The sequence below is a fragment of the Mustela lutreola genome, chromosome 12 (assembly GCF_030435805.1).
Source record: "Mustela lutreola isolate mMusLut2 chromosome 12, mMusLut2.pri, whole genome shotgun sequence".
In the NCBI taxonomy this organism is placed as follows: domain Eukaryota; kingdom Metazoa; phylum Chordata; class Mammalia; order Carnivora; family Mustelidae; genus Mustela; species Mustela lutreola.
Window position 1 is genome coordinate 36,551,071 of NC_081301.1, and position 144,179 is coordinate 36,695,249.

General features: G+C 40.8%; 3 protein-coding genes and 1 pseudogene across 6 annotated transcripts; 2 read left to right on the forward strand and 2 right to left on the reverse strand.

Moving 5' to 3' along the window:
- Positions 1-268: 268 nt before the first annotated feature.
- Positions 269-26,858, reverse strand: PHF24 (PHD finger protein 24). Of its 4 annotated transcripts, none has more exons than XM_059142706.1 (8): positions 26,660-26,858; positions 10,475-10,856; positions 9,627-9,812; positions 2,592-2,670; positions 2,056-2,261; positions 1,550-1,710; positions 1,159-1,254; positions 269-838 (listed from the first exon to the last, which is right to left on the reverse strand). In XM_059142706.1, exons 2-8 carry the CDS (start codon positions 10,850-10,852, stop codon positions 742-744), a joined length of 1,203 nt encoding a protein of 400 aa, XP_058998689.1. In that variant the 5' UTR covers positions 10,853-10,856; positions 26,660-26,858; the 3' UTR covers positions 269-741. The 4 variants fall into 4 exon arrangements, with proteins under 4 accessions (XP_058998689.1, XP_058998688.1, XP_058998690.1 ...); XM_059142705.1 differs by lacking the exon at positions 26,660-26,858 and adding an exon at positions 25,975-26,155; XM_059142707.1 differs by lacking the exons at positions 9,627-9,812; positions 26,660-26,858 and adding an exon at positions 25,975-26,157.
- Positions 25,720-112,023, forward strand: SPATA31F3 (SPATA31 subfamily F member 3). The gene is made up of 6 exons (XM_059141227.1): positions 25,720-26,105; positions 26,147-26,549; positions 106,246-106,291; positions 106,839-106,899; positions 108,067-108,551; positions 111,461-112,023. Exons 1-6 carry the CDS (start codon positions 25,720-25,722, stop codon positions 111,925-111,927), a joined length of 1,848 nt encoding a protein of 615 aa, XP_058997210.1. The 3' UTR covers positions 111,928-112,023.
- LOC131812954 (mediator of RNA polymerase II transcription subunit 7-like) lies at positions 45,505-46,182 on the reverse strand (annotated as a pseudogene).
- Positions 112,024-137,342: 25,319 nt separating the features above from the next.
- Positions 137,343-143,998, forward strand: SPATA31F1 (SPATA31 subfamily F member 1). Its single transcript, XM_059142702.1, has 4 exons — positions 137,343-137,596; positions 138,234-138,273; positions 138,818-138,878; positions 140,044-143,998. The coding sequence occupies exons 1-4, from the start codon at positions 137,453-137,455 to the stop codon at positions 143,813-143,815; spliced, it is 4,017 nt and encodes a 1,338-aa protein (XP_058998685.1). The 5' UTR covers positions 137,343-137,452; the 3' UTR covers positions 143,816-143,998.
- Positions 143,999-144,179: the final 181 nt, after the last annotated feature.

The following is a 144,179-nucleotide window of genomic DNA, read 5'->3' on the forward strand; positions in this document are numbered from 1 at the left end:
TTAAATAAAGAATGGGCTGAAGTGCAGTGGTAGTTTTCAGTAATTTTCCCACCCCAACATACCCAAGGGACATAGCACATACCTATCAGAACAGTGGCTCACCACAGAAGGGATTTTCAACAGAGGAAGAGGAAACCTATCAACATCTCTAGGATAGCATGTGAGTCTGATATGCCCTATTATTAAAAATCACTTGTCTGGGTGATGGACATTGGGGATGTATGCTATGGTGAGAAAATAAATTAAAAAAACAGAAAACAAAAAACAATCACTTGGCCAGAGACTTGTCTATTGGAAATCAGAACTGGCCAATAGAAGAAGTGAATAGAGACCCCTCTCATCTATACCAGGAGCTTCACAAAAAGAACTTTGGTCCTTTTCAACCAAGAAGAACCAGCTCTCTGAAGGCATGGACAGTGTGACGCGTACGTGCGCACGCACGCGCGTGTGCGTGTGTGTGTGTGCAGTGGCAGGTCCAGTCTATGATGTGAGGACAGGGGGGTGGCTCCAGGAGTGGATACTGCCACAGCTCCCAGGGCTTTTCCCTGCAGCAATGCATATACTGCCTCTGTTGTGAGGGGAGCAGTGATTTCAGTTCCATAAAGCTTAGTGGCAAATTGAGATGCTGGCAGTGCTCCATCCCCACAAGTCTCAGTACCAGAGGATGTTGGGGGAAAGAGGGAAAGAGAAAAAGGAGAGGAGGGAGACCATTGTCCCCGAACTGAGCTTCTCTGCTCCATGCTATCCTGGGGGTTTCAGATGAATTGCTGCACTGTTGGGGCGAGCAGCCAAGATGTAGACAACATTCTCCCGCAAGAATGTAGGCCAGTCCACAAATCTGGAATGAAAGGAAAGAACAGGTTTGTGAGGTTGGCCGCAAAACCTGGATGCTCATGAGACCTGATCCCAGCAGCAGTATGGATTAAGCCGGGCAAAGCTCAGGGAAGCCCTGGCTTTTGGCTGACATAGATATGGCTGGCTGTGCTTCCAAGTTGACAGCCCAGCCAGTTTACCCTATGGATCTAGGATCAAATGGACATTTTTAGAGCCTGGTTTCTGGGATAGGCACTTGCTGTTTTGGGATAGCAGTGGGCAATGCTCACTTATGTGTATTGAAGGGTTAGGAGTGCAGACAGCCTGGTGAGGGAACCTACTCACCTGGACTCCTGCTCTGTGGGCAGCAGAGCCTTGTCCTGACTCTTGCTGCTGCTGCTAGCTGGGCTGCTGTCTGCTATGGGACCCACATGGCTGATGCTGTTGGGTACAAGGATATGTGGTTAGGAGTAGGAAAGTGAAAGGTCTGGCCCCTCCCAAACCTGGGGAACCCATGGCTCTAGAAATGCATGTCCATGCTTTTCTGACATGAGCCAGCAGAGGATGCCCTATGCCTTGAACAATAAGAGGCAATGTCCTATGTGTAATGCACAGGAGGATTCTCTCCTGTGTGTTGACAGAAGAAACAGAGAGGTACCTTTCATACCAAGGGCCATTTGGTGTGGAAAAAGGAGGAGGGCATGTGAGTGGTGGCAGGGATTGGTAGGGAACAGACCTGACACTGCAGGAAGGAGCCTCTGCAAGGTGTTTGCAGAACCAAGAGTGCTGGGCTGCACGGCACTCTGCCTCACTGATAGTACTCCCATTGCCCCGGGCGAGGAAGGTGGCCCGGGCTCGTTCCCGCTCCTTGACTGTCAGAAGCCTTAACAGAGAGTTCTGGGGAAAAAGCAACAAGTTAAGATCTTGGAGGTGAAAATATTTTGTAAAATGTCAAACCATAGAGAATCCTACCTCCATTACCACCTCTGTAGCCTCCCTTTGAAGCCGCCCAGAGCCTTTCTGGTCATATTAACATTTGCAGTTGGGTCCAGTGCAAATCAATCTTCCTTGGGCAGTTTCCCCAGCTTAGGCACTGGATCATCTGTCACTGGGTGGAATGTGAGCCTCTCCTGCTGTGGTCCCTGCTAAGACAGTATCTAGTGCCCCTCCAACCTGCCCAGCATGCTTCCTAAGTCTTTGTCACCCAATATCCCATAGACATTCACCCCAGTTGGCCCTCACCTGGGGACGCAATTGCTGCAGAAGTAGGAGGGACTCATGGGACAAGAAGTCAGACCACTCTATGTGTCCTCGATGTTCAGGGTCCAGGGCTGCAAACTGGCGGGCTGCCTGTTCCTCTTGCTCCTCGCTTAGAGCCCTGTTACTGTCCCCCCGCTTTGCTGCTTGGTGGCGGTAGCGCAGGAAGTCCTCCAGTGTCAGGGAGCAATCTGTGGGAGGCACCCCATACTAGCCAAGCCCACCCTTTCCTCAGCCTCTTTTTACTTCTAGGGTACCCTCTATTACTTCTAGGGTATACTCCAGAACCCCTATATCCATAGATTTTCATCTTTTTCTCCCATACCCAGGATAACTCAGGCTGTGGTGGGTGGGGAAGATGGGTGGGTGTGTGGGTGCCCCTGCTGGCCAACAGCTTGGGAATAGGGACCTATTGACCCCTACTCTCCAAATTCCAGCATACTCCTTTTATGGTTCATCCTAGAAAGTATAGAGGAAAATGTGCCAGCCCCTCTCCATCTGGCAGCACTGTCCGGCCTTACCAGGAATGACTTTACACTGCTGAAAGGTCTCTGTGAGGCTGTACATTTCCTCCTCAGTTAGCAGCAAGTTGAGATTATCCTGAAAAAAAGAAAAATATGAGTCAGTGGCCATATAGACCAGTATGAAAGGCCACGGATCAAGAAAGATGGAAATTGTATTTCAACTTGAAGGCACCTATGGGATCATCTAATCCCAGCCTATAATCATAATCAAAGAGACTGAAGCTCCAGAAAGGGGAACGGATTTGCTCAGAGTTGCCCAACTCTGTAGCAGAATCTTCTCCAAAAGCCAGGTATCCTGATTCTATACCTGAGACCCTTTTACTAAATAGTAGTTTTAAAATTATCCTGAGATACCCTAGGGATTCCTTGGAAGTGCCTTAGGAAGCTGTTGCAAAGGAAAAGGAGACTAATAAGTGGGCAGGGTTGTGAATCCCCTGCTCCATCAACCACAACAGCTCCATCTTTATTCATTTTATGTATTCGGCCTCTATGTTAGACTGTGCTCAAAAAGTATTTCAGTTAAAAAAGAAGTTTAATTCTAACTCTGCTCCTAGTAGGCTGTGTTACTTTAAGAAATCCAGAGTGGTTTTGAAAGAATGCCATTATGACGAAGTTCCTAAAACAAAATGAGTTTTTTGTGGTGCCATAGAAATTTTAATTCCAAAATAACAGTGATATGTTATTTTATTAATACTAATTTACAGTCTTATAGTCTTTAAGCTGTCAAAGATTCTTTCCAGTGGGTTATTTTTCTCTCTTAAAATACTAGCAAAGAAGAGAAAGAGACATTTCATGAACATTCATTTGTGGATTTCATAACTCAACTCTTTCAATAAGCACTTATTGAGTACCTGGTTTATGCTGGGCACAGTGAGGTGTAATATTGTGAAATGTCCAGTGGGGCTGGAGCGTAGGCTGTGTGTGTATGTGTGTGGAGGGAAAACAGAGAGGAATGACAAAGATAGGGGAGAGCTAGGCAGAAGCCTGACTGTGAAGTGCCTCAAATACCCATTATTGAGCTTTTCAAATGGGCTTTTATTCTGAGGTCAAAAGGGAGTCACCAAATGTTTGTATTTTAAGTAGGGCCCACACCCAGCGTGGAGCCCAATTCAGGGCTTGAACTCACAACCCCGAGATCGCGACCTGAGCTGAGATCAAGAGTCGGACATTTAGCCGATCGAGCCATCCGGGTGGCTGACTGAATGGTTTTTAAGGGCATATGTAGTGCCATGGTCAGATCTTTGGTACATGGAGAATGAATTGGAGGGGCAAAGTCTAGAGACATGGAGAAAAGTTAGTTAGCTGTTGCTATAGTACAGGTTAAGAAAAGATGAGTGGTTGGGGTGCCTGGGTGGCTCTGCCTTTGGCTCAGGTTATGGTTTCAGGGTCCTGGGATCGAGCCCCGCATTGGGCTCTTTTCTTGGTGGAGAACCTGCTTCCTCCTCTCTCTCTGCCTGTCTCTCTGCCTACTTATGATCTCTCTCTCTCTCTCTGTCAAATAAATAAATAAAATCTTAAAAAAAAAAAAAAAAGAAAAGATGAGTGGCTAACCTAAGACATGAGGATGGAAAAGAGAGTAGATTTGAGAGGTATTAATAGGTAGATCAGTAGGACCTGTTAACTTACTGGATGTGAGGGATGAAGGACAGAAATGAGTTGGTATTGACATCTAGAGGGCTGGTATTATTATTCAGAGAGGTAAGAAATTTAGAACAGGTTTCTGGAAGAAGAGGCATTTTGGGGCATGTTGAGTGTGAAGTACCTGTGAGGCATCAAGATGAATGTAACGCCAAGAGATAAGAAATTTAGGTCTAGACATGCAGGTTTTGGAATCATCTCTGTTTAGATGGTAGCTGTAGCCACTGAAGTAGATGAAATAACCCAGGGAGAGAATGTGTGTAATGAGAAAAGAAAACTATTAACAATAGAACCCAAAGGAAGACCAGTGTTTAGGACTGTGTCAAGAAATGAACTAAGGGCACCCAAATGGTCAGAGAAGAAGGTAGGAGGAGAATCAGTAGAGAGCACTGGAAGCCAAGAAAAGAGAGTTGCACAAAATAGAAGGTAAGGTTAACAGTGGTGATACAACTATGATGGGACTTTACTGATTTTCTATTTTCTCTATTTTCCTTATTTTCTATAATAATTCTCATAAATACTTAAATCCCCTGCAAAAAGAGACGGCAATAAGGGAGTGCTAAATACCTCATAGAGGTCAAGTAAGAAGATGCCTGAGAAAAGGTCACTAGACTTGACAGGTTACTGTCAGAATGACAGCAGAATGATGGACGCAGAAGCTGAATTACAGGTGGTTGAGGAGCCACAAGGAAATGATGGAGTCTTTTCAAGAAGCCTGGCTGTGCATTGACTTTGTATCCTGCCACGTTGCTGAATTGCTGTATGAGTTCTAGTAGTTTGGGGGTGGAGTCTTTTGGGTTTTCCATATAAAGAATCATGTCATCTGCGAAGAGAGAGAATTTGACTTCTTCAGTGCCAGTCTGGATACCTTTCATTTCTCTTTGTTGTCTGATTGCTGTTGCTAGGACTTCTAATACTATGTTGAACCAGAGTGGTAAGAGTGGGCATCCTTGTATGTTCCTGATCTCAACGGGAAGGCTGCAAGCTTTTTCCCATTGAGGATGATATTTGCTGTGGGTCTTTCATAGATAGATTTGATGAAGTTCAGGAATGTTCCCTCTATCCCTATACTTTGAAGCGTTTTAATCAGGAACGGATGCTGGATTTTGTCAAATGCTTTCTCTGCATCAATTGAGAGGACCATGTGGTTCTTCTCTCTTCTCATATTAATTTGTTCTATCACATTGATTGATTTGCAAATATTGAACCATCCTTGTAGCCCAGGGATGAATCCCACCTGGTCATAGTGAATAATCTTTTTAATGTACTGTTGGATCCTGTTTGCTAGGATCTTGTTGAGAATCTTAGCATCCATATTCATCAGTGATATTGGTCTGAAATTCTCCTTTTTGGTAGGGTCTTTGCCTGGTTTGGGGATCAGGGTAATGCTGGCTTCATAGAAAGAGTCTGGAAGTTTTCCTTCTGCTTCAATTTTTTGAAACAGCTTCAGGAGAATAGGTGTTATTTCTTCTTTGAAAGTTTGGTAGAATTCCCCAGGGAATCCGTCAGGTCCTGGGCTCTTGTTTTTTGCGAGGTTTTTGATCACTGTTTCAATCTCGTTACTAGATATCAGTCTATTCAGGTTGTCAATTTCTTCCTGGCTCAATTTTGGGAGTTTATGGTTTTCCAGGAATGCATCCATTTCATCTAGGTTGCTTAGCTTATTGGCATATAACTGTTGATAATAACTTCTGATGATTGTTTCTACTTCCTTGGTGTTAGCTGTGATCTCTCCCTTTTCATTCATAATTTTATTAATTTGGGCTTTCTCTCTTTTCTTTTGGATTAGTGTGGCCAATGGTTTATTGATGTTATTGATTCTTTCAAAAAACCAGCTTCTAGTTTCATTGATATGTTCTACTGTATCTCTGGTTTCTACCTCATTGATCTCAGCTCTAATCTTGATGATTTCCCTTCTTATGTGTGGAGTTGGTTTGATTTCTTATACACTAACAATGAAAATACAGAAAGGGAAATTAGAAAATCGATTCCATTTACTATAGCACCAAGAACCGTAAGATACCTGGGAATAAACCTAACCAAAGAGGTAAAGGATCTGTACTCGAGGAACTACAGAACACTCATGAAAGAAATTGAAGAAGACACAAAAAGATGGAAGACCATTCCATGCTCTTGGATCAGAAGAATAAACATTGTTAAAATGTCTATACTGCCTAGAGAAATCTATACTTTTAATGCTATTCCGATCAAAATTTTACCAGTATTTTTCAAAGAGCTGGAGCAAATAATCTCAGAAGAGACCCCAAATCGCTAAGGAAATATTGAAAAACAAAAATAAAACTGGGGGCATCATGTTACCTGATTTCAAGCTTTATTACAAAGCTGTGATCACCAAGACAGCATGGTACTGGCATAAAAACAGACACATCGACCAGTGGAACAGAGTAGAGAGCCCAGATATGGACCCTCAAGTCTATGGTCAAATAATCTTCGACAAAACAGGAAAAAATATACAGTGGAAAAAAGACAGTCTCTTCAATAAATGGTGCTGGGAAAACTGGACAGCTATATGTAGAAGAATGAAACTCGACCATTCTCTTACACCATACACAAAGATAAACTCAAGGGGCGCCTGGGTGCTCAGTGGGTTAAAGCCTCTGCCTTCAGCTCAGGTCATGATCCCAGGGTCTTGGGATCGAGCCCCACATCGGGCTCTCTGCTCAGCAGGGAGCCTGCTTCCTCCTCTCTCTCTCCCTGCTTCTCTGCCTACTTGTGATCTCTGTCTGTCAAATAAATAAATAAATAAATAAATAAGATTAAAAAAAAAAAAAGAGAGAAACTCAAAATGGACAAAAGACCTCAACGTGAGACAGGAATCCATCAGAATCCTAGAGGAGAACATAGGCAGTATACTACCTCTTCGATATCAGCCACAGCAACTTCTTTCAAGATACGTCTCCAAAGGCAAAGGAAACAAAAGCAAAGATGAACTTTTGGGATTTCATCAAAATCAAAAGCTTCTGCACAGCAAAGGAAACAGTCAACAAAACAAAGAGGCAATCCACGGAATGGGAGAAGATATTTGCAAATGACAGTACAGACAAAAGGTTGATACCCAGGATCTATAAAAAACTCCTCAAACTCAACACACACAAAACAGACAATCATATCAAAAAATGGGCAGAAGATATGAACAGATACTTCTCCAATGAAGACATACAAATGGCTATCAGACACATGAAAAAATGTTCATCATCACTAGCCCTCCGGGAGATTCAAATTAAAACCCCATTGATATACCACCTTACACCAGTTAGAATGGCCAAAATTAGCAAGACAGGAAACAACATCTGTTGGAGAGGATGTGGAGAAAGGGGAACCCTCTTACACTGTTGGTGGGAATGCAAGTTGGTGCAGCCACTTTGGAAAACAATGTGGAGATTCCTCAAGAAATTAAAAATAGAGCTTCCCTACGACCCTGCAATTGCACTACTGGGTATTTACCCCAAAGATACAGATGTAGTGAAAAGAAGGGCCATCTGTACCCCAATGTTTATAGCAGCAATGGCCACGGTCGCCAAACTATGGAAAGAACCAAGATGCCTTTCAACGGATGAATGGATAAGGAAGATGTGGTCCATATACACTATGGAGTATTATGCCTCCATCAGAAAGGATGAATACTCAACTTTTGTAGCAACATGGACGGGACTGGAAGAGATTATGCTGAGTGAAATAAGTCAAGCAGAGAGAGCCAATTATCATATGGTTTCACTTGTTTATGGAGCATAACAAATAGCATGGAGGACAAGGGGAGATGGAGAGGAGAAGGGAGTTGAGGGAAATTGGAAGGGGAGGTGAAACATGAGAGACTATGGACTCTGAAACAATCTGAGGGTTTTGAAGGGGTAAGGGGTGGGAGGTTGGGGAAACCAGGTGGTGGGTATTAGAGAGTACACAGATTTCATGGAGCACCAGGTGTGGTGCAAAAACAATGAATACTGTTACGCTGAAAAGAAATTTAAACAACAACAAAAAAAGAATAAGCTAAAAAAAAAAAAGAAAAGAAAATAGAAGAAGCCTGGCTGTGAAGGGAAGAAACCTTTGTAAAAAGTCTGGTAAGTGGCAGTAATGATGGTAGGGCTGTGACAGAAAGCCAGGAAGGAATAGGAAGGAGACACCTTCAGCAGGGTCCCACATCAGAAGAACCCTGCAGGGCAGAGTTACTATGAGTGAAAAGGCTGGTGTTTGGAGGGGTGGTGACTAGAGAAAATGGTGTGTAGAGCAGGCTCTACTGTGGCATACTTCAGCTGGGGAAAAGGTGTGTAAGGGGCTCAAAATAACTGTTCTATACTTGAGTTTTTAGGCAAGCCATAGATAAAGTGATATTTGTTAGAAAGTGGTACATCTTTGCTTTCTTTTAGGCAGTAGGAAGAAGGGGGGGATCTGCTAAGATGTTTCTTAGAAGATATCTGCAGGATAACAGACCAATAAAACAAGACTTAAATTCTATTCAGATATGCTAAGAAATAGATACGAATCTGGCTTTTGTCTTTTTAAAAGTTGGAAGGTGGGGTGCCTGGGTACTTCAGGGGGTTAAGTGTCTGCCTTTGGCTCAGGTCATGATCTTAGGGTCCTAGGATCGAGCCCTGCATCCAGCACCTTGCTCAGTAGAGAGCCTGCCTCTCCCTCTCCCTCTGCTGCTCACCCTGCTTGTGGATTCTCTCTGTCAAATAAAAAAATCTTAAAAAAAAAAAAGTTGGAAGGCATTTATATATAATTTGCAAAGTTCTGAATCAACAATTGTTATTTAATTTACATAATGATCACATTAGAGATGAAGAACAAATGCTCCTAAGAGTTAGGTGGTAAGCTAAGTGATGATCTTTAGACTAAGAAATGTTACTGTGTTAGAACCTATTCCTATTGAAAGCAAGTTGGTTAGGTTGGTTTTTCAGATGAGTACAATGAATGACAACTATAGACTACTAGAGAAAGCACTACTCTAAGCAGTATTACTTCTGAATAATTAGGTCTCATCCTAACCATTGATTCCTTTAGCTCAGTGTTTCTGAGCTAAGGGGACTCTGAGGGGATGAGTTTGCTCCCCTAGGACACACTGGGTAATATCTGGAGACATTTTTGGTTGTCACAACTGAGGGTGGGTGCTACTGATATCTAATGGGTTAGAGGCCAGGGATCCTGCTAAACATACTACAATGCACACATCCCCCACAACAGAAAATTACTCTGTCTAAAATGTCATAGTACTGAGGTAGAAAAAGCCTGACCAAGTTTGAGGATATCTGTATCTACTATTGGAAAAGTCTTTTAGGTCAGTGCCTAGAAACCAGTGTTCTAAGAATGGGTCTCCAGAAAAGTGCCAAGTTCCCTGTAGTGCTGTGGCCCACAGTCCCTGCTGTCCCAGCTTACACAGTAGTGGCAGCTCCAGCCAGTTTCTGTGTGGGCTGCCTCAGTCACCTCTGCCACGCTATCTCCTTGGATGTAGCCCATGCGGCGCAGACAGCCATCATGGAAAACCCTGGTACAGATCCTGCATGGAAAGAGGCTCTCAGCTGTCCAGACCTCACAGACATCACACATCTCATCGTTGACAACCTGGCAAAAAGAATAAGTAAGGAGTGTATTCATTGCAGTGTAGGCAGCAAGGTCCTATGACCACCAAACACAGTTACCCACATGGGGCTGAATATCTCTGGAGCAGCCCAGAAGAACAATTCCAACTGACGTCAGTGCTAAGGTGATAGAGCTTTCTCTCTGAAAGATAAGAACCAGCAAGCTCTTCCAACTGCTCAGGACTCTGTGCCCACTTTTCTGAACAGGGATGCTACTAACATTTTTGGAAAAAATAATCCATTCTGAAAGACTGTCTCAGACATTGCAGGACACTGAGCATACCTGGTTTTCTTGGCACTAAAATCCAGTAGCAACTCCCAGTGATGATGACCTTCTTGAATGCCCATAAATTTCCAAATGCCTCCTACAGGGAACACTACTATCCCATAGCGAGATGGATGGCAAGAGACCTGCCATGGTGTCATTCCTCATCACCTGTCTTCCAGTCTTTCACGAAGACCAACCCAGGATGTAACATTTTTATTCTTGCGGAAAAAATTCAAAGATTATTCCAGACTCAACTGCACCTTTTTGGAGTTTTTTCTTTTTGGGTCTCACTTTAACTGTACACAGGCCTCCCTGTCTTGCTCCCTGATCCTCAGAAGGTCTAAGACTTGAAGACTGTGCCCTAACTGGATACTCACAAGTTCTCTGGGCTCCAAGCAGATATCAGGAGGCTTGTCATCATCCAGCTTCCGGGTGGGTCGGATGAAAGCCGGCGGTGTGAAACGATTACTCCTATCAAACTCCTCCGGCTCCACTCCACGCCCATCTCGGAGCCTCTCCCAGGCTGCACGTTTGGTACTGCTCTCTTCTTGCAGTACTGGGGTACTTGCCTCTGCTTCCTTCTCCTCCTGTACCTCCTGGACAGAGCCCTCTACAGTGCCACGGCGGGACCCTGGAAGCTCACCGGTGCGCCGGATGGAAGGCCTGTCCCGTAGTCCATCCTTGAAAGCAGACACAGCCAAGCTCACCTTCTGTACCTGCTCTACTGTCTGCCGTTTGGACATCAACACCCCCATGGCTCTGTGGACAAAAAGCAGAGGGGCCCAGATTCAGCCAATGGCAGACCATGACAAGCCAAGCAATTTCAACCATTCACCTAAGTGGCAGATGCTATTAAATAGTTTTTCCTGGGCACCTGGGTGGCTCAGTGGGTTGGACCTCTGCCTTCCACTCAGGTCATGATCTCAGGGTCCTAGGATAGAGTCCTACATCAGGCTCTCTGCTCAGCAGGGAGCCTGCTTCCCTCTCTCTCTCTCTCTCCCTCTCTCTGCCTGCCTCTCTGCCTACTTGTGATCCCTCTCTGTCAAATAAGTAAAAAATTAAAAAAAAAATTTAAATAGTTTTTCCCTCTTCTGGAACTCAGAGGCATGGTGGCATAGAAAAAACACTTGTTAATGAGTCAGAAGACCCTGGTTCTATTTCTGATTGGTACTGTGATTTTGGTTTTCATACGTGTAAAATGAGGGCTGTCTGCGCAGTGCACTTCACAGGGCTGTCATGAGGATAACATTAGAAAATGTGCTTATTAAGTACTTAGTAGACTGGAAAGTATTCTACAAATGTGAAATGGTATCTATTTATTTCTTGCTGTCCCAAAGCCATTAGGTCCAGGGGTCCCAGGCCTCTGGAGATGGTTAGAGACTTTAGAGCTTAAGTCTCTCCTCTGCCCTGTGAGATGACCCAAGCTTAAAGCAATATTATAGGAATACATTTCAGACTTCTGATTGAAGAAAAGCTCCTGCAATAAGTGCTGTGCTCACTGCATCCAGGGATAATCCACATCAAATTCTCACTTTTTCAGTCAGAGTGAATGCCCTCCTACTTTTAGGGGACTCCTGGGTTAGATAGGAAACTCTACCAACCTATCCACACGGTCAAGATCACAAAGACTCCTTTGCCCCCTCTAATTAGCTATAGTTCTTTGTGGGTCTGTTTGTCTTTCACATTATAAGTGCTTAAAGTGCTTCTCAGACTTTTAAGGCTTCACTAATGTTGCTCCCATATTTTCTCTTTTGATTTTCTGAGCTGTTTAATAAAAACTTCACAGGTTAAGAAGTAACATTATCCCTGCTCTTCTGCAGGGAAATTCTACAATACCAGAAAGTGAGGGCATGACATGGCATATTGCAAAGCTGGTTTACTCTTTCTGAGCCTTGAGGGTCTTCTGAAGTAGAATTTGGCTGGGGAAAGCGTGTTCTAAGTAAAGTGAAACGGAGAGTCCATTTTAGCCTTGCTCTCAATCCGTTATAATTAAGACTTATTGAACAGTACTATATATAAGGTACTAACTACTCATCATAGGAAATAAAAGACAGGAGGACAGTCTCACCACTTAAGCTACTTAATATCAGAACTCAAAGAAGAGGGCATCTAGATGGCTCAGTTTGTTAAGTGTCTGCCTTTAGCTTGGGTCATGATCCCTGGGCTCTAGCCCAGTATTGGGCTCCCTGCTCAGTGGGGAGTCTGTCCCTCCCACTCCATCTGTCTCTCCCTTACCTCCCCACTGCTCATGCTCTCTCTCTAATAAATAAAATATTTTTAAAAACCTCAAAGAGTGAGACAAAGTATCAGAAATGCCTAAATGAAGGTTAAGACTGCAGTACTGGGAATCAAAGCGGACCATGAAGAATGGGTAGGAAGTTATCCTCTGTTTGTTTGGATGAAAGGGGGGGGAGAGGATAGGAGGAGAAGTTAGGGCCACTTAGAAGACTACTTTAATAGTCCAGGCAAGATGTAGAGAGTTTAAACTGAAATGATGGCAGCAGGAATAACGCTGACTGAGTCTACCTGATACCATGGGAATAGAATTAGAGAAATTTGGGAATAAATTGGTAACTAACTGGATAAAGGTTAAAGGGAAAGAGGACAGTTTCATATTTATTTCCCAGCTTTACTAAGATATAATTGACATATAATACCATGTAAGTTTAAGATATACAATGTGATGTTTTGATACACTTATATATTGCAAAATGCTTACCATAATAAGGCTTGGTTGCTCATCCTTTACCTCACGTAATTACCATTTTTTCATTGTTGTTATGGTAAGAACATTAAAGCTCTATTCTCATAGAATCTTTTAAGTTTTATTAATTATGGTCACCCTGCTATACCTGAGATCCCTGGAACTTATTCATTTTATATCTGAACATCTATACCTCTTGACCAATGCCTCCCCATTTCCTCCTCTCCTCAGCCTTTGGCAGTGGTAATTTTATTCTGTTTTTATGAGTCCAATGTTTTTATTTTATTTTATTTTATTTTATTTTTTAAAGATTTTATTTATTTATTTGACAGACAGAGATCACAAGTAGGCAGAGACGCAGGCAGAGAGAGAAGAAGGGAAGCAGGCTCCCTGCTGAGCAGAGAGCCCCGGGGCTCGATCCCAGGACCCTGGGATCATGACCCGAGCTGTAGGCAGAGGCTTTAACCCACTGAGCCACCCAGGTGCCCTGAGTCCAATGTTTTTAAATTCCATGTATAAGTAAAGTTATGCAATATTTCATTCACACTTTCACTGCCTTACTTACTGAGAGAGCAGTTTTAAATAAACTAACTAGTGGAATTTAAGAAACAAAACAATCAATCATAGGGGAAAAAAAGAGAGAGGCAAACCAAGAAACAGACTCTTAACTATAGAGAACAAACTGATGGTTACCAGACGGGAGATAGGTTGTTGGCTGGGTGAAATAGATGACAGGGATTAGGGAGGGCACTTGTGATGAGCACCAGGTGATGTATGGAAATGTTGAATCACTACATTGCATACCTAAAACTAACATTACACTGTATATTCACTAACTGGAATTTAAGAGATTATGCTGAGTGAAATAAGTCAAGCAGAGAGAGTCAATTATCATATGGTTTCACTTATTTGTGGAGCATAACAAATAGCGTGGAGGTCATGGGGAGTTAGAGAGGAGAAGGGAGTTGAGGGAAACTGGAAGGGGAGGTGAACCATGAGAGACTATGGACTCTGAAAAACAATCTGAGGGGTTTGAAGTGGCGGGGGATGGGAGGTTGGGGTACCAGGTGGTGGGTATTATAGAGGGCACGGATTGCATGAAGCACTGGGTGTGGTGCAAAAATAATGAATATTGTTATGCTGCAAATAAATAAAAAAAAATTAAAAAAAACTTAAAAAAAACCTAGCAGAATGGTATTGCCATTTATAGAAATTGGGAAATGAAATAGGATTTTGTACATGTTGAATTAAAGATGTCTGGGACATTCCAGTCTTATGTTATCCCCTGCTTAAAACTTTTAAATGGCTTTCTATAGCTTTCAGGATAAAGTCATTCAAGTTACGCTTTTTTTTTTTTTTAAATTTTTTTTAACCATTGCTTGTGAGGCCTTGCTTGGTCTGGTCTCCTTTCTTTACTCTGTGTTCTAACCATATTGGCTTTATTTCAGTCGTTGTTTGCCATGCTCCCTATATTTTTGGGACCTTTGAACGTTCCTTCCCTCTGTTAATACCTATTCATCTGTCAGAGCTCAACTCAAGTATCATGTTCTCGTGGAAGTCCAGATTGGAGTGTACACATAACACTAGATCTGCTCTAGAGCACTTATCTTTGTCATTACATATTCAGAAGGATAATTATCCAATCAATGTCAGTTTCCTCTATTAGATTGTTTTTACCCTGGTTAGTACCTATCTCCACTGCCTAAAAATGTGTGACAATAAACATTTCCCAGGGTGCCTGGCTGGCTCAGTCAGAAGAATACAGGACTCTCAGTCTTGCGGTAGTGAGTTTGAAACCCACATTGAGTGCAGAGATTACTAAAAACATTAAACTTAAAAAAAATAAACACTTTCCAATTAATAGTGAAGAAGGTTTTTTGATTTTTTTTTGTTATTTTGTGTTTTTGAAGATTTTATTTCTTTGACAGACAGAGATCACAAGTTGGCAGAGAGGCAGGGAGAGAGAGAGATGGGGAAGCAGGCTCCCTGCTGAGCAGAGAGCCCAATGCAGAGCTCGATCCCAGGACCCTGAGATCATGACCTGAGCCGAATGCAGAGGCTTTAACCCAATGAGCCACCCAGGTGCCCCTTTTTTGATATTTTACATAAAGTCTTTTTAAAAGAATTTACTTATTGATTTGATAGAGAGAGAGTGAATGAGAGTGCATGAGCGGGGGGAACAGAGAGAGAGGGACAAGCAGACCCTGGGACTCTAGAACCACGACCCGAGTCTAAGGCAGATATTTAACTGACTGAGCCACCCAGGTACCCCTTAAATAAAGTCTTAATACACATAATACCTTTTTAAAAAATTTTATTTATTTGAGAGAGCACGAGTGAGAGAGAACATGAGCAGGGGGAGGGGCAGAGGGAGAAGCAGACTCCCTGCTGAGCAAGGAGCCTGACGTGGGGCTCAGGGCTCAATCCTAGCACCCTGGGATCATGATCTGAGCCTAAGGCAGTCAAATGTTTAACTGACTGAGAAATTCTTTAAAGGAATTTCAACTACACGTAATATATGAGGACAACTCTATCTTCATTCCAGAAACAACTGTCATGTTATCATAGTGGTGCAAATTTCCACACTGCCTGGAATTGTTCTGCCATCAATTGTTACCAAAGAAACAACCCATGTTTTTGAATTTAGAGAATGGTAAGAAAGTAAGTATCTCCTCTCCCCATTTGTAAAATTTGCTTATAAAATTAAAGTGCACGACTAAGGAATATTTAATTTGGTGTTTTTTGTTTTTAGAGATTTAAGTAAACTCTACACCCAATGTGGGGCTCAAACCCATACCTCGAGATCAGGAGTTGGGACACTCACTGACTGAGCCAGCCAGGTGCTCCAGAAATATTTACTTTGAATAAATAACTGTCGTTTACAGGACTGTGCAAAGAAGACTGAGTAAAGAATTATTGATCAGATTCAGGAAATTGTATTCACGTTAAGGTGCTCGTGCCCAAGTGGACATTTAAAAAAATATATTTTATTTATTTGAGAGAGAGAAAGAAGGAGAGAGCCCAAGTAAGGGAGAGCATGAGCATGAGGGAGGGGGTGAGAGAGAATCTCAAGCAGACTTCCTGCTGAATGTGGAGACCTGACCTGCAGGAGCTCTATCTCACAACCCTGAGATCATGACCTGAGCTGAAATCAAGAGCCTGAGTTAACTGACTGAGCCACCAAGGTGCCCCCAGTGGACAATAATAAACTGTGATTTAAAAAATCCTTTTTGGGGGGTTTCTGGGTGGCTCAGTCAGTTAAGCAGCCAACTCTTGCACCCTAATGTTTATAGCAACAATGGCCACAATAGCTAAATATGGAAAGAGCCCAGATGTCTATCAATAGATGAGTGGATAAAGAAGATAAATAAAATGTAGAATATATATACAATGGCATATTACTCAGCCATAAGAAAGAATGAAATCTTGCCATTTGCAACAACATGGATAGAACTAGAGGGTACTATGCTAAGCGAAATAAGTTAGTCAGAGAAAGACAAATTCCATGTGATTTCACTCATATGTGGAATTTAAGAAACAAAACAGATGAACATAGGGGAAGGGAAGGAAAAATAACATGAAAACAGAGAGGGAGGCAAACCATAAGACTCTTAACTACAGGAAACAAACTGAGGGTTTCTGGAGGCCAGGTAGGGGGGATGGGGTTAGCGGGTGATGAGCATTAAGGAGGGCACTAGATAAAATGAGCCCTCGGTGTTATATGCAACTGATGAATCACTATATTCTACCTCTGAAACTAATAATACACATATAATAATAATTATATGCAACTGATGAATCACTAAATTCTACCTCTGAAAATAATAATAACACTAATAATAATAAACTAGTAATAAACTAATAATACACTTTGTTAACAAAGTTTAATTTAAATTAAAAAAAAAAAGAAAAAAATTCATGTGACCTAGCCTGGCGGGGGTGGGCCTAGGGGTAGAGAGGAGAGTATGTGTATGTTAGAGCTTTTGCTATGGAGCCAGAGGATTCTTTACCTTTTTTCTTTTTCTTTTTCTTTTTTTAAAGATTTTATTTATTTAAGAGAGAGAGCAAGCATAAGTGGGATGGTAGGGAGAGGCAAAGGGAGAGGAAGAAGCTGACTGCCCTCTGAGCAGGAAACCCAGTATAGGGCTAGATCCCAGGATCCCGAGATCAAGACCTGAGCCGAAGATAGACACTTAACCAACTGAACCACCCAGGTGCCCCAAAGGGTCCAGAGGATTCTTGAAGAGGCTGGATCGATAATCTTCAGAAACTGTCCATGACTCAAGAGTACCAGCTGTGCTCTATGGTTAGGTGGGAAAGCAAGCCCCCCACTTAGAACAAGAGGAATAGGTATACCACACCAGGAGGGAGAATGTAAAACTGACACACAGCCCTTCACTGTGGACCTTCTTCATGATTAATTATTTCCAGGTTTATCAGCAAGAAAGTATGGGTTGAAAAAAAAAGTCATGAAATGCTTATTTGGAGACCTAGAATAACCATATGAAATTCACTTTTTCAAGAATGATCCACTGAAGGAAAATCAATGATATGCATTTGGCTCTTCCTGGCTTTTTCAGATAATGTAATGAGTTCTCAACAAAGGCCAAAGAGGAAGGTTACTCTGTAAGTGGACTGAATCATTAATAGTGTATCAGCAAATTAACCACAGGCATCTCCCAATACATTGTAGTCCTGCTACGACCCATTATTCTCTGTAAGGATAATAAGAATCACTATTAAGCTATCTCAATTGTTAATGATGTCACTGCAGTGGTTTGGGGAGTTAATCTTTAAAGGAATTTCAATGAAGACTGAAGATGACATCCACCAGCAAAACAAACATAAAAATAAATTAAAAACCACCTTCCATTCCTTACCACAGGATCCTGGAATTGTTACTACTTTTACCTAAGATGGTTCAGTTTTCTAGGCCACTTTGTGCTCATACGGGCAGAAAATGTAGAGCAGAACCTCAAAAAGAAACCGTCAAATCCAAACAAGACCCCAAGTCATTGTGACATAGCTTTGATTTTGAGAGTAAACTGTGAGGACACAATAACAGTAGGCTTCAAAGAATGAGGTTGAAACCCTTAGTGGGGACACCTGGGTGGCTCAGTGGGTTAAGCCTCTGCCTTCAGCTCAGGTCTTGATCTCAGGGTCCTGGGATGGAGCCCCACATCGGGCTCTCTGCTCAGCGGGGAGCCTGCTTCCCCCTCTCTCTCTGCCTGCCTCTCTGCCTACTTGTGATCTTTCTCCCTATCAAATAAATAAATAAATAAAAATCTTTAATAAAAAAAAAAAAAAGAAACCCTTAGTGCTTAATGGAACATCAAACCTGTATACAAGACACATTGATTAAATGCAGGTGTGCTGAAATACCCATGATGTGCCCCTGAGTGTTTGAGAAATTAACAAAATGTGCTCTAATTTCTAGAGGAACAAGTGGTAGTGATTAGTGACAGGTAAAAACAAATGCCTTGTGAGAAAAACCTGGCTTTTCCTGTGCGGAAAAAGCCTTAGCAAGAAAAGTGAGTTAAAAGGAAATCAAGGGGCGCCTGGGTGGCTCAGTGGGTTAAGCCGCTGCCTTCGGCTCAGGTCATGATCTCAGCGTCCTGGGATCGAGTCCCGCATCGGGCTCTCTGCTCGTCAGGGAGCCTGCTTCCCTCTCTCTCTCTCTGCCTGCCTCTCCATCTACTTGTGATTTCTCTCTGTCAAATAAATAAATAAAATCTTTAAAAAAAAAAAATAAAAGGAAATCAAGTTGTAAAGATCCCACAAATGATAGCTAATGATTACTTCTTTGGCTGGTGGGTGGAATTGGGTTTTCTGCCTCCCTAAAAAGGATGAAAGAAGGATAAAAAGATGTTGTCTCAAGAATGATATCACTGCCAGAGAGTCTGTAGTATCTAAGTTAGGCTTGGAATAAACCTCAGGAGGGCAGGAGCAGGTGGTGGTGAATAACAGAGGGACAAGAAGGTAGAATGGGGCTGTGAAACTATATGATCCAGAGAAAATGAAAACAGATAACAAAAAACAAAATCTTTCTTTGGGTAAGAGAAGTCTGTCTAAATGTATTTGCCAGGGAGCGCCCGGATAGCTCAGTGGTTAAGCCTCTGCCTTCAGCTCAGGTCATGATCTCAGGGTCCTGGGATCGAAGCCCTGCATTGGGTTCTCTGCTCAGTGGGGAGCCTGCTTCCGCCTCTCTCTGTCTGCCTCTCTGCCTCCTTGTGATCTCTCTCTCTCTTTGTTACATAAATAAATAAAATCATTAAAAAATAAATGTATTTACCAGGTAGTAAGACATATGCGGGCAGCTTGGGATGTGTGTGTGAAAGACACACCCATTCTCTGCAGAGCACATGCTTAGAACACAGTGAAAATACTTATAAGGGCAGAGTGGTGGGAGTGAGAGGAGGAAGGGTTGCTCCACAGTAGGAGCTGGTGGAAAAATAAGGAAGGAAAAGGCAGCTAGGGACTCTCTTCCCAAGCTCTCTATAAAGATTCGTACTGAGAGGTGCCTGGTTGGCTCTGTTGGTGGATCATGTGACTCTTGATCTCAGGGTTGTGAGTTCAAGCCCCATTCTGGGTGTACAGAGTACTTAAAAAAAAAAAAAAAAAAACAAGATTTGTAACTGTGAGAAGCCTGGGGAGCAGCCCTGCTAATAGGCAGGAGTCTCCTCATTTCACATGTTAAATGTAAAGAACATTTACTGTACTTGCTTTTATCTGATTTCTTTTTTAAAATTTATTAATTTTGCATTCTGAAATTTACTGAATTCATTTATCGGTTCTAATAGTTTTTGGTGGAATTTCAGGGTTTTCTATATATAGTAACATGTCATCTGCAAATAGTGAAAGTTTTACTTCTTTACCAATCTGGATGCCTTTTCTTTCTTTTTTTTTCTTTTAAAGATTTTACTCATTTATATGTCAGAGAGAGAGAGAGAGAAAGCGCATAAGCAAGGGGAGTGGCAGGCAGAGGGAGAAGCAGGATCCCTGCCAAGCAAGGCGCTCGATGCAGGACTTGAACCCAGGACTCCAGGATCATGACCTGAGCTGAAGGCTGATGCTTAATCGACTGAGCCACCCAGGCATCCTGCCTTTTATTTCTTTCATCTGATTCTCCATATAGGACTGGTAGCTATTTGAAAAGGCTCAAAAACATCTAAAAATGATTGCTTGGAGGTTATGAAGGCTTTCCTAGGTGGGAACAGGCAAAGAAAACCTCTGAGTGGAGGGACAAGGGGAAAAAAACAGACTGGGTTGAGCAGGTAGAGAAGGGAATTTCAGGTTTTCAGTGATATCAAGAGGGAGAAAAATTTAGATGGTTCTCACTATCTTCCACAGAGCATGGATTCTATAAATCTTTGTTGAGTGAATGTTGCAAAGATGACTGGACAACATAAAAAGTTTGAGATCATGGTGTCAGTACCCTTTCTTTTCTTCATAGTTAGCCAGAGAGACTGATCAAAACTTAGAGTCACCACCTCATCTCATCACATCCACTCTACTTCTCCAGAGGTGGACCCTGTATGGTATGGTAGTTCAGGGCTAGCAGGGATGAGAATGGGTAACCAAATAGTAGTTACAGGTGATTACTTTGACCACAGGGGAGAGCTACAGAATTTTGGAATTTAGCTAGTTTATACAAAAGAAAAGAGATAATATTACCAAGGCCAATGGTCCCCTTCATTTATGCTGCGTCCTGTGGCACTGTGTCCTGGCCCAAAGGAGGGCTACTGCTCTAAGGGCATGTGTAGGAAGCTTGAAAATATATATCCTCCCTCCTAGGTTTGGGCTGGAGAAATTTAGCATGAGCAGCATGAGCACATGAGGATAAAAATTTCAAGGTGGCTGACAGCTGGTTCATAGAAGTATGTTCCAAAAATGATAGAGAGCCTTGGGGAAAGGTATGTACTTAACATAGAATGTAAACAGCCACAAGGGTATGGAAAACCAGCAGAACCAGGGTCTAAGAAATGCAAAATGCATAGCACAGACTCTAAGCTTACTGTGGACATCAATATCAATCTCAAGTTTTTTTTTTTAAGTCATCAAAAAGAGTTTTGGTTTAGGAATGCAGTGTCTCATGACAGTATTCTGGAGCCCTGTTCATAGTCAGCCATTCTGTGGCCCAACAGTATTGTACAGCTTTTAGTTTTCATATCTGCAGACCCTAAAAGGATCTACCTAGTACCTCCCTGTCTTCCTCCAGTCACCCTATTTATCCAGCACAGCAGCACTGGGTTCAGTTGGTCCAGGGAGACAGTCATCCCCAATTGCACAGGGCTCTTTTGGGATTTCCAAGCAGCAGAAGGGCTAAAGACTGAATAAAACTGTCTTCCTAAACTCTGCTCAAGAGTAAGTCATGACGGAGGTCCTGTTTTTAATATTTACTGAAAGCCAACAAAGCTCTAATATACATGAGAACAAAATTATGGCACGATCTTCAGCCTCTGAGGGCTTAGGGTGAGTCTTCATGAAAAGCTACAGTGCTGGCTTCCACAGAAGCAGAGCAACAGTTAAGAAATAGCACACTATCAGTGATTGGCTGTCGTGACTGCACTTAGCAAGCAGAGCTTTTCAGCAAGATGAAGAGGCACTCCCTGTTCTCTGCTCTGGGCCCCTGAAGCAGGGATTCAACCCAAAACAAATGGGGTTGAATGAATTATTACACATTAATTATCTTTGTTTATTGATTTTGCTAGTATTTGCTGAGTGCAACCTACTATGTGTCAGGCACAAATCAGGCATTTAATAACTTGGTAGAATGAACAAATGGAATCTCGCTCAGCCTGTGAGAATGCAGTGTATATGCATGTGTAGGGGGCATGAGTGTAGGATTTTTAAAAAAAGGTGTTGCTTGAGCTAAATTTTGAAATATGAGTGGGAGTTACCCGAGTGGCTAAGGGAAAAAAAAAAAAAAAAGCATTCCAGGAAGAGGTAAAAGCACATGCCAAGGCATGGACTGCTATATGGGGACTCTAGCTTAGATGGCATGAAGCCAGCCGGTTGCTGGATAGAAATAGGCAAGGAAAACTGCCTTCACATTATGAATCAGCCCCCCAAATTGGTTTGAGACAGTATGCTTAAAATATTTGTTTAGAAGGGAATATGTATTTGAATTTTAGGAGGTTAAAAAAACACCGGAGAACTGAATTTTCCAAGGCCAGTTAGTAGGATAGCCCTGATAAGTACCAGGACTGACCAGTGAGCACATTGCTTGGCCTTTGGACCCAACAAAGAAACTCCTCTCTATAGCATAAGAGCTGCTAGATGGTGACTGTAGTTAATCACTGGGCTTTCCCTCTGGGAGACCCATAAACTTAATTAAGAGACTCCAAAAGGAAAAAAAAAAATGGAGAGAGAGAAAGTGATTTAGGCAGCCCACACACTGTTGTTTTAGTGAGAAGACCCCAGTAAGATGAAATATTTCTCACAAACAAATGGCAATTAAGTATGTAAAAGGGCTCTAACTACAACGTGTTATCCAAATATAAGACACTGTCATTATTATCACTGTCATTATTATCATGTGGCTAGTTCACTGAAAGCACATGGGCAAAAGTAATTTTGACAGGGCAATGGCAGGGGGACTAACAATGGAGCTGCCAGAGGAGGCACAGAAACAGCAGCTGTGTTTCATTGATGCCTGGGAAAAGGCATACTTACTCTACAAAGATTCCTATAGATACTCTGTAAAACTGTAATTTCCCCTCACTTTTCTTACTCTATAGTAAATGATTGGAGAAATGTGGACTGTGGGGACGACTGGGTGGCTCAGCGAGTTTAAGCCTCTGCCTTTGGCTCAGGTCATGATCTCAGGGTCCTGGGATTGAGCCCCGAATCAGGCTCTCTGCTCAGCAGGGAGCTTGCTTTCCCGTCTCTCTCTGACTGCCTCCTTATGATCTCTCTCTCTCTCTCTCTGTCAAATAAATAAATAAAATCTTAAAAAAAAAAAAAGAAGAAATGCAGACTGATTCTATGTGAACTCCTCAAGAGCAACCAACTGTCATATTTATCTAACATAATGCCTGGCGAGTAGGTAGCACTTAGTAAGAACTATCTATGAGTCTCTGAGGGGATTGCTGGAAGGGGAGAAGGTTTGGAAAGGAATGTTATAATGGAAAAAATAATGTCTCCAGCTACAAATTGATGGTCTTGGTTTCTTGATCCAAAGCTGGTAAGCAATTCTCATCAGAACTTGGTCATTAAGAGTGAGGGGTGGAGTAGATGATAGTACTCTCATCAGAAATGAATAAATCAATCCGAGAAATGAAGATAGCAGAAATCAAGAGCACTGCTGGAGAAAAGCACGTGGGACTAGAAGATAATGGATTCTGTGACTAAAGAGAAAGGAAACTATTTGCATAAATATGATCCACTAAGGAACAGGTGTATTGGAAAAAATAAAAGGAATGGGGGAAATGGGCTGGAGAGAGTCCTACTATTCATATTTGAGGAAAAGGAAGCACTGTCAAAAATATGGCAAATGTAAGAGGAAGAAGACTAACAATGTGATCAGAGAAGATGTAGAAGATTAAAGGCTAAAAAATCCTTAAGTAAAACCCAGATATATCTGTGTACATGCAAGTGAAATTCTTTCCCCTTTCATTATCCTTTGGAGAAAGCTTTTTTTTTTTTTTTTTTTTTTTTTTTTAGTAGATTAAGGCAACTACTTGACATCCTTCACATCCATTCTGGAATGATTTGGCTTACATTGTGATTAGGGGAGAGTTAGACAGTATTCTTAGGATTTTCATAATCTTTATGTTTATCCAAACCTGGACATCAAGGAGATGATATTCAAGGTCCAGTATGCAATCTTTCCAGGGACACAAGAGGGTGTGATACTAAGAGCGCTTAACGAAAAGACCAGTGTAGAAAAAAAAACCCAAAGACATATTCTGAATTGGAGCAAAGATCACATTTGCAGGCTTGTTCCTTCTGATTTTCTTAAAAAGCTACATACGGATATTAAAAAACTATATATATATGTGTGTGTGTGTGTATATATCCATATATCCATATCCCTATTTATTTTGGTGTGTTAAGCTGAATAAAGGGGTTTGAACTGAAAGGGAATTATAAACAGTTATAAACAACTTTGTCACGGGGAGGTGATTAACGAATATAAACCTTTGTCAGAATTTACTCCACTGAGGAGCTGTGTATCAGGTGCCACACCCATGCTTCAGGCAGCCATTGACTTAAATAGAAAAGCCAGCAATTGGTAAATGAGGTTGTTTTGTTTTCTCACAACCCTGATCGGGCGCCTAGGGAAGCCACTTCTGTTATAGGAGGATGTCACTAGGTTTGGGTATGAGGAAGGATAAAAAGGTGGGGGGTGCAGGAAAACTCAGAATGGTTCTCTAGTGAATTACATTGCTTACTTCCCTTGCCACTCAATTTTTGGGCAAGAAACCAGAATCTCTCCTTGGTCCCAAATTTGCACCCTGGAATTCAGGTGTAATGAAAGCACCACCAGAGCCAAAGAGGAGAGATAAGGATGCATCACTATCAGGCAAAGAACCCTTTGCCTTCCCCAGACAGTGGACTTCCAATAAGCCTTCCTTGGTTGTGCACCTGTTTAGCCCTCCTCCTCATCATGCAGAAGCACTTTTTGGGAAAAGTGTCCTGCATGTTATCTGTGGACCAGTGTCTATGGTGCACTATTCAGATGGCTACAAAGATACTGTGAATTACGCTTCCTAAAAGTGACCCTGTCTCTCCCTCTGCTCCCTACAAGCTGGGAGGGTAGTCTTAGAAGACCATCCTCTGGAGCGTTTCTCTTGTTTCCCAGAGCAAGTCCTATCAAAGGCCACAGGCAGAAGTCTCTTTCAGACCCAATTAAGTCTGGAGACCCCCAGAGGTATCATTACAATGAGGTTGCCAGGAAAGGAAGCCACACCCTGAAATCTGGGGATTCAGTAGATATCAGTTCCTGCAGCAGTCTCATCCCCAATTAAACTGTCCTTGTTCACTCATTTAATCAACACATTTACTAACCATATACAAAGCCCTATGTTAGGTATCTTCATGCAACTTAACAAATATACATTCTTGCTTCTGTCTCTCCTTAATACTTTTTTTCCAAAATAAACTTCCAAAAACAGATTTCATGATTCCAAGCTTTGTGACCTTGGACAAACTGGTAAACTTCTGAGTCTAAAGTGCCTAATGTTTAAAAGGGGATAATTTTATAATGCTGTTGTGAGGATTATATGAGATGTTAAATATCCCTGGCATGATACTTGGCACATGAGTGCTCAATAATCCTACATATCCTTTCTTCTTTCCTTCAAAGGACTTTCTCTTCCAGGACCTGCCAGCATCAATTAATTATTCCACCTGATCTTCACTGCTTGCTCGTGGATAGTCAAGCCCAGGGCCCCAAGTCTCCTATCTTTGCTTCAGAGGCCTCACTGGTCCTCCCTTCCCTTTTGCCCTTTGCTCTAATAGAAGTTCCTGCCTCCACAAAAATCCAGCTTGGAGCCAACCTGGGCTACCACGGAGAATAAAATTTCTAATGGCATGGGGGTTGGAATGGACAAAGACAGCAGTCCCGCAGGGCCCCAGCCTCTCGACCACCTTGGAGGACTCAATTTAGGGCACACCGAGACCGAGAAAGGTCAAGGCCAAAGTGGGCATATGGGGAGTTACTCCTGGCCTAGATCCATGGCAGGCTCCTCTCCTTCCAGTCAGGTTCCTTCCAGGCACTTCTAAGGAGCAGTCTGAAGTATGCCTTTATACAGGGGTCCTCTGTGGGGTCCATCTCCACCGCGCAGGTTCCCGAGGCTCCCCTCTTTTCTCAAATGGTCTTCCACCGAGACAACATCAGAGACCACCCTTGCCCTCCGGTAGTCTTACAGACGGTCTCTCTGCGGGGACAGTGCCTCCACACTGCGCCTCCCCATGGCAGCAAATGCAGAGAGAGCCCTGGGAGTCTCCATTCACACAGGGGTCCTCCTGGGGGGCGGCTCCCCGCACCGCCTCCGGGGCTCTCCCAAGGGGCAGAGGCAGGGACACTCGGGGTTTATCCACTTACTCAAGGACTCCCTTCGGGGCGGCTCCCACACAACACCTCAGAGTCCCCACAGGGTTGTCCGAGGCCCGCAGACCCGTCCCTTAGGGTGCCTGCCGGTCCCCGCCGCCCCCGCCCCCGCTTACCGGGACCGCAGGGTGCGGGACGCGGGTCCGGAACTGGCGGACTCTACACCGCGAACCCCGCGCCGCCCATGGCCGCTCGCGTGCCGGCGTGCTGGGGCCAAGCGCCCGGAGCAGGCGGCGCGGGCGGAGCAGCAGGCTGAGGCGGCAGCGGCGGCGACGCGCGCGCCCCAAGCACACCCACCCTCCCCACCCCCCGCCCCGCGCGACTGCGGCGCGTGCGCCCGCGCGAGACGACCTCCGCGGGCCGGTGGGCCAGCGCCCGGCCCCGCCCTCCTGCGCGGCGCGGCGCGGCCCTCTGGGCTCAGCTGGCGACCTCGCGTGGGACTGAGGCGCTGAGGAACCGCAGGAGGGCGGCGGCCGGCTTCGACGACCGGTGGGTCCGGGTGGCAGTGGGCGGCCCCGACCAGCGCCCGGCTCTGCAGCGCCGGGTCTTCTCGGCGGTCCGGCCGCCAGCGGCAAGGTCAGTGCCGGCCCGGAGGAGGCGTCCCGAGAGGGGACTCCGCGGCAGCTCGCGGCTCTTGTCGCCCGCCCGCCGCCGAAGCGAAGCGTCCTGCCACCCGCACCTGCCTGGGGAGGTGAGAATGACTCATCCAAGCGGCCTCGGCTGGAGCCCTTCCCTTTCTCACCAAACCCAGGTGCCCCGTCAAGGCCTCCGGGTCGACGACGCGCGCGTTAGGGCACTCACCTTCGCGGTACCCCACTGCGGAGTGTCCAGATGAGCCCTCACAAAGTGCTCTGCTGGCCCAGCTGCTCCTGTGCGCTGTTTTCTGAGGTTATTGGTCCTCCATCTCCAGTAGCAGGCAGTACTGTAATGTAACCCACTTTTGGCTGCAGCAGCCTCATCCCTCAGACTATCTGAACAGCCAGCGTCTGAGGAGGCCCGCAGCCCTGAGGGCTATAACATGCATTACACCAAACTGCATCCTCTGACGAGGGTAAGAAAAAGATCAAGTCATAAAGCACCTAACAAGTAATTATATAGAAATAACTGAAGATATGCAAATGAAATGCAAGAACCCTTTGTAATTTCGCTTACATTTTTAACATACCTTCATTTTCTTGTGCATTTAAATACGTATCTCAAATACAATTCACATCATTTTTTGAGCCTCTAGTATTTGTTACACCATGTACCAGGCATGTACTAGGGGATTAAAAAAAAAGGAAACTCATTTTAGTCTTACCATCCTGGGACTCCCAATAGGGGATAAGATCAATATAGTACTACATGTTGCTGTCACTTTTTAAAAATTCAATTTAATTAACAGATATTGTATTCGTTTCAGAGGTAGAATTTAGTGATTCATCACTTGAAGTAATGAGCACTGGTATTGTATGCTGTTACTTGCAAACAAAGTACCAGGTATTATTCTACAAACTTTTATTCTAAAAAAATATATTAAGTGGTGAATTTTTTTTAAAAGATTTTGTTTATTTATTTGACAGATCACAAGTAGGCAGAGAGGCAGGCAGAGAGAGAGGAGGAAGCCCGCTCCCAGCTGAGCAGAGAGCCCGATGGGGGGCTCCATCCCAGGATCTTGGGATCATAGCCTGAGCGGAAGGCAGAGGCTTTAACCCACTGAGCCACCCAGGCGCCCCGAAGTCGTGAATTTTTATACCATTCTTTTGAGGGACTACATTTTGCTAGTGATGAAAATGAAACGCAGAGAAGTTAAACAATTTGCTTAAGGTCACATAGCTAATACATGGTGGAGGTTGAGATTGAAATCCTTAAATTCTGACTTCAGACTTCCAGTTCCTATTTTACTGTACTGCCATTGAGGAAAAAAAAGGATATTAACACTTATATATGGAATTTTAAAATTAGTACTTATTGCTCAGGAGCCACTATCCCTCCTCTCCCTCCTTCCTGCTTGTGAAAGTAACACAAAAGAACAGACAGCTTTCTATTAGCTTGGAGGCCCCTAACCTTCTTTAGAATTACATCATATAAACAGTTTCACAGATACAATTCTCTGAACTCTTTTCAGTAAGTGTTTTATTTCCAGGCTGTTTGATAGGATATATGGAAGAAAAGGCTATCACCGTATAAATCTCTGTTGGTTAATTCTTTCCTTCATTAAAAAAAAATGTGTATTGTGCACTTATAGTATGTCAGACACTGTGCTGAGAACTGGAGGGGGTGCAGATAGGATTAAGAAACAGTACTTTCGGGGTGCCTGGGTGGCTCAGTGGGTTAAGCCGCTGCCTTCTGCTCAGGTCATGATCTCAGGGTCCTGGGATTGAGTCCTGCATCAGGCTCTCGGCTCAGCAGGGAGCCTGCCTCCCTCTCTCTCTCTGCCTGCCTCTCTGTCTACTTGTGATCTCTGTCTGTCAAATAAACAAATAAAATCTTAAAAAAAAAAAAAAAAAGAAACAGTACTTTCCCTCAAGGAGTTGAATCTCACAGAGGAAGCAAGCATTGACAGAGAACCATAATATAAAACAGAAAATGATTTGTGCTCAATAAAGGAATGAAATGCAATGGGAATTCCAAGGAGGAGAGAGACAGAGGAACTTGGGTTAAGGAAAACACATAATTGTTATTTAAGTTATTGTTGATATTTAAGTGTTTTAAACAGTATGAGAATTTTTCAAATTCCCTTATTTCTTAAAAATTACATGCAAAGTTCTCATGTTCAGAGAAGACAACTTATTTTAAAAAAGCTTTTATTTATTTCAGAGAGAGAGCATGAGAGGGGAGAAGGTTAGAGGGAGAAGCAGACTCTCCACAGAGCTGGGAGTCCGATGTGGGACTTCATCCCTGGACTCCGGGATCATGACCTGAGCCAAAGGCAGTGGCTTAACCAACTGAGCCACCAGGCACTCAAAAGACAACTTTTTATTGTAAGAATTGTTCTGAGTATGGAGAGGTTAGTAAGTACAAACATTTTGAAGTTGGTTTACCTTATCTCTCCTAGTGAGGGGCACAGAATAGAATGATGATGCTCAAGATAAGATTTCAAGGTCAAAGAAATAGCAAAAGAAGTAAGGTGGTTTGCATTCCACTGATGATTAGTGATGTTAAACATCTTTTCATGTGTCTGTTGGCCTTCTGTCTGTCTTCTTTGGAAAAATGTCTATTCAAGTCCTCTGCCCATTGTAAATCAGATTATTATTATTATTATTGGGGTGTTCTACAAGTCCTTTATATATCTTAGATATTAAGCCTTTTGGATATATCATTTGCAAATATCTTCTCCCAGTCAGTGGTTGCCTTTTTATGTTGTTGATGGCTTCCTTTGTGCAAAAGCTTTTATTTTGGTGCAGTCCCAATAGTTTATTTTTGCTTTGTTTCTCTTGCCTGGGAAGACATACCCATAAATATGTTGCTAAGACTAATGTCCAAGAGATTACAGCCTATTTTCTTTTAGGACTTTGATGGTTTCAGGTCTCACACTTAGATCTTTAATACATTTTGAGTTTATTTTTGTGTGTGGTGTAAGAAAGTGGTCCAGTTTCTTTGAGCTATCACCTCATACCAGTCAAACTGACTAGTGTCCAAAAGACAAGAAATAACAAATGTTGGCAAGGATGTAGAGAAAAGGGAACGCTCAAACCATTGGTGGGAATGTATATTGGTACAACCACTTGGAAAATAGTAGGGAGGCTCCTCAAGTTAGAAATAGAAATACCATATGATCCAGTAATTCCGCCGCTGGGTATTTTCCCCAAGAAAACAAAAATACTAATTTAAAAAGATATATATGCCCCCTGTATTTATTGCAGCATTATTCACAATAACCAAAAATGGAGGCATTCCAAGTGCCCATTGGTAGATAAATGGATAAAGAAGGTGTAGTATGTGTATACACACACACACACACACACGCACACACACACACACACACACACACACACACGAATATTGTTCAGCCACAAAAAAGAATGAAATCTTGTCATTTGTGACAACATGGATGTAATTAGAGGGTATTATGTTAAGTGAAATAAGTCAGACAGAGAAAGACAAATACATTATGATTTCACTCATATGTGGAATCTAAAAAACAAAATGATTGAAGAAACGATAAACAAAAACAAACTTGTAAATACAGAGAACAAATTGGTGGTTGCCAGAGGGGAGGTGGATAGGTGAAATAGGTGAAAGGGATTAAGAGGTACACATTTCCAGTAATGAATAAATAATGCAGATTAAAAAGTGTAGCATGGGAATATAGTCACTAATACTGTAATAACATTGTATGGTGACAGAGGGCAACTACATTTATTGTGGCAAGCACTGAGTAATGTATAGAATTGTCAAATCACTAATGTGGTGCATCAGAAACTAATATGTCAGCAGTACTTCAATTATATATATATATAATTTTTATTTAAGTTATTGTTGATATTTAAGTGTTTAAACAGTATGATAATTTATATAATTCTCATATAATTATATATTATCATATCTCATATAATTATATAATTAATATATGAGATATAATTATCATATCTCATATAATTATATAATTCATATATATATATTTATATATAAAATTCAGGGTGTGAGGGAACAAGGTATATCTGGGGCAGCCAGGACTCTGACAAGACTGGGTCAAAGATTGCTGGAGAGTAGTCTGTACCACACAGAATTGCTCTTGCAAGATAGAGACTGTGTTTTCAGCTATTTTTTTCCTTGTCTTTTAATTATGACAAACACATGCCACAAATCTTCTGGGATGGTCTGAGTTCAGAAATTTGATGCCATTAGGCCCAGAAGTTCTTGTCATTAAGATTGACAGATATGGTCAGCATATCCATGTTAGTGTCTGGAAAGTAGAGGTCATTGTATATTCAACAAATTTTTTTAAAAGATATTATTTATTTATTTGAGAGAGAGTGTGTATGAGGAGGGAGAAGGGCAGAGGGACAAACAGAATCCCTGTGGAATGCAGAACTTGACACAAAGTTCGATCCCAAGATCCTGAGATCATGACCTGAGTCAAAGTCAGATGCTTAACAGACTGAGCCACCCTGGTGCCCTTCAACAAATGTTTAATAAATAAGGAGTTTGGAAAGGCGGAGAAAGGCTATTTGATAAAGAACTCTAAATAGTTAGATGTTTTAATATGGTAGGTAATACGGAGCACATACAAGTTTTTGAACAGGTAGTTAGTTGCATATTAAAGACCACCTCAAGCATTTAGAAGTGTTATCTTTTATTTATTTATTTAAAAATTTTATTTATTTATATGACAGAGAGAGAGTACAAGCAGGGGAAGCAGCAGGGAGAGAGAGAAGTAGGCTCCCCACTGAGCAGGGAGCCTGATGTGGGGCTTGATCCCAGAACTCTGGGATCATGACCTGAGCTGAAGGCTGAAGCTCAATTGACTGGGCCACCCAAGTGCCTCTAGAAGTGTCTTCTTTTAGATAAAGGACTGAACAGAAGTGCACATGATCTTCTGTCAGTAGTTCAAACAAAATGTTACTTTTTTTTTTAAAGATTTATTTATTTATCTGAGAGAGAGAGCACAAGCAGGAGGGGCAGGGAAAGAGAGAAAGAATCTCAAGTAGACTCCTTGAGGAGGGCAGAGCTTAATGGGGGGCTCAATCTCACAGCCCTGGGATCACCACCTGAGTGGAAACCAGGAGCCAGATGCTTAACTCACTGCACCACCCAGGCACCCCTGTTCAAACAAAATTTTTAAAATATAAACGTGAGAATGAGTGTATTCTCTCTTAGGCCTTAGACAAAAATCTGTTGGGATATTGAGAAAACTGTGAGGGGAAAAATTAATCAGAATGCCACTGAATCCTATTTTGTGCTTTTCATATTCTGATGGTGACCTCCAGTGGAAGATGCACCCTTTTTGCTTACAGTACACATCTCTTGGGGCTACCTAGCACACAGTTTCCCTTTGCTGTGTGTGGCTCTAGAGCACAAGGATAAAATCCCAGTGGCCTTCTCAGACTTAAGCAACTCACCCCCCTGGTTGCTGTGAGTTGATCCAGAGGTAGACACCCAACTTAAATTGGTGCTGTCATAGTTTCTCCCAAATTTGAAATTCAGAACCAAGCAATACACGGTAATTCTATGTTTAACTTTTTGAGGAGTTGGCAAACTGTTTTTCGACGGTGGCTGAACCATTTTACATTCCCACCAGAATTCTATGAAAATTCCATTTTTCTATGCCTTCACAAACACCTGTTAAATTTTTTTTCTTGTTTTAGACATTTTAGTGGATGTAAGTGGTACCTCAGGGTGTTGTTGTTTTTTTCTTAAGATTTTATTTATTTGCTAGAGAGAGAGAGCACAAGTGGCAGAGTGGCAGGCAGAGGGACAGGGAGAAGCAGGGTCTCTGCTGAGCAGGGAGCTTGATGCGGGTCTCGATCCCAGCATCTTGGGGTCATGATCTGAGCAGAAGGCAGCCACTTAACTGACTGAGCCACCCGCTCAGGGTGGTGTTGAACATGTTTTTCATGTGCTTGTTTGCCATTCATAGGTCATCTTCAGAGAAATGCCTATTCAATTTATTTGCCCAATTTTTGTTTGCTTTTTGTTGTTGTTGAGTTGTAAGAACTAATATTCTGGATACTAATATTTGGATACTAATATTTTGGATACTAGATTGTTTTTTTTAAAGATTTTATTTTATTTACTTGACAGAGTGAGTTCACAAGTAGGTAGAGAGGGAGGCAGAGAGAGAGAGGAGGAAGCAGGCTCCCTGCTGAGCAGAGAGCCCAATGCGGGACTCGATCCCAGAACCCTGAGATCATGACCTGAGCCGAAGGCAACGGCTTAACCCACTGAGCCACCCAGGCAGCCAGATACTAGATTGTTATTATATATTTGATTTGTAAATATTTCTCTCATTCTATATATTGTGAATGTACTGTATATCACTAAATTGTTCTCTTAAAATGGTTAAATTTGTGTTATGTGAATTTCCTCACAATTAAACAAAACCCAAAATCAAAACAAAAGAACCAAGTGTCACAGAGCTTAGGAACTGATAGACTTGAGTTAGTGGGTGTCCTGAAGAGAAGGCCCACCCACTGTTGCTGCTGTGACCCCAAGACTGTATTGGTTGGTCCCTGTTCTTCCTGCAGCTTGGTGGTTCTTTTCTTTCCATTTCTTTCCCTTATGTTTCAGCCAGTCAGTTGCGGGACATTAGGGCTGTTTCTAGTTTTTGGCGATTATGAATGAAGTCACTAGAAATATTTACTTACAGGTTTTTGTGTGGTACGTTTTCATTTCACTTGTGCAAATACCAAGATGTATGATTGCTGGGTGGTATGGTAAGTATATGTTTGACTTTGTAAGGAACTTACAAAGTGTTTTCCAAAATGGGTGTATCTTTTTGCATTCTCATCAGCAATGTATGAGTGCTCCAGTTGTTCTGCATCCTCTCCAGTATTTGGTATCATCAGGTTTTTGTTTTGTTTTAACCATTATAAGTATATATTGGTATCTCATTGATTTTATTAGATTTTATAATGACTAATGATGCTGAACTTTTTTTCCTGTGCTTATTTGCCATCCATTTAACATTTTAAAAAAAGATTATCTTTATTTATTTGAGAGAGAGAGAAAGAGAGAGAACACGTGTGAGCACAATGGGGGAGGAGAAGCAGAGAGAGAGGGAGAAGCAGACTCCCCGCTGAGCAGGGAGATTGACTTGGGCCTTGACCTCAGCCAAAGGCAGATGCTTAACAGACTGAGTCACCCAAGCACTCTCCATTTAACATTTTTTTTAAAGATTGTATTTATTTATTTGACAGAAAGAGATCACAAGTAGGCAGAACAGCAGGCAGAGAAAGAGAGAAGGAAGCAGGCTCCCTGCTGAGCAGAGAGTGCCCAAGTTTATTCTTTCTTAATGATACTAGTTTCCTATTGCTGCTGTAACAAATTTCCACAAACTTAGTGGCTTTAAAAAAACCACAAATTTATTATCTCATAATTTTGAAGATCAGAAGTCCTAAATGAGTATATGGGACCAGAGATCAAGGTGGCAACAGACCTGTATTCCTTCTGGAGGTTCTGGGGAAGAATCCATTCCTAGGGGTACCTGGGTGGCTCAGTGGGTTAAGCCTCTGCCTTTAGCTCAGGTCATGATCTCAGTGTCCTGGGACTGAGCCCCACAATGGGCTCTCTGCTCAGCAGGGAGCCTGCTTCCCCCTCTCTCTCTGCCTGCTGCTCTGCCTACTTGTGATCTCTCCCTCTGTCAAATGAATAAGTAATATCTTTAAAGACTAAAAAAAAAAAGAATCCATTCCTTGTCTTTTCCAGTTTCTAGAGGCCACCTGTATTCTCTGGCTTGTGGCCCCTTCTTCTGTCTTCCAAACCAGCAGTGGTACGTTACATTTTTCTCACATCATATCACCTTGACTTTTTCCATTGTCACATTTTCTTCTCTGATTTGCCTGCCTGCCTATTTCTCTTATAAGGACCTTTGTATTTACATTGAACCCACCTAGATAATCCAGAAAAATCTCCCATTTTAAGAATCTTAATTTAGGGGCGCCTGGGTGGCTCAGTGGGTTAAGCCATTGCCTTCGGCTCAGGTCATGATCTCAGGGTCCTGAGATCGAGTTCCGCATCGGGCTCTCTGCTCAGCAGGGAGCCTGCTTCCCTCTCTCTCTCTCTCTGCCTGCCTCTCTGCCTACTTGTGATCTCTGTCTGTCAAATAAATAAATAAAATCTTAAAAAAAAAAGAATCTTAATTTAGTCACATCTGCAAAGCCCATTTGCTACATAAGGTAACTTATTCACAGGTTCTGGAAATAAGGGCATTGGCATCTTAGGAGAACCATTATTCTGCCTACTATGCCAGTCATACCCTCATAGGAAAACACAGCCCAGCCAACATCTTGATTACAACCTTATGAGACCATAAACAGCATCCAGCTAAATCAAGTTTGAACTCTTAACCCACAGAAAGTGTAAGTTAATAAATGTGTAATAAATGTGTTGTTTTAAGCTACTAAGTTTGGGGTTATTTGTTAAACAGCAGTAGAAAACTAATACAATGGGCATGTAGCTGTTCATGATGTTTCTTCATTATCCTTTTAACATCTGTAGGATCTGTAATGGTGTCCCTTATTTTATTTCCTTTGTTAAAAAAAGATTTAATTTGTGTATCTGAGACTAAGAGAGAGAGAGAGAGAGAGAGAGAAAGATCATGAGCAGGGGGAAGGGGTAGAAGGAGAAGCAGACTCCCCGCTCAGCAGGGAGCCTGATGCAGGACTCTGTCCCAAGACCCTGGGATCATGACCTGAGCCGAAGGCAGATACTTAACTGACTGAGCCATCCAGGTGCCCTATTTTATTTCCAATATTAGTAATATGTGTCCTTTCCCCCACTCTTGGTCTGTCTGGCTAGAGGTTTGTCAATTTTATTATCATTTCAAAGAATCAGCTTTTGTTTTCATTGATTTTCCTCTTTTTTTTAATTTATAATTTTACTGTAAAACTGCTCTTGGGGTACCTGGGTGGCTCAGTCAGTTAAGCATCTGCCTTCTGCTGAGGTCATGATTCCAGGGTCCTAGAATTGAGTCCCATGTTGGGCTCCCTACTTGGGAGCCTGCTTCTCTCTCTTTGCCCCTCTCCCTGGTTGTGTGCTTTCTTTATCTCTCTCCCTCAAATATATAAATAAAATCTTTTTTTTTTAACTGCTCTTACCTTTATTATTCTCTTTCTTTTGTTTTCTTTGGGTTTAGTTTGTTCTTCTAGTTTTAGTTTAAGGTGGAAACTTAGATTTTTGTTTTGAGACATTTTTTTCTTTCTTTTATGATTTTAAATTGAGATATAATTCACATACCATAAACCCACCTTTAAAAAATGCATTTCAGTGTTCTTATAGTCACATTGTTGTGTAATGGTCACCACTGTTTAATTTCAGAACATTCTTCTTTATTAACACAAGTATATTCAAGTTTTGATATGTTGTATTTTCCTTTTTTTTAAAGATTTTATTTATTTATTTGACAGATCACAAGTAGGCAAAGGGGCAGGCAGAGAGAGAGAGAGAGAGGAGGAAGTGGGCTCCCCACTGAGCAGAGAGCCTGATGCGGGGCTTGATCCCAGGACCCTGAGATCATGACCTGAGCTGAAGGCAGAGGGCTTAACCCACTGAGCCACCCAGGTGCCCCTGATATGTTATATTTTCATTCAATTCAAAAATATTTTCTCATTTCCCTTGAGATCTATGCTCTGGTACATGAACTATTTATAATATCTTGTTTAATTTCCATCTATTGTAGGATTTTCCCAGATACTTTTCTATTATTGATTTCCATTTAATTTCATTACGGTCCAAGAACAGACTCTGTATGATTTCAATTCCTTTAAATTCATTATAGCTTATTTTATAGTCTAGAAATATGAAATATGGCCTATCTTGGTGAATCTTTCAAGTACTCTTTCTTTGTGTGTGTGTGAGAGAGAGTGTGTGTGCATATGTGCATGAGTCAGGGTGGGGGCTGGGGAGGGGCAGAGGGAAAGGGAGAGAGAGAATCCTAAGCAGGTTCCATGCCCAGTACTGAGCCTGACTCATGGCTCTATCTCACAACCCTGAGATCATGACCTGAGCTGAAATCAGGAGTCAGAAGCCCAAAGACTGAGCCATGCAGGCACCCCGCAAATGCTCTTTAAAAGAATTTTGTTAGCTGCAGTGCTCTATAAATGTCATCTGTGTCAAGTTTGGTTGACAGTGTTCTTCAGATCTTCTATACCCTTACTGATTTTTTATTTTTATTTTTCTATTGATTACTGAGAGAATGGTGTTTAAGCTTTCAGATATATGTGATGAATTTTACTTCTAGTAATACTAGTTTTTGCTCTCTGTATTTTGAACATCTGTTATTAGGTACGTATACCTTTAGGATTGTGATGCTTCCTTTGTGAATTAATCCTTTTACCATTACATAAAATAATGTGGCTGTTTTTCCTGGTGATGGTCCTTGTTCTGTTTAATATTAATATAGGAACTCCAAATTTCTTTTTTTTTTTTAAGATTTATTTATTTATTTATTTGACAGACAGATCACAAGTAGGCAGAGAGGCAGGCAGAGAGAGAGAGAGAGGAGGAAGCAGGCTCTCTGCTCAGCATGTGGGGCTCGATCCCAGACCCCCGGGATCATGACCTGAGCCAATGGCAGAGGCTTTAACCCACTGAGCCACCCAGGCACCCCTCCAAATTTCTTTTAATTAGTTTTCAGTGGTATTTATTTTTCCATCTTTTAACTCTTTATTTATATCTTGTTATTTAAAGTGGATTTCCTATAGATAGCATATAGTTGGGTATTATTTTTATTTATTCTGACAATGTCTATTGTTTAATTGGTGTGCTTATACTATTTATATTTAACATCTTTTTTTTTAGGTTTATTGTGATTTTTATTTGCATCTTAGAAATGCACTTCTGTTGTGCAAGGAGGGAGCTAGATGTCAAAGCAAACATCCATTGACAGGGAATCCCCCCCCCCCCAACATTTATCTTTAGTAATTTTTTTTCCTTTTTTTGATATGTAGATTTAGGTCTCTTCCTCTCCATGTACCTTATTCAGTGATTCAGCAATTGTTTTTAACTCCTTTATTAAGAATTAATTTATAGGGGCACCTGGGTGGCTCAGTGGGTTGAGCCTCTGCCTTCAGCAAAGGTCATGGTCCTTGGGTTCTGGGATCGAGCCCCGTGTCAGGCTCTCTGCTCGGCGGGGAGCCTGCTTCCTCCTCTCTCTCTCTGTCTGCCTCTCTGCCTACTTGTGATCTCTCTGTCAAACAAATAAATAAAATCTTAAAAAAAGAATTAATTTATATACCTGAGTCCACTTATGTGTACAATTCATGATTTTTAGTACATTTATAGAGTTTTGTAACCATCACCACAGTTCAGTTTTAGAATAGTTTTACCATCACAGAAATACCCCTCTTACCCATGTAGTTACTCCTCTTTTCCTAACCCCAGTCATCCATGAATCTACTTTCTGTTTGTATAGATTTACTTTTTCTGGACATTTGCTATAAATGTAATTATATAATATATGGCCTCTTGCACCTGGATATTTAAGTGTAGCATGTTTCTGAGGTTCATCTATGTTGTAACATGTATCACTGCTTTCCTTTTTATTGCCTCCTAGTAAGTCCATTGTATGGATGACATGTTTTTTGTTTATCCATTCACCAGCAGATGGACATTTGGATTAATTCAAGAAGTTTCTGGCAATTTAGCCATTTATTTATGGACTATCAATTATCTTTTATTGATCTATATAGCTGTTTTTACACTAATATCATGCTGTCTTGATTACTATAGCTTCATGTTAGTTTTGAAATCAGAAAATATAAGTTTGTTCTTCAAAATTGTTTTTTCTATTTTGGGTCCTTTGACTTTTCACATAAAACTTAGCATGGAGGACATGGGGAGTTAGAGAGGACAAGGGAGTTGGGGGAAATTGGAAGGGGAGGTGAACCATGAGAGACTATGCACTCTGAAAAACAATCTGAGGGGTTTGACGTGGCGGGGGTGGGTCGGATGTTGGGGGAACCAGGTGGTGGGTATTAGAGAGGGCACAGATTGCATGGAGCACTGGGTGTGGTGCAAAAATAATGAATACTGTTATGCTGAAAATAAATAAAAAATAAATTTAAAAAAGTAAATTAAAAAAAATCATTCAGATCACTAAATAAGTCTGGTCACAATAAAAAAAACTTAGTATCAACTTGTCAATTTCTGTAATAAAGACAGCTTGTATTTTAATAGTGATTGCATTGAATCTATAGATAGATTTGGAAAGAATTGCTATTTAATAATATTTCATTTTCTAATCTATGAACATGAAATGTCTCTCAATTTATTTAGCTCTTTTTCTTAGCAGTAGTTCATAGTTTCCTGTGTATAATTCTTGTATTTCTTTTATTAAATTATTTAAAAAAATTTTTTTTAATTTATTTGACAGACAGAGATCACAAGTAGGTAGAGAGGCAGGCAGAGAGAGGAGGAAGCAGGCTCTCTGCTAGCACCCTGGGATCATGACCTGAGCTGAAGGCAGAGGCTTTAACCCACTGAGCCACCCAGGCACCCCTTTTATTAAATTCTTTTTTTTTTTTTTACATTAAATAAGTATTTATTTATTTATTTTTATTTTTTATAAACATATAATATATTTTTATCCCCAGGGGTACAGGTCTGTGAATCGCCAGATTTACACACTTCACAGCACTCACCATAGCACATACCCTCCCCAATGTCCATAACCCCACCCCCCTTCTCCTAACCCCCCTCCCCCCAGCAACCCTCCTTTTGTTTTGTGAGATTAAGAGTCACTTATGGTTTGTCCCTTTTGTTAAATTCTTAAGAGTTATTTTCTTAATTTTATTTATGGATGATTGAGTGGTGATATTTAGAAATGAAATTTCTTTTTTGTGTATTGATCTCGAATCTCATGAACTTAACTCATTCAAAACTAATTTTTTGTTTGTTTTTTGATTCTTTAAGGATTTTTTACTCACAAGATCATGTTATCTATGAATAAAGATAGTTTTACCTCTTCCTTTCCAACATGGATGCCTCTTATTCCTTTTTCTTGCCTAGTTGTACTGGCTAGAATCTCCAACAGAATGTTACATAGCAATGGTGAGTGCAGACATCATTGCCTTGCTTTGATTTTAGGGGGAAATCACTCAGTGTTTCATAATCTCCATAGGTATAATGTTAGCTATGGGTTTTTCATAAATGTTATTAGGTTAAGGAAATTCTCTTGTCTTCCGAGTTTGTTGAATTTTTTTACACAACAGTACTTGTACTTTGATGAAAAGGGCTCTATGAGGTTCTCTTTTCACACAGCAGTTAAATTACTTGGGTCATGTCTCTCAATTAAAGAGAATTCTCCTTATTCCTCAACTATTGGACTTCTAAATCTATGACAAACTTTAAATTAAGGATTTTCCGGGAAAGAAAAAAACTTCCCACAAAGCAGACAATAAGGCAAAGCAGAAAGGTTACACCAAAGACCACTGAACAAGATTCTATTAGATCGCCTTTTCTCCAGAACTCATTTTTATAACAGTTATTATGTTATTACTCTTTTACAAACTAATACAAAACTTTCATACTCATTTTTCTTTTTCTGTTATTTTCTCTACTCAAGGCCTATCACTCAATGCATACCTCTTTTTAAAAAATTTTTTTAAATTTATTTTCAGCATAACAGTATTCATTGTTTTTGCACCACACCCAGTGCTCCACGCAATCCGTGCCCTCAATAATACCCACCACCTGGTACCCTGACCTCCCATGCCCCCTCTGCCCCTTCAAAACCCTCAGATTGTTTTTCAGAGTCCACAGTCTCTCATGGTTCACCTCCTCTTCCAATTTCCCTCAACTCCCTTCTCCTCTCTAACTCCTCTTGTCCTCCATGCTATTTGTTGTGCTTCACAAATAAGTGAAACCATATGATAATTGATTCTCTCTGCTTGACTTATTTCACTCAGCATAATCTCTTCCAGTCCCATCCATGTTGCTACAAAAGTTGGGTATTCATCCTTTCTCATGGAGGCATAATACTCCATAGTGTATATACATACCCTTCTTTATTAATCAAAATGATTGTTGGTTACGGAGCCACTTAAATGCTTAGGAAGATTTTCAGTTAATATTAAAACCAGCTCCTCTACATGCTTGGATGACAGGAAAATGGCTTTACAAAAAAGAATGGTATCCATCCCTTGGCCACTCAACTAATACTTATACCCATTAATCTGATACTAGAAGGAAGCTTGGAAGCCAAAGGATGCCCCATAAGCACTCAGACTTCATTGCTAGCAATCGTCCTTATGCATAGAAAACCTTAAAGGTACTGAACCTAATTTAGAGCATGTTCTAGACTCCCTTTATAATCACACAGTTTGGTTTGACTCATGATTGAGATAGGACTTCTATCTATTTTTAGATTTTAGAATAATGACAATAGATAACTTTGATTATGCTATTAGGAAAATTACTGTATCCAACCTTAGCTTATTCTGCAAAACAAGGGAAAGCTACCTCGGGCTTCTTCTTGTATATACCTCTGAAAATCATAGATAAAATTCAAATTGTTCCCCCAAACTGGAATGAGGTGATCACTTCTAACCAACCCTCAATCATTAGGAAAACTCTAATAAAATAAATCACTGAAAATAATAAACAACCTCTCCATTTGCACTATTTAAGGTATCTTATAACAGTATACCTTTGAGTCTCAGTACATGTTAGTCTGAGAGCTCCCAATTGCAAACTATTTTTATGCACACAATAAACTCTGACTAATTAAAAAAAGGAAAATTTTTTCTCACGAATTGCTGTTGGAGCTTGTTGAATGGTTTTTCTGTACCTATTAAGGTGATCATATAGTTTTTGTCCTTTGTTAAATTACCACGATGTATTGCATTAGTTGGTTTTTATATGTTAAATCAGACTTGTATTCCTGGGATAAATTCCATTTGATCATATTGTTTAATCCACTTTATATTTTGCTAGATTCAATTTCCTGTTATTTTGTTGAGGATTTTTGTGTCTGTATTCATGAAGCATTTGGTTTATAATTTTTTTCTTTTTATGTTTTTGTCCAACATTTGTATTTGGCAATATTAACCTAGAAGAATAAGTTGAGAAGTGTTTCTTCATTTGCTATTTTCCAAAGAGTTTGTGAGAGATTGGTATTACACATTCTTGAAATTTTGATAGAATTCACCACTGAAATTATGTGGGCCTCAGATTTTATTTGTGGAGATATTTTAAATTATTAATTCACTTTCTTTTTTTTTTTTTTTAAAGATTATTTATTTATTTATTTATTTGACAGGCAGAGATCACAAGTAGGCAGAGAGGCAGGCAGAGGGAGAGAGAAGGGGAAGCAGGCTCCTTGCCAAGTAGAAAGCCTGATGTGGGTCTCGATCCCAGGACCCTGGGATCATGACCTGAGCCGAAGGCAGAGGCTTTAACCCACTGAGCCACCCAGGCACCACTCACTTTCTTTATTTTTATGGGTCTAGTTGGATTTTCCATTTCTTTGCAAGTTAGTTTTGGTAATTTGTATCTTTTTAGAACTTCATCTATTTTATATAAGTTGTCCAAATTATTGGCATAAATTTGTTAATACCATTTCTTTTATAACCCTTTAATTTCTCTAAGATTTAAATCTTTAAAAACAACAACAACAACAACAAAAAACAAAGAACCAAGGGCACCTGTGTGGCTCAGTGAATTAAGCCTCTGTCTTCGGCTCAGGTCATGATCTCAGGGTCCTGGGATTGAGACCCGGCATCAGGCTCTCTGCTCAGCGGGGAGCCTGCTTCCTCCTCTGTCTTTGCCTGCCTCTCGGCTTACTTGTGAACCCTCTCTCTGTCAAATAAATAAATAAAATCTTTTTAAAAAACACCAAACCCCCCCCCAAAGAACCAACTTTTGTCTTTATTGATTTCCTTCATTGTTTTTTTCTATTTCATTGATTTTTATTGTTTTTTATTTCCTGCTAGCTTAGCATTTGTTTGTTTTATTTTATTTTATTTTAAAGATTTTATTTATTTATTTGACAGACAGAGATCACAAGTAGACAGAGAGGAAGGCGGGGGGTGGGGGGAAGCGGCTCTTCGCTGAGCAGAGAGCCTGATGCGGGGCTTGATCCCATGACCCTAAGATCATGACCTAAGCCAAAGGCAGAGGCTTTAACCCACTGAGCCACCAGGTGCCCCCACAATTAATCATTCTTAAATTGTAACAGTATTGTATGTGCTTTTGGAAAATATAAAAAATAAGTAGGTAGAAAAAACATAGAGCTCATTTATGTTGATGTATATTCTTTTTGCACTTGTATATTACTAATACTCAGGAAAATACAAAAAAATAAATGCATGGAAAAATGCAAAAGGTAAAAAAAAATCACTTTTCCACCTAGGGAAAGTAAAGAAGAGTGGAGATGAAAAAGGAAATTAAAGTTTCCACATTACATAACAAGGTTAAGTATCAGAAAATCTATTAGCAGTATTCTTTTTTTAAAATTTATTTTATTTTAAAAAGATTTTATTTATTTATTTATCAGAGAGAGGGAGAGAGCACAAGCAGGGGAGTGGCAGGCAGAGCAGACAGAGGGAGAAATAGGCTCCCTGCTGAACAAGGAGCCTGATGAAGGGCTCAGATCCCAGGACGCTGGAATCATGACCTGAACCAAGGCAGCTGCTTAATCCACTGAGCCCCCCAGGTGTCCCACAGCTAGCTTAGCATTTGGTTTATTCATCTTTTCCTGTTTTCTCAAGATTAAAGCCTAAAGTTATTGATATGTGATTATTCTTTTCTAATACAAGCTTTTTAAAAAATTAATTTATTTACTTTCAGAAAAACAGTATTCATTATTTTTTCACCACACCCAGTGCTCCATGCAATCCGTGCCTTCTATAATACCCACAACCTGGCACCCCAACCTCCCACCCCCCTGCCACTTCAAACCCCTCAGATTGTTTTTCAGAGTCCATAGTCTCTCATTCACCTCCCCTTCCAATTTCCCTCAACTCCCTTCTCCTCTCTAACACCCCTTGTCCTCCATGATATTTGTTATGCTTCACAAATAAGTGAAACCATATGATAATTGACTCTCTCTGCTTGACTTTTTTCACTCAGCATAATCTCTTCCAGTCCCGTCCATGTTGCTACAAAAGTTGGGTATTCATCCTTTCTGATGGAGGCATAATACTCCATAGTGTTTATGGACCACATCTTCCTTATCCATTCGTCCGTTGAAAGGCATCTTGGTTCTTTCCATAGTTTGGCGACCGTGGCCATTGCTGCTATAAACATTGGGGTACAGATGGCCCTTCTTTTCACAACATCTGTATCTTTGGGGTAAATACCCAGGAGTGCAATTGCAGGGTCATAGGGAAGCTTTTAAAAATTTTAGCTATGTATTTTCTCTTGCTTTCTCATCTTCTTAGATTGCTGCAATAGTGCCTCTTTTTTTTTTTTTAAGATTTTATTTTTTAGCAATTTCTGCACTCAGAGTGGGGCTTGAACCTACAACCCTGAGATCAAGAATCAGTCCTTTACCAACTGAATCATTCAGTTGTCCCATGCCTCTTTTTTTAACTGTCAGTATTGGAGTATCCTTTGTATGGTTTAGGAATCACCAATTTTATGAGTTTTGAAGGTTGCAGTGTCTTGCACTGGACATCCATTATCTAGTATCAGCATCCACCATTCAGTGCCAGCGTCCAGTATCTAATACAGCAACATTGGCATTTTAAACTAAAGAATCCAGAGTTCAATGATGGCAGCAGGAGTACTTTCATTGGACACATTCTCTGGTATGATTTGGACTGTGTTTACTCTGAGCATCATCTTTTTGTTCCTGTCTGTTTTTTAATCTTGCATCATCAGTCTTTCTGGGGTTCTCTGAGCTACACAGCACATTTTTAAAATAAACTCTATTTCTAATTAAATCGGCCAAAGTTGTTTTCTTTCTTTCTTTCTTTCTTTCTTTCTTTCTTTCTTTCTTTCTTTCTTTCTTTCTTTCTTTCCTTTTTTGGTAACAAAAAGTAATCAAAAGATTTATTATCTGAGTGACTGGAAAAAAGTTAATAGACCTATCCATGGTAGGAACAAGAAGCTGAAATAGTGTGTTTAAGAAGCAGTCAAGAGGAAAAATAAAATTGCTGTTTTATAACTCTATAGGTTTCCTCTCTTTTAACATGTTATACTACATTTTTAGAGATCAAGTAAATTTTTAAGTAAATCTAAAGATTTTATAATTTCACATTTATACAGCTTGATATCCTTTATCTATCATTCTTTTTTTTTTTAAAGATTTTATTTATTTATTTGACAGATAGAGATCACAGAGAAGCAGGCAGAGAGAGAGAGGAAGGGAAACAGGCTCCCTGCAGAGCAGAGAGCCCGATGCGGGGCTCAATCCCAGGACCATGAGACCATGACCTGAGCCGAAGGCAAAGGCTTAACCCACTGAGCCACCCAGGCGCCCTTATCTATCATTCTTTTTTTTTTTTATATATATATAATATTTTATCTATCATTCTTAAAGTAAATGACAAATCTAGTTTTCAAAGCTGAAAGCTTGCTATTACTGAGATCTTCAATGTTTTCTGCAACTCCAAATCCAGGAATGTTTCACACAATTGCAGGACTTTCCTTTTTAAGGTGATTACTCTTAATGTATACATATATACTCATTTGCCTACACTTGCCATACAGTGCAGTTACAGACTGTAACACCTCATAACTGATTAAGCTGGAGTCAAGCCATTCAAATGACTTCTAAAGATTTTATTTATTTATTTGACAGAGAGATCACCAGTAGGCAGAGAGGCAGAGAGAGAAAGAAGCAGGCTTCCTGCTGAGCAGAGAGCCGGATGTGGGGTTTGATCCCAGGACCCTGAGATTATGACTTGAGCTGAAGGCAAAGGCTTAACCCACTGAGCCACCCAGGTGCCCCACATGACTTCTAGTTATATCTCTTCTAAGACTCTCCAAGAGCAAATTAATGAATATATGACATTTACTGAAAAGATAAAGAGAAAAGCAAAAAGAAAAAGTAACATCCTTTATGGTCTTTCATTCATTTTGTCTTTCTCTATAATCTGGTCTCTCCTATGACCTGAATTTTCTCTTTGCTGTTCATTCTGTCCAGTACAATTGCTGCTATAATCAGTATCCATTGGTTTAGTTTTTACTTTCATCCCTGCTTCTGAATGAGGCAGATCATCAGACAAAGAAGCCAGGCAATTCTGAATCATCTCAATGACTCGTTCCAGATGCGTCTGAAACCGCTCAGCTGTTTTAAGACGTTGACATTTCTGCACCTCCATTATGACTCTCAATGTCTCTCTTGCTTGGTGGAGTTGGTGTTCATTTATGAGATGATGCACATGTACAAAAGCAGCTTAAGATCTTCTAGTTTCTCTTCTCATTTTATACTTCCAGGGCTCCTTATCATGATATCTAAGACATCTATGAAATTAATAAGAATAGACATACTGAGTTTTCTCAGTTCCTTCCTGTGATCAAACTGCATAGGATGAAGCCGTTTGATGCCCTGGCATTCTAAAGGGAGGATGATAAGATCATCACATTGGAACTGATTGCCATCCATTATATAACTGCCTTTTATTGGAGGTGGAGGCTTGGGAACTAGGTCTTCCTGAATATTTTCATCTGTATATTCCTTGATGTACTGCATTGGGGTGAGGGGGTGGAAGAGCACTCACTTGTGGCTCACCCATAGCAGAAGATCAAGATCCTTGGCTAAGGGTTTATACTGGAGCCGCCTTTGCCTCTGCAACTGAAATCCCCGAAGTTGTTTTCTGTTGATTCGTTGGTAACATGACAGATCTGTGCACCTTGCCTTACTTTGCCTCTCAGTTTTGCTTTCTGAAACACATTTTTTTAAAAAGTCAGGTCAAATATTATTTCCTCCATACCAGCTATGTTAGTACCCATCTTCTGGATCTACATAGTACCTTGTGCTTATCTCTGTCATTTCTATCATTGGCCATTTTGTACTATTATCTGCAGGATTTCTGTCTTATTACTAGCCTGTGAGTTTCTTAAGGGCAGATATCATGTTTTATTTTCAGTGTCTGAGATGTGGTGGATCCTCAAAGGCACAAACATAAATGTTTGTTGGGTATTATTTTTAATATCTTTAGATTCTTTATTTTCCTCAAAACTGAATTATTTGCAGTATGGAACTCATCAGTGATGTAGATCTATGAGGCCACTGAAGCTTGTGGAAGCCCTTAGTCATTCCTTAGGGCTCAGTTGCTTAGTTTCCAGCAAATGAAATTTAGCTAATTTCTAGGATACACTGCCTGGTTCTAAGGTATTAAAAAGGTAATTTTCTCTCTTTGAGTATGTCTACCATATTTAGGAGAGTAGTTGATAGGTATGCTTGTTTTTCTGCAGTTATTTGTAATTTTTGCCAGTAGCATGTGACTTTAATAATGGGACTGTTTTAAAGTTCAGTAAAATAAAATGTTAAGAGATGGAGAAAGGAGGGAAAAATAACACCATAGGTAGAAAAATCTGGGCATGACCTTTTTGTATGCTCCTTGAGACCTAGGATAGGTTACTCTTCTTTGTTTTCCTCACAATGGCTCACACATAATAGATATACTAATATATGATTTTTAAAAAAAAACTCTCAGTTCCTTCTTACTCTAAAATCTCTTGATTTGGGGTGCCTGGGTGGCTCAGTGGGTTAAAGTCTCTGCCTTCGGCTCGGGTCATGATCTCAGGGTCCTGGGATTGAGCCCCACATCGGGCTCTCTGCTCAGCGGGGAGCCTGCTCCCCGCCTGCCTGCCTCTCTGCCTACTTGTGATCTCTGTCTGTCAAATAAATAAATAAAATCTTTTAAAAAATAAAATCTCTTGATTCTCTGATCGTGGGCAGTTCAGGAAATGTTTGGATGGATAGAGTATATATATCCAGAAAAAAAACCCAAAGTGATTCTGGACCAAGAAATTTGTAGATTTAGGTAGTCTTAAAGTCTTAAATGTAGAAAGTCTTAAATGTCAGAAAGAATTTTTCTAAATCTGGACTCTGGGTCTGTTCTTTGTATGTGTGACAACCCCTATTGTAAACAGTTTTGAAATCTTTTAGTGATTGTTGGAAACACCCTTGTACTAGTTATTAATCTGGTTTAAGGGGTCCTGTGCCTTATGGAAATAGACTGCACTAACTGAAGTGTCTGGAAGCCCCTGAAAAGCCAGAGAGTGGTCTTCTAAGAGGATTTGTACTTTCAGGAAAGCATGCAGAATTGAGATGAAGTGTTAGAATTGGTAATTCACTATCTCAAGAGGAAGTTCTCTAAGACAAGACAGGTAGATAGGGCTCCTAGGCAAGATTCTTGTTCTGTAGTACCCTTTGTGGGCAAACAGTAAACAAAGTTTTGTGAGGAAATAACTCTCTGAGATGGCACAGAATGGAGGTATAGAAATGGAGGTATAGAAAACAAAAAGTTCATAGTCTTTTGGAAAAGATGGGCAAATAGGAGTGGATTTACAATGAAATGATTTGCATAGGCTCCTTCCAAGGCTCTGCCTGGAAAAGGCTTAGCAATATTATATAAGTAATATTTTTTCTTAAAGATGCCCCCTCAGATGCATACAACCAAATTACATAAGCTTTAGGGCTCATAAAACCTAGATTTTCCCTAGCATTCAAGTACATCAACAATTATGGCATGTTGTGATAAAGTATCATAAAGATATTTGGACAGTTCTATAGAAGGTCTGAAGAAAGGCATCCAGTTCAAGGTAGCTAGCATTTGAAGAGAGATCGAATTCACCAAGAAGGCAGAGATTTTTGCCTTTGTATTCATCACATAGTATCCAGTACCTAGAATATTGCCTGGCACGTATCAAGTGGTCAATAAACATTTTATGAAAGAATAAGAGTGATTCAGGATAGACAGTTGGAAGTTATGTATGTGTGGAGGGACTAGCAGTCTAATTTAGTAAGTGCCTGTGGGTGAGTGGTGAGTGATATGGCTGGAGAATAGGTAGGCAGGAGCCAAAACATGGAGAGGTTTCAGTTATATCCTACTTAGGTTTTGGACTATCCCAGGGCTATAGTGAACCCATTAAAGTCATTAAGCTCAGGAGTGGTATGATCTAATTTGATTTTAGAAAGATCATTCTGAAAGCTGTATGGAGAATAGAGCAGAAGGGATTGAGGTTTGAGTTAAACTGCTTAAGTAGACTGGTCAAGAAATTATTGAAATATTAGCTAAGACTATATATATATATTTTTTTATATATATTTATATATATATAAATATTTTTTATATATATATATAATTATGTTAGTCACCATACAGTACATCATTAGTTTTTTTTTATTTACAGAAAATTATTTTTTCACCACATTAGTTTTTTTTTTAAAGATTTTATTTATTTGTTTGACAGACAGAGATCACAAGTAGGCAGAGAGGCAGGCAGAGAGAGGAGGGGGAAGCAGGGTCCCCACTGAGCAGAGAGCCCAATGTGGGGCTCGATCCCAGGACGCTGGGATCATGACCTGAACCGAAGGCAGAGGCTTAACCCACTAAGCCACTCAGGTGCCCCATATCATTAGTTTTTGATATAGTGTTCCATGATTCATTGTTTGCCCATAACACCCAGTACTCCATGCAATCTGTGCCCTCCTTAATACACATCACTGGTCATCAGGGTATTTCTTGAAACTATGGATAAAGTTAAGATCATCCACGGAGAGGGAATAGAGAGAACATAGAAGGAGACCAAAGACAAATTCTTTTAAGGAGCCAGAAAAAGAAGAAAGCCTTTGAAAGAGACTGAAGGGCAATGTGACCCCAATGGGAGGGAATGTGACCAGAAGGAGCAAGGAGCCAGAGGAAGGCAGGAGAACAGAGCAGGAGGCGACCAACTCAGTAATTGTTGCTGAGTTCCAGAACAATAAGCTTTTAAAAAAATAGTTATTGGATTTGGCAATGTGGGTGTTGCTGGGGACTGGGAAAGAGCAATTTCAGCGGAGGGACTGGTGGTAAGAGCCAGATTGGAAGTAATGGAATTCTGAGATATGTCCTGCCAATATTTAGCAAGATGATAGATGACCACTTTAGAGGGAATTGGTGAGCATATTACACTTAGCCCAGGTTTTCACATGCCTAATGGATTCAAATACAGAAAATGTCTTTCACTGAGGTTATAAGTGATAATGAGGACTTAGATATTAAGTATCCTGGAGACAGAGAAGAAAAGGAAGAGTCTTTTCTTAACTATACTCTAACTATGGAAGACCTTCTTGTGTTTCTGGTTTCTCCTTTATTTGATATAAATTTCTTTAAATATCTTGGACAAAATGATTGCAAAGGGCAAGGAAAGAGTGACTGTATATTTTCCAATCTTCTGGGGATTCTGATGAAAAGAGAATAAATCCCTCAGAAAGTAACTACAAATCTTTGTGCTCCTGATGCCTCTACACAAGAATTACCATTATATCAAATCAAATTCTACTGTCTGTGAAACTGTCAGTGTTAGGCTTCAGGTGGAGTAGAAGCTCCATATTCTAGCTCTAAGTTATTAAATATTGCCAGAAATTTTATTATCTGGAAAACAGATATTCATAATTATTTCATGGTTTTTTTTTTTTAAAGATTTTATTTATTTATTTGTAAGAGAGAGAGAGAGAGCGAGCACAGGCAGACAGAGCGGAAGGCAGAGTCAGAGGGAGAAGCAGGCTCCCTGCGGAGCAAGGAGCCCGATGTGGGACTCGATCCCAGGACGCTGGGATCATGACCTGAGCTGAAGGCAGCTGCTTAACCAACTGAGCCACCCAGGCGTCCCTATTTCATGTTTTTTTTTTTTTTTAAAGATTTTATTTATTTATTTATATGACAGATAGAGATCACAAATAGACAGAGTGAGAGAGCAGGGAAAGCAGCCCCCCACTGAAGCAGAGAGCCCAGTGCGGGACTCCATCCCAGGACCCTGGGATCATGACCTGAATCAAAAGCAGTCTTTAGGGGCGCCTGGGTGGCTCAGTGGGTTGAGCCGCTGCCTTCGGCTCAGGTCATGATCTCAGAGTCCTGGGATCGAGTCCCGCATCGGGCTCTCTGCTCAGCGGGGAGCCTGCTTCCCTCTCTCTCTCTGTCTGCCTCTCCATCTACTTGTGATTTCTCTGTCAAATAAATAAATAAAATCTTTAAAAAAAAAAAAAAAGCAGTCTTTAACCCACTGACCCACACAGGTGCCCCATATTCTATGGTTTTCAAGAACTCCAGTGAGTAGAGAGATTATGAATATTAGTGAAAGGACATCTGTGAATTTTAAACATTTTAGCCACAGGTCTAGACACAAATTGACTTCAAGAGAGACCATATAATATGCTGGTAAAGGGCATGGATTCTGGAGTCAAAAAGATCTGTATTCAGATCCTAAAACTGCATTTAGTAGATATCTGCCCTTGAGAGTGGTTCCTTTTTTTTAAAGTTTATTTTTTTTAGTGTTTCAAGATTCATTGTTTATGCATCACACCAAGTACTCCATGTTAATACGTGCCCTCCCCATACCCACTACCAGGCTGAGCCTGGTGGTTAAGTTTATTTATTTTTAAGTACTCTCCACACCCAATGTGGGGCTCAAACTCATGATGCCAAGATCAAGAGTCACACTCTCTTCCAACTGAGTCAACTAGGTGCCCCAGAGGTGGTTTCTTTCTTTCTTTTTTTTTTTTTTTAAAGATTTTATTTATTTATTTGACAGAGAGAAATCACAAGTAGTCGGAGAGGCAGGCAGAGAGAGAGAGAGGGAAGCAGGCTCCCCGCTTAGCAGAGAGCCTGATGCGGGACTCGATCCCAGGACCCTGAGATCATGACCTGAGCCGAAGGCAGCGGCTTAACCCACTGAGCCACCCAGGTGCCCCCCAGAGGTGGTTTCTTAATATCTCTGAGTCACAGTCTTCTCCTCATCTGTGAAATACTGGTTAAATAAAGTAATGTATATAAAGCCCTTAGGGTCATGCTTGGCATAAGGTATGCACTTAATAGATATCAGTTATTATGTTGCCCAAGATTATAAAATTGTTCAGTGCTGGAATTCAAGTTTCACAAACAATATTCTCTTATACCTATAGACATCTAGACATAATAGGGATGGTATATATTTTTATGTACTGTATATGCTTATCTATTAGTTTGGAAATATAGGCTTTCTTTTTTTTTTAAGATTTTATTTATTTATTTGACAGACAGATATCACAAGCAGATGGAGAGGCAGGCAGAGAGAGAGAGAGAGAGAGAGAGAGAGAGAAGCAGGCTCCCTGCTGAGCAGAGAGGCCCAATACGGGACTCCATCCCAGGACCTGAGATCATGACCTGAGCCGAAGGCAGCGGCTTAACCCACTGAGCCACCCAGGCGCCCGGAAATATAGGCTTTCTTATTCTGGCATTGACTCCTTTTAACCTTCCTTTCATTACCTCAAATTTGTATATCAAATCAGTTCTCTCCTTATGTTCTGAGTTCTCTTGCACTTAAAAAATGACAGAAGCCCAAATCAGGGGCGCCTGGGTGGCTCAGTGGGTTAAAGCCTCTGCCTTCGGCTCAGGTCATGATTCCGGCGTCCTGGGATCAAGCCCCACATCAGGCTCTTTGCTCAGCAGGGAGCCTGCTTCCCCCTCTCTCTCTGCCTGCCTCTCTGCCTACTTGTGATCTCTCTCTGTCAAATAAATAAATAAAATCTTAAAAAAAAATGACAGAAGCCCAATTCAAAGAAATGTGAACAAGGGAAAACAAATTCAAGCAAAGGTTTATGTAATTGGAATGTTAGGGGTAGAGCTGACTGTAGGTTCTTTAAAAATGTCATCTCTTAGGTCTGGTTTTTCTCTCTGCATAGCTCCTTCCATTCACATGCTGCTGCACTGTGAACCTACCACTGCATTTGCACTAAGGGTGTACTTCCCACTGACTGTTCTTAGCCAATGACTGAGTACATTAGCCTTACTATGGCAGACCAGTCCTGCAAGATAGAGGACTCCTTCGGCTGGTTCCTTTGGCTTAACGATCTCCCATTGGCATTGCCAAAATTTTCTTTGGACTGAATGACTATCTAAGACTCTTCCTACCCAACCAACCAACCTTCCTTCCTTCCTTCCTTCCTTTCTTTCTTTCTTTCTTTCTTTCTCTCTCTCTCTCTCTCTCTCTCTCTCTCTCTCTTTCTTTCTCTCTCTCTCTTTCTTTCTTTCTTTCTTTCTTTTGCCTCTCCTACACAAGGGGACAGACCTGTATCATGGTCAGATAGCTCTCTCACCCTTCTCTGGTTCTCTCCCCATTTTCTCTCACAGGAGTTCATCTTGCTCCCACCACAGATCTCTTGTGTATCTAATTTTAACTTGACTTCTGCTCCTTAGATATTTCAGTCAATACATGTGGCCCAAGAAAACAGGTGGTAAGATGGGATTCTGGGTATGGTTCACCTGTTTCCCAGTGGGTAAAGATTATTCCCTCCTGGGTGATATGTGAAGTATGAATAGTCCCTGATACACAGAGGTAGGCCAGTGAAAAATTCACTGTGAAAGAATCCTGGTTAAGAGGATTGGCCGTGCTGATTTTTTTGCTTTGATTCAGTTATTTAGAAGATATGGGAGAACAATGCATACAAAGACAGTCTTGTTGGTTGGCTACTGCTAAGTTGAATGAACACTCACTTGGCAGGGAATGAGAATCAGAAGGCTATTAAATAGTTAAAGTCTAAGTATGAGAGCCTTATACATTGCAGTGGAAGAGAATACATAGCTGAGCAGCAAACATATGATCTGATTAGAATCGCAGAGCCCCAGAAACATTTTTTAAAAAGATTTATGTATTTGTTTTAGAGAGAGAGTGCTTGAGTGCGCCTGTGAGTAGAAGGGACAAGGGAGGGACAAAAGGAGGGAGAGAATCTCAGACTCAGGCTTCCTATTGGGTGTGGAGCCCAACATGGGGCTTAATCCCACAACCCTAAGATCATGAACTGAGCCAAAACCAAGAGTAGATGCTTAACCAATGGAGCCACCCAGGTGCCCCAAGCTCCAGGGACATTTAAATTACAGTCAAACCTGGTCTGTTATGCTAAGGGTCCTGGCTGGGAAAACTGGGGACCTAGATTTATGGGATAGGGACATCTGAATACATGCTTCTAAGGACTTGGCTCTAAAGACTCCCCCAAACCCTAAGAATTTGCAGAGGTAACCTACTCTTCTGTAGTAAGAGCTAGCACTTTTGCATTGATAGACATTGTATTATAATGTAAATTCTATAGTTCCTTCTCCAATAAGGCAGAGGATTCCCCCTCAGCTGCCCTACCTCATCTCCTGGCCAGTATGTCAATAACTTAGGGTTAAATACTAGTCCAGTCTGGCTAGAGAAATGCTCGACCTGGTAAGAGAGGAAAGATGTTATACGCTGAAGGAACTGCAAGAATTAGCTACCAGAAGCAAGGTGATATACCTGGGATTATATTTTGAGGTTAGACTGTAAGACTGGATAATCCGGTATTCATAGACTTATAGACAATTTTGGTGGTGGTGGGGGTGGTCATAGGATTTAACACACTGGCAAGAACCCTAGAGGATGAGGTGGTTCTTAGAGTCTTTAAAAAAGGAATGGCCACCAACAGTGTAAGAGGGTTCCCCTTTCTCCATATCCTCTCCAACACGTTGTTTCCTGTCTTGCTAATTTTGGCCATTCTAACTGGTATAAGGTGGTATCTCAATGTGCAATACTTGCCCTCCATAATACCCACCACCTGGCTCCCCCAACCTCCCACCCCCCACCCCTTCAAAACCCTCAGATTGTTTTTCAGAGTCCATAGTCTCTCATGGTTCATCTCCTCTTCCAATTTCCCTCAACTCCCTTCTCCTCTCCATCTCCCCATGTCCTCCATGTTATTTGTTATGCTCCACAAATAAGTGAAACCATATGATAATGGACTCTCTCTGCTTGACTTATTTCACTCAGCATAATCTCTTCCAGTCCCATCCATGTTGATACAAAAGTTGGTTATTCATCCTTTCTGATGGAGACATAATACTCCATAGTGTACATGGACCACATCTTCCTTATCCATTTGTCCCTTGAAGAGCATCTTGTTTTTTTCCACAGTTTGGCAACTGTAGCCATTGCTGCTATAAACGTTGGGGTACAGATGGCCCTTCTTTTCACTCCATCTATATCTTTGGGGTAAATACCCAGTAGTGCAATTGCAGGGTCATAGGGAAGCTCTATTTTTAATTTCTTGAGGAATCTCCACACTGTTTTTCCAAAGTGGCTGCACCAACTTGCATTCCCACCAACAGTGTAAGAGAACTGGGTGTGGTGCATAAATAATGAATTCTGCTACGCTGAAAATAAATAAATAAATAAATAAATACATACATACATACATACATACATACATACATACATACATACATACAAAGGAATGGCCAATGCTGAGTGAAATAAAAGTGCTTGAGCTAAGGAAAGTGGGCAAGCAGGAATGGCTGTATTATGTGAGGCCACAAAACATACTGGTTGATTTTGTTCTCTGGCAGGGCTCAGAAGAGACACCATTCATCAGGCCATCAGGAAAGCAGTGGTGAGATTAGCATCAGCATCATAGTCGTAGCTCTCCTCTGCAGGTCAGACCTGATAGTAGAAGGGGTGGTTACAGAGTGAGGCTCATAAATATCTGTAGGGATGATGACTTTCAATGTAATAGAGACTACAATAATTATAATGACCTTCAAGATCTGAGGGTCCAGTCAAGGGACCTGAGCTGCACAGAATTGTAGAGATGGTAATAGAGCATGATGTCTCTGGCAGAAAAAGAAGTAGCGCCACCATGGCAAGTACATACTACTCCCCTAGTTCTCTTTTAAAAGGTACCTCTGACAGTTTACTTGGGTGATTGTGTACTGGGAAAGAGAAAATGCTCAGACATTTTTGGAACTCAATCTGAGTTGTTATTGATACCTGGAGACCCAAAGCATCATTATAATTCTAATAAAAGGGAGGACCTACAGATACTGGGTAATAAATTAAGTCCTCACTAAAATCTGCTCAGAATGGGCCTCCTAGGTTAATGGATGCATACAGTGGTCATTTTTTCTGTTCCTGATTGCACTGATACACTTGAATGTTAGAATAACCCTCGCATTAGGTTCTGTACGGTAAAAGAGTGAGGAAAGCCAAGTAGAAACTGTTGAAACTGTTCCTTTACCTTCTTTCCTTTCCCAGCCGAGATAATAAATCAGAAACAATATCACATCCCTAGAGAATGACTGAAGACTATTGCTGGCTTAAACAAGGAGTAGCCTTCATCATAGCTACTTAGTGCCAGATACGGCCTAATTGCAAAAGCACATCAGTAAGTCTTCAGATACATTATATATGGCCATTGATCTGACAAAAGCAATTCTTTTCAATTTCAGTCAGGAAGGAGGATCAGAAAGAGTTTGTGTTCATGTTATGTGGCCAACACTATTCATTTATACTTTGGCCTCAGGGCTTTGTCAACTTTCCTGCCCACTGTCATAATATAGTTTGATGAGATCTGGACTGCCTAGGTATCCCACAGAACTATCACACTTCCACTTCATTGATGGCATGCTGATGTGCTCTAGATGGTGGGAGATAAATCCTACAAAGATTAAGGAACCTGCCATTTCAGTGAAGGTTTTAGGAATCTAATGGTCAGAAGTATATTGTGATAGCTCTCCAAAGTAAAAAATTGCAGCATCTTTTATTCCCTACCACTAAGATAGAAGCACAGTGCCAATAGACCTGTTTGGGTTCTGGAAGCAATGTATTCTATACCTAGGATCATTGCTTTGGCTCACATACCAGATAATATGGAAGGCTGCCAGCTCTGAGTGAGACCTGGAAAAGAAAAGGGCTCTGCCAATAAGATCAGGAGAACCTTCTGGGGTTGGAAGCATCGATGATGGGAAAAGATGCAGTATGGAGTTTCTGTTAAGATCCAGTGGGGGAGGGGCACCTGGGTGGCTCAGTTGGTTGGGCGACTGCCTTCGGCTCAGGTCATGATCCTCGAGTCTCCGGATCGGTTCCTGAATTGGGCTCTCTGCTCGGCAGGGAGTCTGCTTCTCCCACTGACCTTTCTCCATTCATTCTCATTCTCTCTCTCTCTCTCTCTCTCTCTCAAATAAATAAATAAATAATATTTTTCTTCAAAGATCTTATCCATTTATTTGACAGACAGAGATTACAAGCAGGCAGAGACAGAGGGGGAAGCAGGCTCCCTGCTGAGCAGAGAGCCCGATGCAGGGTTTGACCCTAGGACCATGACCTGAGCTGAAGGCAGAGGCTTTAACCCACTGAGCCACCCAGGCTCCCCAATAAATAAATAATCTTAAAAAAAAAAGATCCAGTGGGGGAATCATAGCGCAGGCCTTTAGAATTCTGACTATTGTTGCCTCTGAATGTTTAACTTATCAACAATAGAGATCAATGCTGAGCCCTTGATGGGGCACTATTCTTTGAGGAAGCCTATCAGGTACTTGCTGGCAAGTCAACTACATTGGGCCTTATCTATAATGGAAGAGCTGGTGGTTAGGGATAGGTGAACAGGGATAGATGGGGTAGGTGACTTATTTTGGATATGAGTTTGCATTTCCTACCTGTAGTGCCTTGGCCACCATCACTATAGGCTTATGGAATGCCTAGTCTACACAGAATTCTCACACAGCTTAGTTTCCAAACATGGAACCTCCTTCACAGTAGAGGATTTGTGAAGTAGGTATGGGCCCACTGGTCATATATTGCACCATCCAGGGTCAGCTGGCCTTAGAAAACGTTGGAACAGTCTTTTAAAGGCAGAGCTGAAGTGCCAGCTTTGTAATAACACTCTGAAAGGGTGGGAAATATATAGAGAAAACTTTTGATGCTAGGCCTCCAATGGGAAGAATACACAGGTCTGGGAACCAAGGAATAAAAGATGCTTCAACCTGAGAAGGGTGTGATTACCAACTATATGATTACCAAACCCTTTAGAAATGAATGTTCAGGTCACACCACCAGATAGACCACCAAGACCAGCCAAGGTGACAGATGACAGTGAGGAGAATTTAAAATGGAGAAGGCAGAGTATCAGTTGCAGGCCTGAAATCAACAGCAGTGATGAGAGCTGCAGTTCATTTCACTACCCGGCCCTTCCTCGAGAAGAAAGGCCCCTGAGAACCAAGGAGGAGCTGCTCTGCAATCCCCTGTAGAGAGGGAGATGTGCAATTATGAGAATGTGCCTCTCAGATCTCCTACTGTGGGGAGCATTATTACTGATGCCCCCAACTGCTGTATCTAAATACACCACTGCATTTGCTCAGAGGCTATGTTTCCTGTGGTATCTTTTAGCCAGTGAGGTGCACAGCAGAGATACTGCAGCAAGCCCAGCCCATTCCTGTGAGACAGAGTTCTCTGACTGATGGTTTTGGCCCAATTATTCTATATCAGCTTTGCAGAAACTTTCTGAAAGCTTCAGAGCAGTCTAAGGCTTTTCCTGTCGTACCTTCTTTCACGTTCTCCTTCCTATGAGTGAGATGTGTGTCATTCTCTGACAGATATCCTCCTTCTCTAGCTCCCTCTCCATTTTCTTTTTTTCCCCCCTTCTCCATTTTCTTTCACAGGCATTCCCACCAATTTCTTGCAAGTCTGATCTGATCTTGGTTTTTACTTCTTGGAAGACCTGAATGAACACAGGTAGGAATAAGTTTACCCATTATATAGATGAAAAAACTATGCTTTGGAGAGGTGCAGAAGTGACCTGCACAAGATTATACAGCCACTTAGTGGCAGAGCAATGATTTTAATCCAGGATTATCTGACTTCAAAGCCCGTGTGCCTAGATTTCATATTCTTGTTTTCCTGCCTCTGCCCTTTCTGTTTACTTCATTCTCTCATAGTCTCCTGGAAAGGCTTTTGAATATTCCAGTCTGTCTCTACCTTGCAAAGGTAGGAAGATTTTTTGACCACACTTTTACCAGAATGTGAAAAGAAGAACATTTGTATTCCTGGGGTCTGTGACAGTTCTTGGAATTAAAAAGAGTCTCCGTGGGGAAGGAGAAACTCAGAGAACACAGTTGGGGCAGCTTTGCTGAGCTTGCCCTTTCCTGCTTGGAAATTCTCCTTGGAGAATTAAGTTATGAAGGTTCAGTTAAGGGGGAAAAAAGTTCAATTTTGTTTTATAAGAGAAACCATGTACCTTTATTCTCATTATCTTATTAGAACATGTCTCTCCACATAAAATCTTCTGTGATTTTGTAAGGTTTCTTCTTTTTTATTAACTAAATCACAAAATTTTAATGGTTAACACTGAAGTGAAAACCAAGGGCTATCTGGATTTTGTAGTCCAGGTGCTATGCCTATGGAATTCATTCACCTTTTTCCGACCAGTTTCTCTGTTCTCCTTTCTAGCAAAACTCTTACCTGTCTCCCTTGCCTCTCTTCCCATTCTTTGGTGAACTCCCACATCATTTCCTACCATTCCAAAGAGAATGTTCTTATGAAGGTCCCCAGTGGCCTTTAGGTTATAAAACTCAACATTCATTTTCTTAGTTCCCACTTTGTTTGTCCTCTATGCAGTATTAATGTGCTTGATCACTTCCTCTTACCTTAAAGTGGTCTTTGTCAGAGATGCCTGGGTGGCTCAGCCATTTGGTGTCTGCTTTCTACTCAGGTCCCAATCCTAGGGTCCTGGGATTGCCCTGGCCCTACATCGGGCCCCCCACTCAGAGGGAAGCCTTCTTCTCCCTCTCCCACTCCCCCTGCTTGTATTCCCTCTCGCTGTCTCTCTCTGTGTGTCAAATAAATAAATAAAATCTTTTAAAAAGTGGTCTTTTGTAAACCTGGTGATTCACAGACCTGGGGATAAAAATATATGTATATAAAAAATATATGTTTATAAAAAATAAAAAAAATAAAAAAAATAAAAAAAAATAAAAATAAATAAATAAAAAGTGGTCTTTGTCTTCACCTGTCTTTGGAGACACCACAGTTCCCTGGTTTTCTGCCATTTCATGAACTGCTTCTTCTCAAAATACATATTTTTTTTAGAGGGGGTAGTGAGGGTGGAAAGAACAGAAGGAGAGGCAAAGAGAGAATCTTTTTTTTTTTAAATTCAGTTTAATTAACATATAATGTATTATTAGTTTCAAAGGTAATTTAGTGATTCATCAGTTGCTTATAACATCCAGTGCTCATTATATCAAGTTCCCTCCTTAATGCCCATCACCGAGTTAGCCCATCCCCCTACCCATCTCCCCTCCAGCAACCCTCAGTTTGTCTCTTATACTTAAGAATCTCTTAAGGTTTGTATCCCTTTCTGTTTTTGTCTTATTTTTCCTTCTCTTTCCCATGTTCATTTGTTTGGTTTCTTACATCCCATATATGAATGATTTCATGTATTTGTATTCCTCTGACTTCCTCTGACTGACTTACTTCACTTAGCATAATACTGTCTAGTTCCATCCATGTCATTGCAGATGGCAAGATTTCATTCTTTTTAATGGTTGAGTAATATTTCAGTGTGTGTGTGTATAATATGTTTTGTGTGTATATATATAGATATATATAGATATCTAGATATCTATATATACACACACACACACATATAATGGAATACTGTGAGAGATATATACATATATATTTGAACAAACAATGATATATATCATTGTTTGTTCAAATGCTGGTGGCATTTTGATAGGGAGTACATTAAATGTATAGATTGCTTTGGGTAGCACATGCACCCTGATGTTTCTAGCAGCATTATCAGCAATAGCCAAACTATGAAAAAAGCCCAGATGTCCATTGGCTGTAAATAGAAGAAGAAGATGTGGTATATACAATATTACTCAGGCATCAAAAAGAATGAAATCTTGCCATTGCAATGACATGGATGGAGCTAGAGTGTATTACGCTAAGCAACAGAAGTCAACGAAAGATAAATAACATATGATTTTGTTCATGTGAAATTTAAGAAACAAAACAGATGATCATAAGGGAAGGGGTGGGGAAAGGGAAAGAGTGAAGTAAAACACGAGAGACTTTTAATGATAGAGAACAAAGTGAGGGTTGATAGAGGGAACTGGGTGGTGGATGGCCTGAATGGGTAATGGGTGTGAAGGAGGGCACTTGTGATGAGCACTTGGTGGTATATGTAAGTGATGAATCACTAAATTCTACACCTGAAACCAATTTTACCCTATATGTTAACTAGCTAGAATTTAAATAAAAACTTGAAGTTAAAAAAAGTGAAATTCAGGGATTTTTGAAAGGCTCAAGTCTCAGTCTGAACTCTTTTTTTCTGATTAATATCATCATTCAGCCTTTTACTAATCACCTGGGAGTTGGAAGTGTGTAGGGGTGAGGAGGAGAAGAATTTCAGTAGCTGGGGGGAATGTGGGGCAGCTTATTCATAGGGTCTGAGAGAGAGGGAGTTTACTTTATTTGTTGAGATGTGGTGATTAAACCCCCAAAGTGAATTTTGAGAGACAGCTGCACATAGAAAAGAGATGATGATTAAAATTAATTACTGTTGTTGTAAATGTTTTGCATTTCCACAGCAATTTGTATTTACTAAGAATTTTATAATCACTTATTAACTCTCCCTCACCAGAGACTTGTGACATAGGCAACATTATTGCAAATGTTTGTTTTTGTCTTCTGGGAAGAAATATGAGCTGCTTTGGCCACATATTAGGATTAAGGAATCAAAATCCTTACTGCAGCTCTTTCACTCATGTGATTTTTGAGAATCCATATGAGAACTTGAACATTGTCTTACTCTATAATTTTATTATGAAGAACAATTCATAAAGATGGATCCGGGGTTTGGTAAATTTAAAAAGATATATGCAGGAGCACCTTGGTGCCTCAGTTGGTTAAGTGTCGGACTCTTGGTCATGATCTCAGGGTCATGAGATGGTACCCAGCATTGGGTTCCACGCTCAGTGCAGAGTCTGCTTGAGATTCTCTGTCTCCCTCTCTTTCTGCCCCTCCATCAGTGATCCCATCTTGGGGTCATGAGATCAAGCCGTGAGTCGGACTCCTTACTCAGCCAGGAGTCTGTTTTTCTCCCTTTGCCCCTCCTCCTGTGCACACACTTTTTCTCTCTCGGATAAATAAATCTTTACAAAGAAGATATATGTAGGTATGTAATAACAATACTAACGTCTCAAATTCATTTCCTCTAGGTTTTTGAAAAATAAAATGAACAATAGTACCTAGATCATATTTTTACATATTAAGTATTTAGCCCAGTGCCTCACATATTAATAAATGCTTAATAAACAATACCTATTATCAATACTGTAATAAGACCCATATAATATATGCATTTTTTGGTTCCATTTGATTATATTAGTGTTCCTGTCTTTGGATAAAGATGCATGCAGGCATACATTCACTTACTCAGCAATATTTATTGAGTGCCTACCATTTATCATGCAGTATTCCTGGAGCTAGAGATACAGTGGTAAACAAAAAGGACTTCCTGCTCTCATGAAGTTTATATTTTGGTAGGAGGGAGACAGCTCACATTATCATGGTGGTGGGCTTATATTCTAGTAGGAGTGCAGCCAATGTAGAGAGATAGAAGCATGATTTAGAAAACATTATGAGAAACTTTTTTCTGACTTTTATATAAAAATGGTAATTTATTATAGCAGTAGGTTAAGTACGTATAAACTTTTCATTTTTATAAAAGTATTAAATGTATAATTATATATTTTATTTTAAAAATAAACATAAATTTAGAACATTTTGAAAAGCAAGTATTATTTTATTTATAATTATGTAAATAATACCACTAAGTTGAAATTTTTTAAAATAGAAAAATTATCCATAATTTCATTACAATATTATTCTTTTTCAATTGCCTTAGCATATATTTGTATATAGTTTATTCAGCATACATTTCCCAAGAATTTTCCCATGCTGTTTCAGCATGGAAAAAAATGGGCTGTTTCCTGATATTTGGCCATGGCTTGGGGCTGCAGACAGTGCAGTGGGATGGTAACAGTGGGAGGGAGTATCACATAAAGGCATTCTGAACTTAGCCCAGAGCCTGTTTTGAAGGGATGAGATAAAGAGAGGTATATTGGTATTACTGAGAAGATGAGTAGACAGAAGCAGGATTCAATCCCTGGGATATGTCAGTGCCTGGAGACCAGCGAGAAGGTTCTAGAAGTAGAGAGGAGCCTCAGATTCTCACCGTTGCCTTCTCAACCTTAGGTGATTTCTAGAGAAATACTTCCCCTACCCCCACAGCAAAGACTTGTACTTTTTTTCTGTTAAGATATTGGGGCTATGGATTGAGATGCAAGCCATAACCCCTTCTGAGATAATTTTGAAACAAGTTAATTTTGAGTTGTATAGGCCATAGATTTGGCCTCTTGCTTTCTTTTCTAGCTGCCACCGGTGTCTTAGGCTGAGTTCTTGCCTAGATATATCTAAATTGGGGTGCAGTTTCCTAATTTATTCCCTACTATTCAGATACTGAAATGAGTTTATGAACAATTTTTAGATTTTTAGGGTTAGATTAAAGTTATAAAATTGAAAAAGATGTTAAAAAGATCATCTGAGAAATTCCTCTCTGTGTCCCTGACCCTGTCTGAAATGTTCATTGGTCTCTGCTTAAAATGTTAAACTTAAAAAAGTTTATTGTTCTGCTTAAATTGTTAGTTCCCTGATGGTGAAATTATATAAAATAAGAACAACAGTCACACAATTATTAGAAATTTTCATTACTAGGAGTAAATGTTCCTGATTTTTATGTAAATGTGTTTTGGGCTCTTGTGCTTGCTTCAAGCCACTTTCCTGAGACACTACCTTGATTCTGCTCTGGACGTGAGCACTAGCTGCAAAACCCACAGGCTTTTTAATTAAATTTTTATTTATGTATTTAGTTCCAATATAATTAACATACAATGTTTGTATGTATCTATGTATGTGTGTGTGTGTGTGTGTGTATATATATATACAGCCATACATATATATGTATATATATATATATATACAGCCATTTGCAATGACATGGATGGAGTTAGAGTATATTATGCTAAGCGACATAGTCAGCAAAAGACAAATACTGAATTATGGTTTACAGTATAGTGATTCAGCAGGTTTACAGTATAGTGATTCAACAATTCTATACATTATTCAGTGCTCATCAAGATATGTATACTCTTGGGGCACCTGGCTGGCTCAGTCAGTGGAGCATATGACTGTTGATCTTGGGGTTGTGAGTTTGAGTCCCGTGTTGTGTTGTGTTGAGATTACATAAAAATAAAATCTAAAAAATAAAAAAAGATACATGTATGCTTAATCTCCTTCATCTCTTTCACCCATGTCCTAACCCACCTCCTCTGCTCCCTGCCCCCTGCCATAATCACTGGTTTGTTTTGTATATTTAAGAATCTGGTTCTTTGTTTGTCTCTCTTTTCTTTCTTTGTTTTGTTTTTTGAATTCCACATATGAGTAAAATCATATGGTATTTGTCTTTATCTATGAACTTCTTTCACTTAGCACTATACCTTCTAGATCCATCCATGTTGCAGCAAAAGGCAAGATATCATTCTTTTTTATGGCCAAATAACATTCCATTGTATATATAAACCATATCTCCTTTATCCATTCATCTATTGATGGACACTTGGGTTGCTTCCATTATTTGGCTATTGTAAATAATGCTGCAATAAACACAAGGGTGCATATATCTTTTTGAATTAGTGTTTTGTATTCTTTGAGGAAATACCCAATGGTGGGATTACTGAATCATATAGTGATTTTATTTTTAATTTTTTGAGAAACCTCCATACTATTTTCCAAGGTGGCTGTAGCAGTTTGCATTCTTACCGACAGTGCATTAGGGTTCCTTTTTCTCCACATCCTCATAAAACTTGTTATTTCTTGAGGTGCCTGGGTGGCACAGTTGATTAAGCATCTGACTGTTGGTTTTGGCTCAGCTTTTTTAAAATATTTTATATTTTTATTTGACAGACAGAGATCATAAGTAGGGAGATAAGCAGGCAGAGAGAGAGGGGGAAGCTGGCTCTCTGCTGAGCAGACAGCCCAATGTGGGGCTCTATCCCAGGACCTTGGGATCATGTCCTGAGCCAAAGTCAGAGGCTTTAACCCACTGAGCCACCCAGGTGCCCCTTGGCTCAGCTTTTGATCTCAGGGTCATGAAACCAAGCCCCAACTGGGCGTGGAACCTGCTTAAGATTCTCTCTCCCTCTGCCCCTCCCCCTGCTCCCTTGCTCTCTCCCCCCTCTCTCTAAAATAAATAAATAAATCCTTTAAAAAACTTGTTATTTAATGTTTTTAATTTTAGCCATTCTGACAGGTGTGAGGTGATAGTTCATTGAGATTTTGATTTGCATTTCCCTAATGATGAGTAATATTCAGTTTTTTCATGTCTGTTGGTCATCTGTACATCTTCTTTGGAGAAATATCTCTTCATGTCTTCTATCCATTTTTTAAAAGATTTTATTTATTTATTTGATAGACAGAGATCACAAGTAGGCAGAGAGGCAGGCAGAGAGAGAGGAGAGAGGAGGAAGCAGGCTTCCCTGCAGAGCAGAGAGCCCGAGGCAGGGCTCAATCCCAGGACCCTGGGATCATGACCTGAGCCGAAAGCAGAGGCTTTAACCCACTGAGCCACCCAGGTGCCCCTTCTACCCATTTTTTTTTAATTGGGTTATTTATTTTGGGGGTGTTGAGTTGTAGAATTTCTTTATGAATTTTGGCTACTAACTCCTTCTCAGATATATCATTTACAAATATTTTCTCCCATTCAGTAGGTTGTCTTTTTATTGTTTCCTTTCCTGTGCAGAAGCTTTTTACTTTGATAGTTTAGTTCCCAATAGTTTATTTTTAATTTTATTTTATTTCCCTTGCCTTAGGAGACATATCTAGAAAAAACCTTCAAGTTTTTTACTCTAGACATGAGGCCCACAGGATTCCTGGTACCTCCTTTAATGGAGAGGCATCCGTGCTCTGCCCTTCTGTTGGAAAATCCTGTAAGGATAAGGAGCAATAGAACATTTCAGGAGAATATGCTCAGATGATGTCTCTGAACTCAGGTTCCTTCTGTTTTACCAAAGAGAAAGTCAACCTGGTCATCACCTGATTTAAAGAGACCCAGGTATAAGCCCCCAGTATCAGTTAAGTATGCAGAGAAACCTGCACAAAACATATGTCATCTTAGGCACTGAGAACTTAAATTTCAAGCTTGGATTAAGCCCCAAGAAACATTAGGGAGACAACCAACAATTTTTCTATTTTACATGTAAATGCTAATTTCACTTGCAAAAGAGAAGTACTAAAATAGTATTATGATTTTAACAGTAGAAATGTAGGAGTATGAAATTTGTAATGTTATAGACACATTAAGCATGAAAGGCAAATACCACATCAGAGTTGGCTGGGTATCCAGATTTCAGCTGAAATTCTCTGAAAGGGTTACAATGGCTCGCTAGTTCCACTGACTAAAGGGCCCTAGTGTTAGGAGAAGGAAGAGGTAAAAAGAGGATATAGAGAGAAGGTGAGGCAGTTTTAATGTTTGTGACATCTTCTTAGTTCTTCTCAGGAGGCTGTTCTTGGATTTGAATATTTACAGTAGTGTATATTCTCTTGCTAGAGTATGGGTACTTGAGGTTTAATTTAATAACTGTTACTTGGGATAATACAGACTGCTGCTTATGATGACTGTGATAGCTTGAGGACTATCTTAATATGCTTGGGCTTCTATATCAAAATACAATAGACTGGGTGGCTTATAAACAACAGAAATTAATTCTCACAGTTTTGGGACTGGCTGGGACATCCAAGATTAAGGTGCTGGTAGATTCAATATCTTATGAGGGCCTGCTTCCTGGTGATCTGCTTGCTGTATCTTTAGATGGCAGAAAGCCTAGAGGTAAAGCAAGTCATTTCCTGACTCTTGTAAGATAACTCTAATCCCATTTGTGAGTCCTCTGCATGCCTGTCCTTATTTAATCCTACTTATCTTCCAAAGGCCCCACTTCCTAATACCAGCACATTGGGGTTAGGGTTTCAACATATGAATTAGGAGGGGGGAACACAACCATACAGTTTATAACAAAAATATGTGATAATCTGCAAATCTGATTGCTTCAATCCTCTGCTCAAAATCCTCCAATGGGTCCCAGTGCCAACAGCACAAAATCGCTCATTTTCTGTTGGTTTGCTCATATTATTTCTTCATTCTTTCTACAAATATCTATTGAGTAGCAGAAATTGGAGATATAGCAGTCAAGAAAACAGACAAAGGCGACCCATTCCTCCTGCAGCTTGTATTTTGTGGTTGAGCCAAACAGTTGGAGATGATATTTTGACAATAAACTAATGTGGCTTTTTTTTCATGGACATCCTAACCCCAATCATATTTCCTATATCCAATCATATTCAGCTGCAGCCATTCCATCAATACAGTCCCTACCTAAAGAAGGGACATATTGTAAAATTCCCTCCAGAGAGGAAGATGAAGTAAAAAGAAGCACTTTTGTTTTGAGAGTAGGGATATGAATGTGGGAAGATGCAGTGGAAATACTGACATTGGGAGAAGGGTGACATGAGATCCTTTGAGCTTGGTGGCAGGTACAAACCAAGGAAAAGCTGTGTTTGACATGCAGATAGAGAGGGGAGAGTGGGCAGCAGGGGAGCATCTGTGAAGGCAAGTGTCTAAGTAGACCTTCTCAAATAATGCTGCTGGTTCCCAATGGTCTGTATCGAGAATATAAGAGACTCAAAAGTGCCTCTATGGCCCCAGAATTGTGAACACAGCAAGACCAGGAACTCCTGGGTTACTGAGATGATGTCAGTAATGGAGGTTGATGCCCCCAGAGTTCTGGTGGTGGTGTTTTTTCATCCCAAATGGATTCTAGAAGGATAGAAAATGACAGAGATGGATTAGATAGAGATAAACAGGATGAAACAGCTCAACTGCAGGCCAGCAGAAAAAGAGCGTGGAGACCAGCTATACCTCCATGTTACCAAGGAAGAGTAATAAGCATTCCCTTACAACAGCACGGTGTGCTTGAGAAGGAGGAAAGGGAGGGAAAGAAGACTCCTATGAGGGCTGAACTTTGAATTGACTTAAAACTTACTGGAAAACAGGGTATCTGGGTGGCTCAGGGTGTTAAGCCTCTGCCTTCAGCTCAAGTCATAATCTAAGGGTCCTGGGATCAAGCCCCATGTCGGGCTCTCTGCTCAGCAGAGAGCCTGCCCCCCACCTCTCTCTCTGCCTGCCTCTCTGCCTACTTGTGATCTTTCTCTCCGTCATAAATTAAAAAATCTTTTTAAAAAATCTTGAAAAGATCAAGGGGAAAAGGAGAGAATGAAAAGAAGGCTGAACTGATAGGAAAGGTTTAGCTCATGAGAGTCTTTTTCACCACAAAGCAGAAGTATAATATTTGTTGATTAATGTTTTAAAACACAAGTTTCAGGATGTTACATCTCTGCTTAAAATTCTCCAGTGGCTTCCCACTGCATTGAAGATGAGTCCTAAATTCTTAATAGAGCCTAGAAGCCTCCATGATATTTTGGCCCTGCCTACCTTTCCAACACCTGTAGCATCATTCTAGTTTAACCAGTTATTATAATAACAAACTAATATTTATTGAACAATTAAATTACTCACCTCACAAAAACCAAGGTCCAGACAGGTTATGTAAATTATCCAAGGTCACTCAGCCAGTGGAGGGGGATTCAAATCCAGGCCATTTGGCTTTGGAGCCTGGACTCTTCACCACCATACTGTACTGCTTGCTTTACTTCCTCATGTGCAGGTTCTTTCCACTTCAACACATTTTTGTTTTTTTAAAATTTATTCATTCATTCATTTATTTTTTGAGAGAGAGAGAACAATGGGAAGGAGCAGACGGAGAGGGGGAGAGAGTCTTAAACAGACTTCACAACAACCCTGAGATCATGACCTAAGCCAAATCTAAGAGTCAGATGCTTAACCAACTGGGCCACCAGGTGCCCTCCCTTTTTAAAAAGATTTTATTTATTTATTTGACACAGAGAGAGAGAGAGAGAGAGATCACAAGTAGGCAGAGAGGCAGGCAGAGGGAGAGGTAGGCAGAGAGGCAGGCAGAGGGAGAGGAAGAAGCAGGCTTCCTGCTAAGTAGAGAGCCGGATGCAGTGCTTGATCCCAGGACCCCGAGACCATGACCTGAGCCAAAGGCAGAGGCTTAACCCACTGAACCACCCAGGCACCCCTGGGTGCCCCTTTTCTACACCTTTGTATACATTATTACCTCTGTGTAGAATGCTTTTCTTCAATTTAACTCACTCTTTTGGTCTCAATCTAAATATTACTTCCTCCGCAAAGCTTTCTCTGACAGCCACATCCCCAAGGTTAGGCTATGTTCCAGTGCTATACACAGTCAGAATACTCTACTTTTTCCCAAGTAGCACTTTTGTGTGTGTGATTTTATGTTTATTTGTGTGATAATGTAGTGCTGGTGGGAGGTTGGATAAAAATTTTAAAACTCAAACACATATGCCAAAGAAAAGTAACTTAAAAAAAACAGAAGGACACTACATAATCCTTATAGGGACTATCCACCAAGATGATCTAACAATTGTAAATATCTATGCTCCCAATATGGGAGCAGCCAATTACTTAAGAAAACTGTTAATCAAGATAAAGAATCATATTGATATGAAGACACTAATCGTAGGAGATCTTAACATGCCTCTCTCAGAAATAGATCATCGAGGCAGAAAATCAATAAAGAAACAAGAGCATTGAATGACACATTGGACCAGATGGACCTCATAGATATATACAGAACTTTCCACCCTAAAACAACAGAATACTCATTCTTCTCAAGTGCACACGGAACGTTCTCCAGAATAGACCACCTACTGGGTCACAAATCAGGACTCAACCGATACCAAAAGACTGAGATGATTCCTTGCATATTCTCAGATCACAATGCTTTGAAACTGGAACTCAATCACAAGGAAAAGTTCAGAAGGAACTCAAACACCTGGAAGCTAAAGACTACCTTGCTTAAGAATGCTTGGATCAACCAGGAGACCAAAGAACTGAAACAATTCATGGAAACCAATGAGAATGAAGACACTTCGGTCCAAAACCAATGGGATACAGCAAAGGCGGTCCTAAGGGGGAAATACATAGCCATCCAAGCCTCCCTCAAAAAAGTTGAAAAATCCAGAACACACCAGCTGTCTCTACACCTTAAAGAACTGGAGAATCAACAAGAAATCAAACCAACTCCACACATAAGAAGGGAAATCATCAAAATTAGAGCTGAGATCAATGAGGTAGAAACCAGAGATACAGTTGAACGTATCAATGAAACTAGAAGCTGGTTTTTTGAAAGAATCAATAACATCGATAAACCATTGGCCACACTAATCCAAAAGAAAAGAGAGAAAGCCCCAATTAATAAAATTATGAATGAAAAGGGAGAGATCACAACTAACACCAAGGAAGTAGAAACAATCATCAGAAGTTATTATCAACAGTTATATGCCAATAAGCTAAGCAACCTAGATGAAATGGATGCATTCCTGGAAAACCAAAAACTCCCAAAATTGAACCAGGAAGAAATCGACAACCTGAATAGATCGATACCTAGTAACGAGATTGAAGCAGTGATCAAAAACCTCGCAAAAAACAAGAGCCCAGGACCTGACGGATTCCCTGGGGAATTCTACCAAACTTTCAAAGAAGAAATAACACCTATTCTCCTGGCTGTTTCAAAAAATTGAAGCAGAAGGAAAACTTCCAGACTCTTTCTATGAAGCCAGCATTACCCTGATCCCCAAACCAGGCAAAGACCCTACCAAAAAAGGAGAATTTCAGACCAATATCACTGATGAATATGGATGCTAAGATTCTCAACAAGATCCTAGCCAACAGGATCCAACAGCACATTAAAAAGATTATCCATCATGGCCAGGTGGGATTCATCCCTGGGCTACAAGGATGGTTCAACATTTGCAAATCAATCAATGTGATAGAACAAATTAATATGAGAAGAGAGAAGAACCACATGGTCCTCTCAATTGATGCAGAGAAAGCATTTGACAAAATCCAGCATCCATTCCTGATTAAAACACTTATGTAGTATAGGGATAGAGGGAACATTCCTGAACTTCATCAAATCCATCTATGAAAGACCCACAGCAAATATCATCCTCAATGGGAAAAAGCTTGCAGCCTTCCCGTTGAGATCAGGAACATGACAAGGATGCCCACTCTCATCACTCTTGTTCAACAGAGTATTAGAAGTCCTAGCAACAGCGATCAGACAACAAAGAGAAATAAAAGGTATCCAAATTGGCAATGAAGAAGTCAAACTCTCTCTCTTCGTAGATGACATGATTCTTTATATGGAAAACCCAAAAGACTTCACTCCCAAACTACTAGAACTCATACAGCAATTCAGTAACGTGGCAGGATACAAAGTCAATGTGCAGAAATTAGTGGCTTTCTTATACACTAACAATGAAAATACAGAAAGGGAAATTAGAGAATCAATCCCATTTACTATAGCACCAAGAACCATAAGATTCCTGGGAATAAACCTAACCAAAGAGGTAAAGGATCTGTACTCGAGGAACTACAGAACACTCATGAAAGAAATTGAAGAAGACACAAAAAGATGGAAGACCATTCCATGCTCTTGGATTGGAAGAATAAACATTGTTAAAATGTTTATTTATCTATGCTGCCTAGAGCAATATAAATTAAATTAAATTATTAAATTAATTATTATTAATTTTAATTAAATTTTATTAATTACATTAAATTATTAAATTAAAATATAAATATAAAAATATTTATCTATACTGCCTAGAGCAATCTATACTTTTAATGCCATTCCGATCAAATTCCACCGGTATTTTTCAAAGAGCTGGGCAAATAATCCAAAAGTTTGTATGGAATCAGAAGAGACCCTGAGTCACTAAGGAAATGTTGAAAAACAAAAATAAAACTGGGGCATCACGTTACCTGATTTCAAGCTTTACTAGAAAGCTGTGATCACCAAGACAGCATGGTACTGGCATAAAAACAGACACATCGACCAGTGGAATAGAGTGGAGAGCCCAGATATGGACCCTCAAGTCTATAGTCAAATAATCTTCGACAAAACAGGAAAAAATATACAGTGGAAAAAAGACAGTCTCTTCAATAAATGCTGCTGGGAAAACTGGACAGCTATATGTAAGAAGAATGAAACCCGACCATTCTCTTACACCATACACAAAGATAAACTCATTTTCTTTTTCAACATTCCTTTGGCTCTTTGTGGTCTTTTCTGGTTCCATATAACTTTTAGGATTATTTGTTCAGCTCTGTGAAAAAAAGTTCATGGTATTTTGATAGGGATTGCATTGAATGCTTAGATTGCTCTGATAGCATAGACATTGTTTCAGTATTTGTTCTTTCAATCCATGAGCACAGAAAGTTTTTCTATTTGTTTGTTTCTCCCTCAATTTATTTCATGAATATCCTATAGTTTTCTGAGTATAGATTTGTTGCCTCTTTGGTTAGGTTTATTCCTAAGTATTTTATGGTTTTGGGTGCAATTGTAAATAAGATTTGTTCCTTAATTTCTGTTTCTTCTGTCTCATTGTTAGTGTATAGAAATGCAACTGGTTTCTATGCATTTATTTTATATCCTGCCACTTTGCTGAATTCCTGTGTGAGTTCTAGTACTTTGGGGGTGGAGTCTTTTGGGTTTCCCACATAGAACATCATGTCATCTGCAAAGAGTGAGAGTTTGACTACTTCTTTGCCAATTCAGATGCCTTTTATTTCTTTTTGTTGTCTGATTGCTGAGTCTAGGACTTCTAGTACTATGTTGAACGGTGTGGTGAAAGTGGACATCCCTGGTCAGTTCCTGACCTTCAGGGAAAGGCTCTCAGTTTTTCCCCATTGAGAATGATACTTGCTGTGGACTTTTCATATATGGCTTTTATAATATTAAGGTATGTTCCTTCTATCCCTACACTGTGAAGAGTTTAAATCAAGAAAGGGTGCTGTACTTTGTCAGATGCTTTTTCTGCATCTATTGAGAAGATATTATGGTTCTTGTCCTTTCTTTGATTAATGTGATGTATCACATTGGTTTGCAGATGTTGAACCACCCTTGCAGCCCAGGACTAAATCCCACTTGGTCATGGTGAGTAATCCTCCTGAATTTTTTTCTTTAATTTTATTTATTTATTTATTTGACAGACAGAGATCATAAGTAGGCAGAGAGAGAGAGAATGAGAGAGAGAGGAGAAAGCAGGCTCCCTGCAGAGCAGAGAGCCTGGTGTGGGGCTCAATCCCAGGGCCCTGGGTTCATGACCTGAGCTGAAGGCAGAGGCTTTAACCCACTGAGCCACCCTGGTGCCACGTGAGTAATCCTTCTAATGTACTGTTGGATCCTACTGACTGGTATTTTGGTGAGAATTTTTGCATCCGTGTTCATTAAGGATATTGGTCTGTGATTTTCCTTTTTGGTGGGGTCTTTGTCTGGTTTTGGGATCAAGGTAACGATGACCTTATGAAAAGAGTTTGGAAGTTTTCTTTCTATTTCTGTTTTTCGAGCATGTGTTGTGATGAGCACTGGGTATTGTATGCAACTAATGAATCATTGAACACGACATGAAAAACTAATTATGTACTATACAGTGTCTAACTAAACATAATAATTAAAAATGAAACAGCTTCAGAAGAATATATATTAATTCTTCTTTAAATGTTTGGTAGAATTCCCCTAGGAAGCCATCTGGCCCTGGGCTCTTGTTTTTTGGAAGATTTTTGATTACCGCTTCAATTTCCTTGCTGGTTTTGGGTCTATTCAGGTTTCTGTTTCAGTTTTGGTAGTTTATATGTCTCTAGGAATGCATTTATTTCTTTCAGATTGCCTAATTTGTTGGCATATATGTTCTTACCTGTTTTTATAATATATTCTTATAATTGATTCCTTCAGTGTCAGTTGTGATCTCTTCTTTGATTCATGATTTTATTTATCTGGATCCTTTCTCTTTTCTTTTTAATAAGTCTGGGCAGGGGTCTATCAGTCTTATTAATTCTTTCAAAGAACCAGCTCCTAGTTTTGTTGATCTGTTATTTTGGTTTCTGTTCATTAGTTTCTGCTCTAATCTTTATTATTTCTCTTCTCCTCCTCAGTTTAGGCTTTATTTGCTGTTCTTTCTTCAGCTCTTTTAGGTGTAAGGTTAGGGTGTATATTTGAGATCTTTCTTGTTTCTTGAGAAAGGCTTGTATTGCTATATACTTTCCTCTTACAACCACCTTTGCTGCATCCCAAAGATTTTGAACAGTTTTGTTTTCATTTTGTTTCCATGAATTTTTAAATTTCTTCTTTAATTCCCTGGTTGACCCATTCATTCTTTAGTAGCATACTCTTTAATTTCCATGTTTTTGAGTTCTTTCCAAATTTCCTCTTGTGGTTGAGTTCCAGTTTCAAAGCATTGTGGTCTGAAAATATTCAGGGAATGATCCCAGTCTTTTGGTATAGGTTGAGACCTGATTTGTGACCCGGTATGTGATTTATTCTGGAGACTGTTCCATGTGAATTTGAGAAAGTGTGTATTCTGTTGCTTTAGGATGGAATATTCTGAATACATCTGTTAAGTCCATCTGGCCCGGTGTGTCATTCAAAACCTTTATTTCCTTGTTGATCTTCTGCTTACATGATCTGTCCTTTGCAGTGAGGGGTGGGTGTTAAAGTTTGCTATTATTGTTGTATCATTATCAATGTGTTTCTTTAATTTTGTTATTAATTGCCTTATATAATTGGCTGCTCCCACATTAGGGGCATAAATACTTAGAATTCTTAGATCTTCTTGTTGGATAGAACTTTTAATTATGATATAGTGTCCTTTGTCATCTCTTATTACAGTCTTTGGTTTAAAATCTAGTTTGTCTTATATAAGGATTGCCACCTCAGCTTTCTTTTGATGTCCATTAGCATGGTAAGTGGATTTATACCTCCGCACTTTAAATCTGGATGTGTTTTGGGGTCTAAAATGAGTGTCTTGCAGATAGCATATTGATGGTCTTGCTTTTCTATCCAATCTGATACCCTGAGTCTTTTGATTGGGGCATTTAGCCCACTTACATTTACAATTTACAATTTACATTCAGAGTAACTATTGAAAGATATGAATTTAGTGCTGTTGTATTACCTGTAAAGTGACTGTTACTGTATATTGTCTCTGTTCCTTTCTGGTCTTTGTTACTCTTGGGCTCTCTCTTTGCTTGAAGGATCCCTTTTTTTTTTTTTTTTTTTTTTTTATAAACATATATTTTTATCCCCAGGGGTACAGGTCTGTGAATCACCAGGTTTACACACTTCACAGCACTCACCAAATCCCTTTTAATATTTCTTGCAAGGCTGGTTTCATGATCATAAATTCTTTTAGTTTCTGTTTATCACTCCTTCTATTTTAAATGACACTGTGGCTGGATAAAGTATTATTGGCTGCATACTTTTCTTATTAACACCCTGAATAGGGGCACCTGGGTGGCTCAGTGGGTTAAAGCCTCTGCCTTAAGCTCCGGTTGTGATCCCAGGGTCCTGGGATTGAGCTCCACATGGGGGCTCTCTGCTCAGTGGAGAGCCTGCTTCCTTCTCTCTCTCTGCCTGCCTCTATGCCTACTTGTGATCTCTGTCTGTCAATTAAATAAATAAAATCTTTATGCACACACACACACACACACACACACACACAAAACACCTTGAGTATATCATGCCAGTCCTTTTTGGCCTGCCAGGTCTCTGTGGATAGCTCTGCTGCCAATCTAGTATTCTGCCCTTGTAGGTTACTGACCTCTTGTCCTGAGCTGATTTTAGGATTTTCTCTTTGTCTCTGAGATTTGTAAATTTCACTATTATTTATTGGGTTATTGACCTATTTTATTGATTTTGAGGGGAGTTCTCTGTGCTTCCTGGATTTTGATGCCTGTTTCCTTCCCCAAATTAGGGAAGTTCTTTGTCATAATTTGCTCCAGTATACCTTTTGCCCCCTCTCTCTTTCCTCTTCTTCTGGGATCCCAATTATTCTAATATACATATTAGGTATACAAAATACATAAAACATATTCTAATGTGTTTTGCTTTATGGTATTACTTATTTCTCAATTTCTCCCCTCCTGATCCAGTAGTTTATCTCTCATTTTCTCAGCTTCTTTATTCTCCATCATTTGCTCTTCTATATCACTAATTCTCTCTTCTGCTCATTTATTCTAGCAGTTAGAGTGTCCATTTTTTATTGCATTTCATTAATAGCCTTTTTGATTTTTACTTGGTTAGATTTTAGTTCTTTTATTTCTCCAGAAAGGGAATCTAGTGTCTTCTATGCTTTTTCAGTCCCAGCTAATCATTATTCTGAACTCTAGTTCCAACAATTTACTTATATCCTTACTGGTTAGGTATCTGGCAGTCAGTACTGCCTCTTGTTTTCTTTTTTGAGGTGAGTTTTTCCATCTTGTAATTCTTGCAGTAAGTAGTCACTTTTCTATTAGTAGAGTTGCAGCTATTATTTTCTTAGATCTCCAGTTGAGTTCACAGGTGTTCAGAATGATTTGTTATCTAGCTGAATTCCTGGAACCAGATGAAATTAAGGCTCCATTTCCTTCACCATCTTGGACTCCTCCCTGGAACCTATACTTTTAAATGTGTCAATTTTCTCCTGGGGCACTGCCCCTCTTGATCTTGCTCCCCCAGCAGTCAGCAGAGCCTGCCTAGAGTGCAGGGGCCATGGCACCACCAAGAGTCTGTTATTATATATTCATTAAAGAAATAGCTAATATGCAATAAAAATGGAAGATGACCTGTGTCATCTTTCTCTCCAAACCCCATAACCCCAGTATATGCATGAGAACAACAATAGACAAATTCCAGTAGATGTATATCTCACAGTGTACCTGACCAATACTCCTCAAAACTGTCAAGGCCATTTGGGATGCCAGGTGGCTCAGTTGATTAAGCATTTGCTTTCAGCTCAGGTCATGATCCCGGGGTCCTGGGATTAAGCAGGGAGCTGGATTCTTCCTCTACCTGCTGCTCCCCCTGCTTGTGCTCTCTCTCTCTCTCTGACAAATAAATAAAATCTTAAAAAAAAAAAAAAAACACCTGTCAAGGCCATCAAAAACAAGGGAATTCTGAGGAACTGCTGCAGAGGAGCCTAAAGGAGACATGACAACTAAATGTGATGTGGTATCCTGGATAGCATCCAGAAATAGGAAAGGAGCATTAGTTAGAAATTATTGAAATTTGACTAAAATGTGGACCTTAATTAATAATAATGTATTACTATTGATTCATTAATTGTAACAAGTGTGCCACTCTAATATAATAATAATAATAATAATAAGTGACAAGGGAAAATGGGGGGGGGTGAGGAAGGGAAGGGACTTCTAGCACTGTCACTTCAATTTTTCTGTATATCCAAAACTTCCAAAAAATAGTTTGTTAAGAAAGATAGTTAAACTGCATTTTAAAAGTGAAATTAAAACTAACACTTGTGAAATGTTTGAAAGTCCTGGAACACTTTGCTAGAACCCAGGATTTTTCAGAGCACAATATGAAACTACTAGTCTAATCAATATAAATGATTCTTAAGGTAATTCAGTTTCCAGCACAAGCAGTTCTTACTTTGCATAGTAGCCTGGGGCCATAAAAAGGACTGTGTAAGCTGAAACCATGTAAAGTGATCTTAAATAATCAATGGGGGAAATTACAATTGTTTAGCAACCTTTAAAATTTTTCTTTCAAAATATTAAAAAACCTCTTATTGCTGTTAATAAAGAAATACTGAGATTTCAAGTGTTTTATTTTTTATTTTTAATTTTTATAAAGAAACTTAACAAGGTAATACTGTAAGGATTTTCCCTACGTCTCTCTCTAAACTCAGAACCGATATCTTAAGGCTTTCAGACTAGTCTTTCCTACTTATAGGAGACATTTTAAAGGATATGTTTTATATCTTTTTTTTCAACACTGAAGAATTTTATAGGTGTGAACACTTCAGTAACTTTGTAAACAAAAAATCCCCCATGATTTTTGTTCATCCATATTCTAGTATTCAAAAGCTTGTAAGCTTTTTTAAAGCTTTTTTTTTTTTAAAGATTTTATTTACTTATTTATTTGGCAGAAAGAGAGATCACAAGTAAGCAGAGAGGCAGGCAGAGAGAGAGAGAGAGGAGGAAGCAGTCTCCCTACAGAGCAGAGAGCCTGATGCAAGGCTTGATCCCAGGACCCTGAGATCATGACCTGAGCCAAAGGCAGAGGCTTAACCCCCTGAGCCACCTAGGCGCCCCTAAATCTTATTTTTTTTAAAGATTTATTTATTTGAGAGAAATAGAGCACTAGCATGAGCATGCAAACAGGGGGTGGTATAAAGGGAGAAAGAGAGGGAAAGAATCTCAAGCACACTGCCTGCTGAGTGTGGAGCCTGATGTGGAGCTTGATCTCACAACCCCAAGACAATGACCTGAGCCAAAATCGAGAGTCAGATGCTCCACCAACCAGGAGCCCAACCTTGCAAGTTTTCGAACTATTCAGTGATATTTTAAATTTTTCAAAGATACAGAATAATTTATATAGGAAAATAGGATTTTTAATTTTGGTATATTATTGTTCATGTACATGGAAAGTATGTATTTCTCTTTGAAAACCTATCCTTTTATAAAACCAATGCACAGAAATCAGTTGCATTTCTTTTTTTTATGGTAAAATTTTTTAAATTTATTTTTTATTTTCAGCATAACAGTATTCATTATTTTTGCACCACACCCAGTGCTCCATGCAATCCATGCCCTCTATAATACCCACTACCTGGTACCCCAACCTCCCACCCCCACCCCTTCAAAACCCTCAGATTGTTTTTCAGAGTCCACGGTCTCTCATGGTTCACCTCCCCTTCCAATTTCCCCCAACTCCCTTCTCCTCTCTAATTCCCCATGTCCTCCATGCTATTTGTTATGCTCCACAAATAAGTGAAACCATATGATAATTGACTCTCTCTGCTTGACTTATTTCACTCAGCATAATCTCTTCCAGTCCCGTCCATGTTGCTACAAAAGTTGCGTATTCATCCTTTCTGATGGAGGCATAATACTCCATAGTGTATATGGACTACATCTTCCTTATCCATTTGTCCGTTGAAGGGCATCTTGGTTCTTTCCACAGTTTGGCGACCGTAGCCATTGCTGCTATAAACATTGGGGGTACAGATGGCCCTTCTTTTCACTACATCTGTATCTTTGGGGTAAATACCCAGTAGTGCAATGGCAGGGTCATAGGGAAGTTCTATTTTAAATTTCTTGAGGAATCTCCACACTGCTCTCCAAAGAGGCTGCACCAACTTGCATTCCCAACAACAGTGTAAGAGGGTTCCCCTTTTCCACATCCCCTCCAACACATGTTGTTTCCTGTCTTGCTAATTTTGGCCATTCTAACTGGTGTTAAGGTGATATCTCAATGTGGTTTTAATTTGAATCTCCCTGAGGGCTAGTGATGATGAACATTTTTTCATGTGTCTGATAGCCATTTGTATGTCTTCATTGGAGAAGTGTTTGTCCATATCTTCTGCCCATTTTTTGATATGATTGTCTGTTTTGTGTGTGTTGAGTTTGAGGAGTTCTTTATAGATCCTGGATATCAACCTTTTGTCTGTACTGTCATTTGCAAATATCTTCTCCCATTCTGTGGGTTGCCTCTTTGTTTTGCTGACTGTTTCCTTTGCTGTGCAGAAGCTTTTGATTTTGATGAAGTCCCAAAAGTTCATCTTCGCTTTTGTTTCCTTTGCCTTTGGAGACATATCTTGAATCAGTTGCATTTCTTTACACCAACAAGACAGAAGAAAGAGAAATTAAGGAGTCAGTCCCATTTACAATTGCACCCAAAACCATAAGATACCTAGGAATAAACCTAACCAAAGAGGCACAGAATCTATACTCAGAAAACTATAAAGTACTCATGAAAGAAATTGAGGAAGACACAAAGAAATGGGAAAATGTTCCATGCTCCTGGATTGGAAGAATAAATATTGTGAAAATGTCTATGCTACATAAAGCTATCTACACATTTAATGCAATCCCTATCAAAATCCCATCCATTTTTTTCCAAAGAAATGGAATAAATAATTCTAAAATTTATATGGAACCAGAAAAGACCTCAAATAGCCAAAGGAATATTGAAAAAAAAAAGCCAAAGTTGGTGGCATCACAATTCCAGACTTCAAACTCTATTGCAAAGGTGTCATCATCAAGACGCTATGGTACTGGCACAAAAACAGACACATAGATCAATGGAACAGAATAGAGAGCTCAGAAATAGACCCTCAACTCTATGGTCAACTAATCTTCGACAAAGCAGGAAAGAATGTCCAATGGAAAAAAGACAGCCTCTTCAACAAATCGTGTTGGGAAAATTGGACAGCCACATGCAAAGAAATGAAATTGGACCTTTTCCTTACACCATGCATGAAAATAGACTCAAAATGTATGAAGGACCTCAATGTGAGAAAGGAATCCATCGGGCGCCTGGGTGGCTCAGAGGGTTAAGCCTCTGCCTTCGGCTCGGGTCATGATCTCAGGGTCCTGGGATCGAGTCCCACGTCGGGCTCTCTGCTCAGCGGGGAGCCTGCTTCCTCCTCTCTCTCTCTCTGCCTGCCTCTCTACCTGCTTGTGATCTCTGTCTGTCAAATAAATAAATAAAATCTTTAAAAAAAAAAAAAAAAAAAAAAAAAAAAGAAAGGAATCCATCAAAATCCTTGAGGAGAACACAGTCAGCAACCTCTTTGACCTCAGCTGCAGCAACTTCTTCCTAGGAACAATGCCAAAGGCAAGGGAAGCAAGGGCAAAAATGAACTATTGGGATTTCATCAAGATCAAAAGCTTTTACAGAGCAAAGGAAACAGTTAACAAAACCAAAATACAACTGACAGAATGGGAGAAGATATTTGCAAATGACATATCAGATAAAGGGCTAGTATCCAAAATCTATAAAGAGCTTATCAAACTCAACACCCAAAGAAAAAATAATCCAATCAAGAAATGGACAGAGGACATGAACAGACATTTCTGCAAAGAAGACATCCAGATGGCCAACAGACACATGAAAAAGTGCTCCACATCACTCAGCATCAGGGAAATACAAATCAAAACCACAATGAGATACCACCTCACACCAGTCAGAATGGCTAAAATTAACAAGTCAGGAAATGACAGATGCTGGTGAGGATGTGGAGAAAGGGGAACCTTCCTATACTGTTGGTGGGAATGCAAGCTGGTGCAACCACTTGGAAAACAGCATGGAGGTTCCTCAAAAAGTTGAAAATAGAGCTACCTTACAACCCAGCAATTGCACTACTGGGTATTTACCCTAAAGATACAAACATAGTGATCTGAAGGGGCACATGCACCTGCATGTTTATAGCAGCAATGTCCACAATAGCCAAACTGTGGAAAGAACCTAAATGTCCATCAACAGATGAATGGTTAAAGAAGATGTGATATATATATATATATATATATATATATATATATATATATATATATTAGAATACTATGCAGCCATCAAAAGAAATGAAATCTTGCCATTTAAAAAAAAATTTTTTTTTAAGATTTTATTTATTTATTTGACAGAGAGAAATCACAAGTAGACGGAGAGGCAGGCAGAGAGAGAGGAAGGGAAGCAGGCTCCCTGCTGAGCAGAGAGCCCAACGCAGAACTCGATCTCAGGACCCTGAGGTCATGACCTGAGCCGAAGGCAGCGGCTTAACCCATTGAGCCACCCAGGCACCCCAAATCTTGCCATTTGTGATGACATGGAATGAACTAGAGGGTATTATGCTGAATGAAACAAGTCAATTGGAGAAAGACAACTATCATATGATCTTCCTGATATGAGGAAGTGGAGATGCAGCGATGGGAGGTGGGGAGGTTAAGGGCGTAGGAAAAGAATAAATGAAACAAGATGGGGTCAGGAGGGAGACAAACCAAAAGAGACTCTTAATGACACAAAACAAACTGAGGGCTGCCGGGCGGAGGGGTGTAGGGAGAGGATGGCACGTTATGGACATCGAGGAGGGTACATGCTATGGTGAGTGCTGTAACGTGTATAAACCTGCTGATTCACAGACCTGTATACCTGGGGCTAATAATACATTATATGTTTATAAAAAAAGAAAAAGAAGAAGAAAACCTATCCTTTTAACAAGGTTGCATAGTGTAACTGTGTGATAATGCCTTCTGAACTGTCTTCCTAAGATTTAATAAAATACTTTCAGACCAAAAAAATTTATCAAGAATGATTTGAATCATGCTTGCCTTCTTATCATGTAACTTAGGGTATAGAGTGAGTATCTTTTCTGTGCTTTCGCAGATTATCATACTCCTAAGTCTGGATCGGCTTCCAACATTTTATCCTTTGCACTTTCAGTGTTGCAAAGTATTTCCAACCGTTACTTTAATGTGGGGTATTTTGCTGGCATCACTTTTTCTGGGACACATCATTCTTTCCCTATTTATGTTAAGTTCACCTTTACTACATTCCTTTTTGCTACATATCTAAGGTCTCTTGAATGATGGCAGAGTCACTCATAGTCATTGGTTTCTTTTCTAACTCCATTTACTTTACATTTGATTCAGATTTCACCCCTAGTATTATTATTTTTTGTTTCTTTGCTGTACTCTTCTCTGTCAAACATCTATTTTTAGTAAAGTGTGTGTGGTTTATCACCATGAGATAAGGAGGCAACACAACTGTACTTTCTTTGTTATCTCTCTGTAAACTGATTAATCACAGGTGATCAATCACTGACAGACTTTGAAAGAGGTGATGCATTGGCCACTGACCCATACTTATCTGTTATTTACATAGGGATTAGTGGACTAAAAGGTTAGTATGAAGTTTGTACTTCATGCAATTATTCGCAGTTAACATACTGTTGTAACTGAAATCTCAACTATGCTGTTTGGGAACTGGTGTTATTTAACTGACTGTGGTAACTGAAATTTGTGCATTTGGGAACTATGCCAGGTAAGTTCTGCCTATAACCTACATGTCTACAAAATTTGCCCTAATCCTTTTACTGTCTTAAAATTTGGTTAGCTGTTAGAGAGAAGGGGGTTGGGGCAAATTGGAAGGGGAGGTGAATCATGAGAGACTATGGACTCTGAAAAACAATCTGAGGGGTTTGAAGTGGCAGGGGGGGGTGGGAGATCGGGGTACCAGGTGGTGGGTATTATAGAGGGCACGGATTGCATGGAGCACTGGGTGTGGTGAAAAAATAATGATACTGTTATGCTGAAAATAAATAAATGAAAAAATTTTGGTTAGCTGTTAGAAGGAGACTGACTTATTGAGATGATTTATACTCATTTTATAGGGATACTGAAAAATGAGAGGATTCATTTTGTCTCAACCCTGTATTCATTGCTAACACTTAAAAATTCAGAGCACAAGTGTAGGGTGATGAAAGTCATCATCAAATAAATTTCTTTTAAGAGCTGGAGCTACGTGGTACTGATGAAAACATGGAAGATTAAAGGCCAGAAGACAGAACCTTCAGATCATAAGAGCTTGAACTGTGTGTGGAGCAAGATATTTCCCTGCATCTACCACACAATCTTTTGGTTCTTATAGAGGCTGAACCTTGCTCAAAAGAGGGACTTGGGCTAATAATGTTTTGGAATTCTCTCAAATCCCTATAACTCCAAAGTAGGAAAACCCCCAAATTTATTATTTCAATGATTAGGTTTATTTAGTATGTTTAAAAATGTTCCCCTTCCCAATATACTCTAAGTTTCAAATTGGTAGCAGCAAGCATTTCCCCATTTCCTTCTCTCTAGTGGATGAATTACTAACTAAGATTGTCATGGATAAGTTGGTTCCATGCCCATCCACCTACCTGTATTGTAATCACTTTCACTCAAGCACATACAAAATCATACAACCAATTGTTCTATGCCACCCAGGAAGGGCAAGACACCTCACTGGGTGGCTCAGTTGGTTACGCATTTGCCTTGGGCTCCGGTCATAAGCCTAGGGTCCTGGGATCAAGTCCTGCATGGGGCTCCTTGCTCAGGGGGGAGTCTGCTTCTCCCTCCACCTGCTTCTCCCTCTGCTTGTTTGTACCCTCTCTCTCTCTGACAAATAAATCTTAAAAAAAAAAAAAAAAAGATACCTCACTGGCTGCAGAGCCAAGTTCATTTATAAATACCCTTCCTTAGGGGCACCTGGGTGGCTCAGTGGGTTAAACCTCTGCCTTCAGCTCAGGTCATGGTTTCAGGGCCCTGGGATTGAGCACTGCATTGGGCTCTCTGCTCAGCAGGAAGCTTGCTTTCCTCTCTCTCTCTGCCTGCCTCTCTGCCTACTTGTGGTCTCTCTCTGTCAAATAAATAAATAAATAAAATCTTTAAAATAGATGATAGGGCGCCTGGGTGGCTCAGTGGGTTAAGCCACTGCCTTCGGCTCAGGTCATGATCTCAGGGTCCTGGGATCGAGTCCCGCATCGGGCTCTCTGCTCAGCAGGGAGCCTGCTTCCCTCTCTCTCTCTCTCTGCCTGCCTCTCCATCTACTTGTGATTTCTCTCTCTCAAATAAATAAATAAAATCTTAAAAAAAATAAAATAGATGATAGATAGATAGATAGATAGATAGATACCCTTCCTTAGGGCATTTTTAAGGTTAAAATGTTTTTGCCACCTATGCAACGAGATTCCCACAGAGGCTGCTCTGGTGCTAACTTACACAGAATAAACAGTTGTCAAGTCCACTTACTGCTAGTTTCTTGGAGACAGTGTTCAAAAGCTGTCTGAAAGAATGGTATACTCAAGGCACAGACTTAAAAATAGAGGTTATTGTGCTAAGCAAAATAAGTCAATCAGAGAAAGACAATTATCATATGATCTCACTGATATGAGAATTTGAGAAACCAGACAGAGGAGCATAGTCGGGAAAGGAGGGAAAAATGAAACAGGCGAAACCAGAGAGGGAGACAAACCATAATATTAATGTCAGGAAACAAACCGAGGGTTGCTGGAGTGGAGGGGAGTGGGAGGGATGGGGTGGCTGGGTGATGGACACTGGGGAGGGTATGTGCTACGGTGAGTCCTGTGAATTGTGTAAGACTGATGACTCACAGACCTGTACCTCTGAAACAAATAATACATTATATGTTAATTAAAAAATTCAGTGAGTGGATGAAGTTTGACTAATCTTAAAAGTTTTAATGGTACCTGAGGATAGTAAGTAGATTAGAAAAAGAAAAGCAATATTGAAGAGACTGCCTTTTTTTCCACTGTATATTTTTTTCTGTATGGTCGAAAATTATTTGACCATAGACTTGAGGGTCCATATCTGGGCTCTCTACTCTGTTCCACTGGTCTATGTGTCTGTTTTTATGCCAGTACCATGCTGTCTTGGTGATCACAGCTTTGTAGTAAAGCTTGAAATCAGGTAGTGTGATGCCCCCAGTTTTATTTTTGTTTTTCAACATTTCCTTAGTGACTCAGGGTCTCTTCTGATTCCATACAAATTTTTGGATTATTTGCTTTAGCTCTTTGAAGAATACCAGTGGAATTTTGATCGCGATGGCATTAAAAGTATAGATTGCTCTAGGCAGTATAGATATTTTAACAATGTTTATTCTTCCGATCCAAGAGCATGGAATGGTCTTCCATCTTTTTGTGGCTTCTTCAATTTCTTTCATGAGTGTTCTGTAGTTCCTCGAGTACAGATCCTTCACCTCTTTGGTTAGGTTTATTCCCAGGTATCTTATGGTTCTTGGTGCTATAGTAAATGGAATCAATTCTCTAATTTCCCTTTCTGTATTTTCATTGTTAGTGTATAAGAAAGCCACTGATTTCTGCACATTGACTTTGTATCCTGCCACGTTGCTGAATTGCTCTATGAGTTCTAGTATTTTGGGGGTGGGGTCTTTTGGGTTTTCCATATAAAGAATCATGTCATCTGCGAAGAGAGAGAATTTGACTTCTTCATTGCCAATTTGGATACCTTTTATTTCTCTTTGTTGTCTGAGTGCTGTTGCTAGGACTTCTAATACTATGTTGAACAAGAGTGGTGAGAGTGGGCATCCTTGTCGTGTTCCTGATCTCAACGGGAAGGCTGCAAGCTTTTTCCCATTGAGGATGATATTTGCTGTGGGTCTTTCATAGATAGATTTGATGAAGTTCAGGAAATGTTTCCTCTATCCCTATACTTTGAAGCGTTTTAATCAGGAACGGATGCTGGATTTTGTCAAATGCTTTTTCTGCATCAATTGAGAGGACCATGTGGCAGCTATATGTAGAAGAATGAAACTCGACCATTCTCTTACACTGTACACAAAGATAAACTCAAAATGGATAAAAGACCTCAATGTGGGACAGGAATCCATCAGAATCCTAGAAGAGAGCATAGGCAGTAATCTCTTTGGTATCAGCCACAGCAACTTCTTTCAAGATATGTCTCCAAAGGCAAAGGAAACAAAAGCGAAGATGAACTTTTGGGACTTCATCAAAATCAAAAGCTTCTGCACAGCAAAGGAAACAGTCAGCAAAACAAAAAGGCAACCCACGGAATGGGAGAACATATTTGCAAATGACAGTACAGACGAAAGTTTGATATCCAGGATCTATAAAGAACTCCTCAAACTCAACACACACAAAACAGACAATCATATCAAAAAATGGGCAGAAGATATGGACAGACACTTCTCCAATGAAGACATACAAATGGCTATCAGACACATGAAAAAATGTTCATCATCACTAGCCCTCAGGGAGATTCAAATTAAAACCACATTGAGATATCACCTTACACCAGTTAGAATGGCCAAAATTAACAAAACAGGAAACAACATGTGTTGGAGGGGATGTGGAGAAAGGGGAACCCTCTTACACTGTTGTTGGGAATGCAAGTTGGTGCAGCCTCTTTGGAGAGCAGTGTGGAGATTCCTCAAGAAATTTAAAATAGAACTTCCCTATGACCCTGCCATTGCACTACTGGGTATTTACCCCAAAGATACAGATGTAGTGAAAAGAAGGGCCATCTGTACCCCAATGTTTATAGAAGCAATGGCTACGGTCGCCAAACTATGGAAAGAACCAAGATGCCCTTCAACAGACAAATGGATAAGGAAGATGTGGTCCATATACACTATGGAGTATTATGCCTCCATCAGAAAGCATGAATACGCAACTTTTGTAGCAACATGGACGGGACTGGAAGAGATTATGCTGAGTGAAATAAGTCAAGCAGAGAGAGTCAATTATCATATGGTTTCACTTATTTGTGGAGCATAACAAATAGCATGGAGGACATGGGGAGTTTCAGAGGAGAAGGGAGTTGGGGGAAATTGGAAGGGGTGGTGAACCATGAGAGACTATGGACTCCGAAAAACAATCTGAGGGGTTTGTAGCAGCAGAGTGTGGGAGGTTGGGGGAACCAGGTGGTGGGTATTAGAGAGAGCACGGATTGCATGGAGCACTGGGTGTGGTGCAAAAACAATGAATACTGTTATGCTGAAAATAAATTTTAAAAAAAGAAAAAAAGGTGTCTGTGTATTACATATAAACACAATGTTGTAATTATTGCTTTCAACATTATTATGTATTTTAATAGGAGTAGAAAAAGAGTCTATTTACCCTGATATTTACTCTTTCTGTTTCTCTTCTTTAATACCTGAAGTTCAGTTTCTTTCTGGGATCACATCTGAAGAACTTTTAGCATTTCTTTTAGAGCAGGTCTGCTGGCAGCAAATTCTCTTAGTTTTCTTTCATGTGAGAATGTTTCTAGTTCATCTTTATTTTTTTTTAAAGATTTTATTTATTTATTTGACAGAGAGAAATGACAAGCAGGCAGAGAGGCAGGCACAGAGAGAGGAGGAAGCAGGCTCCCTGCCGAGCAGAGAGCCCGATGTGGGGCTCGATCCCAGGACTCTGAGATCATGACCTGAGCGGAAGGCAGTGGCTTAACCCACTGAGCCACCCAGGCACCCCCTAGTTCATCTTTATTTTAAGGACATTTTAGCTAGCTATAACATTGTGGATTGATAGTGTGCTTTTCTTAAAAAAACAACTTTGAAGATGTTGTTACACTGCCTTCTGGCATATATGGTTTTTCATGAGAAATCCAGTCATCCTACCTGTAACATATTGTTTTTCTCTGGTTGTTTTCTAGATTTCTTTGGTTTTAAGAAGCTTGATTATGATGGGTCTAGGAACGGGTTTCTTTTAGTTTATCCTGTTTAGGTTTCACTGAGTTTTTGAATGTGTGAATTTATAACTTTCATTAAATTTGAGCAATTTTCAGCTATCATTTCTTTTTTTTTCTTTTAAGATTTTATTTATTTATTTGACAGAGAGAGAGAGATCACAAGCAGGCAAAGCAGCAGGCAGAGAGAGATGGGGGAAGCTGGCTCCCTGCTGAGCAAAGAGCCTGACATGGGCCTCGATCCCAGGACCCCGAGATCATGACCCGAGCTGAAGGCAGAAGCTTAACCCACTGAGCCACCCAGGTGCCCCAGCCATCATTTCTTGGAATATATTTTCTATACCAATGATATACATATATGTATGTATTAGTTTAAATACAATGGTAATAATGAATGCATTTTCAGAGGAGTTTAATTTTATGGCATTCTAATAATTCTAGAAGTCATAAAGGTATAATGTATTAGCTAAAATTGTATTTTCAGATTCTTAAGTCTTTACTTTTTAAAAAGATTTTATTTATTTATTTAACACAGAGAGAGAGATCACAAGTAGACAGAGAAGCAGGAAGAGAGAGAGGGGGAAGCAGATTCCCTGCTGAGCAGAGAGCCTGATGCAGGGCTCGATCCCAGGACCTGAGATCATGACCTGGGCGGAAGGCAGAAGCTTAATCCACTGAGCCACTTAGGTCCCCCAGATTCTTAACTCTTTAAAACTTTAATCATTAAACAGACAATTAGGTTAATTAATAAAAAAATTGAATCCCTGGAGTATAGAAACAAATGTAGAAATACTGCTCAGAAAACAATTTTGATTTGTCCTCATTTCCTAGAATGGCAATATATGAACAAATATGAAAAAATATGCAAATACACTGGATGATTACTACCTCAATTTTCTTAAAATGATATATAATACATTTCTAAAAAAACCTAGCTAAAAAAACCTAGCTAAATCACTTTTGCACTTCTATCTTTTAATTTTCTGCTATGTCTGGAAAAAAGAAAGTTGGTTGCCTTCAATAAAGATGATAATGAATATAATTGGTTGGCATGCTAGGTAATTTTTTCTGTGTCTCCAGTAATCAGAGCAAGGCCTTTAACATGCACCAAAGTACCCAATTAAAGTTTGTTGAATCAATGAATGAACTGACTGTGGCAGTGACAGTAAAGACAAAAGGCTAAGACTGAGCCTAAAATATCTTTACAACAAGAGGGACCTACCCCTTTCCCAATTTAAAAACAATCAATTCTGGGGTGTGGGTGGGGTATGGTATTAGCTCCATACATTAGAAGAGAAAGGGGAAAACAGAAAGAGAACATTTCAATGGAGAAAGGAATAAAACTGGAAGGATAAGAAAGGAAAGGAAGAAATAAAACTTTATTTTTGACAACCAAAAAAAAAAAAAAAAAAGGAAGGAAGGAAGAGGAAATTAAAAGAAAAAAAACTCCAAAAAGAGAGTTGAATTGGATGAAAGGAAGGACAACGAAAAGAGACAGAATGTGATGGATAAAAACTGGCATTTTGAAACACTAATCTTTTACCAGTAAATGTTGTTTTATTAAAAAAGAGCTTCTGAGGTCCGTGTGATAATGAATTATCAACTACCTAAAATACTAATAATGTTTAGGGTGCCTGGGTGGCTCAGTGGGTTAAAGTCTCTGCCTTCAGCTCGGGTCATGATCCCAGGGTCCTGGGATCAAGCCCCATATTGGGGGCTCTCTGCTCAGCAGGGAGCCTGCTTCCTCCTCTCTCTGTCTGCCTCTCTGCCTACTTGTGATCTCTGTCAAATAAATAAATCTTTTAAAAAATGCTAATAATGTTTAACAGCTCCATATTTGGGCTTCAGACAGGTTCCTTTCAACAGCTTACTTTCTTCCCCTCTACCCTGCCACCCTTCTAATCCTTCCTCTGTCTTTCCTTCCTATCATCTCAGGACTGCATGTGCATACACCCACAAAGACCAAAATATCTGCAGAGAAATGCACCCACACACGTTTATACCTAGAAACACATATGGTCAGATTCAGGAGACCTATCTCCAGAGTTTATGTCCACATCATGCAGAAAAATACAGCTGCAATGAGATATCTGCAACCTCGGTTTCCACACAGAGGCAAAATGAAGTCTAAACCTCACTGCACTGAGATAAAATATATACAAAATAAAATGTACCCAGAGTAAAATAAATATTTCAAAAATCCTTCTGTTATCCCCACATATCATTACACAGAAAAACTAGCAAACTCTATGTGCATACTGACTACTGCATTTGGATCACTTTCTCTTCCACACATTATAATTTTCTCTCTGCTTCAAGCAGTAGATTAAATGCCATTTTCTACATGAAGCTTTCCCAGATCACTTCAGCCAAAAATAATCTCTCTCTTCTTTATAGGAGACTTATATAGCAGTTTGTCTGTATGAGGTACACTCTGAGATATTTTGAGTATTTTTGTATAACTATCTATTATTTCCTACCAAGCGGAAAACAAAACTTTAAAGTGATCTGGATTCACTTCCAGAAAACATTTACTACCTCTCGTGCTTTATTCATTAAATAGGCTTTAATAGATACTACTACTTTATACTAATAGGAGAAAACTGAGGCACACAAGAGGAAGGCAGCTTAGATTGAGAAACAGTGGCTCTCACTCTCCTCTGAGGATGCTGGAGATTGTGGTCATTGCAGTAGTGTGATGTTGAGGACCACTCTCCTTGCCTGTGCAGCTGGCTGGGAGGATGGAAACTACTAGCTAGGAAGAACAGACAGGAGGGTGAAGTAGGAGTACAGCATTCCTCAGCTTTACAAATAGAAAGACTCCAACTTGTCAAAGTTCTGTGAGCCAATTGGTTTCTTCAGGATGGACAAACTGTAATTAAATGTAAAAGAATGTTGGGCACCCGGCTGGGTCAGTCACTGAAGCATGCAACTCTCGATCTCAGGGTGGTGAGTTAAAGCTCCATGTTGGGTGTAGAGATTACTTAAAATCTTTAAAAAAAATAAAGAATCTGAGACATAAATTATAATACTAATATACTAATTTATACTGGAAAATATAATCCCAAGAGACCTGACATACTCCCATTTGTTGGTCAGGGCATTCTCTTCTTACAAGTTTATTTATATTGAAAGTTATAACCTAGTCAGAGTGATGAGCCTGTCATCAAGCCAGGAGTATGAATGGGACAATCTTAGAAAGGCTCCTCTTTCTTCCTTGCATTCTTGAATTCTTTTTTAAAATTAACATATAATGTATTATTTGTTTCAGGGGTACAGCTCTGTGATTCATCAGTCTTACACAATTCACAGCACTTACCATAGTAAATACCCTCCCCAATGTCCATTACTCAGCCAACCCATCCCTCCCACTCCCCTCCACTCCGGCAACCCTCAGTTTGTTTCCTGACATTAAGATTATGGTTTGTCTCCCTCTCTGGTTTCGTCCTGTTTCATTTGCCCTCCCTTCCCCTATGCTCTTCTGTTTTGTTTCTCAAATTCCTCGTATCAGTGAGATCATATGATAATTCTCTTTCCCTGATTGACTTATTGTGCTTAGCATAGTACCCTCTAGTTCCATCCACATGATTGCAAATGGCAAGATTTCAGGGTTTTGTTTTGTTTTTTTTTTTTTACAATTTTTAAAAAAGATTTTATTTATTTATTTGACAGAAAGAGATCACAAGTAGGCAGAGAGGCAGACAGAGAGAGAGAGGAGGAAACAGGCTCTCCACGGAGCAGAGAGCTGGATGTGGGACTCGATCCCAGGACCCTGGGATCATGACCCAAGCTGAAGGCAGAGGCTTTAACCCACTGAGCCACCCAGGCGCCCCAAGATTTCAGGGTTTTTTGATGGCTGCATATTTCATTGTATATACATACCACATTTTCTTTATCCATTCATCTGTTTATGGACATCTAGGCTCTTTCCATAATTTGGCTATTGTGCTATAAATATTGGGGTGCAGGTGCGTCTTCGGATCACTACATTTGTATCTTAGGGTTGAATACCCAGTAGTGCATTGCTGGGTCATTGGGTAGCTCTATTTTTAACTTTTTGAGGAGCCTCCATACTGTTTGCATTCTTGACTTCTTAACCTCCATTAGTAGTTCACTGTCTACGTTAGGTCATTCCTAGAGATAACCAAACTTATCTAATATAGGAGGGTATTTTACAATATCATCACATAGATTTTATGACTCTTTTGCTGTCACCCCTTTCACTCCACCCTCCCCATGAGAGCCCTTTCCTTTTTAGCTGAACTCTGTCATAAATAGGAAGTAAATTTTCAGAATATTTAGAAGCATTTCTTTAAATGGGAAAAAAGGTATATTTAAAAAATCATTTTAATTTAAGTTCAATGTAATTAACATATAATGTATTATTAGTTTTAAGGGTAGAATTTAGTGATTCATCAGTTATACATAATAGCCAGTGCTCATTACATCAAGTGCCCACCTTAATGCCCATCATCCTGTTACCCCATCTCCTTCCCTCCCTCCTCCCCAGCAACCCTCAGTTTGTTTTCTATAGTTAAGACTCTTATACTCTTATGGTTTATCTCCATCTTTGATTTCACCTTATTTTATTTTTCCTCCCCTTCCCCTATGTTCATCTGTTTTGTTTCTTAAATCCCACATATGAGTGAAATCATATGGTATTTGTCTTTCTCTGACAAACTTATTTCATTAACATAGTACACTCTAGTTCCATCCCCATAATTGCAAATGGCAAGATTTCATCTTTTTGATGGCTGAGCAATATTCCTCTCTGTGTGTGTGTGTGTAATTTTTCATAATATTCTCTTATGATTATTTATATTTCTGTGGTGTTGACTGTTATCTTTCCTCTTTCATTCATGATTTTATTTATTTGGGTCCTTTCTCTTTTCTTTTTGATAAGTCTGTCTAGGGGTTTATTTATTAATTCAAGGACAAGCTCTTAGATCATTGATCTGTTCTACTTTTCTGTTTGTTTCTATATCATGTATTTCTGCTCTAATCTTTATTCTTTTCTGCTGGCTTTAGGCATTATTTGCTGTTCCTTTCTAGCTCCTTTAGGTGTAAAGTTAGATTGTGTATTTGAAACTTTTCTTGCTTCTCAAGGTTGGCTTGTATTGCAATATACTTCCCTTGGGACTGCCTTTCCTGCATCCCAAAGGTTTTGGACTGTCGTGTATTCTCTCATTTGCTTCCATGTACTTTATTTTATTTATTTATTTTTTATTAACATATCATGTATTATTTGCCCCAGGGGTACAGATCTGTGTCAGGCTTACACAATTCACAGCACTCACCATAGCACATACTCTCCCCAGTGTCCATAACCCAACCATCCTCTTCATATCCATGTACTTTCTTATTTCTTCTTTTTAAAGTTTTTTTTTTTTATTTTTTTAAGATTTTAATTTATTTTTGAGAGAGGAGAGAGAGAACGTGTATGAGTCGGGGGAAGTGCAGAGGGAGAAGGAGAAGCAGACTCCCTACCCAAGCAGGGAGCCTGATGCAGAGCTTGATTCCAGAACATGAAGATCATGACCTGAGCCAAAGGCAGACGCTTAACTGACTGAGCCACCCAGGCACCCCTTTATCTCTTCCTTAATTTCCTGGTTAACCCATTCGTTTTTTAGTAGGATATTCTTTAACCTCCATGTATTTGTGGTCTTTCCAAATTCTTTCTTGTGGTTGACTTCAACTTTCATAGTGTTGTCATATGATGATATGCATGATCTGATCTTGATCTTGATCTTTTTGTACTTGTGGAGGGCTGATTTGTGACCCAGTATGTGATCTTTTCTGGAGAAGGTTCCCTTTCATTGAAAAGAATGTGTATTCCACTGTTTCAGGATGAAATCTTCTGACTGTATCTGGTAAGTCCATCTGGTCCAGTGTGTCATTCAAAGCCATTGTTTCCTTGTTGATTTTCTGCTTAGATGATCTGTCCATTGCTCTAAGTACAGTGTTATAGTTCCCTACTATTATTGTATTATTATCAGTGAGTTTCTTTATGTTTTTTAGTTTATTTATGTGTTTGGGTGCTCCCAGGTTGGGGGCATAAATATTTACAACTGTTAGATCTTTTTAATTAGACCCCTTAATTATGATATAATGCCCTTCTTTATATCTTGTTACAGTTTTTGTTTTAAAATCTAGTTTTTATGATAGTTGGGCTTCCTTTTGGCACCCATTAGCACAATATATGATTCTCCATCCCCTCATTTTCCAGCTGCAGGTGTCTTTAGGTCTAAAATGAGTCTCTTATAGACAGCATATAGATGGGTCTTATTTTTTTTATTCATTCTGATGTCCTCAGTCTTTTGATTGGAACATTTAGTCCATTTACATTAGTGATATGAATTTAGTGTCATTGTGCTACCTGTAAAGTTAGTATTTCTGGTGATGTTCTCTGTTCCTTTCTAGTCTTTGTTGCCTTTGGTCTTTTTTACCCCAGAGAGTCCCCTTTACTATTTCTTGCAGGACTGATTTAGTGGTCACAAACTCCTTTAGTTTTTGTCTGGGAAACTCTGTCTCTTCTTCTATTCTGAATGACAGCCTTGCTGGATAAAGTATTCTTGGCTTCATATTTTTCCGTTTAGCACGTTGAAAACATCCTGCCACTCTCTTCTGGTCTGCCAGGTGGATGGATTTGCTGTGAACTTAAGTTGTCTTCTCTTGTAGGTTAAGGACTTTTTTCTCTTGCTGCTTTCAGGATTCTTTCCTTATCTGTGTATTTTGTGAGTTTGACTATGATATGTCTTGGTGATAGCCAGCTTTTGTTGAATTTAATGGGAGTTCTCTGTGCTTCTTGGATTTCAGTGTCTGTTTACTTCCCCAGATTAGGGAAGTTTTCAGCTATAATTTGCTGAAGTAAATCTGCCCCTTTTTCTTTCTCTTCTTCTGGGACTCACTTGAATGTTACAATGCTTTAAGGAGTTCCTTAGTTCTCTAAGTCTACATTTGTGATTCAGTAATTTTCTATCACTCTTCTTTCAGTTTCATTATTTTCTCTAGTGTTTTCAATGCTTTTCTCAACCCCAATGTCTTTAGTAATTATTGTTTTAAATTACATTTCAGACATCTTCTATATGTGTTGATTAAATCCTTTTCGGTGACTTCTTCCTTTTCTTTCATTTGGGGTGAATGCCTCCATCTTGTCATTTTGTCTGGGTCATTTTTTGTGTGTGATTGTTAGGACAGTCTGCTGCATTCCTGCTCTTGAAAGTAATGGCTATATTAAGAAGAGAAGAAAGAGAGAGAGAGAGAGAAGGAAGAAAGAAAAGAAAGAAAGAAAGAAGAGAAAGGGAGAAAGGGAGGGAAGGAAAGAAAGAAAGAGAGAGGGAAAGAAAAGGGAAGAAAGGAGGGAGGGAAGAAAAGAAGGAAGCAAGGAAAGAAAGAAGGAAAAAGAAAGAAAGAAAGTGGGGTGCCTGGGTGGCTCAGTTGGTTAAGCAGCTGCCTTCAGCTCGGATCATGATCCCAGAGTCCTGGAATTGAGCCCCTCATCAGTCTTTCTTCTCAGTGGAGAGCCTGCTTCTCCCTCTCCCTCTGCCTGCCTTTCTGCCTACCTGTACTCTGTCTGTCTAATAAATAAAATCTAGAAAGAGAGAGAGAGGAAGGAGGCTAGATCCTATTTCTCCTAGAGCTGAAGTTTTGCAGCACTCTATGATCAGTAGACTAGGTTCTTGCAGAGGTTTATACTGGTCTTCTATACTGCCCTGCTTCACTGATTCTCAGGTGGACTTGCCCTAGTGGAGATGCACCTGCAGGGTGCAGGGTCTGGGCAAGGCTTGGTGTAAGCAGCTCCAGCCTCCACTTGGTGGCACTGTTTTGCTCACTGAAGTTGGTCAGTGTTGATGGGCAGTGGGAAGAAAATGGCATCACCCCACTCTCTCCTCCTCACTGTGGGCAGCTTACACCTGTCACTCTTCTGGAAGCCCTCACAGAAGAACAGTCACCCCTCCTGTGTCTCTGGCTTCTGTCAGATCTCTGCCTTCACTCTGTCTGTATCTGAGCTGTCTGCCTGCCAGGCAGTACAGCATTCCCATGTTTTATCTCCAGCAAGGCTGGGTTTCAAAACTCCAAACTTCGGAGACCCCCCAGCAGCATGGACCACGCTGATCCTCTTGGGGAGGGCCGCCTTGCCATGGCCAGGTACTGGTCGTGCCTGAGCACCAGCTGGGAATTTATGGTAAAGCATGTAGCAAAAAGCCAGCACCAAGGCTTGCTGCCCTCAGCCAGAGTCCCTGTTCCTATGCTATTGAATGGGACAGCTTAATGGCATCTGCTGGGTCTTTTGTCCCCAGAGAGGCTATGCCACCCCTCCCAAATGCACTTCCAAGAAGGGGAACTGTTTTTACCCATGTGACCTAGGGGATCTCCAGAATCCCTGGTCTCTACCCTCCTTCTGCTCCAGAGTACTGCTAAAACTGCTGGGTGCAACACTGGCAATGGCATGGACCTCTACAACTTCAGACTTTGCATTCCATTGCTTATAAAAACTTGTGGTAGTTGGCCCCTCCCCTTTTCCCAGTCAGTAGTTTTGGGGGAAAGTTTTTCTTGTGCAATCCCCTGCCCATTTTCCTGTTCTCTCTCTCCCTCTCTCCTTCCCACCTTTTTCTCCCTCCCTACCCCTCCTCTCTCTGATTAGGGCTGTCTCCCCTCCATAGCACTGGCAGCACTTTACTCCCCCAAATCAACACTCTGTAATTCATAGCTTCCAGGATGTGGTCTTTTTTTTTTTTTTTTTTTTTTTTTTAAATCTCTAGTTGTGCAGTTTGTTCTCTCAGATTGATTTCTTGGGTGTCCAGAATGATTTGGTATTTATCTAGCTGTGTTTGAGGGACAAGGCAAACTTAAGAACCCTACCCCCCCCCACTCCTCCACCTCTTAAACTCCCCTTCTATTTCTTCTTGAGTAGGTTTTTTTTTTAAAGATTTTTATTTATTTGTCAGAGAGAGAGAGAGAACACACACAAGCAGGCAGAGAGGCAGGCAGAGAGAGAGGAGAAAGCAGGCTCCCTGATGAGCAAGGAGCCCGATGTGGGACTCAATCCCAGGACCTGAAGATCATGACCTGAGCTGAAGGCAGCTGCCCAACCAACTGAGCCACCCAGGCGTCCCTTCTTGAGTAGGTCTTGAAGGTTTGTGTCTTTTACAGAATTTGTTCATTTTATCTAAGTTGTTGATTTATATATGTTAAAATTTTCATATACTAATTTATCATCCTTTTAATATCTAGAATTTGTATGGAGTCACTTCTCTCATTCCTGATATTGATAATTTGTGTCTTCTCTGTTTTCCCCTTATTTTTCTTTTCTTTCTTTTTTTAAGCTTTTATTTATTTATTAGAGAGAGCATGTATGAGAGCGAGAGAGAGAGAGAGAGCAGGGGGAGAGGGAGAAGCAGACTCCTTAGTGAGTAGAGAACCTCATGCAAAGTGGGTCTTGATCCCTAGACCCTGAGGTCTTGATTCCATGGGATCATGACCTGAGCTGAAGGCAGACACACAACCAACTAAGCCACCCAGGTGTCCCTGTTTTTCCCTTATTTTTCTATAACTTCTCAGAATATAAAGGTCTTAGAGTTGTGGTCTTTGTCTTGACATGTACTACACTCAAATTAAGAAATTTGAGTGTAGTACACTCAAATTAGTTTCCTTGGGTTTTTAGAGTGTTGATAAATGAAGTCTTGACCCTTTGATGTTGAATCAAATATTGAGAGTGAGGAAAGAGACACAGTTTCATCAGATACTCACAAAAGTCTGTAACAATGTAAGAACTGTTTCTCTGACCTAAACAGACATACCAATCAATGGAACAGAATAGGGAGAGCCCAGAAAGAAACTCATGCATTTATGATCAATTAATTTATGACAAAGAACCAGGGATATATGATGGGGGAAAGGATAATATCTTCAATAAGTGGTTTTGGGAAAACTGGAGAGCCATGTGCAACAGAAATAAAACTGGACCCCTATCTTACAACATATATAAAAATCAACTCAAAATGGATTAAAGACTTGAATATAAGACCTTTAACTTGAGTATAAGTCCTAGAAGAAAATTAGGGGGTAAGTGCCTTGACATCAGCCTTTGCAGTGATTTTTTGGATTTGACACTAAAAGCAAAGACAACACAAGCAAAAATAAACAAGTATGACTGCAAAACCAACCAAAAGGCTTCTGCACAACAAAGGAAACCATCAACAAAATGAATAAGCAACTATAGAATGAGAGAAAATATTTGCAAATCATATATCTAATAAGTGGTTAATACACAAAATATATAAAGAACTCATACAACTGAGTAGCAAAAAAAAATCTGATTAAAAATTGGTCAGGGTGCCAGAGTGACTCAGTTAAAGCTAATGTCTTGATCTCAGAGTTATGAATTCAAGCCCCACATTGGGCTCCATGCTGGGCATGGAGCTTACTTTAAAAAAAGAGCAGAGGAACTGAAGAAACACTCATCCAAAGAGAACATACAATTGGCTAGCAGATACATGAGAAGGTCCTGAATTTCACTAATCATCAGCAAAATGCAAATGGGAACCACAATGAAACATCATCTCAGATGTGTTAGGATGGCTGTCATCAACTGCAGACAAAGGACTGATATCCAAGATCTATAAAGAACCCCTCAAACTCAACACTCAAAAAACAGATAATCATGTCAAAAAATGGGCAGAAGACATGAACAGACACTTCTGCAAAGAAGACATACAAATGGCTCACAGACACATGAAAAAAATGTTCATCATCATTAGTCATCAGGGAGATTCAAATAAAAACCACATTGAGATACCACTTTACACCAGTTAAGATGGCCAAAATTAACAAGACAACAAACAACAAAATTTGGAGAGGATGTGGAGAAAGGGGAACCCTCTTATACTGTTGGTGGGAATGCAAGTTGGTGCAGCCAATTTGGAAAACAGTGTGGAGATTTCTTAAGAAATTAAAAATAGAGCTACCCTATGACCCTGCAAATGCACTACCGGGTATTTATCCCAAAGATACAGATGCAGTGAAAAGAAGGGTCATCTGTACCCCAATGTTCACAGCAGCAATGGCCACAGTCACCAAACTGTGGTAAGAGCCAAGATACCCTTCAACAGATGAATGGATAAAGAAGATATGGTGCCTATATACAATGGAGTATTATGCCTCCACCAGAAAGGATGAATACCATGCTTAGTGAAATAAGTCAATCAGAGAAAGACAATTATCATATGATCTCCTTGATATGAGGGGGTTGGGAGGCAACATGGGGGGGTTGGGGGTTAGGAAAGGAATAAATGAAACAAGGTGGGATTGGGAGGGAGATAAGCCATAAGAGACTCTTAATCTCACAAAACAAAAACAAACAGGGTTTTGGGGGGGGAAAGGGGTAGGGTGAGGGTGGTTGGGTTATAGACATTGGGGAAGGTATGTGCTATGGTGAGTGCTGTTAAGTGTGTAAACCTGGCAATTCACAGACCTGTACTCTTGGGGCTAATAATACATTATATGTTGATAAAAAATAAAAATTAAAAAAAAGTAAGGATGAATACCCAACTTTTATATCAACATGGATGGGACTGGAGGAGATTATGCTAAGTAAAATAAGTCAAGCAGAGAAAGTCAATTATATGGTTTCACTTGTAGAGTGTAAGGAATAACATGAGAAATGAGTTGGTGGAAATCGGAGGGGGAGATGAACTATGAGAGACTGTGGACTCTGAGAAACAAACTGAGGGTTTTGGAAGGGAGGGGGGGTTGGGGTATAGGTGAGCCTGGTGGTGAGTATTAAGGAAGGCACGTGGAGCACTGGGTGTGGTGCATAAAAAATGAATCTTGGAACACTGAAAAATAAAACAAACAAACAAATAAATAAATAAAAAAGAAAGACATTGTGTCAAAAAAAAAAAAAAAACCCAACCCAGATTGACAATCTCTATCTTAATTGGACTTCTAATTATTTTTTAATTGTTTAGTCCAACTATATATAATGCAATTATATATATATGGTTGAATTTGTGGTTTGTTTTCCATTTATTTATTGACTTATTTATTTACTTTCTCCTTTACAGCTTTGTTTTGATTATTCAAATGCTTATTTTCAGTATTCTTTTTATATACTCTATTACTTTTTAGCTGTATCACTGGGGGGTTTTTTGTTTATAAATTAGTACTGTAGAAATTGTACAACCACCCTGAAATTACCACAATCTGCCATGAATTAACATCATATCATTCTTTGTAGAATGAATAAAAATCTTAAAGTATTATTTAAAAAAAGAGTGGCTGTCACCAAAAAGACAAGAAATAAAAAATGCTTGTGAGAAAAAGGAACACTTGTGCCCTGCTGGTGGGCATGTAAATTGATGCAGCCACTATGGAAAACATCATAGAGGTTCCTCAAAAAACTAAATATATAGCTACCATATAATCCAGTAGTCCTACTTCTGGGTATATAGCTGAAGGAAACAAAATCACTATATGTGAATGAATATATATGAAAGAATAAAGAATATGTGATACACACACACACACACATACATACAATAGAATATTATGAGGTGTAAAAAAGAAGGAAATCTTGCTTTTTGCAACAACAATAGATAAATCTTGAGGGCATTATGTTGAGTGAAAAGAAAAACAGTGGAAGACAAATACTGTATTATCTCATTTATATGTGTAATCTAAAAAAAAAATTCCTAAACTCACAGAAACAGAAAACAGATTGGTGGCTGTCAGTGGCAGGGGGTGAAGGGTGGAGGGAAAGCAGGGGAAGGTGGTTAAAAGGTACCAAAAGGCTTTTCAGGTAGTTCATCTCCCTTGTTTGCTCTACTCTTCCAGTTAGAAGATTAATAAGTTCTGGGGATCTAATATACAGCATAGTGACTATAATTAACAATAATATATTTTGTATATTTGAGAGCTGCTGAGAGAGCAGATTTAATTTAAAAGTTTTCATCACAAGAAAAAAATTGTAACTGTGAGGAGATGGATGTTAAACTTACTTGGTAATCATTTTTTCAATATATACATAAATCATTATGTTGTGCACCTAAAACTAATACAATGTTATATGTCAATTATATCTCAGTAAAACCGGAAGGGGGTTGGGGTGGCAGTTGCCCGTATCTCCCAAATATACACCCAGACCTTGGTGCTTCATTTCTTGAGGATTATTTTTGATACTTCATATATAGATTGCTAGACCCTGCCCCTAGATATTCTGACGAATTAAGTCTGGAATGAGGCCAGAAAATCTGTATTTCTACAGGCTTCCCAGTGATTCTGATGTAAGGCTAGGATGGAGAGCCACTGGAACAGATGACCTTTTAAAGTTAGTCATTAAGGGGACACCTGAGTGGCTCAGTGGGTTCAGGGTCTGCCTTCAGGTCTGGTTATGGAATCAAGTCCCGTGTTGTGCTCCTTGCTCAGCAGGGAGCCTGCTTCTCCCTCTGTCTGCCACTTCCCCTGCTTGTGCTTGTGCTCCCTCTCTCTGACAAATAAATTAATAAAATTTTTAATAAAAAAGAAAGTCACTAAGAGGGCGCGGACCAGGAGCATTGGGTGGGCAAGTGCTGCCCTCTAGTGTTGCCAGCTTCTTGCTGCACTTAATGCATACTGCAACCTGCTGCATGAGCCCTGGTGGTCTTGCTGCCTGACACAGCTATTGAGTTTCCTGTCCAGCTCCTGCAAATTTTAACTCTTAGGCATTAATAAAAACACTTATGTATAAAAAAAGTTGCTGCTGAATAGCACACTGTGCTTCTCTATCCCCAGAACCTCAACACATTTTAGATGTTCAGCAATATTTTCTGATACTGAGACACAGCAGTCAGAGTCATCAACTCTGAAGAGAGTCAACAACACAGAGTCAACAACTCTGAACAGTTTCCTGAAGAAATTCTACTATTACAGTAATTGTTGCACTGTGGCATAATCATGGAAGCAGATTCTAGCTTTGGCAAGAATCTGGAAACAAATGAGTGTGAATTTATGGTTGTGTATCCCTCCAGAGTCCATAGAGGCTTTTCAGGTAGTTCATCTCCCTTGTTTGCTCTTCACGATAAGCTGTGAAGCAGGAAGGGCAAATGTGAAGATCCATGCCCACATCCTTGATGTGTTCATCACATGAATGTGCCTTTGTTTGGGAAGACTCTGATCCCACAGTCCTAACTACTCAAGCACCTTTCATCAATGAGTACCAGCTCAATAAACAAACCTGTACTAAAGGCCTACTCTGCAAAAAACACCTAAGATTGTCTTTGGCTCTACCTCCTGAGTTTGGAGATAGGAACAAGGGTGAGTGAGTTGCTGGAGAGGGGTTCACAGCAGATGGTTTTAACGGCTTAGTAGTGGGCTATCTGTAAGGTAAACAGTGCACTGCTTAGAACAGGTGCAAGGTTTGCACAATCTGGTGGTTTTGTCATGGGCAGGAGGTTAGGAGGAGACTGAGAACTGTTTCAGCAGTGAGAAGGCAGCAGGAGCTGCAGGAAGCTGAGCTGGTTGGGTAGGAAATACAAAATTCTGCTCATCTTCTCTTCATCCCACTGGTGAGAAAGGGAGTGTCCTAGGGTTCTGGAGGTGGCTGAACTCATGACACCTGACACTGGACTTCTGAGACTGACAACAATTTATTAATCATATGTATTCACAGCCCAGGGTAAAAAGACACCAGTCACCATGCAGGGCCATCCATTTTCAGAACTCTTTCAACATTAGGTCATGCTAATGGAAGACAGAACTGTTGAAGTAGCCTAGAAGGCTTAAGCAGCTGCAGGAAGCAGGAGCAGTTTGGGTAGAAATAATAAAAGTTGAAGACTTTTTAATGTGCTGTTGGATCCTGTTGGCTAGGATCTTGTTGAGAATCTTAGCATCCATATTCATCAGTGATATTGGTCTGAAATTCTCCTTTTTGGTAGGGTCTTTGCCTGGTTTGGGGATCAGGGTAATGCTGGCTTCATAGAAAGAGTCTGGAAGTTTTCCTTCTGCTTCAATTTTTTGAAACAGCTTCAGGAGAATAGGTGTTATTTCTTCTTTGAAAGTTTGGTAGAATTCCCCAGGGAATCCATCAGGTCCTGGGCTCTTGTTTGTTGGGAGGTTTTTGATCACTGCTTCAATCTCGTTACTAGATATCGATCTATTCAGGTTGTCGATTTCTTCCTGGTTCAATTTTGGGAGTTTTTGGTTTTCCAGGAATGCATCCATTTCATCTAGGTTGCTTAGCTTATTGGCATATAACTGTTGATAATAACTTCTGATGATTGTTTCTACTTCCTTGGTGTTAGCTGTGATCTCTCCCTTTTCATTCATAATTTTATTAATTGGGGCTTTCTCTCTTTTCTTTTGGATTAGTGTGGCCAATGGTTTATCGATGTTATTGATTCTTTCAAAAAACCAGCTTCTAGTTTCATTGATACGTTCTACTGTATCTCTGGTTTCTACCTCATTGATTTCATCTCTAATCTTGATGATTTCCCTTCTTATGTGTGGAGTTGGTTTGATTTCTTGTTGATTCTCCAGTTCCTTAATGTATAGAGACAGTTGGTGTGTTCTGGATTTTTCAATTTTTTGAGGGAGGCTTGGATGGCTATGTGTTTCCCCCTTAGGACCGCCTTTGCTGTATGCCATAGGTTTTGGACCGAAGTGTCTTCATTCTCATTGGTTTCCATGAATTGTTTCAGTTCTTCTTTGATCTCCTGGTTGATCCAAGCGTTCTTAAGCAAGGTGGTCTTTAGCTTCCAGGTGTTTGAGTTCCTTCTGAACTTTTCCTTGTGATTGAGCTCCAGTTTCAAAGCATTGTGATCTGAAAAAAACAAAAAACAAAAAACAATAAAGATATTAAAATAGCTCAAATTCATCCCATCATCAGGGGGAGACTCTTCTTAAGTTATGTTAAATGTAAGGATGACTTTTGTTTGTGTTTTGTTCTATATAAAAAGGACACTTAAAAACATTCACTGATCCATTTCTTTCCATTTTTTATTAAATCATTTTCAGAGTATTCTTCCCCATAGCTAATAAAGAAAATCCTTCATACTAATGATTGGTAGGGATATTTTTTGCCTTTTGTTTCTGAAATTATGGTATATATACTTAACATAAAATTTACTGTTTTAACTATTTTTAATGTATAGTTCAGTGTCATTTAATACATTTACAGTGTTGTGCAGTCATCTTCACTATCCATTTTCAGAACTCTTTCAACATCCCAAATAGAAACTCTGTACCCACTGAATAATAACTCCTTAATCCCTTCCTCCCCAAACTCTAGTAAGATTGAGCCTTGATTCACGTGAATTAGTTTTATCTTTGTAACTAGGTTTGTTAAGTGTCTTGAGAGAAGACGGGTAACAACACAAATGTGTCTGTGCTTTTGATACTGCCTAGCTTAAGGTTGAACTCAGATTGAATGCTCATCACACTGTCTGATGTTAGACTGGATGCTGGAGGAAGGACCAAGTAGCACTTTCAGAGATTTTCGGCCTAAGAATTTTGGGGTATGAGACCTCTCTTATCAGGGCAAGAATTTAAGGAATTTCCGGAGTCCTAGGGTGTTGGAGGCATCTCACAATGTCGACAAGGGCCATGAAGTTAACATTAATATGTCAATCTGTGGACATAAGAGTGGTGGGTAACTGAGGTTGGACAGGAAAAAGCTTGCCCTGCCTAAAGGTATTCAAATTCAGACTTCATAAAACATTTAGCCAAACATTCCAAACATGTTGGATTGAGCCAAAGAACCACAAGTTTGTATTCCTTAATCAGAAATGTTGCCAGTGACTCATCTCCAGAATAGGCAGGATGCTAAAAGATCTGTAGAGCTATTCTGGAAAATCAAGCTCCAGAAGAGAGCCTCATTTATGTGCCTCATGGAAGGCAGTATTTACAGTCTTTTCCCACCCATCCCAAGCTTGACCATAAACTGAGAGGAACCTTTCTTTAATTCTAGAAAGTTATTTTAAAAGACAAGAGCTATATCCTTTCCTTGACATATCAGGCATGATCTTCTTCTTGGACCTCTTTTTTAAAATATTTTTTTATAAACATATAATGTATTATTAGCCCCAGGGGTACAGGTCTGTGAATCACCAGGTTTACACACTTCACAGCACTAACCATGGCACATACCCTCCCCAATGTCCATAATCCCACTCTTCTTGAGGCTCTTAATACTGACCACCAATTGCTTGTAACATCAAAATCCTGTTTTGTTTTGTTTTGTTTTTAGATTTTTATTTGTTTGTTTGAGAGAGAGAGAGAGCATGAGAAGGGGGAGGGTCAGAGGGAGAAGCAGACTCCCTGCCAACCAGGGAGCCTGACTCGGGACTCGATCCCAGGACTCCAGGATCATGACCTAAGCTGAAAGCAGTTGTTTAACCAACTGAGCCACCCAGGTACCTCAAATCCTCATTTTCTAATAGTTAACAAGACAATGCATGTCCTAGCCTCTTGTGTGTTTTTTAGTTATCTTCCCAGTATAGGTGATGTAATATAGGGTTCCTCTGACCTAGCCACTCTCTCTCTCTCTTATAGGAAATGCTGTGTACATGAAGACTAACTTATCTTAGGATAGATGCCAGACTGTTATCTTAAGAAGAGACCTAAGCCATAAGATTATAGGGAATACATGAAAAGATATATGCTGCCGGTGACCTTGGCACCTCTAGGGCCCAAGCTCTGCAACTCATACAGACAACCAGATACTTCATCTGAACACTGCATCACATGAGCTTCTCCCAGACAAATAAAGGTCTGTGATGCTCTACATGCCTTTTGAAATAGGAGAGCTTTGTGATGTAGTCTAGTGATCTGGTTCCATCTTCTGTGAGGCAGAGATGACAAGGTCTAGAATTTGGAGGCATTAAGTTCCAAGTCCCTGAAAGCCTAGGAAGAGGGATGGCTAGTGAGGTTTAGATTATGTTGACCCCTTCCTTTCTTCTGTGGGATGTTGGATATCCCTTATACACTTATGGCTCCATCATTATTATTGCATTAATTATTTGGCAAGTGAAAAAGAGCCACCAAGAATTAAGGTTGGGACCTAACAGGAGCTGTTGCCGGGTAGGGAAACACAATTACCATAACTAAACTGATTAAGCTTCAAACAAGATTTCATCCTCTTACTTTCTCCTGTTACCCTGACCCCTACATTTTTATGGGGGTTTCCTCATGGATCCCTTAATAGATCCAAATTTGGGTTGATTCTTCTGGTTGGGAGACATTCAGGACCTTGGGTAGCTAAAATGCTTTGGCTTCTAGACCTCTTATCCTTTAATCTGCTCATATTTTCTCCTGTCTCATTCTGATATCCCCACAGAACTTGTTCAGGGAGTGGGGGTAGAGGTATATAGTATAGTAGAGCCTTAAAATGAATTAGTAATAAGAGAAGGGAAATGATGGGTGAAAAAGATAGAGTAGGGAAAAGAATGGTAGGAGAGTATATAAAATTGGAATATAGAAAAAGTTTGGGAAATATTTACAGATTTTGTCTCATTTAGAGACAAAAAGTAAAAGGTACCCCCAACTTAATACTCTTAACTTTCTTGTTTTCAAGCGTCACCGGAGAGTCAAACAAAGGGCTAAAGATAGAACATCAAGAGGTAAAGTCCTAGTTTCTCCTTGGACTCCCCTTGCTATGGGCAAGATTCTCTGATTCCTGACACACTCTGACCCCTGGAACAAGTAGCCAGGTGCTCTAACCACTGAAGGCTCCTATTGCCCCAGCTGACAAATTCTCCCAGAAGACTTTCTTGGGTGGGAAATCAGAGCCTAGGAATGTCCCAAAATTCTCTACCTTACACCTGCCCCTGGGAATGAAGAATGAGGAAGAATGAGGAAGTAGGACAGAAGCCTTTTTTTTTTTTTTTTTTTTTTTATAGTTTTACCACCCTGTGGAAGTCACCTCATGTCTCAGTCCATGATCCAGGAAATGGGAGTCTCATGATCCTGCCTCACTCACAGTGTGGTTGTGATGATCAAGTGAAATTGGGTCCAGGACAGCATGTTGCAATGGATTAAGTTGTACACAGACATGCCTTAGAGCATTGACTCTTGGGGTTTTCAATCTGCTCTTACTCAAGGCCTTCAGCTTCCTACAGGATATCCCTGCATCCTCTCATTTCTTGTAACACTGTTGTGTTTTTTCAGCTAGGAAACATTCCCGAGAAGAAACTGAGAAGCCGTGGGAGCTGCTGTCTATCATGAAAAGGTGATCCCTTCTTTGTGGTCTCCAAACTCTCAGCCTGGCCTGTGATGATTTCTCTGCTTGGCCTGGGGCAGGGAGGAGAAGAGGGATAATGTCTGGGAGGGAGTCAGACACAGTGGATGGTGAAGACTGGTTGAGAGGGTTGCCAGGGCAGAGGGGATCAGGTGTCTCAGGTAGGAGGAGTCTCCCAGTTCTGCTCTGGCTAGGTTCACAGTGGTCCTGAAATTCAGGATTTCACTACTATGTGATTCACTGAAGATGCTACATGAGTTTGCACTCAGCCACAGACAAGTTATCCAGTCAAGAGAATAGGCAAATGCCTGCACAAATAAATGACCATGCCATATTCCCTTTACAGTTACAGCTATTCAAGGGCAGACCCCTGGGAACCTACTGATATTGTTTTGTCTTCAGGGAGGCCAACTCCTGGGACAGCCCTCAGAAACGAGCCTGTCATCCTCTTAAAAGCTCCAGGAATGGGACTGGCTCTCAAGAGATGCTATGTATAGGATCTAGGACACTCCATAATCCCCAGAATGTGGAGTTCCCACAAAGACCTCATTTTCCACAGTTTAGGAATATGAATGCCAGACTATGGCCTTCTTAATCCCAGATGAGTCTGACTCTCCGTTCTCCCTGGTAATGTTCCTGGTGATGCCCCATCAGCTAACCATTGGCTGCCCACTTCTGCCTTGTTCCTTTTTCCTGGTTCAGCTTCTCAACATAGATCAACAGAGAATGTACCCCACCTCCTAGTCTCTCGTGGCCCTGCATTTCCATGGATTGTCTGAGACCTTGCCCAACAAGCTCCAGACCCTCAGCCCAGCCCAGCCAACATAACTTAACTATAGCATTTTCCTAGGAGGAAAAGAGGGGTGGATAAACACCCTGGGGGTATAGGCCCAAAGGTTCCCAGGACTATGGGAGGGTGAACCAAATCTCCAGGGCACACATATTCAAAGAGGCAGGTGTTAGGATGCCTGGGTGGCTCAGACGGTTAAATATCTCACTCTTGCTGTCAGCTTGGGTCTTAATCTCAGGGTTCTGAGTTCAAGCTCTGCTCTGAGCTCCATGCTAGGTGTGGAGCCTATTTAAAAAAGCAAACCAAGCCAAACAAACAAAGAGGCAGGTGTCACTCCATCAGTAACTGTTGCCATCTTCCCTTCCCAGCCAGGGCTGGCTTCCTAAGGAGGGAAGTGTGAGGCGGCTCCTGTGTGCAGATCCTTCCTGCCCCATCTGCAATGCTGTGGCTCTAGAGATTCGGCAGTTGCTGGCGGGTGAGAACACCCTGATCTCTCCCCCTTCATCGGGGCCATCGCAGGGCTCCTCTTGCCTGGAGATTTTGTCCATGTCTAGTCTCTCTTTGGAGCAGAGTCAGGGTTCCCTGCTCTCCAAAGATCTTTCACTTCCATCTGTAACCCCCACAAAGTTACAATTAACGGATCAGAAATCCTTAACACAGTCAGCTGCCCAATCAACCAGTGTCAGCCTCCAAGATCACCAGGCTGAACTCCTTCAGCGAAGGAAAGGATTTGAAGTGCCAGATGTGTCCAGGGATGCAGGAGCTCGGTCTTCTTCAAGTGAGGAGCCTAGGATTCCTGTGAATCAGGAGGACAAGAGGAAGAGCCACTCTGAATGTGTGCTGGAAAAACAAGGTCAGCTGCCCTTGAATATCTGATTCTCTTTCTTTCCCTGAATTCAGAAGTCATGAACCTGAAACACCCCATTGCCTTGCATGTGCCTATTTCCCCAAACCTTAAGTACACGTATATAAATGCATGCACTTCTATACCTGAGGGCTTCCAAGATCTTTAGAAGAGTTCCTCTGACAGTTTATAACACATAGCCTCAGATACTTTCCAAGCCTGGGAGGAAAAAAACCAGTCATTTCTTTAATCATAATGCTACCTCTAAGGCCGCTATTGAAAATATGGGGTATCTTCCTGATCCTGGGTTCATGAGAGTTGAGCCATTCCACCCAAACTTTCTGGTTTATAGAAGGATCCACTATGAACCCAGAGCAAATACCACTGCAAGCAAATCCCAAACTCCATAGCTCTGGCTCTACCCTCTACTACATTTCAATTTCTAAGTGGTCTCTATCCATTGCCTGGAAGACCTACTGAGGCTGCAGTGTGCTATCTGCAGCAGAAACATAGCTACCTTTCTGTGGTTCCTCTTTTCTACACAATGAGTCCTCAGTCTCCCCATAAAGATCTCTCCACAAAAGGGAAGCCCAGTCCCCTTATTCTTCAAGAATTTCTTCATAATCTCTCTACTGTCTAAAATTTCCTTCACCTAAGTTAGCCCCACCTTCTTTCCACATTCCCAAATTTGGGCTTCTCCATCTGACTAACAACGAACCCATTTCAATATCTCATTTCCTCCTCTGGCCAAGTGTGAAGACTTAGAGCAGCACCAGCTGCAAAGGCAGCTATATCTTCAGTGGGGTTTGCCAGCTGTTGCCCAGAAATCTCTGTAGGTGCAGAGAACCATATAAAATAAGCCCTGAGACATGGTTCCGCTTGTCCCCAGGGGCCTACCTGTTAGGAGAAACCCCTTTCAGTCTGCAAGAGGGAGGTGGTGTTTCCCTGGAACATGCCCAAAGCTGCTTGAGTTCTACTTTCAGAAGTTGTTGATTTAGCAAATTGATTCACTATTGCAAGGGCCTGCCCCCAAAGATCCAGCAGTCCAAACAGTTGCTCCTATCTCCTCCTGACCAGCAGCCCCTGCCCCAGAGCAGCACACTGACCAATGTGAGTGTCCCCCTAGCTTGCAGACCTAGAGGCCAATGGAGATAGTGAGTTGTTTTGATCCACTGTGGCAGCAGGGCCAGTCCACAGTTGCTTGCCCAGGCTAAGGCACTGTTGCAGAGATACGGTGACTACAGGTGTGGGGAAAACTGCTGGGGCAGTTTTCATGTTCACATTTGCAGCTGTTGGGACTAGAAATCATTGGGCCTGCAGCATTCCAAGGGCCTGACAATAGCTTGGTTCCCTTGTGCTCAGAAAGAAAGTTTCTAGATGTAGTGGTAGCTGTCAGCCCCTACATGGATCAGGAAGCCACATCCTCAACACTGATAGGCCTTGACCAGCAGCAACAAGCCCCACTTGATGCTGTCACTGATCATTCTGGTCAGCACCTGCCTGGGTATCTTCCCACGGGGCCACTGAGAAACTGGAGACAAGTTTTGGCCTTACTGTCAGGGCTGCCAGCTTTTTATTATGTGGCTTTCTCCAAGGCCATGACCACAGAAATCACTGGCCAATCTGCATTCACAGAGATGTGCCTGGGGCTTTTGAGGGCCCAGTATAACCTATGACTCAATATCATCTAAACATCAATGTATAAGTCCTGGGCCAGGTTTTCAAGATGCCAGTGAGACTTGTTCTGACAATATATAAGCATTCCAGGTTGAAGTATAGGTGAATGGAGATGGTGCCTCTAAAGAGCCAGACATATTGCTGCCCCCTGTTCACTCAAGATATCCATCTTGCCCAAACTTAATTTTAATCTGAAAAATTCCTGTAGATACATTTGGGAAGTCTTATAAAGAAAAAGGAGTCCAGGAACAAATTGTGGCTGTCCCAAGGAATATCTAGAAGTCCTTTCAGAGTCTAAACAAGCAAGGAACAACATTGCTCCAGGATCTCCCCATCCCACCAGGCATCATCCCATGGGCTCTAGAATGTTCCACCTTAAAGAATAGCTTGCAGATAAACTAAGACAGTGCAGGAGAACCAAAAGCAAGCTAGTCCCAACTGGCTTCCAAGATCTCACAACCCACTGGCGACACAACAGGGGCCCAGATGCTTTGCATTCACCTGGAGGCCATGTGAACAAACTCAGCCTGGAGGAGCCCTGGAACACTTATCCCTGCAAAGGTGAGCACAACTCCCTACCCCAGCAGAGAGAACAAAGGATCCAGGAAGACTTAAAGCAACAGAGAATCACAGACAAGGGGGGTTCAGTTTTGAAGCTCTCCCTAGCCAGAGAAAACATCTACTCTGCTGAGGCCAGGAGGGACACTTATAAATAGAACTCTTAGTGCCCCTGACTTCCCAAATGTATCTCCAGGATCTTTCTCAGGTAGGATTTTAGTTAGGTCAAGATAGTTTCCTTGAGTGAGTTGGAACTAGTAAGGATCTGTCTGGATCTGCAGAGCCACTATTTCTATCCTCTCAGCTGACTTATCCCTGTCAGCACCTTCACAAGTTTCCCCTTCACTTTGAGTTCCTAGAGTATCCCCTAGGATTCCTTGGGTCAAAAGGCCAGATGAGAATGGTCTGCAAGGCTGTTAAAGCAGGCTGAATGACCTCATCCAAATAAGGATTCCTCAGAATGCCAAAACTAGAGTCCCAGAGCTTAATGGGCCAGACCTTACATGGCCAATTTACTGGGTAATTATTTGCTGGAGCAAACTGTTAAGTCCAGCATTTAAAGTGACCACATTTTTGAGATCCTAACTTTGCAGGGCCAAAATTTATAGGGCCACACTTTCTAGGGTCAAAAGCTACAGGGTCTAGTAAAAGCAGCCCATATTCACAAGATCTCATTCTTCCAGAAGCTGCAGAAGCTGGCTTGGAAGATAAGGTGAAGCACTTTCCACACTGGATTAATCCTGAGATGAAAGGTCAAGGGCATAAAGAATCCATTCTCCTCTCTAAGGATGAAACAGTTCCCAAAACCATGACAAAAAAGGTTGAGAAGACTCCATCCCTGACTGGACACCCTGTGAGAGGAGCCAAGTTGGAGAAGAAAACAGAGGAGGAGGGCATGACCTTCTTTGATGCCCCCCAGTCTCTGGACAATGAACTCAAGGAACAATCCCTTCAGCCCAGACACTCCTGGTTCCTGTGCCCTTCCCGAGATGGCTCCAAGCATTGTCCTCAGCTGACTTTTGCCACTCAACTAGAAAATCCACCCCACTTCTCAGCTCTCACCTCAGCAGAAGGCACTGATCTACACAAAGAGAATACCCAGTCCAGGAAAAAGGAGTTCATAGGTTCCCAATCCTCTGCACGCCCATGAAAAAGGCTGTCATCATTTCTGTTAATGTGCAGGTGAGGCAGGACCCTCTCCAAATATACTCTATACCTCTAAGCAAAGAACCCTCTGTTTCTGCTTCCTTATTTCTAAGGTTGTGTGTGATATAGAGAGTAAAGAAGGTATATAATACTTGACATACAGAATAGGAGCTTAAATATGTATTTCAAATAGATCAGCATTTTCCATACAACTCTTTCAGTCCCAATCTGAACTATGGATTGGGAGACTTCAGCAAAGAAGGAAGACCCTTGTCCAAGGTGCATGGAAGGTGCACCAGGCTTGATTTCTATCATGTCTTCCTGTGGCATCTATGAGCCCTATAGGAGCAATGTGGACATTAAATAGTATAAGAAGTAGCAGCCAGGAATCTAGTGCATTTTTGGCCCATAGGCACAATTCACCAATAACTTCTTTATATGCCCAGAGTCTGAAGGGAGGTTTTTTTACAGGAGTGTCACATTGCTCATCCTTGATAAACACAAAAGCATACAGGTAATGTGACATGTGTCAGAAGCAAATGATAGACTCTCCCCTCTCTGAACGCTGTTATTACTGATTAGATCTTTAAAAGGACTAATCATCTGGGAGTCTGCTGCAGCCTGTTGCCAGTTTGACCCCCATTGCCTTTCAGTTGCATGGAATAAATGCCTCCTAGAATGAAGATCAGTTGAAGAGAAGGTTCCCAAAAAGATCACAATAAAAATGACTTTGACCTGAGTCTTAACATTCAATAGTTCAAATATTCAACCACTATGTGCCAGTACTATGCCAGACACTAGGAGCACAACAATGAACAACAGGCCTTCCTCCATTGAGCTTATGGACTCATGGAGTAGACAGTCAAATAAAAAGCTACTAAAGCACTTTGATAAAGACGGGTTAGAGGAGGTAGGTGAAAATACACAGGAGGGCACTTAAACTAATGTGGTAGGGGGAGGGGGTTCATGGAAATTTTCTTAGAAGTGGTGATATGTAGACTGAATTTCAAAGGATAAGAAGTTTCCAGGAAGGAAGTGGAGAGTCTCTGGGTTTCCCGCAGCCTGAGTGTACAAATTGTGCAAATGTATGGTGTCAAACAAATGGATATGCTTATGTAAGAGAACAGTAACTTGCTGGAGAAGTGCTTATAATAATCAAAAGCATATTAAAACTTGAGGGATCAGAATGAGATTGCCAAGCTGGGGAATGGATGGCATTCACTCATGCATTTTTTTCATTTCTTCAACTAATACTGAGCACCTACTATAGGCCACACACCTGTATAAGCACTGAGTATACAGCAATGGACAAAAGAGGAAAAAACAATGTCTTCAATGAGCTTACGTTGATGGTACACTAGGGAGGGAGAGAAAAGAAGCATAAGTAGGGGCTTCTGGGTGGCTCAATCGGTTAAGCATCTGCCTTTGGCTCAGGTCATAATCCCAGATATAGATAGAGCCCCACATTGGGCTCCCTGCTCAGCAGGAGGCCTGCTTCTCCCTCTTCCTCTCCCTCTGCTGCTCCCCCTGCTTGTGCTCTCTCTCTCTCTCTGTCAAATAAATAAAATAGTTTTTAAAAGAAGCATAAGTAAAAAATGCAATATGTAGAAGGTGACCAAATACGTAAGAGGTAAGAAGTTTGGGGAAGATTTAAGTGGGGTGCAGTTTAAAATAGAGATTTCAGGGCAAGTCTCACAAAAAAATGTGGGCATGGGTGTACCTGTGTGTCCTTTGGCTCAGGTCATGATCCCGGGTCCTGGGATCGAGCCCCTAGATGCATTGGACTCCCTGCTCAGTGGAGAGCCTTTTTCTCCCTCTCTTCTCCACTCATGCTGTCGCTATCCGCCCTTCTCTCAAATAAATAAATCTTTTTTTTTTTTTTTCTTCCAAAATGTGGGCATATGGGATGCTTGGGTGGCTCAGTCAGCTAAGCACTTGCCTTTGGCTCAAGTCATGATCCCAGGATCCTGGGATCGAGTCACTCATCAGATTCCTTGCTCACAGGGAGCCCACTTCTCCCTCTGCCTGCTGCTCCCCCTGCTTGCACGCTCACACACTCTCTCTTTCTCTCTGACAAATAAACACCATTTTTTAAAATATAGGCATGGACTAGAGAGAGGTGAGAGAGTAAATCACATACGTAACTGAGGAAATTTCATGTCAGACATGGATAACTGAGGAACTTTCATGTCAAACATGAATAGTCTGGAGGCTGGAATATGCCTAAGCTATTCCAAGGAAGAAGCACAGTGAGCCCAAAGCAGAGTTAGGGGGAAAGTAATGGTGGACAAAGAGCAGTAAAGGAGCCAAATGGGGTAAGGCCTAGAAGGTCACTGCAAAGTCTTTGATTTTTGAGTAAATGGAAGTTGCTGTTAGAGGATCTGCTTAGATCTCCCTTGTGTTTTAAAAAGTCACTTAGGCTGAGTTGCTAACAGCAGTGTTGGGGATATAGAGTTGGAGAGACACAAGGAGATTAGTTATGAGATTATTCCAGTAATCTTAGCAGAAGGGCTAGAAGTGTTTAGATGCTGGATTCATTTTGAGGTACAGACAATAGGATACTTATATCCACTTGCTGATACATTGGATGTGGACATTTAGGAAAAAAAAAAATCAAGGATAATGCCAATGTTTCTGGCCCAATTTTCTGGCAATATGGAGTTACCATTAACTGATATGAGAAATGCTAGGACTGGAGCAGAGTGATATGTGTGATTGGATGGGGAGAGTGGTAATCAGGACTTCACTTTCTTTTAATTTTTTAAAATTGTGTTCAATTAGGAGTTCACGTTTACATAGAGATAGATACTGAACATTCAAGTGTATATATTGATTAGACAATTTGAGCATATGATCCTGGAATTCATGGAAGTGCCCAGGTTTTAGGCAGACAGACAACTAGATAAATAGATATACATAGATGATGATGATGATGATGATGATGATCCTGGAATTCATGGAAGGTCCCAGGTTTTAGGCAGACAGACAACGAGATAAATAGATATACATAGATGATGATGATGATGATGATGATGATGATTTTAGGCAGACAGACAACTAGATAAATAGATATACATAGATGATGATGATGATGGTGGTGGTGGTGGTGGTGGTAGTGATGGTCATGATATAGATAGATAGGTAGATAGGTAGATAGATGTATTTAAAACCATAAACCATGTGACTAGGCTAGAGAGACAGAAAAATTATTACATTGGTATGATGAGTGCTATGATATATGGGGTCCTGTCCCCAAAGGAGGTACTTAGCAGATAAGGAGAACCCTGAGGTCTCAAAAAAGTTGTCACAATAAAAGTGACCTTGAAAGACATCTTACATTCAACAATTAAAATATTTGAGTATGTACTGTGTTACAGTACATACTGTACTGTATGTACAGTATGTACTATGGCAAGCATAACAGTCACCAAGACACAGGCCTTGCCTTTATGCAGATCATGATCTCCTGGGTGGATAGTCTCACATGCCCAAATTGGCTAATCAAAATAAATACATGGATGTGCAACATTCATCTCATAAGTGAACTTCTGATTCCTTGTGTCCCTCTCCCACAGAATCACACATACCAGACATACCACACATAGAAAGACAGAAGCTGCCCTGAGTGGAAGATATGGATCTATGTTTTGGACAGAAGGTGGTACCTCTGCATTCCCACCTTCTGACCTACCACACAGGAGCCAAAAGCTAAAGGAAGTGCAGGAAGTGCTCTAATCTCCCTATGATGTGGTATGGGGGACTATAGGACACTCCTGCTTCACTGATTGGTAAGGAAATCCCGGATGACTCAGTATCCCATCAAACCACGAGGTGGTGGCAGGACTGTCTTCCACTGACAGGACCTAATGTGTCCACTGCTCGCAAGATGCAGAAAAGCCAGGGTGGGAAGAAGCATGAATGTGTCCCTCCTCTGAATGATGATTTTGTGCCTAATGGATGGCGTCTCAGCCCCTGTTGTGGCCCTCAGGGTGAGGAGGCACAACGCCCAAGCCTGCTGAGCCAACACCCTCCAGGTGTTTTCCTAAAGCATCCCCAGAGATCATAGGAGGTCCTGTGACAGACACATCCTCACGGCCTGGTAGGAGTTGGGCAGAGAGCCATGTAGGAGGATGCCCAGGAGAAGGAATGTGACTCAGAAGGGTCACAGCAGCATCAGGAGAAAAGCCAAGGTTAATGTGCACACATCCTGGATCCTGGCTTAAGTGGAGCAGGTCCTTCCCATGGTCCCCCTCAGTCTCCTACTTGCCCCCAGTAGATTCCTATCACAGAAGTTTCAAACAGCTGACCATAACAGCTAGACTTTTGTTCCTGCTTCCCTCCACTGTGGCAGGGAGGTCATAGAATATTCTGAGCACAGGAGTAAGTGTGTGAGACTTCATTTCCTTGCTCTTGCTCAGTTCTGTCTTGCTATGAACATGTGTTGAAACTCCTGCCCTACTCAAATTCCTAACCTGTTGGAGATGCTTAGAGGCACTCAGTTATCTTTGCTTATCCACTCAAAATTCTAGTCTCCCTACTCTGTAGGTCTTTGGGTAAAATGTGCCTTGTCCCTAAATTCTCACATCATCTGAATCTCATCCTCCTTTCCACAGCCTCATCTCTATTTTTGTCCTAACTTCCCATTGCCACCTTATACTTGCTCTTCTGTGTCCAGGCTGAATCCCTGGCAGGATGGTAGTAATATATGAACATAGTAGTGAAAAAAAGCAAGTTATAAAAATAATCGTATTACAATCTCATTTTTTTAAATTACAGATTTTATTTTTATTTTTATTTTTATTTTTATTTTTAAAGATTTTATTTATTTATTTGACAGAGAGAAATCACAAGTAGATGGAGAGGCAGGCAGAGAGAGAGAGGGAAGCAGGCTCTCCGCTGAGCAGAGAGCCCGATGCGGGACTCGATCCCAGGACTCTGAGATCATGACCTGAGCCGAAGGCAGCGGCTTAACCCACTGAACCACCCAGGCGCCCCTTTATTTTTATTTTTTAACTTTATTTTTTCCGTGTTCCAAGATTCATTGTTTATAAATCACACCCAGTTTTTATTTTTAGAGCAGTTTTATGTTTGCAGAAATATTGAGCGGCAAGTACAGGGAATTCCCATATATCTCTTTCCACCCTTGACCACATACAGTTTCCCTTCTTTTAATATTTTGCATTTAGTGTGGTAAATTAAAATTGATGAGCCAATATTGATACATTATTATTAACCAAGGTTCATAGTTTACATTAGGTTTCATTCTTTGTATTATACATGCTATGGGTTTTAACCAATGTATAATGATGTGTATCTACCATTAAGGTATCATACAGAATAGTTTCTGTGCCCTAAGAATTCTGTGTATTCCACTTATTCATTCCTTTTTCCCTTCCTCCAAACCCTTGGCAACCTCTGATCCTTTTATTTTTTTAATGTTTCTTTTTTTAAAAAAATTTTTGTTTCTTTTCAGCGTTAACAGTATTCATTGTTTTTGCACCGCACCCTGTGCTCCATGCAATCCATGCCCTCCATAATACCCATCACCTGGTTCCCCCAATCTCCCACCCCCTGCCCCTTCAAACCCCTCAGATTGTTTTTCAGAGTCCATAGTCTCTCATGGTTCACCTCCCCTTCCAATTTCCCCTAACTCCCTTCTCCTCTCCATCTCCCCTTGTCCTCCATGCTATTTGTTATGCTCCACAAATAAATGAAACCATATGATAATTGACTCTCTCTGCTTGACTTATTTCACTCAGCATAATCTCTTCCAGTCCCGTCCATGTTGCTACAAAAGTTGGGTATTCCTCATTTCTGATGGAGGCATATCGACCACATCTTCCTTATCCATTTGTCCGTTGAAGGGTATCTTGGTTCTTTCCACAGTTTGGTCACCATGGCCATTGCTGCTCCTTTTTAAAAACTGTGGTAAAATATACATATAACATGAAATTTACTACTTTAATAATTTAAAAAATTTTAAAAAGATTTTATTTATTTGAAAGATGCCGCTACCACAGAGAGGGAACACAAGCAGGGGGAGTGGGAGAGGGAGAAGCAGGCTTCTCACCAAGCAGGGAGCCCAATGCAGGGCTCAATCCCAGGACCCTGGGATGATGACCTGAGCTAAAGGCAGAGGCTTTAACCCACTGAGCCACCCAGGCCCCTATTTTAACCGTTTAAAAAAATTATTTATTTATTTATTTGACAGATCACAAGTAGGCAGAGAGGCAGGCAGAGAGAGAGAGGAGGAAGCAGGCTCCCCACTGAGCAGAGAGCCTGACTCGGGGCTCAATCCCAGGACCCTGGGATCATGACCCAAGCTGAAGGCAGAGGCTTTAACCCACTGAGCCACCCAGGTGCCCCTATTTTAACCATTTTTAAGTGTATAATTCAGTAGCATTAAGTACATTCAGTGTTGTATAACCATCATCACTATTTCTAAAACTTTTTCATCAACCCAAACAGAAACTCTGTACTCATTAAACAATAACCCTCAACTTCCTCCCCACCCACCCCAGTGCCTGGTAACTTCTATTTTCTGTCTCTATCAATTTCCTTATTTTAGTTACTTCATATAAGAGAAATCATGCAATATCTGTCCTTTTGTGTCTGGCTTATTTTTTTTTAATTTATTTTTTATTTTCAGCATAACAGTATTCATTATTTTTGCACCACACCCAGTGCTCCATGCAATCTGTGCCCTCTATAATACTCACCACCTGGTACCCCTACCTCCCACCCCCCGCCCCTTCAAAACCCTCAGATTTGTTTTTCAGAGTCCATAGTCTCTCATGGTTCACCTCCCCTTCCAATTTCCCCTAACTCCCTTCTCCTCTCCATCTCCCCTTGTCCTCCATGCTATTTGTTATGCTCCACAAATAAGTGAAACCATATGATAATTGACTCTCTCTGTTTGACTTATTTCACTCAGCATAATCTCTTCCAGTCCCATTCATGTTGCTACAAAAGTTGGGTATTCATCCTTTCTGATGGAGGCATAATACTCCATAATGTATATGGACCACATCTTCCTTATCCATTCATCTGTTGAAGGGCATCATGGTTCTTTCCACAGTTTGGCGACCGTGGCCCTTGCTGATATAAACATTTTTTTAAAGATTTTATTTATTTATTTGACAGAGAGAGAGATCACAAGTAGGCAGAGAGGCAGCCAGAAAGAGAGAGAGAGGGAAGCAGACTCCCCACTGAGCAGAGAGCCTGATGCGGGGCTTGATCCCAGGACCCTGAGATCATGACTGGAGCCAAAGGCAAAGGCCCAAACCACTGAGCCAATCAGGCACCCCTGTGTCTGGCTTATTTGCATCTGACATAATGTGTTCAAGTTTCATCTATATTGTACGTGTATCAGAATTTAATTTCTTTTTATTGCTAAATATTCCACATTGTGTTTATGTTATATTTTGCTTATCCATTTACCCATTAATGGGCAACTTGGATTGTTTCCTCTTGTAGCTACTGTGAGAAAAGCTGCTAGGAACATTTGTGTCCTGGCTTTATGTTTCTTTGGATAGAAGTGGAAGTGGAATTGTTGAATCATATGGTAATTCTGTGTTTAACTTTTAGAGAAACTGCTACCAAATTGTTTTTACAACAGCATTTTGCATTTCCACCAACAATGAATGAGAGATCTTATTGGTCCACATCCTTACTAGCATTCATGGTTAGTGTTCTGGATTTTGGCCATTCTAATAACTGTGTAGTGGTATATCATAGCGGTTTTAATTTTCAATTCTCTAATGACATATAATGTTGAATATCTTTCTGCATCTTCTTTTGGTGAAGGGCTCAAGTCTTTTGACCATTTTTAAAATTCTTATTGTTGAGTTTTAATAATTTTTTTGTATATTTTGGATATCAGTCCTTTATCAGTTATGTCTTTAACACAAATTTTCTCCAAGTGTGGCTTGCTTTTTCATTCTCTTAGCAGTGTCTTTTGGAAAGAAGTTTTTAGTTTTAATGCAGTTCAGGTTAATTTTTTTCGCAGATTTTGCTCTTGATGATGCATCTAAGAAGTCATCATCAAGGTCATATGGATTTTCTCATAATCTCATACTTGAAAGAAAAAAATATGTTTCCATTTTTCATCTTTTGTTAATTTGTGTTTTCTGATTTTTACATTGCAAATTAATTACAAACTTTATTATATAATTTTAAAATCCCAGATTTGGCAACAAGGTAGCTTCTTTTAGTTTTACATATAGCACTCTGTGACCCAGAAGACAAAATTTTACCACTTTGAGTTTCAGTTTCCCTATCTATCAGTGAGTACTGAAACAGAGATATCACAGAGTTCCCGTTTTGTCATAACATCTAGCATACTCATACTTTTTTTCAACTGGTTTAAAACATCCATGGACTAAATCGGAGCATGCAGCCAGGATTCTCTCTAGAATCCAGTCATGGGGCAGGGGAGGACTGTGTGCATATGTGTAAACATTTTTTAGGCTATTCACCTAGGATTTTATTGAAGTAAGAAGGTGGGTCTATAGTTTCCAGACACTGTCCACATGCCTCATGAGCACCAGCTGTGCTCTGTGGTTAGGTGGGAAAGCAGGTCCCTATGAGAGGAATAGGCACACCACACCAGAGAGGAGAATGTGAAACTGACATACAATCTGGAACATAAATTAGTACAGCCACTATGGAAAACAGTATGGAAGATCCTCACAAATTAAAAATAGAAATACTATAAGATCCAATAATTCCTACTATTGGGTATTTACCCAAAGAAAATGAAAACATTAATCCAAAAAGTAATATGCACCCCTTTATTTACTGCAGCATTATTTCCAATAGCCAAGATACGGACGCAACCTAAATGTCTATCAATAGATGAATGGATAAGGAAGATGCAGCACACACACACACCCCTTATGTATATAATGGAATATTATACAGCCATAAAAAAGATGAGATTGAAATATTTACTGCTAAATATTCCACTTTGTGTATATGTTATATTTTGCTTATCTGGATGCCATATGATTTCACTAATATGTGGAATTGAAAAAAATGAATAAACAAAAAAGCAGAATCAGGTCTATAAATACAGAGAACAATCTGATAGTTTCCTGAGGGCAACAGGTGGGGTTGTTGGGCAAAATGGGTAAAAGGAGAGGGAGATACAGCGTAAAGAATACAGTCAGTGATATTGTAATAGTGATGTATATGGACAGATGGTACCTATACTTGCGAACATTGCATAAACTTGAATCACTATACTATATACTGGAAACTAATATAGTATTTTGTGTCAATTATACACAAAAAATTTAATTTAAAAATCTGCTCTGCCTCTCTCCCCTGCACTCTCACACACACACTCTCTCTCAAATAAAGAAATCTTAAAAAAAAAAAAAAAAAAAAAAGGCAGGATGGTTTAATGGGTTAAGCCTCTGCCTTCGGCTCATGGATGGAGCCCCGCATCAGGCTCTCTGCTCAGCAAGGAGCCAGCTTCCCCTCCCCCTCTCTTCCTGCCCTCTCTGCCTACTTGTGATTTCTCTCTGTCAAATAAATAAATTAAAAAAAAAAAAAAAAGGCAGGGTGGAGCACCTAGGTGATGCAGTCAGTTAAGCATCTGACTGGTTTCAGCTCAGGTTGTGATCTCAGGGCATGAGATCGAATTCCCAGTCAGGCTCCCTGCTCAGTGTAGAGTGTGCTTGAGACTCCCTCTGCCTCTCCATGCTGTGCACTCTCCTGTGTGTGTTCTCTCTCTCTCTCTTTCTCTTTAAATAAATTAAATTTATTTAAATTAATTTATTTCTCTAAAATAAATAAATCTTTAAAAAGGGGGGGAGGGGCACCTGGGTGGCTCAGTCTGTTGAGCCACTAAGTCTTGGCTTTGACTCAGGTCATGATCTCAAGGTCCTAGCATTGAGCCCCATGATGGGCTCCTCACTCATCTTGCAGTCGGCTTGGGATTCTCTCTCCCTCTTCCTCTGCCCCTCCCTCCACTTGGTCTCTCTCTCAAAAAAACAAAAACAAAAAGCTGACAAACAATCCTTCATTGTGGACTTCCTCATGATCAATTATTATTTCCAAGGCCACACTTTTTCTCAGAAGCCTTTTGTGGTAAGCCTTTCAGATTTTTATTTCAGATTTTGTTTTGTTTTTGTTTTTGGAGAGAGCAAGCGAATAAGCAAGCACAAGTGGAGGGCAGAAGGAGAGGGGGAGAGAGAATTATTTTTGTATAGGTATATTCACAGCAGCTTTATTTACAATAGCAAAAAATGAAAACCTTAGTGTTAACGTTCACACAATGGATTACTATTCAGCAATAACAAAAAAGAACACACTAGAGAAGAAAAACTAAGGTGAAAAAAATCATAAATTATTATTACTTATAGGCTAGGCACTGGCTGAAAAAGGATACAAGGGAACATTCTGGGGTGTTGGAAATGTTCTATACTGTAATATCCTTTTGTCAAAAGTATACAGTTTAGTGTATGAATTAAATTATACACTTTAGTGTATGTAAATATTACCAAAAAAGAACCATATATTAATGATGATGATGATGATGATGATGATGATGATGATAGAATGAAAGTGGTAGAGAATGGGTGAAAGTATAAATGATATAAAAATGGCAGAATATTGGGGTACCTGGGCAATGTCGTTGGTTAAGCGTATGACTCATCTCAGATCATGGTCTGAGATGGTTTCATCTTGGTCATGGTCTGAGATGGTTTCATCTCAGGTCATGGTCTTGGGGTCCTGGGATTGAGAACCCCCCCTACATCGTGCCCTCAGCATAGTGTCTGCTTGGGATTCCCTCTCCCTCTCCCTCTGCCCCTCCCGCGCTCTCTCTCTCTCACCCTTTCTCTCTTGAGAATCTTAAGCAGTCTTTACACCCAGCACAGAGCCCGATGTGGGGTTTAATCTCATGACCCTGAGATCATGACCTGAGCTGAAATCAGGAGTCAGATACTTAATCAACTGAGCCACAAAGGTGTCCTATCATTTTTTTATTGTGACCTATAGAAAGAAATATAGCTGTAATACAGAGTTATAAACATGTGTTCATAGATCTAGAACTGAACCCAAAGTTTTGTGAAATAATACTACTTTTACTACATGTGATGTTCCCTGATATGTTTTTTTCTTTATTATTTTTTTTCTTTTTAAAAAATTTTTTAATAAACATATAATATATTTTTATCCCCAGGGGTACAGGTCTGTGAATCGCCAGGTTTACATACTTCACTGCACTCACCATAGCACATACCCTCCCCAACGTCCATAACCCCACCCCCCTTCTCCCAATCTTCCTCCCCTCAGCAACCCTCAGTTTGTTTTGTGAGATTAAGAGCCACTTATGGTTTATCTCCCTCCCAATCCCATCTTGTTCCATTTATTCTTCTCCTACCCCCTTAACCCCCCATGTTGCATCTCCACTTCCTCGTATAAGGGAGATCATATGATAGTTGTCTTTCTCTGATTGACTTATTTCGCTAAGCATGATACCCTCTAGTTCCATCCATGTCATAGCAAATGGCAAGATTTCATTTCTTTTTTTTTTTTTAAAGATTTTATTTATTTATTTGAGAGAGAGAAATCACAAGTAGATGGAGAGGCAGGCAGAGAGAGAGAGAGAGAGGGAGGCAGGCTCCCCGCTGAGCAGAGAGCCCGATGTGGGACTCGATCCCAGGACCCTGAGATCATGACATGAGCCGAAGGCAGAGGCTTAACCCACTGAGCCACCCAGGTGCCCCAATTTCATTTCTTTTGATGGCTGCATTCCCTGATATTTTCTATCCTTTTTTATCTATTCCATTAAAACAATCCTGATAGTGACTCTCTCAGATGATTTTGTGACTTCCCAATGAGTCTGGACCTACAATTTGAGAAACACAGCCTTAGGATAATTTTACATTTTTGATTACAGAACCACATTTTTATCTTGATTTAAAGATGGTTACCTCTAAAAGACAAGGACAACATTGTAGAGTATAAGGTAAGCTTTCCCCTTGACTTCTGCTGTGCAAGAACAGAATTCTCAAGCTTGTCTTAAGAGTCTGTGTGGTTGGAAGGTCTAACAGAGATGGACAGCTACTAATATATCTTTGACTGAAAAAAACCTGTACTTTATGAAAGGCTGATCCTTTTAGACCTGTGAATATATATAAAAAAAGAATATTTATTGGAGCACTGTTTTTAGTGATTTAAATATGGAAATAAGGGCACCTGGGTGGCTCAGTTGGTTAAGCATCTGCCTTTGGCTCAGGTTGTGATCCCAGGGTCCTGGGATTAAGCCCCACGTTGGGCTCCCTGCTCAGCGGGGAGCCTGCTTCTCCCTCTCCTCCCTGCCCCTACTCTCTTGCTCTCTCTCTCCAGTGAATAAAATCATTTTTTTTTAAATGTGGAAACAATCTCAACAGGAATATAAAGTCTAGAGCAACAATTCTTAAATGGTGGAACTGGATGGATCCTGGGCAGGTGGGAAGGGTCTATAAGAATCTCCAAGAAGAGGGAGAAAATGAATGGATTGAAAATGCATATTAATTAGAATATACATATTTATATTTGTAAGACAAATATTAAAATACATCCCCCCTGGGTTTTTTTGGTAATATAAACCAAAAAGGAGCAGAGGTTTATAGTATCTTCTTTGTTCTTGGGAAGACACAAAGTACCAGCTTTTTAAATAGTTTGGGGAAGCCCCCTCCAAAAAGCTATACCCGAAGTTTTAAGGAGCAGTCATAAAATGTTTATATCTTAAAAACTGGAAACACTTGTTCAAAGACCTAGAACAAACATACTTGAAATTTTAATTTCAAGAATTATTCCTGGGACACCTGGGTGTGTCAGTTGGTTAAGCCGCTGCCTTTGGCTCAGGTCATGATCCCAGAGTCCTGGGATCGAGTCCCATATCAGGCTCCTTGCTCAGTGGGGAGCCTGTTTCTCTCTCTGCCTCTGTTTGCCACTCTGCCTGCTTGTGCTCTCCCTCTCTCTCTCTCTGACAAATAAATAAATAAATAAAACTTTTTTTTTTTTTTAACAGAATTATTCCTTGGAGGAAAATCAGTGGTAACCATTTAATTCTTATAGGCTTTTTCAGGGGCACCTAGGTGGCTCAGTGGGTTAAATCCTCTGCATTCCACTCAGGTCATGATCCCAGGGTCCTGGGATCAAGCCCCACATCGGGTTCTCTGCTCGGCGAGGAGCCTGCTTCTCCCTCTCTCTGTCTGCCTCTCTGCCTGCTTGTGATCTCTGTCTGTCAAATGTATAAATAAATAAACTCTTTAAAAAAAAAAAAAAGCTCTTATAGGCTTTTTCAGACAACATAGTAAGAGTTATTGAACAAAGGCCAACCAATTAGGAGAGTTACACTTTAAGTGAACTTACTCATTAATATTGTATCAGCAAATTAACCACAGGCACCTCTTAATACACTGTAGTCCTGCTACCACTATTATTCTCTATAAGGATAACAAGAATCACTATTAAGTTATCTCAATTGTTAAGCATGTCATTATGAGACTGACGCGCTGCCTACTGCGCTAAGGAGGCAGGTTAAGCATGTCATTATAGTGGCTTTGGGAGACTGTCTTTGAAGGAATTTTAATGAACTAAAGTGGACATCTACCAGTAAAAGAAATACTAATTTAAAAAAAACCCCACATCTCCCTCCCAGAAAAAACACCCAAACACCCCAATGCTTTCCAACCCTGACCACAGACTCTAAGAGGACTTCTGCTCCTTTTACCTGAGATGGCTCCTTTCTTAACAACCCTTTTCCCTCTCTAAAGGCAGAAAATATAAAATAGAACCTTGAAAAGAAAACAGGAAAATCCAAACAAGATCCCAAGTCATTTTGAATTTATATGGCTTTGATTTTTGAGAGTAAACTGTGAGTTCTCACAAGAGAACTAGGATTAGCGAATGAGGCCAAAGTTTTTAATAGTTAATGGAAGAGAGGTTCAAACCTATAAACAAAAGATACCTTGGTCTCTTCATCAGATGGTGTTGGGAAAATTGGACAGCTACATGCAAAATAATAAAACTGGACCACTTTCTTATACCATATACAAAAATAAATTCAAAATAGTTTAAAGATCTGAAAATGAGAGCTGAAACCATAAAAATCCTACAAGAGAACACAGGCAGTAATTTCTCTGATATCTTTCTAAATATGCCTCCTGAGGCAAGGAAAACAAAAGCAAAAATGAACTATTGTTCTATACCAAAATAAAAAGCTTCTTCACAGTAAAGGAAACAACCAAAACTAAAAGACACTCTACTGAATAGAGAAGATATTTGCAAATGACATAGTCAATAAAGGGCTAGTATTTAAAATATATAGTGAATTTATACAACTTAACACCAAAAAATAGTAATCCAATTTAAAAACAGGCAGAAGACATGAACAGACATTTCTCCAAAGAAAACACACAGATGGCCAACAGACACATGAAAAGGTGTTCAACATCATTCATCATTGAGGAAATGCTAATCAAAACCACAATAAAGTATCACCTCACACCTGTCAGAATGGCTAAAATAAAAAACACAAGAAACAAGTGCTGGCAAAGAATGAGAGTTTTGAAAGTAAGCCCTCTTGCACTATTGGTGGGAAGGTAAACTGGTACAGTCACTAGAGAAAACAACAAGGAGATTCTTCAAAAAGATAAAAATACACTATGGAGTATTATGCCTCCATCAGAAATGATGAGTACCCAACTTTTGTAGCAACATGGACGGGACTGGAAGAGATTATGCTGAGTGAAATAAGTCAAGCAGAGAGAGTCAATTATCATATGGTTTCACTTATTTGTGGAGCATAACAAATAGCATGGAGGACATGGGGAATTAGAGAGGAGAAGGGAGTGGGGGAAGTTGGAAGGGGAGGTGAACCATGAGAGACTCTGGACTCTGAAAAACAATCTGAGGGTTTTGAAGGGGCGGGGGGTGGGAGGTTGGGGTACCAGGTGGTGGGTATTATAGAGGGCACGGATTGCATGGAGCACTGAGTGTGGTGCAAAAATAATGAATACTGTTATGCTGAAAATAAAAAATAAATTAAAAAAAAAAGATAAAAATAGATATATCCTATGAAATCACACTACTGGGTATTTACCCAAGGAATACAAAAACTAATTCAAAGGGATACATGCACCACTATATTTACAGCTACATTATTTACAAGAACCAAATTACAGAAGCAACCTAAATGTCCATCAACTGATGAATGGATAAAAAAGATGTCATAAACATATACATATACATATATACATACAATACACATACATATATATACATACATACACAATGGAATACTATTCAACCATAAAAAGAGTGAAATCTTGCCATTTGCAACAACATGGATGAATTTAGAGAATATAATCCTGAGGGAAATAAACCAGTCAGAAATAGACAAATACTGTTGGTTTCATTTATATGTGGAATTTAAGAAGCAAAACAAATGAACCAAGGAAAAGCAAAAGAGACAAACCAAAAACCAGAATCTTAAGTGTATAGAACAAATAGTTACCAGAGGGGAGGTGGAGGGGGGAATGGATGAAATAGGTGAAGGGGATTAAGAGTATACTTCTCTTGATAAGCACTGAGTAATATATGAAATTATTGAATCACTATACTGTACACCTGAAATGAATATACAATGTAAATTATGTTAACTACACTGGGATTAAAATTTTAAAAGTAAAACTTGAAAAAAATTTAAAATGGATAAAAAAGACACCTTGATTAAAAGTGAGTGTTCTCAAATATCCAACATGTGCACATGAAATATTTGAGAAATTAGCAAAATCAGCTTGAATTTCCAGAGAACCAAGTGGTTCTCTGCTAAAAACAAATGTCTGGAGAGTTCCAGCTAATGTAATAAGACACAAAAAGGAAATGAAAGGTATACAGACTGGGAAGGAAGAAATCAAACTATCTTTGTTCAAAGATGACATGAATGTGTATGTAGAAAAACCAAAAGAACTGACAAAACTGTAATAATTATAGCAAGGTTGTAGGATATAAGGTTAATATACAAAAGTCCAGGGACGCCTGAGTGGCTCAGGTGGTTAAGTGGCTGCCTTCCGCTCAGGTCATGATCTCGGCGTCCTGGGATCGAGTCCCGCATCAGGCTCCTTACTCAGCGGGGAGCCTGCTTCTCCCTCTGCCTCTGCCTGCCTCTCTGCCTGTGCTCACTCGCTCTCTCTCCTTCTATCCCCTGACAAATAAATAAATAAAATCTTAAAAAAAAAGATACACACACACACACACACAAAAGTCCATTGCCTTCCTAGGTACCAGTTATATAAGGAAGACCACAAAATTCTAATGAACAATATTTTTTTAAAAAACTAAACAGATATTCCATTTTTAAAGAAAAGGAAGGTTCAACATTATCAAGATAATCAGTTCTTCCCAAATGATCTAAAGATTCAGTGCAATTCCAATCAAAATCCCAGCAAGTTATTTTATAGATATCAATACAACTGATTCTAGCATCAAGGAGGGCACCTGAGGGAACGAATACTGGGTGTCATATATAACTGATGAATTACTAAATTCTACCTCTGAAACTAGTAATATACTACATGTTAATTAAATTGAATTTAAAATTTTTTAAAATCCCGCCAAAAAGCTGATTTTAAAGTTTATATAGTAAATTCAATTTTGAAGGAGAAGAGTAAAAGAGAGACAAAAATGTATAAAGGTATAAGACCATCTAGTTGTTTGAACCAGAGGAAATGAAAGCAGATGACAGCCTGAATCTTTCCTTGGGACTGTGGCAGCCAAGAAGTCTGTCCAGATGTCTTTCTAAAGTACTAAGATATACATGGCAACTTGGGTTGTATGTTTATGTGTGTACAAAATATGTCTATTCTCTGCAGAGAATTTGCTTATTTATAAGTGCAAAGTGGGAGGAGGGGTGCTGCTTTGCATCAGGAGACAGGAAAGAGGGAATTGGAAGGCAGTTTAGGAACCTCTCTCTGTAAGGCTAAATAACTGAGAAAGTAAATAATAGTGATCTCCTGAAAAGTGAGAGGGCTTCGTTAGGCAAAAACAAACTAAAAGAAACCTCTGAAAGGGGAGACCGTTGGAAACAGCCAAAGAGAGCTCAAAAGGTGGAAAAGAAAGCCCTAACTTTTCATTAAGATCAGAAGAGAGGTAAACAAACCTAGATGATTCTTGCTGCCTTCCAGAGAGCATGTATTTTTATATCTTTGTTGAATGAATGCTGTATCAATGAATGGGCAATAGAAAATGTGTGAGGTTATGGTATCAGTACCTTTTTTCCCCTCAAAATGGACCACAGAGACTGAACAGACAAATCTTCAAAATTCAATTCTAGAAAATACACAGTTACAAGGCTCATCACATCTACTTTGCTTCCCCAGAGGTAGAGCCTGAATAACAATTCAGGGCTAGCAGGGATGAGAATAGGCAATTATATAGTAGCTATAAGTGGTTTCTCTGACTACAGAGGAGAGCTACAAAAATGTGGTATTTAGCCAGTTTCTAGAACTGCAATGATAAAAGAGAGACCAAAGTCAAAAGTTTGCTGCAATTATTCTGTGTCCTGGGGCACTGTGATCTGGCCCATAGCGGGGCAGCTGGCCTGGCCTAAAGGCATGTGTAGGGATCTTCAAAATGCATCTCTTCTGTCCTGGGTTTGAGCTGGAGAAATTGACCACAAGCAGCATCTACACATAACAGTGAAAATTTTCAGAGTGATTGATAATTGGCTTCTGGAAGCATGTGCCTGAATGATTGTATTGTGAGAGCCTCAGGGAAAGCCATATACCTAACATAGAAAGTGGAAAACCAACAGAACTCGGGTCTTTAAAAAAAAAAAAATGTAGAATGCACATAACAACACCCAGAACTCACACGTAACTGCACATCTGGCTGTTATTAACACTGATGAAGCTCTAAACATAACCAAAACAACAACAAAAAGTCTCTTTATGCAACTAATGAATTGTTGGACACTGTAACAAAAACTTACAATGTACATTTTAAATGCTGGCAAACTGAACATAATTTTAAAAGTGTGAATTTATATGGGGAAAGAAAAGTCTTTTTACCCTTCCATGAGACTCCTGCTCTTTGAGGAAATCCAAGTCCTAAGTGATTTGCCTGTTCTCCAGTCACTGGCTGTTGCTTTAGGAATGGAGCACTTCCCCACAGTGCTTTTGGAGCCTATTCTTAGCCAGAGAGACTTGGCATGCTATTTTTAGTTTCTATCTCTGTAGATTCAGTGTCCTTCCATTCACCCTCGTTTATCCAGTACAGCAACACTAGCTTCAGCCAACCCAGAAAATATGGCCACCCTAAATTAACTGAGTTATTTTGGGGTTTCTAAGGACAGAAACTGAATCTTTCTGGACTCAGCTCAAGAGAATGAGGCATCTGTGAGATCCTACTGGTGCTTAATATTTACTGAAAGCCCATAAAGCTCTAATATATATGGAGACAAAATTATGACATGATCTTTAGCCTCTGGGGCCCTTGCGTGCATCTTCATGAAAAGCTACAGTGCTGGCTTCCCACAGAAGCAGAACAATAGTTAAGGAATATCCCCTATCAGTGACTGGTATGACTGCATTTAGCAGGCAGAACTCTCTAGCAAGATGCAGAGGCACTCCCTGTTCTCTGCTCTGAACCCATGTTAATAGATTTAGTCCTATCTAATGCACTCATTATACCGTTTGTCACCATATACTTATTTGCTGATACTACAAACATTTGCAGAGTGCAACCTTGTATGTATCAAGCACACATCAGCCTCATAATAAATGTGGTAAAATGAACAAATGGAACTTCGCTCAGCCTGTAGAATGCAGTATGAGTATGTGTATGTAGGGTGCTGCTGCTTCCAGCCGGCGACGGCAGAAGAATTAGGCACAAACAAGCCAGCTTTAAGAGATTGGGAGCCGGGGACAACAGTGGAAAAGGACTGCTGCCACAAGCAACTCCACAGTCTCACTTTTATTGGATAGAAACAATAGCCAACAGAAGGACTGATGAAGGTCAAATGTTAATCCCATCTTGCAAACAAGCAAGGAGGAGGAGAGCGTTTATAGTTAAACAAGCACATTCAAAGGACTCATCTAACTAACAACAGACGCTCTGGGAAGAGAAAGGAGCAATAATGGAAAAGGGAAGCAGGCGGTTTTTGTTCCACCCTGGGTGGGCCGGGCGTTCCGTCTGCCCGGCTTCTGTGAAGGGGCGGCCTTCCTCCCTGAGCTAGCCAGGTACCCCCAGCTGCCCAGCTTCACCGTTGTACATCGTCCTTCTCCCCAAAGACCTGTTGCCAGTATATGTATTTCTTAAGGCCATATCTAAATGTGCTTGGTAACTAGTAAAATCCTCCAGGGGTTACAGTTTAAGTAACAAATTGTTCCGAGGGGCAGCAGCAGGGTGCATACGTGGAAGACTTCTTGAGAAGATGCTGCTTAAACTTAATCTTGAAAGATAAGTAAGAGTTTCTGCAATGGATAAAGAACAGTCAATCCAGGAAGAAGTAAAAGCACACAGAAAGGCAGGCACACAGACTGCCCCCCCAACACCCCTGCATTGTGGCTCAGGTAGTATGAAACCAGACTGGGTGCTGGGAAGAAATATATTGGCAAGGAAACATGCTTTCACATAGAATTATCATTAGCTCAAAGAATTGATCAGAAATAATACGGTTAAAGTAATAAGGAAATATGTCCTTGGATTTCAGAAATTAAAAATAAACTAACCTAGAGAACTGGATTTCCTGTGGCTAGTGGGGTAGGCAGTCTCTTAAATGGCTCCTGTTCAGCCCTGCTTCCTGATATTCATGGCATTATATAAACCCCTCCTGAATACCATGCTTCTGGCCAACAGAAGGGTTGGCAACATTGAGGGGTATCATCCTTCATGACTAGGTGACAAAATATTACTTATATCTTGCTAGCCAAACTCTTTCTATTGCCTTCTTAATGTGCACACTTTTATGAATTAAGCTGTCATACTGGAAAGGCCCACCCCACTGAGGATGGCCTATGGCAAACAACTAGTAAGGAACTAAAGCTCTCAGTCCAAAAGAGCCTGATGAACTGAATTCTGCCAACAACTATGGAGTGAGCTTGGAAAAAGATTCCCAGTTGAAACTTTGGATGAGACTGCAGACTGCTGGCTGATGCCTTGATTTTGACCTTATGAGACACCATGAGGTAGAAGATCCAGCTAAGCTATGTCTGGATTCCTGACCCATAGACACCATGAGATAATAAATATGTGTTGGTGTGCCTAAATTTTGTAGTAATTTGTTATGCAGCAATAGTAATACAGACAGGAAGTGGGGTAACTCTGTTAAAGTTCCAGGGCTTTCAATGTATGTACTACAGTCTGGCAAAGGCCTTGGGATGCTATATTCCTGTGCCTCACCAATTCTCTGGTGAAGTGTGTGTTTAAATCCTTTCCTGCTTTTAAAATTGTGTTGTTTGGAGAAAAAAATGTGTTGTTTTCTTTCATATTGTTGAATCTTGGGAGTTCTTTATATATTCTGGGTATGAGTCCTTTTCCAGATAGATGACATCCAAACATTTTCTCCCACTATATGACTTGTATTCTCTTAACATTGTCTTTCAGAGGCAGAAGTTTTAAAATTTTGATGAAATACAGTTTACCCACTTTGTCTTGTATGAATCATACTTTTGGAATTACATCTGAGAAATCTTTGCCTAACTCATGTTCATAGGTTTTCTTCTATGTTTTCTATAAATTTTATAGTTTTAGGCTCTACCTTTGATCTGTAATCCATTTTGAATAAGGTTTTGTATACATTATGAAGTAGGAGCTGAAATTCATTTTCTTGGATATTGATAACCAGTTATTCCAGCACCATTTGTTGAAAAGACCTTCTCCTTTGTTGAAAATTTGCTGTCCATACATGAGTGGGTCTATTCTATTCTCTATTCTTTCTTTTAAAGATTTTATTTATTTATTTGACAGACAGAGATCACAAGTAGGCAGAGAGGCAGGCAGAGAGAGGGAGAAGCAGGCTCCCCACAGAGCAGAGACCCTGATGTGGGCCTTGATCCCAGGACCCTGAGACCATGACCTGAGCAGAAGGCAGAGGCTTAACCCCCTGAGCCACCCAGGCACCCTATTCTCTATTCTTTTCCATTGATCAATTTGTCTATATTTATACTAATAACACATCATCCTAATTTCTGTCACTTTATAAGTCTTCAAGTAATTTATCAAGTAATCCTCAAACTTTACTCTTTTGCAAAATTGTTTTGGCTATTGTGGGTTCTGTGTATTCTCACAAGAATTTATATTTATTTATTTATTATTTTGGTGCAAAAACTGGTTTTATTAAGGCACAGGGACAGGACCTGTGGCAGAAAGAGCTGCCCTGGGGTCATGAGGAGTGGCCCATTATACACTTTCAAGTTTGGAGGAAGTTAGAGATAGCTAAGTCCCTAAGGAATTTTTTTCAGTGTTCCAAGATTTATTATTTATGCACCACACCCAGTGCTCTATGCAATATGTGCCCTCCTTAATACCCAGCACCAGGCTCACCCATTTCCCCATCCCCATCCCCTCCAAAACCCTCAGTTTGTTTCTCAGTGTCCATAGTCTCTCACAGTTCATCTCCCCTCTGATTTCCCCCAATTCACTTTTCTTTCCTTCTCCTAATGTCCTCCATGTTACTCCTTATGTTCCACAAGTAAATGAAACCAGTAATAATTGACTTTCTCTGCTTGACTTATTTCACTCAGCATAATCTCCTCCAGTCCAATATTGATATAAAACTCCAATGTTGATATAAAAGCTGGGTATTCATCCTTTCTGACGCCGAAGTAATATTCCATTGTATATATGGACCACATCTTTATCCATTCATCTGTTGAAGGGCATCTTGGCTCTTTCCACAGTTTGGTGACTGTGGTCATTGCTGCTATGAACACTGGGGTACATATGGCCCTTCTTTTCACTACATTTGTATCTTTGGGGTGAATACCCAGTAGTGCAATTGCTACGTCATAGGGTAGCTCTATTTTCAATTTTTTAGGAATCTCCACACTGTTTTCCAAAGTGGCTACACCAACTTGCATTCCCACCAACAGTGTAAGAGGGTTCCCCTTTCTTCACAACCTCCCCAATACTTGTTGTTTACAGTCTTGTTATTTTTGGCCATTCTAACTGGTGAAAGTTGGTATCTCAATGTGATTTTGATTTGAATCTCCCTGATGGCTAATGATGATGAACAGTTTTTCATGCGTCTGTTAGCCATTTGTATGTCTTCTTTGGAGAAGTGTGTGTTCATGTCTTCTGCCCATTTTTTGACATGTTTATCTGTTTATTGAATGTTGAGTTTGAGGAGTTCTTTATAGATCTTGGATATCAGCCCTTAGTCTGTAGTAACATTTGTGAATATCTTCTCCCATTCCATGGGTTGCCTCTTTCTTTTGTTGACTATTTCCTTTGCTGTGCAGATGCTTTTGATCTTGATGAAGTCCCAAAAGTTCATTTTAGCTTTTGTTTCCTTTGCTTTTGGAGACATGTCTTGAAAGAAGTTGCTGTGGCCAATGTTGAAGAAGTATTATGGGCATGTATTGCATGGAGCACTGGATATGGTGCATAAACAAAGAATCTTGGAACACTGAGAAAATAAAATAAAAATTTTAAAAATCCATTAAATGCACTGGCCCTCCATCAAGGGACCTCATCCCTGCTACTCCAATATTTTGTCACAAGTCCTCTCCAATCTACCCATCTCCATCTCTGCTAGAGATAGACTGCATTTCTTACTGCCAAATTCACTCCATGGCCCATTGTTCTGTGTTCTGCATTTATTCATAAGTTTCTCTTCTACATGGAATATGCTCCATCCCCCACAGCCTGCACTTTTAGACTCAATTCCATCTTGACCACCCTGATCCTCACTATGGTTTCTCTCCTCTGAAATGGAATATTCATAACCTGGACTTTGCAAGTGAGTATGTAATTCTATTTGTTCTAGATTATTACCTCATGCTTTGTGTGAATTAGTCTTTTTAAAAAAAATTTTTAAATTTCTTTTTGGTGTAACAGTATTCATTGTTTTTGCACCACACCCAGTGCTCCATGCAATCTGTGCCCTCACTAATACCCACCACCTTGTTCCCTCAACCTCCCCCTCCCAACCCCTTCAAGACCCTCAGGTTGTTTTGCTGAGTCCATAGTCTCTCATGGTTCACCTCCCCTTCCAATTTCCCTCAACTCCTTCTCCTCTCCTTCTCCCCATGTCCTCCATGTTATTTGTTAGGCTCCACAAATAAGTGAAACCATATGATAATTGACTCTCTCTGCTTGACTTATTTCACTCAGCATAATCTCTTCCAGTCCTGTCCATGTTGCTACAAAAGTTGGGTATTCATCCTTTCTGATGGAGGCATAATACTCCATAGTGTATATGGACCACATTTTCCTTATCCATTTGTCTGTTGAAGGGCATCTTGGTTCTTTCCACAGTTTGGCGACCATGGTCATTGCTGCTACAAACATTGGGGTACAGATGGCCCTTCTTTTCACTACTTCTGTATCTTTTCACTACATCTGTAAATACCTGCAGTAGTGCAATTGCAGGGTCATAGGGAAGCTCTATTTTTAATTTCTTGAGGAATCCCCACACTGTTCTCCAAAGTGGCTGCACTAACTTGCATTCCCACCAATAGTGTAAGAGGGTTCCCCTTTCTCTACATCCTCTCCAACACGTGTTGTTTCCTGTCTTGCTAATTTTGGCCATTCTAACTGGTGTAAGGTGGTATCTCAATGTAGTTTTAATTTGAATCTCCCTGATGGCTAGTGATGATGAACATTTTTTCATGTGTCTGATAGCCATTTGTATGTCTTCATTGGAGAAGTGTCTGTCCATATCTTCTGCCCATTTTTTGATATGATTGTCTGTTTTGTGTGTGTTGAGTTTGAGGAGTTCTTTATAGATCCTGGATTAGTCTTATCTTGGTAACCAGATATTTAAGTGTCTTGAGAGCTGGAAGGCAAAACAACTCAAATGTCTTTGTACCCTTGACACTGCCCCAATTAGGGATGAGCAGAAGAGGGCTCACCATGCCAGGTGGGTGAAGGACTGGATGCTAGAGAAGGGACCAAAATAGCCTCTTCACAGATTTTGAGCAAAAGGATTTTTTTGGCTGTGAGACTGCTGTCCACCAGGGTAAGATTCTCAAGGAAATTCAAAAGTTCAAGGTTGGAGAAATATGACAATAACTACAGATACCAATCAGGTAACATAAATGCATAAATAAATGGGCAGAGAATAGACTTGGGCCCCAGGAATCAATTAGAAAACAACTAGCTTGCTTAAAGTTATCAAAAATCCAAGTTTTTTTTTTTTAAGATTTTATTTATTTATTTGACAGAGAGAGATCACAAGTAGGCAGAGAGGCAGGCAGAAAGAAAGGAAGGGAAGCAGGCCCCCTGCTGAGCAGAGAGCCCGATGCGGGACTCGATCCCAGGACTCTGAGATCATGACCTGAGCCAAAGGCAGCGACTTAACCCACTGAGCCACCCAAGCGCCCCATCAAAAATCCAAGTTTTAAAAAAATAACAAACAAAACTAAAAACCCTCCTGCAGGCAAATAGCATAGATACAGAGTAGAGAAGTAGATTTAACCATGATTACCAACTAGTTTATGACCTTAAGTCAGAAGTGGCCACTAAACCCTCTCTGGAGGTAGTCATATCCATGAGCAGACAGAATTCTAGAACATGGTAAAAACAGCTCTAGAAAACTAACTTTTAAGAGCTCAGTAAGTGAATCTCATTACTGTATCTCCGTGGAAGGCAGTGTTTATATCTCTTTCCACCTATCTGTAAGCTTGAGGCCACACAGACCAGGAGGTATTCCTCCCTGCTTCCCACAATGTCTTTTAAAGATGTCACCTTGCCCTTTTCCTCCTATTAAGCCACGGTCCCCTTGATACACTTCTGATTCCCCATCACCCAAAGCCTGTAATATCAAAGCTCTCCATTCTCAAGCCATAACCAGAATCTGCCCTCCCTAAGCTCAGAGTGCTTCACAGATATATTTCTAGTACAGGTAGGGGAGTTAATGGAGATTCCTCTGTCTAAGCCACTCTTCCTAAAAAGGTTCCCTGTGTCCCTAAACATTGTTTTCTGGGGACAGGTCACCAGATAGTTATAAAGGAGAGAGCCAAGACATCAGGCCGATATAGAGTGGGCTGAGTAAAGATCAAGTGGAGGCAAAGACACTGCCTATGAGTAGACACCTTTAGTCCCAGGCTCTGTAGCCCTTACAGACAACTGAACACTATCTACAGATTAAGTCACCATATAAGCTTCCCTAAGACACATAAAAGTCTTTGACACTACACCTGCCTTGTGAAACAGTAGGGCTTTGTGATGCAGTCTGGTGACCTGGTTCCATCATCTATGAGGCGGAGATGACAAGGTATAGCACTGGAAGTCATTAGGCACCAGGACACTGAATGTCTAGATATAGGAGTGGTTGGTCTCCTCATGCTAATGAGGTTTAGACCATGTTGAGCCATAATGTGGTTCTGTGGGATTTCAAGTATCCCTTATATACCTATGGCTTCATCTTCATTATTCTTCTAATTATCTGGCAAGTAACAAGGAGTTACTGTGGATTGAGGTTGGAACCTAAAAGGATCTGCTGCCAGGTAGAGAAATATTATGACCATGATTAAACTAATTATACTTTAGATAAGAAGCTTTTAAGATCTCAGAGTCTCTCCTTTTATCACTCCCCCTAATTTTTATATCATGCATTCAGTAACTCTTATATGTTACTTCTCAGAGACTAGAAATCATTCTTTTCCAGGCCACGCTACAGTGTATACTAGTTGAAAAATAAAGAACCTTTCAATCTGGTTTGGGTTGGGATCTAGATGAAATGGAATCTACATCCTGGATCTCTGACTACCTCCCAATAAGTCCAATTTTTCTGGCTGGTGGTTTCTATAGACATTTGTTAACAGAAAATCTTTGGCTATTACACCTACACACCCTTTAATCTGTTCTACTTTTTCTCTTGCTTCATCATAAACTTCATGCATAACTTCTCCTGGAAAATAAATGAGAGGTATTGAGTATGGGAAAGCCTTAAAATAAATAAAAAACAAGCAGATAAGGGAAACTTTAAGGTAAAAAGAAATGGGTATGGAAAGAAAAGTTAGGGAAGTAAATAAAATATAGACACATAGAAAGGGATTAGGAAATGTGTATTAGCTTTGTCATGTTTTAAACATGAAAAAAAAATGGTGTCCCAGCTTCATACTTTAACATTTTGTCTTTAAGCGTCACCGAAGAGTCAAGATAAGAGATGCAGCAACAAGAGGTAAGATCTCCATCTCTGTTCTGACTCCCCTCACTATGGACAATATTCCCCTAACTCCTGTCCTTCTATGACCCCTGAAACAAGTAGACAGGTACTCTAACCATTGAAGGCTCCTATTGCCCCAGCTGACAAATTCTCCCAGAAGACTTTCTTGGGTGGGAAATCAGAGCCTAGGAATGTCCCAAAATTCTCTACCTTACACCTGCCCCTGGGAATGAAGAATGAGGAAGTAGGACAGAAGCCTTTTTTTTTTTTTTTTTTTTTTTTTTTTTATAGTTTTACCACCCTGTGGAAGTCACCTCATGTCTCAGTCCATGATCCAGGAAATGGGAGTCTCATGATCCTGCCTCACTCACAGTGTGGTTGTGATGATCAAGTGAAATTGGGTCCAGGACAGCATGTTGCAATGGATTAAGTTGTACACAGACATGCCTTAGAGCATTGACTCTTGGGGTTTTCAACCTCCTCTTACTCAAGGCCTCCAGCTTCCTACAGGATATCCCTGCATCCTCTCATTTCTTGTAACACTGTTGTGTTTTTTCAGCTAGGAGATTTTGCCAGGAAGAAGCTGAGAAACCATGGGAGCTGCTCTCTGTCATGAAAAGGTGATCCCTTCTTTGTGGTCTCCAAACTCTCAGCCTGGCCTGTGATGATTTCTCTGCTTGGCCTGGGGCAGGGAGGAGAAGAGGGATAATGTCTGGGAGGGAGTCAGACACAGTGTATGGTGAAGACTGGTTGAGAGGGTTGCCAGGGCAGAGGGGATCAGGTGTCTCAGGTAGGAGGAGTCTCCCAGTTCTGCTCTGGCTAGGTTCACAGTGGTCCTGAAATTCAGGATTTCACTACTATGTGATTCACTGAAGATGCTACATGAGTTTGCACTCAGCCACAGACAAGTTATCCAGTCAAGAGAATAGGCAAATGCCTGCACAAATAAATGACCATGCCATATTCCCTTTACAGTTACAGCTATTCAAGGGCAGACCCCTGGGAACCTACTGATATTGTTTTGTCTTCAGGGAGGCCAACTCCTGGGACAGCCCTCAGAAACGAGCCTGTCATCCTCTTAAAAGCTCCAGGAATGGGACTGGCTCTCAAGAGATGCTATGTATAGGATATAGGACACTCCATAATCCCCAGAATGTGGAGTTCCCACAAAGACCTCATTTTCCACAGTTTAGGAATATGAATGCCAGACTATGGCCTTCTTAATCCCAGATGAGTCTGACTCTCCGTTCTCCCTGGTAATGTTCCTGGTGATGCCCCATCAGCTAACCATTGGCTGCCCACTTCTGCCTTGTTCCTTTTTCCTGGTTCAGCTTCTCAACATAGATCAACAGAGAATGTACCCCACCTCCTAGTCTCTCGTGGCCCTGCATTTCCATGGATTGTCTGAGACCTTGCCCAACAAGCTCCAGACCCTCAGCCCAGCCCAGCCAACATAACTTAACTATAGCATTTTCCTAGGAGGAAAAGAGGGGTGGATAAATACCCTGGGGGTATAGGCCCAAAGGCTCCCAGGACTAGGTGTGGGTGGACCAAATCTCCAGGCCACGCTCAAAGAGGCACGTGTTGGGGTGCCTGGGTGGCTCAGTCGGTTAAGCGTTCCACTCTTGATGTCAGCTTGGGTCTTAATCTCAGGGTTCTGAGTTTGAGCCCTGCTCTGGGCTCCATGCTATGTAAGGAGACTATTTAAAAAAGCAAACAAGCCAAACAAACAAACAAAGAGGCCGGTGTCACTCCATCCATAACTGTTGTCCTCTTCCCTCCCAGCCAGGGCTGGCTTCCTCAGGAGGGAAGTGTGAGGCGGGTCCTGTGTGCAGATACCTGCTGCGAAATCTGCAATGCCATGGCTCTGGAAATTCAGCAGCTGTTGGTGGGTGAGAACACCCTGATCTCTCCCCCTTCATCGGGACCATTGCAGGATTCCTCTTGCCTAGAGATTGTGTCTATGCCTACTGTGTCTTTTGACCAGAGTCTGCAGCAACACTCCTTACACTCCAAAGCACTTGCACTTCGATCTACAACCCCCCCAGTGTTGCAATTAGTGGATCAGAAATCCTTAACACAGTCGATTGTCCCGTCAGCTGGTACAGTCAAGATCCATGATTGCTGGACTGAACATCTCCAGCTGGGGCAGGGATTTCAAATACAGGAGGTGCCCACGGACCCAGAGACTTTATGTTGTTCAAGACTTGAGGAGCCCAGAGTTCTAGTGAACCGGCAGGAGATGGTGCAGAGTAGCCCCACCCTTGACTGTGGAAATCAAAGGCTACAGCCCTTGAATTCCCAGGTCTCTCTGCAGACCCTGAACGGAGAAATCACTACCCTGACACACCCTATGGCCTTGCATGTGGTTACTGTCCTCCCTGCCCACCTGCCATTCCTCAGTCCTGAAGTACTGAGACTTCTTGAGGTACATGTGAAAAAATGGATGCATTTCCAGAGGTGGGGGCTACCCAGACGTGTGGAGGAGTCCCTGAGGCAGCTTATGCCAAATCCGCCATTGTGTTACCAACCTGTAAACAACCAACCAGTTTCTTTCATCCAGAAGAACAATTCTAAGTTCCCTATTGAAAAATTGGGGACCTATTCCTACCAGACCTGGGGTTCATGTATGGCCAGCCAGCCTACCCAGGCCTTCTGGGTTTCTGAATGGTCCATTATGGATCCAGAGCAAAGACACCACCACCAGCAAATCCCAAACAATATGGCTGTGGCCTTGCACTCTCCAGGCCTTGAAGACTCAAGTGGTCTCTATGCACTTCCTGGGTACCAGGATCATGACTCAGTGGGCCATCTGCAGCAGAAATACAGCCAGCTATTCTGTGGACTCCCTTCCCTGCACAGTGAATCATTGGTTAACACCTTCCTAGGCTCTCAAAGTTTCTATATGAATGGGAGCATGTCCAAGCATCCCTTAAAGGATCCTTTTCTTTTCAAGGAACTCTCTATTCTCCCTCTGTTACCTAAAACTCCACCCCAGTCAACCACACCCTCCTCCCCATCCTCCCCAAATTGGGTCATTCCATCTGACTACCAACAACCTCAAATAAGTGTCCCATTTCTGACCCTGGCCGAGTGTGATGCCTTGGAGTGGCACCTGCTGCAGAGGCAGCTCCAGCTTCAGTGGGGCTTACCAGCTGTTTTCCAGAGACCTCAGCACACCCAGAACCCCGTGCAATATAGGCCATGTGGCAAAGCCCAGTCTCCTGAGGCAGTGAAAACTTCCTGGCCAGTGAAGCCCATCACAGTCTTCACTAGGGAATTAGTCTTCTTCCCAGAGCATGCCCGGAGGCTGCTAGAATTCCACCTCCAGCGTCAGTTAATTCACCATCGCTGGGGCCTGCCCCAAAAGATCCAGGAATCCATCCAGTTACTTCTGTCCCCCACTGATCAGTCAACTCTGTCCTGGAGCAGCACAGCCCTAGCCAACATGCATGATCCCCAACCTACAGCCATAGAAGTCACTGAGGACGATGACCCATTCTCACCCATCACAGACCCAGTGTCAATCCCCATGCCACACTTGTTTGAGCAGGCCAAGGCAATATTGCAGAGCCACATCAACTCCAAATGTGGGCAGATTCAGCAGGGCAAGGTCCCTGCTCGTGTATATAGCTCTTGGCAGTGCATAATTCCTGGGGGCCTGCAAGAGGCTCCCTTCACTTGCATCCCAGAAAACAAGCCCTTGGAGCTACAGGCAGCAACTGACCCTGCCCTACAGCAGAAAGCTATGCCCTGGATACCAATGGCCCTTGACCAACAGCAACAGGCCTCACCAGATGCTGTCCCTGAACACCCTAAGCTGCCCCAAGCCCTGTCCGAGGGAGCCATTGAGAAACTGGAGACAACATTGCGGCACAAGTACCTGGCCTTCTTGTCAGGGCTGCCAGCTCTTTATTATGTGGCTCTCTCTAGGGCCATGGCACCGGCAATCTCTACCCAAGCTGTAATCACAGGAATGGTGCCTGGACCTGGTGAATTCCCAACTGAAACTCTTACTCAGATGATCTCATCTGAAGAGCAGTCTCTGAGTCCTGGGCCAAGCTTTCAAGATGCCAATGAGACTTGTGCAGACATTGAAGATGAGCTCCAGGTTGAAGAGCGGGTGGAAGAAATGATCAAGATGGTGAATTTAGAAAGCCAGGCAGAGGCCTCTGGGCCCTATACACTCAAGAAACCCATCTTAGCCAAACTAAATTTCCATCTAAGAAAGAAGATCCTAGAGATACAACTTGGAATTCCCATAAAGGCTAGGCTGTCCAGAGAACAAACTGTAGCAAACTCAGACAACACATCCACACAGGATTCTCTAGAGAGTCTAGAGAACCTAGGAGAAACATTGCTCCAGGATCTCCCCATCCCACCAGACACTCCTCGTGTCCCAGATCCAGAATGGCTCCACCTTAAAGAACAGCTGGCCCTTGAGTTAAAGGCAGTGCAGCAGAACCAGAAGCAACCTAGTTTAAGAGAAGTATCTCATGGTTCTGCCCACTGGGCCTCTAAGATATCACAACCCAGTGGGGACATGATAGAGGCCCAGGTGCTTTGTGTTCAGTTGGAGGCCAGTGTGAACAGCCCCAGCCTGGAGGAGCCCTGGAGTCCTGAGTCCCAAAGCCCTGGCCACAGCAAGGACTCAGCCCATGTCCCCATGCTGGCAGAAAAGAGAGAGGACCCAGGGAAACCCAAATTGGCAGGGGACCATGGAGAAGGGGATGCAGGGCTTGCACACTCCTCCACAAGAGACATAAGCCACCCTGATGAAGCACAGACGCCAAAAGGGATGCTTCTGAACAGGACACCTCACAGCCCCTGGCGACGGAGCCGTAGCTTTCATCTTGATGCTCCCTGTGAACACAGTACCCGACATCACCCTCAGATTAAGCTTCCAGAGCCACCTCCAGGAATCCCTGGGGTGAAGGTACCTGAGAAGAATGACCCGCACAGCAGTCAAACCAAGCTTAATGTATTCCTCAAACCAGCAAGGATTCCTAAGAATGCCCAGCCTGTGGTGCCCCAGGCATCACAGGGCCAGCTTTTCCTGGGCCAACTCGTTCAGGGTAAGCCTTTGCAGGGCCAAACTTTGAAAGGTCAGGTTTTGCAGGGACAGGTGATGCCAGTCCACACTCACAAGAGGCCCAGCCTTCCAGAATCAGGCTTGAGAAGTAAGATGAAATCCTTTCTTCACTGTTTTAACTCCAAGGCAAAAAGCAAAGTGCATGAGGAATCCATGTCCTCTACAGCTGGGAAAGGGGCCAACACCAGAAAAGAAAATGCAGAAAAGGGCCTGGCTCCAGCCAAAAGTTCCATGGGGCAAACCAAGACAGAGAGGACAAGAGGGAACTCCAAGGCCCAATCTTCCCCCACTGAGAAGCAGGAGGGCCTGGCCTTCTTGGATGGTCCCCATTCCCCTGACAGTAAGCTCCGGCACCGCTCCCGCTCTCACCAGCTCCATTCTGCCTCAGTCCTGGGCCACCCCCGCCACTGCCCTCGGCACTGTCCTCGAGTGGCTTGTGCTACACAACCAGGGAATGTACCCTAGATCTTACCTCCCACCTCAGAGAGAAACGTTGGTCTGCTCAAGAAGACCCAACACAATCAAAAGTCATTGTAGGCTCTCATCTGTGTCCCTTGAAGAAGATTGCTACTGTCATTTTCATTTATGGTGCAGGTGGGGCAGAGTGCCACCCAAAATACACTCTATGTCTCTAAGCAAAGCACTGTCTGTCTCCTCCTTCTCTCCACTGTGGTGTGTTAAGGGAAGGCATGAGGGGAGGCTGAAGTGTCCTTTCCATATAGAGAAGGAACTTTAATCCACTCTTAAGCTGGGTCAGCTTTCCACACAACTCCTCCCGGCCCACCCTGGACTATGGATAAAGGGGCTTAGGCAGAGAAGGAAGGTAAGG

What these genes read in the sequence shown, in the direction of transcription:
- SPATA31F1 (XM_059142702.1), top strand. Translation starts at nt 137,453, where the DNA reads ATGTTGAGCCATAATGTGGTTCTGTGGGATTTCAAGTATCCCTTATAT. An exon ending in AAGAGATGCAGCAACAAGAG is followed by an intron (nt 138,274 to 138,817) that starts GTAAGATCTCCA and finishes GTGTTTTTTCAG; the next exon opens with CTAGGAGATTTTGCCAGGAA. An exon ending in CTGCTCTCTGTCATGAAAAG is followed by an intron (nt 138,879 to 140,043) that starts GTGATCCCTTCT and finishes CTTCCCTCCCAG; the next exon opens with CCAGGGCTGGCTTCCTCAGG.
- PHF24 (XM_059142706.1), bottom strand. Translation starts at nt 10,852, where the DNA reads ATGGGGGTGTTGATGTCCAAACGGCAGACAGTAGAGCAGGTACAGAAG. An exon ending in GCTTGGAGCCCAGAGAACTT is followed by an intron (nt 9,813 to 10,474) that starts GTGAGTATCCAG and finishes TCTTTTTGCCAG; the next exon opens with GTTGTCAACGATGAGATGTG. An exon ending in GCTGGAGCTGCCACTACTGT is followed by an intron (nt 2,671 to 9,626) that starts GTAAGCTGGGAC and finishes TCTTTTTTTCAG; the next exon opens with GATAATCTCAACTTGCTGCT.
- SPATA31F3 (XM_059141227.1), top strand. Translation starts at nt 25,720, where the DNA reads ATGGCAGCAAATGCAGAGAGAGCCCTGGGAGTCTCCATTCACACAGGG. An exon ending in CAGGCGGCGCGGGCGGAGCA is followed by an intron (nt 26,106 to 26,146) that starts GCAGGCTGAGGC and finishes GCGCGCCCCAAG; the next exon opens with CACACCCACCCTCCCCACCC. An exon ending in ACCCGCACCTGCCTGGGGAG is followed by an intron (nt 26,550 to 106,245) that starts GTGAGAATGACT and finishes CTTGTTTTCAAG; the next exon opens with CGTCACCGGAGAGTCAAACA.